Source organism: Excalfactoria chinensis, chromosome Z, assembly GCF_039878825.1.
Source record: "Excalfactoria chinensis isolate bCotChi1 chromosome Z, bCotChi1.hap2, whole genome shotgun sequence".
Classification (NCBI taxonomy): Eukaryota; Metazoa; Chordata; class Aves; order Galliformes; family Phasianidae; genus Excalfactoria; species Excalfactoria chinensis.
Window position 1 is genome coordinate 39,990,988 of NC_092857.1, and position 128,704 is coordinate 40,119,691.

The 128,704-nt window shown below is 39.0% G+C and overlaps 2 protein-coding genes across 4 annotated transcripts; both read right to left on the reverse strand.

The window, feature by feature from the left end:
• Nucleotides 1–43,774: 43,774 nt before the first annotated feature.
• NXNL2 (nucleoredoxin like 2) lies at nucleotides 43,775–52,157 on the reverse strand. Of its 2 annotated transcripts, none has more exons than XM_072360180.1 (2): nucleotides 51,710–52,157; nucleotides 43,775–44,305 (listed from the first exon to the last, which is right to left on the reverse strand). In XM_072360180.1, exons 1-2 carry the CDS (start codon nucleotides 52,009–52,011, stop codon nucleotides 44,137–44,139), a joined length of 471 nt encoding a protein of 156 aa, XP_072216281.1. In that variant the 5' UTR covers nucleotides 52,012–52,157; the 3' UTR covers nucleotides 43,775–44,136. The 2 variants fall into 2 exon arrangements, with proteins under 2 accessions (XP_072216281.1, XP_072216282.1); XM_072360181.1 differs by lacking the exon at nucleotides 43,775–44,305 and adding an exon at nucleotides 51,111–51,217 and having other exon boundaries at nucleotides 51,710–52,022.
• A 5,277-nt stretch (nucleotides 52,158–57,434) lies between these two features.
• SPIN1 (spindlin 1) lies at nucleotides 57,435–117,079 on the reverse strand. 2 transcript variants are annotated; one of them, XM_072359700.1, is made up of 6 exons: nucleotides 116,953–117,079; nucleotides 83,459–83,662; nucleotides 70,505–70,553; nucleotides 64,576–64,829; nucleotides 63,516–63,749; nucleotides 57,435–62,113 (listed from the first exon to the last, which is right to left on the reverse strand). In XM_072359700.1, the coding sequence occupies exons 2-6, from the start codon at nucleotides 83,508–83,510 to the stop codon at nucleotides 61,914–61,916; spliced, it is 789 nt and encodes a 262-aa protein (XP_072215801.1). In that variant the 5' UTR covers nucleotides 83,511–83,662; nucleotides 116,953–117,079; the 3' UTR covers nucleotides 57,435–61,913. The 2 variants fall into 2 exon arrangements, with proteins under 2 accessions (XP_072215801.1, XP_072215803.1); XM_072359702.1 differs by lacking the exon at nucleotides 116,953–117,079 and adding an exon at nucleotides 116,111–116,235 and having other exon boundaries at nucleotides 58,250–62,113.
• Between the last annotated feature and the right edge of the window lie 11,625 nt (nucleotides 117,080–128,704).

A 128,704-nucleotide genomic window follows, 5' to 3' on the forward strand; every position in this document is an offset into this window, starting at 1 on the left:
ACAGGAGATTGAGCTGCTGAAATCCTAGAGTGTATTTAGCAATGCTTGCTTGACATACGTGTTGAGCAGGAACTTGACATGATGGACAGATCCAGAGAATCATGAAGTGATCTAATGCCCTCTCAGAGGTGACCACTGGTAAGCACTTGTGGAGAAGAACTTCACTACAAAAATATGTGGCTATTTTCTCCCCAAGGGCAGTATCGTGGGCAGAGGTTAGGGAGAGCTGGCATTGTTGCTCCTTGCTCTATGCTCTCTCCACCACAGCTGGTGGGAACAGCCGAGGCAATTGAGGGATGGTAGTCAGAGAGTTGGTCTGTCTCAGAAACTTACAACATGAGAAAAAGGCTGGGCAAAGTTAGTTTGTTCCCATGGAGAGACTATGCATACTGTACTGAAGATCAGTGCAAATTTCACCTCAGAAGTTCACAGTGAGATTGGGTTAGCCTTAGCACATTCAGATCTTTCCTGTTCTTCTTATGAACATCGGACAGCAGTCTGCCTTGGTTTTCATGACACAGCACATAGCGCATGTCATGGTCAGACAAGTCTAGCACGTAGTACAGAAATGGTCTTTCAGATAATTTTCAAGAAGATTATGTTTGTTGTGTAAGTTTCTCAGCTCACATAGGAAATTACTGAGGGCTTTGAGTTTGTTTGTTTGTTGTTTTCTACAAGCACATCTACTTAGCATCAGAATTTCTGAATATCAAATAATACACAGAATTAGCCCACGTGAGGCTGTAAATCTATGACTCTATATGAATTTAATTTTGAATGTGTCATCTGTTCAGCTCTACTACAAAGACCATTTCCACAGTGTTTTTCATGTATGATCAGAAAACACAGGAATGCATAACCAAGATCAGCAGGAGTTGTAGCTTTATGCTTCTCTGTCAACTGTACTTCAGAACCATTACTGTTACAGATACATTTACTTCCACAATCTGAAGGGAATAGAAATGATCAGTCAGAAGGAATAACCATAAGGAAAGTTGAAAATTACAGTTTTCTTTGGAGGCAGGTGTACTGGAGATGCAGCCACCCAAACTCCAGGCATCAGTCTACAAATGGGACTAACACTGTTACTGCTGCTTGGACAGTGATACTTCTATGTTGGGACTGTGGACATATGAACCTAAGGCCAATCTTGGCCATGCATCCTCATGCTGGGGAGAATGCTCCCTGGCCCTCTGATGGGGTGAGAGTACCTAGATCCAGGCATGCCTTCCATGCTCAGCACAGCAAACCGCACAGCTCCTGCAGGGCTGATGGCCTCCCTTGCTGGCAGCTAGCCAATGATCTTGTATCAGGTGCATAAGAATATTAAGCTACTTAGTACATGATCTGCTCTTAAATTTAAGGAATGATTTTATTTTTTACTGCACTAGTCCCATCTTTTGCATGAGTATTTTCTTGCTACTTCTGTGCCAGCATAAGCTGCTGGTGAGCATATCAGCCTTCAGAAACAGGGCCAGTGTAAACCACGGTGGCTTCATTTATGCTATGGAGCTGTCACGAGAAGATACATTAATGAAAAGTTTGGGCCAAGAAACTTGGAGGACATAGCTGACTGCACTAAAACACATGCACATTTCAAGATAGCCCAGTTTTAGTTTGTTTTCTATGTGCTGCTGAGAATCTATGTTAACTCCTACCTGTATAATAAAATGCTTGGAGAATTTGATTCCCCCCTTTTGCCAGTTTTCCGGTTTTCAAAACAAATAACTATCATTTATAAATGGCAGATGCTACCTTTCACACATTGCCAGGACTCATGCTTCATCTACTTTTAATTCCAGCTCTGCTTTAAAGCTTCATGACAGCTCTAGCATCAGCAGAAATGAGTAAAAATATCTGATGCCACATTGCTAACTAGGAGAATCTTTCTCTTCCAAATACAGTAAAACTGAGCAAAGTTCTTGCTGAGAAGTGTCAACAAAGATGAGATCTTGCATGCCAATCAATCAATGCAAATTTGGATGACTAGCATCTCCATTGTAAAAATCAAGAAAAATGTTTTTTTGTTTTTTTGTTTTTTTGTTTGTTTGTTGTTGTTGTTTTTTTGGGGGGGGAGAGGGGGAGGGGTTGTTGGTTTTGTTTTGTTGCTTTTTTTTTAAAAAAAAAAAAAAAAAAAAAGGAACAAAGTGTGAACCTAAGTGCAGACTTGGAAAAATACTCAGCCAGTGTTATTACTCAATCCTGATGTCCAAAATCTGAATACGGGACACATTTTTTAAGGGTGAACAATTTCCTGTTACTTTGTTCATTTATGTATGTACACATGTGCCATGAGGAAAGATTGAACTAATGTTTTGATTTTATTTTATTTCAACCCTTTAAAAAGCACAATTTTGCTACAATAGCATAGCATTATTATTCTTCATGCAACAGGGAGGAAATTCTGACACAAGAGATCTTATTTTTATTTTTCTGTGTATTCCTGCTACTTGTGTACACACTGGTTCTGATTTTTATCTCAGAGGCTTTGGTAATGTTCCACAAACTGAACAAAGGCCACATACTTACTCATTTGCTTTACATTCTCATTTGTAAAGTCCCCTAAATTCTGGGGGCATCCCTCAGGACCTATTAGAAATGAGAAATATTCTGTTTCTCCAAATGGTCTAGTAAAGATTATTCTGTATTTCTGGTTAATGATCTGCAGATTCAACTATGAGAAGAGGCGTATCCAAGTTTGTCATCCGTTAAACTCTGACTATTCCTTCCTGTGTGAATAAGGCCACTTGACACATGGAGATACAACTCCCTGTGGTTGCTGTGGTTTTTGATACAGGAACACATACCTAAACAAGCACTAAGTTGAAGTTTCCAGGACAGAGGCAGCCTCTGAGATAGTACTTAAGCCCATTCAATGCACCAGCAAATCCCGGGGCACCCTTCTTCCCTCTAAGTGTACACGATTTGCCTCCTGTACTCCAGAGAAAAATTCAACCACTTTTGCTATCCATCAGCATCACCCTTACATCTGGTTTTCTTTCTTCCTTCCTTGTTCCCTCTCTTGGGTCTGGCTTTGACAGGGCATTTTCCTGAAGTTGCCCAGGCTCTTTGCCCTCTAAATGTTGAACAAACTGCTATAAGTGGTTGACTGGTCTTCATTTAGGTTCACTTTATTCTAAAAAAGGTATGAGAAAGTATCACTGCAGATGTTCTCACTGTGGCCAGGAGAGATCAGATCATACTCTACCGTATCACTGTCCTTGTAGGGTGGATTTCTCACCTTTGGCTTTTTATATTCCCACATCATTCATCTTTGGAAAAAAGTCTAGATCCATGTCCAACAACTCTCACTTTGCAGCAGCTGCCACCTGCTAAATCATTTTTAAACATTCCCATGCAGGGCTGCTGCTTCATTTGAACTCTTTAGTTGATACAGCATTAATATTTTGGAGAGGCTGATCAGCAGTTTTGTTATTTTACAGACTAACAATCCTCAAGCCAGTTGCCTACTAATATTCCAGTGATGAGCACAGGCTTATTTCTTGTTAAAATTCTACATTCTTGGACTAATCAAGAGTTAATAGCAAATCCATGTAATGAAGTGCTACTTAAACCTAGCACATAGCCTCTTTATTTACTATTTATTATTCAGGTGATGAAGTTCTCTGAAAATTTTTCTGGAATTTCATTATAGGATTGTCAGTGGTTTACAGCCTGCTTTGGCATGGTTTTGTGACTAGCAGGGGGACCCATGGACCCACATTCCGGGAAAGGGAAAAGCAGAAGGGGAGTAGGGAGATTGGCCTAAAAACAAAACAGTGGCAATGATCTAAGGAGAAACAAACTAATTCACTAAGATACTGGAATGCATGATAACAAAATATAATTTAATATAATACAACATAATTGGAATTGAATATAATAAATCAAATAAAATGAGGGAGAGTGTCCAAAAGCTGAAGGCCTTACTCTAAGCAAGCTGAGATAACGTGGCTGGGAGCAGAAACAAGACAGAAAATGAAAAAGGACGTCTCGTGATCTATTAATTTGACAACCGTTGACCCGAAACATTCCCAGCATACCTATTAGTGTCTTAAGAAAGGAAGGGAAAAGTCTTTTGTTGTCCTTACCTCTGCTTTTACCATATGACTAGTATTTTCCACGCAATAGGAAACTATTCCTTGGTATAGCAGGATTTCTAGAGCAATGACACATCATCAGTAGGGTAAAACTAACCTGTCTCATGACAGTCTAAACCCAGCTCACGTTCCCTATTAGTGGGTGAACAATCCAACACTTTCCCTCTAAACAGAAAATAGAAACAGAACAATGCAGAGTCCTCTGGGGTACATAGTATGTAGTACTTCTTTTCTGAGAAGCAGGTACCTGGAACTATCCACAATCCACAGAATTGGAACATTAGCTTTTTAACTCCCAGTGCACTACATGATGTGTGGAATACTGATAACAAAAACCATAAAACCATGACAAGGATACAGTTAATTTCTTCATAAAAGAAATGAAAAATTAGGATATATAAAGAATATATATATAACATATATGTATGAATATATATAAAAGAAATACATAGTAAAACAGAAGAAAAAGAAAAGGAAGAATAAAGTGATTTTACATTGGGTGATTGATCAAACTTGTTCCTGCAGTTGCTACAGCAAAGTGTTAGTCAATAAACAGTTTCATTCACTTCTTCTGAATAAGTGGGATTAGGTAGCTCTTTTTCTTCTTTGCAGTTATTTTAAATACATTGTCTAGCTCTGATTTTTCTTATGTGCAAGTGCTGCCTGACCTATCTGACAGAAGAGGACAGGTTTAAAGCTATTCCTAAGGAACCGAGATGAAGGCAATGCAAATATAGAGAGGATTTGCTCTTTATGTCTCACCTCATGCAAAAAAAAAAAAAAAAAAAAAAAAAAAAGAAGTGAGGTACTATCAACAACAGTAGTAAAAAGAACGTTTCATAGAAATTCACACTTTGCTAGATAACATCTAATTTGATCAAACACTTTTGTCTGAAGACAAATAACTTTGTCTTTAATCATTTGCATGGAGCCTTGACTACTTAAAAAGTCAGTGCTGGAATCCATGTGCCACTCTCTCCAGCATCATCTGTTTTCCTCCCTGATATTAATTAGGACAGTGGGTTCAAAATCCAGAATAGTCAAGCCCTTCCTGTAGAGAATAAACTCCCCATTAACAATGGACAGTATATCTCTCACTGGGATCAGTCCTTGTACAACAATTAGCATTTTGACACAAATGTAATTCTACACAGTCCATCACTCAGGACTGTAGGACTCTTTTTCTGGAGCAGTCACTGGTGGTTTAACTGCCATACAAATGTTTTATCCCCACGAAAACTTCATCTCTGATAAAAAGTTTTTCTTTCTGGGGTCTAAGGGTCACTACTGCACCTGGAACAAACCCACCACACTGAAGTCTGGAAGAGATTAGAAGAGACCAGCATTCTCCTTAAGGTATCTATGGTTACCATGAGAACTTTGCTGTCCATCTCCAAAGAGCGAACAACATTTTTGCAGTTAAGTCTTTCTCTTTGACTCACTGAAGATTGATACTATGCATATGGATCAGCTGTGCAGTTTTAGAGGGATGACAACATGGCAGTTTAATATTCTTTGCTTTCACACGGATTTTTTTCCAAGGTATGTTCTAGAAAGGGTCACTTCTCTAATGTATTTTCGCTAAAGATGGTTAAGTCAACAACTCCATTCATTTCAGTTCTGAGCATTGGCACCACTCTATAATGTACTGACTGCCATCAACTATTCCTATGAACTCTGTGGAACTTGGGATACTCAGCACAGCTGGAGCCACCTCCACCACTACAGCAGAGCTAGGACAGGCCCCACAGGGAAATGTAGGGAAATCTCAATTGTCTGTGGCTCATTAATCATACTAGCTAAAGAAAACGCTGAAAATCCATTTGCATCTGAAGTAAATGCTCGCCTTCATACACAAAACTGGCATGCTTCAAAGGGTTGAATGTAAAAGTTGTTGACATACAGAATACCTAATTTTCCACTGTAGAACTATTACCTATGGCTCCTTAGTTTTCAGTTCTCTTCTTAGGGAAAAAGTGGGAATGGCTTTGATTAAAACAAACAAACAAACAAACAAAAAAACCTCTTCACATCTCCTTATTCTTAAGAAATTAAAGAACCTCTTTTAAGTACTGATTCACAAATATACATGTAAAACATCTTCCCATCATTCTTCCACACTGCTTTTATTACTTGATAATAAAATAATTGATATTATTTCAATAATCATTGAATACTACATCGTAACACCATGTAGTGCACTGGGAGTTAAAAAATTAGAGTTCCAGTTCCATGGACTGATGATAGTTCCAGGTATACCTGTCTCAGAAGAGAAGAACTACATGTCCTAGAAGACCTTTCAGCATTCTGTCTTCTGTTCAGAGGGAAAAATAAAACTGTTAGCAAGACACAGGACATGCCATTTTTTCTTTCTACTTGTCTTTGCAGTGTATGTTCTCAAAAATAAATAAATAAACAAACAAATAAATAAAAATATCTTTTAAAAAGCCTTCGATCTTTGGATGTGCTCTCTCATTTTATTTGGTTTGTTAGCCTCAATTCCAATTATACTGCATTATATTGTGAATTAACTTTCCTCTTCAGATCGCTGGTGCTGTTTTGTTTTTAGGCCCATGTCCCTACCCCTACCCTTTCTCCTTTTCCCTTTCCCCCTTCCTCCTTTTCTGGGGCGTGGGTCTGAGGGTACCTCCCTTACCCCCCCTTAGTCACAGAACCAGGCCAAAAACACCTGCAAACCATTGACACTGACATACACAACTCTGGTCAGATAAACACTTTGATGTACAAGATTCAGGTCTGTATCTCCCAGAGGTTATGCCAGCTGTTTCCACCCACTTAGCAGCCAGAAAGCATAGCCACTGTCTGTAGTCCTTCACTTGATATACCTGAATTCACAAGCAGCTCTCAACAAATAAGCAGGTGTAGTCATGATTTTCCCTGGATTTCTTTAGCACAACTGATATGCTAAGATCTGGATGTGATGAGAATATGTCAAAAGAGTGTCTGCACAGCACCACTTGGCAGCTAAAGCATAGAAAACCGATGTGGTGAGTGTGTTTACTATGGCTTACACATGACTTATGATAAAATTACATGCACACACATGCTTCACCAAAACCATCTGTCAAGTGGGTTGCTCTCAAAGGTTGACATTTTCTAGGAATTCAACTTCTCTGAAGTGTAAGAAAATCAGAAACTGGGGAAAAGGGGACATCAAGTACTTTTGAAACAATTAGCCAACAGTTCTCAAAGAAACAGCTGCAGTTATCTGTTGTCATTTGCTGTACAACCCTACCACCACTCCTGCCCTCAATAAATGAGCAAGTTAGTAATAAATCCCATATTCTAAACAGGAAATGTTTCCTTAGCTAGGGATGCCTAAAAATGAAACAAGCCTCCGTCTTTCAGATGACACGTAGTTTAATGGCTGTGATCCTGAGCACTAACCCCTTGAGAGTTTTTATGGCTCAGTTCTAATGACTTACGGGTGCTACGAGATGTATCAGGGCTAGGGCAGGTTTTGAAGTTAAGGTTATACAAGGAAGATGGAGATGAGACTGTTTAGATTTGGCCTCTGGGCTGTGAAGAGAAGCACTGGGGGCACTGACCTTGTTGCTTCAGAGATTTTTTTTGCCTCACTGCAGCTGCTGGCAGCAGACTGCATGCCTCGCCCTGTTACTGATGCACTGAAGAACAGTTGCCCAGCCATATGGGACAAAGGCAACATCTACTGTTAAGTCAGCAAACAGTGAAAGTACTCAGAGAGAGCTCCTCAGTCTGCCTTTGATTCCCATATGAAAATGTCTTGCTTGTCTGCCATGAAGATTACAGGAAAATAGAAGATATGTATAGACTGTATCAATAGGATAAATGGATACCAAAAGTGAAGGGAAAGTTATGTGATGAAGACAATCATCTGGTTATGTATTGAAGAATGTTTCCACAAATGATAGGGCTCTGTTGTCAATTATAAAGACCAGATCTAGGATGGGGAAGAGTAATTACCTTGCTTGTAAATAATGGCAGCAAAAATAATCCTGGACCTAAGTAAGATGGCTGCTCCAAATGAAATACTTCCTTTTTAATTATGTTGGCCCACAATAACAATGTCCCAAATACTCCACTCTCAAAAGAAAACTATGTATTCCAGAGGACTTTGCGGTCAGAGATAAGTCACGGGAGGAGGATATATACATAATCTCACTCCCAGGCTGGAGTACCTATGCAGCATCTTCTGCATCTTTTCCTTGGTGATAACTTATAAGTAAAATCTCAAAGGTATGCTTGTGTCTTCCCATATTTTTATCTTATTAAGTAAATTTAAAATACAGATCACAAAATAATAGCAATAGTCAATTAATATAAAATTATCCTACTTATTTTCAAGTTCTTTTAGAGAGTGTACCTTTAACTGGTAAAGCATAAATTAATTTTTTTGAGGAAGCAAAATTCTTACTTAAAAAATAACAAAACAAGCAAGCAAATAAATAAAAATCCCTGTTGCCTCCCAATCCGGTGACAAGTTAATGCTGCTGAGTGAAAGTACCGTGCCTCCGCACATGGGGAACAGACAGGACTCACACAGTGTGTAACGCCGAAAGTCCAAATTTAATGCCGCTCAACAAACCTTATATACTGATACATGTGACTTCCCCTGTCAGATACTCCTGACCTCCCTGACTCCACCCCTGGTGCACGCAGGTGCCACCTACCCAGTACCCAACAAATCCCTATGGCCTGTTTTCAGAGACCACAAAATACCACCTATAAAAGCATCTTTAACTTACTAGGACTTAGAGCAAATCAAAGTCAGAGAACACAGATCTTTTTGACAAAGACACTGAGTAACAGTGCATACAAATCCACAAGCAAAGTGGTTGGCTCTACATTTCAGAGAGTTCTTAGTCAAAATTTTATTTGATCCAAAAGACATGCTTTAATTGAAAACAAGCTGAAAGAAAGAACTAGCACAGCTTATGTTAGAAAGGTGGTCAGCCTAATGATTCCTAGTGACCTACAGCTGGGTACAATATTAAAAGATGCTAATTTTATTTAAATGCACCATTACAGAACTTCAACTATGTTTTCTTCCATGGTTGCCTAACCGACAAAGTATCTTCTACAGACTACAAAGTTGTATAAAAAAAGATTCTTCCTTGAAACTTGTTAACAACAGTGTTTCTTCACTTCTTTTCCTTTTAATCCTTCTTCTGTCCATTTTTCTCTTCTACCTGTACTGCATCTTGAGTTTCTATTCAACTTCACTTAACTTCATTGTTCTTCTGCTGTTTATTTTTATTAGATGCAGAGGTTTTTTGGACCTTTTGAAAAAGTCAGCCTTGGATGAAAATTCAAATCCTAGATTTTGATTGCTTTTTCCAATTTGGTAGTATGCTGACTTTGGAGACATTACTGCTAACCTTTCCCGCTTTTTGTGACAGTGATTATTCAGCAGTGTTGATACATTTTTCTGTCTGAGCTTAGTAGATTTTAATCTGAATCCACTTACTATGTTAACTGTCTTACTTACATGAGAAGAAGAAAAAAAAAAAAAAACAACAACAACAACAACAAAAAAAACACAAACTGAAACATCAAACAAACAAACAAAACAAACAAAATGTTACAAAACCAGAAAATTTCATGGCTCTAAACCATTTATGTAGAAAACATGAGGAATGAATGAGGAATGAATTTCAGCGGGGATTCCTTGTCATTCATTTACAATACTGTCTTTCTGTCTTGTTCTGCAAAATACTCTAGAAACATCCCAGTAAATTCTGACCAGTTGCTTCTCACATTGCTTCTATCTCATCTTGTGGGAAAATTGTTTATGCTTTTGAGTCTGTGTTGAAACATTCTACCATGTGTCCACAAGCTGACAATTTTAAAGCAGGATGCAGACACATCAACTGCTTTATGCTCCACCACTTCACACTGACAGTCCTGGAATAGCCAAAATGCAGTTGATCAAAGCCTGAAAAAACACTTCACAGAGGCAGGTGAGACAGATTGCAATCATTGCAACCGTATGGGACTGTACGTGGCTTGTACATTTTCCTAATAACATAAATCACTTAAATGGGTTTCTGCACTTCCCAATAGCAAACATGAGAACCTCAGTTTCTCATGAAGTTAGTTGAGACAAAATACAGTGGCTTTGGAGGAATTCTGAGAAAAGAAATATAATACAGGAATTAATAAATGGCTTAACGTAGGCGTAACAAGAAATTTCATCATATTTTCTTGTAATGCTCATGGAGACAGTGCAGTTACTCAGTGAACATACTTGAATAAAGTTCAAAATTGTAAGAAAAGAGTACAGTTAAATCTATTTGAAAGGATCACTAAAACAATGGATAAAACCGGATACAAAACTGAAACTACACATTCATGACACAAGTCAGAAAAAAATTTCCAAGTTTTGAAGCGGACAGGGTCTCTCTTGGGAATTCCTTGAACTAGAGGACATTTTTGTACTTGTGGCAATTTACAAGTTAGATCATGGGTTTATGATTCAAAAAGCCTGTTCGTATCCAACATATACATACATCCATAACGCAAGTGTACTGCATTTTATTTGTTACATTATGGCCAAATTTCTCACACTCAAAGATCCGACAGTTGATAGGCTCTGTGATACCACTTCTGAAGAATACCGCATGCTCAGCATTCTCCCTCAGTCCAGGATAGTCAGTGCTTTGGAAAATACTGTTCATTTTTTCAGGTGAAGAAGTGCTGGATAAGGAATAAGTTAAGACTTTAAAAAATAAAAAACATACAAAACAGGAACTGAGTTTAGTTAAACTCTTTTTTAACCTTTGTTGTCCACACTGAGGAAAGAAATGCAAAGAAATTCAGGCCTCTGAAAATGTACCAAAAGAAGTAGCAGGAGAAATCAGTCTATTTCCACACATCGTGTTGTTTGTGGCAGTCATCTCCACAGCTGGTGGTCTGGGGATACCTTCAGCAAGAAGGAAAGTTATTTAACCCCAGGCAGAGCAGGCCTTGAAAGCAGCTCCTGGAATTCCTGTTTCCTCACTGGATGCATCATTACAAAATACTCGTAAAGGCTTTGCTCACTGGAGTTCTTCTTCAGTGCAATAATGACTGTTAGCAACTACTCACTTCACTGAGGCTTTTAAAAGTGTCAGAGTTCATTTGTGCCATTCATTAAATGCTGAGAAAGTTTCCATTATGATTAAAATCCCCACCACTAAGAAGAGTGGTGGCAGAGCTCTTTGCTAACTTCACACTCATAATGAGATTTTAGCCTTTTTTCTCCCATTAGGGAGCTTAAGGCTCCCAGTGGGTTCACACATAGGTAACCTCATTTTGCTGTTTTGTCTGCTGTTAAGTTTTTAGTTTAATTATTTTGTCTTTCATTAGGCCAATCCAGTTTTTATCTGCTTTGTGTACTATTTGAGGAGAAAATTGCTGTTCTCAATAAAAAAATAAATCAGATCGTAAGAATCCTGTGTATTTCTAAAGACTCACCAAATGGCAAAAATTGCACTAGCTCTTCTTTTCTGGAACTAGTCCTGATTTTTGCAATTTGTTTGTGTATTTCACATCTTGTGTTTCAGGGTTTTTTGTTTATTTCAAGTCTTGCATATAGGCTAAACAAATAAATCTTCTATTTTCTCTGCCTTTTCAACTATTTACTCTAATATTTTTCCTGATATGCCTAATGTAAATGTCTACCCTAAAGTGACAGAGATATTTGCACCTGAATTCAAAATGAAGTTTCACCTTATTTGAGGAGGCAATTATCAGGAACACTCCAGTTTCCCTTGTTACAGTTGCATTTCAGCAGGGGAAAAAAAAAAAAAGTAATCTCCCAAGTATTTATCGCTCAGTCATCATCAAAGTGTTTACAATATTTACACATCCAATCTCATAACATCATTCCAAGATACATTGTGGCCGCAGACCAACAACATGAAACACTTCTCTGTCTCAGGGTAGGGCTGGGAAGTGGCAAGGACTGCAGGCCCTAAGGGCGAGTGGTGTTCCCAGAAACACCACTGGCCAGTGTGCACCTAAGTGCAGCAGATTCCTAGGCCTTGCAATCAACATTGTTGGACAGATCTGGCTCCATCCTTTTCTCCACAGTCACTTCTTTGGTTTCCAACAGCCCTGTCTGTATGCTGCAAAATGTTTGCATTAAATGTGGCTAGATGTTGGCCTGAGAGGCCCCAACCTTGCTTTGATATCTCACTGTTATCATTTTTAAGCTGTGAGGTATTTTACCTTGAACAAAGAGCTAGGTTTAATTGAGTGTGCAGCTCATACATTCCTGGTCAAGCATGTTTGGATTTTGTTGTGATAACACCCCAAATTAAAACTGACAAATGCTCAGCTTCAGAGCTGCTCAAGCCAGTGCTGCTTAATGTTAACAGAACAGATGTTTGACACAGCACAGGAGGAAAAAACTTCCAGAAAGAAAAGTGTAGGAAGGACTGAAGACAATTTCTATAGCTGTGCCAGGAATGGTGGTGAGAGAGGTAGATCAGCAGTGAGCAATTGGATTTCATACATGCATGGCAACTCCCTTCACAATGTAAAGAATCAGATAAGATAGAGGAAGTAAGAGCTGAAATGTAGGCAAGACACTGATCACTCTACATAGGCTTGTTTTCTGTGCTTATAGCTCTGTTACCCTTGTACTGTCTAGCTGAATTATGTCAATTTCCCAGCTCATGTTCAAAAATATCTAGGTCTTTTAACAAAAATTTCTGTAAAAATAGTTTCACTGTTTCTCAAAGAAAAGTTAGAGACTGAAGCCCCTGTGTCAGGAATGTATCTTATACCATTTTCAGGAAAAGTTATCACCAGAGTTTGTGCTATAAGATGTTGCACAGTTGATATTTGCACATGAAATGGAGAACTCCCCAGTCTCCTGAATTGAAGTAGCTTACATCTAGAGCTTTCTTCTTTTCTAGGAAACCCTAAAGTTTCCGAGCACTTTCCAGAGGCTTTAATGGTAGCAGAGTCTATATAATTTACACTGCCTTTGGTCCATTTAGAGGGAACTCAACATCTAAGCACATTATGCAGACATGAAAATAAGAACTATGTAATTGCACTAAGAGAAGTAAAACGCTTTCATGGAAGGACAATTACCATGGAAATGCACCTGCTGAGACTATACAAAGATAACTGAGATTTCGAAGAATAATATGACATGCATGACCTTGCAGTGAGGAGAAAATAAAAGATAAATTCAAGTGAAATTTTATGTATTTTCCTCTTTTTATATTTGTATTCTAATCTCAAACAAAAGCCATGTGAAAATTGATCTTATATCATAAGTCATCAGTACAAGGAAACATACTGTTTTGCTGGCAGAACTGATCCATAACAAAAATTTTGACCCCTTAGATTTCATACAATTCTTAAACGTAGTGATATTTTACGCTAACAATCATATAGTTGTGTTTAAGCAGTTTTTCTCCTCTGTTACCCTGAATTAGATTGAACAGTTTTAAACATGGACTCCGCCCTACCTCTGCATTAAGGCCTAAGGCAAAACAGAAGTTGTTTGAGTGACCCAAATTGAGTTATGTTTAAATCTGGATTTCTCACTTCTAGTGCGTTTTGTTCATTTGGTAATAACATAAACTAAGGCTTAGAACAGATCTTAAAGCTTATTGTTTGTTCCCCCAGTATATAGCCCTATGAGGTTATGAAATGGGCTGGTGTACCTTGAACACCTCATGGTACACATCCGTACAATTACAGTGAGTTATTGCTATATGAAGTTTGGTTATTGACTAATGGAGATCATTCTGAATAAAGGAATATTACATTTCCCAAATAATTAATTTTCTTAATGTCTTTCTTCAGGGTCTCACCCACTGTAGCATAACCAGCCTCACTGGAACCCTTTTTAGGAAATAGATGTTTTCACTTTTTGCAGGATAGAATGAAACAAGCTTGGAAAAGATCAGAAATAAATTTGTGATAGAAGAATGAATTGAATACAGTTCTCAGAGTCCCTGATTTAATTATAAACTTCCCTGTAACATGAGTCCAAGAATTGTGGATTTTATGAAAAGTAAAAGAAAAAATAAACAATGACAGCAAATTACTTGATTCTCATAAGACAAGTTAGCATTTGTCATAAACCAAGAATGACACATTTCTGAAGTAAAACCAAAATTTATCTGTTCATATAATGAAGTAAACCAAAACCTGCATGACATAGCCAAGAGAAAACTTTAAAAAATTATGTGAAAAATGAAATTATTTTTATATTCCTTTACAGTGAGAAAGAAAATATCATAATTACAATGTTCTGGAGCATCTGCCTTTGTAGTGTATTAGAATTCTACTCCCTTTAGACACTTCTGAGTGTTCATGTGAGCTTTCTGTCACAAACATCACCTCACCAGAGTGACACATTTATACTGCTGAAGATACATTGGCTCTAGACTATGATGTGGAAACATGGAAATTGATCATAACTAATCTATTTTGAAGAAAAATATACTTCAACATGAAATCCAGCCCAGGTGTAATTTCAAGTTTCAGATCAGTTCAGGAATATTTTAAAGATTCTTTATTGCCAACTATTTTACATGGGGGTAAGCAACATGTCCTTCTGCACCTCATAGATTTTACATACTGCATTTTGAAAACTCATCAGCCTTCCATGTTGCCAGATGCATCTTGCAAACATTAAGGATGTGCTTTTATAGTGTTACTCTGCACCAGTGCTATTTTTGCAAGCAAGCATGTGTTTTCTATTTGTCCTTTCCATGAACTCTTCATTTTGTTTGGTAGCTATATTAAAATAGTTTGCTATAAAGCTTGATTTTTAACTACTTTTTGGTCTTGGAATGACTATTACATCTTGGAAAAGTTGTATACACAATTTTGCCCTTGGAAAGTATGTTAATAACCATAAATTACACTGAAATGTCTTGTGGAAGAATGTCTGCAATTCTGACTTGTAAACTTGTACACATATGCCATGTTTGTGCTTTACTGGCATGAACACACATATAAAGCTTTTAATATGTAAACTATGTAAAAGCCTTTAATATTTAAAATATAATTTTTAACTTCCTACAGTTGGCCAATTAGTTTTTCTCTTACTTGAATGTTTAAGAACCAAGTAAATCAGAGAGACTTTTCTGGTGTGCTCTAGTTAAAGTGGGTACTGAACAGATTTGATATGCAGTAAGAATGGGAAATATCTACATATCTTGTAATAATGGTAATACAATGTACAATGTATAATAATACAATGTAATAATTAGGCAATATGAACCATTTCCGGTAAATAGCAATAGTAATTTTAATAAAGATCTATGCTATGTATTATATAACCTCAGGGAAAAACATGCTTGAACATGTCCCAGATTATAAACATTGAGAAATATCAGTTTGTACTCAGTCATTACTGGATAGCTGCCTGATGGAAAGAGACCTTGGTGTAATGATGGACAGCCTGCTGAATATGAGCCTGTAGTGTGCCCAGGTTGCCAAGAAGGCCAATGGCATCCTGGCTTGTATCAGGAATGGTTTGGTGAGCAGGACCAGGGAAGTAATCCTGCCCCTGTACTTGGTGTTGGTGAGGCTTCACCTCGAGTACTGCATTCAGTTTTGGGCACCTCAATACAGAAAGGACATTGAGGTTCTGGATTAGGTCCAAAGAGGGGCAACAAGGCTGGTGAAGGGCTTGGAGAATATGTCCTATGAGGAGAGGCTGAAGGAACTGGGGCTGTTTAGTCTGAGGAAAAGGAGGATGAGGGGAGACCTTATTGCTCTCTTCCAATATCTGAAATTTGCTTACAGCAACAGTGAGGTCAGTCTCTATTCAGTGGTGACAGGTGGATAGGATGACAGGAAATGACCTCAAGTTGTGCCAGAGTAAGTTTAGGTTGGATATTAGGAAACACTTCCTTACAGGAAGGGTTCTTAAGCACTTGAATAGGCTCCCCAGGGAGGTGGTTGAATCACCATCTCTGGATGTGTTTAAAAACGCATTTGGATGTGGTGCTCAGGGACATGATTTAGTGGAGTTTTGTTTGTTAGGGTACTATTGTTGGGTCATGTTTGGACTTAGTGATCTTTAAGGTCTTTTCCAATCTGAGTGATTCTATGATTCTATTATATAGTTGCAACAGCCTTTTAATTACTACCCATATCCAGAAAGGTTCTTCTTCACATGTCTGGAAACTGAATTTAGCACCTATGCCTTGGAAAGTATTGGCTAACCACATCTTCCCCCTGCCTGATGTTCTGGTTGATGCCCAAGCAGAGCCATGCTCCTTCTTCATAAGGAGTGCCTGTTGACGGCTGTGTTCAGCTCTTGAGACTCAATGGCAGTCCAAGCTGTGCCAAAAATCACAGATATATCAGTCAAGGAAAAAAAAAAAAAAAAAAGAAAGAAAAAAGAAAAAAGAAAAAAAAGAGTCAGATTTTTGAAGATAGTATCAACAATTTTCTATCCACCTTTTTTTTTTTTTTTTTTTTTTTTTTTTTTTTTTTTTTCTCCTACAGAAGTTTTGAAACAGATGTATTTTCTCTTTTCTGCCTTGCAGGGGGAGTTTCTGCATAGATATATCTTCATCAGACTACAGCCACCTCCTCTAGCATACATTTTTGAGTTTATTGATCTTGCATCAGTGTTTCCAAAAAGATAAGAACATATTCCACACTGGGGTTCATAAATACATGCTGAGGGAAGCAATATTATTTTCCTGAAAAGTACATGTTTTTCAGAACAGACTCTGTTCCAAAATACTAGTTCAAAACCATCTTTCTCCAAAATCCAACTTATTTCCACAGGAAGAATCGTGTATCATTAAAAATACTGTGTAGATTCTAATCTGCATAACCCTTGGGGATAAAACTTTACCATATGCTGTTTCACTTTGCTGATGATCTCACTGGTTCACAGGGAAGAAGCACATTTCCAAAGATGTCTATCTGGGAGCATGGAGCAATAGCATTTGTGAAAATAGAAGGAGGAAGACCTTCCATGGCAAAGTGACTCCTACAGGAATCACAAATTTCTTCCTCAGTTTTGTCAGTTTTGCTTAATTCATGAACATGATTCCCATAGGATTTGTGAGAAAGGGGGCAGCAACGACTCTCTGACTCAGTCCCAGATAGAGCAGCTGTCATTCATACAGATGACTGCAGAGATTAAGATTTTGATTATATTTGAAATGTTTTAGTCAGACATAAAGTCTTGCCATTTCTTCTGATTATTCCTAAAGGTGCAACTGTTGGCAGACTATGCTGGGTATGAAGACACCGGCCCTATTTGGGTAATAGTTTCTGAAAGTAGCTGGTGACAGCAGAAGTGTCTCAATATTTGGCTTTCTGTGGTGAGCTAGGCCTGTAGAAATATAAAACAGAATGAGCAGCCCCCAAGTGCTTTCCATCCATGTCATCCTTAGCTCTTAATCTTTTCCCCAACTCCACAGAAGCAAAGCAGGAAAGAAATTAACTGAGATCTAATTTTGAAGGAATCATTGTTTTGTTCTGATCTCACCCTTTAAACAGTAGGAGTAATTTTCCCTGAAGTACTGAGCACGCAGCTAGAAGACATGCACAGGCAAGATCAGTGCAGGACATGCAGTGTCTGGTTTGAATACTTCCTTGGTGCACGAATCAAGCTTTCATCATAGTGTGCACAAAAAAATCTCCCCAACTGTGAATAAGGAAGATGGTTAATTCCTCTAATTTCCATATGAAATTCTTTCCTTTCTTTAAAAGTGGAAATGGCTTTCTGGTTAGACAAGCTGCTAAGCGTGCAAAATATTACCCGGTTTGAACAGATCTCCTCTTCCTCACTATGATTTTAAATCTACCCCAGGACTCATGTCAATAAAGCAGGAATAAAATTATTGGGCAGGTGCTGGACACAAAAGGTGCATTCTTGCAAAGTTTTGTCTTCTCAAACTCTGAGTCACAAACTGGAACAGGAAGAATAAAAATATAAGTTCAAAAATATTTATTTTTCTTTCAGATATTCTACCTGTATTTCACTGTAAAACATTTCTTCATAATATAATAATCAGCATAAAATATAGGATTTCCCTCTACATACATGCTTAAAGTGTCTGCTGAGAACTGTTGGTTTTAAGCATTGCCAATTTTTCCACATAAGATGGCTTTCCCAGCAGCCAAGAAAGACTTGTGCTATAACAGAGGATAAACAATTTTCACATCTGAAACATCAGTTGTAAAGGCTTTTTCTTCTTTTCCTTTTTTTTTTTTTTTCCCCATAACTCTATTACGAAATAATTATAAGATTGTGCTAGAGATAATGGGTTTGATTTTCACTTGGTAGTACCATAATGTTTTGCTTGTTTGTTTGTTTGTTCTTTTTTTGCATTTGAGCTTGTCAGATGCTCACTCAAGTGCACAACTAAGCACACTTGGGCTTAGTTGCAGCACTGTACAAGTCATAAAACACAACTGGCTTCTGCTGTGAAGGACATGCTTTAAAGTTCATTGATGCACTGAGGCTAAAATTCAGCAGAACTGCTCCTGATTCAGAGGCTTGAAAACGAGTTACAAAATCAGACAGCAATACTGCAGTTTGCAGTACTGCAAGAGTCACACAAGTTTGCTGGTGCCACTCTGCTCCACTGGATGTGACTGTGTTTATCCATATACATAGGCCTTTATATGATCATTCTTCTAACTTAAGAATAATTGAAAAGCTGTTCTTAAAATAAAGCAGATTTGTGAGTCTCTTCTTCAGGCATTCTCTCATTCCACTGAATATGCAGAGAATTTTTGCAACAAGCCATCCTGTCAAGATAGCTAATGGAAATCACAACCGTGGAAGCTCCCAGCTGTCTACCCAAGCTTGGCAACTGGACCTGCCTTCATACTATCTTTAATATAAATTACAGGTGGCCAGTTACACATGTCCCAAAAGTTGGTGTCAGTTTCACCTTTTGAAATGTTGTCATCCTATGCATTTAAGACCTAGTACTCAAGATACTCATGTTGAGGAAGAATCCCTAAATAACATATTTAGGACAAATCCCTAAACAACACATCCAGTGTACCTTTGAAATGAAAGTGTAAGTACAGCTTGTTTCCTAGTTCATTCATTAAATCTACCTAATAATACGGTGTCAATGGTTTGTGGGACAGTTTGGTTCCAAGTCTGATGGGGCAGACCCCATGGACCCAGGCCCCAGGAAAGTGAGAATGGGGAAAGGGGAATGAAACAAAGCAGTGGCAGTGATCTGAGGAAGACAGTTAATTTACTAAATAAGATATTGGAATGCAAGATAATGCAAGATAATACTAAATAATTGGAATTGAAATTAATATATTAAATAAAATGAGATTACCCAAAAACCAAAGGCCCTAATCTAATGCTGAAGGTGATCACACAAGCAATCACATGCAAGTGCTCCAATGCAGGGCACTTTTGTTCCTCCAGTCCAAATAACAGTGGTATTATTTAAACCAACAGGAACGTTCACATCTTCAGGTTTCTTTATACTGAGAGAGAACAGCATTTGCCTGTAGTAACTCATTCATTGAAAAAACTTCAGAAACCAGAGGAACAAAAAATTCCCTGCAATTCTAACAAATTTACTTCAGGTGGAGATGATAGAAGGCATACATTAACATTCTTAGAACACATACTGTTTAGTGGACAAATTTTTGTGGAAACAGAAGTGTTAGCGTTCTTTATTCTCAGGAAAATTAGGATCAGTCACTGTGTGAAATACAGTGAAGCCAGGCTAGGGAGCGCAGAGATGAGCAGAAAGGGAAAAGGAGAAGTCTTGTGACTTGCAAACAGTTTTATCTTTCCCTCCAAACAGAAACAGGAAACAGAACAGTAAAAAGACCTCTGGGATATGTAGTTCTTCTCTTCTGAGACAGGTGTATCCTGAACTATCAACAATCCACAGAACTGGAGAATTAACTCTTTAACTCCCAGGGTTCTACATGATGTTATGATGTGGACTACTGATTACAAAAATCATAAAACCATGACAGTATGGGTAGATGATCTGTGGGGACAAGAATCCACAACAATGTTATTTATATTTCTCGAGAGATCAAAAACCATGTTATACCTTATAAGAATTTACTCTAGAATGGATCTTTTTCTACAGCTAATTACTTGACTTTCAGTGCAGGCTATTTTGCAAACACTTCAGTCTGTTCTTGCTTTAGAATCTCCATTTTGGGAGTATTCATCGTTTTACATGAATTTGAATGTTTTAAAAAGAAAAATAATTTTAATTTTCTCACAATTGTTTATTATTAAAGGAGCATAAAACTGAAGCTTTAAAGGGGAGCAGTTTTCATAACCAGGCTACACAGCACTTCCATGACAGAAGTGTATCAAGGAAATTATCCTTAGTCCTGAGGCACTGTTTGTCAATGAAGATCGATGTTTCTTTCAGTAGTATGTAATGCACTGAATCTACTATTTCTTTGATCTTTGGGGAAGCTCTATGAATGGAACTCAGAGGAAATGTATTTCAGGAATCATCAAACTCAGCTTTCTGTTAATTTTAAAAACACCATATAGAACACAACAGAATATGTCCTTTGGAATCATAGGTTAATATAGTTTGTAAGGGACTCTAAGCTCAATCTTTTGCTCAGAATGGTGCAATGTTCAAAATTATGTCAGGTTGCTCAGAACTTTGCCCAGCTGAAATAGTCTTCATATACTTCTGGTTCAAAGGATGAAAATGCCACAGCCTCTGGAAAATCTGTCAGTATCTTTGACCACTCTCATTCTGAAGATCTATAGTACCTATTTCCCTTGATGAATCCTGTGGCTGTTGCTCCTTCAGCTTGTGTGTGTGTACCTCCAGAAAGAGTTCATCCTTCTCTATGCCTCCTTTAGGTAATGGAAAACAACATGGTTATGTTTCCTTGGCTTTAATCTTTTCTGTTCTGCTCTAACATAGATACAGTCAGAGACAATATAATTATATACATTGGAAATTATTTAAAACAAACAATAACAACAGAGTTAAAGGTTTCTGTTTTCAAGTCCACTGCTCAACAGTTGGACTCTTTCCTGTCCTGAAAGTCAGACACATTTCTAATCATGGACTATAAACCAGATAATGGTTCTTCAGGCTTGGATGAAGTACCAGATCACTCTCTGTGTTTAACATTGTTCCTAAAAACTCATTTTTGGCCTTCTAGAAAGGAGATATGGGTAAAATGACATGCTGAAAAACAAAAAAAGAAACAGAAAAAAAAATGCTGAAAATATCATTTTCATTATTCTCTAATATAAAGTTTATTCCTCTGCAGCTCATGAATACTGTCAATTGTTATGTCTCATGAAAATGGAAATGTATGGGTGTTTCACAGAACTTTTAAAAGGAGAATCACCTGTATTTTATCTTTCTCAATGACTTTATATTGTGTGAAAAGACATTTGTGAGCTGCCTACAGATCAGATCTTGATCCCAAATGTGAGCATACACTAGGTTAGAGATGAGCTGCATGTCTTAAGAGAGCCAGATTGGAAGAAAATAATGGCATCAAGCCAGTTTTATCCTCCTTATTCCCATCTGTCTTGAATCTGAGACCAGAGAGTTTAGCTCAGAGGTCTTCATCTGTTTGAACAAATAAAAAGGTCTGTAAATAAACATTGAAGATTGAACAACTATCAGTTGCAGAACATGTTTTGGTTCAATTTGATGTAGTGCACATATACTGTATGATTATACTAGTATATATGGCACCCCTCTCAGAAGGTATGAGATATCTCTTCTAAGATAAGACTCTAAGGTAGCTGATAAGCAGAATTCTTCTCAGTCTGTCCTAACTAGAAACCTACACCTTCCTATTACTGTTTGAGAACCCTGAAATGTGGTATTCCTTGGGGTGGATTATTTTTCAAGGACCTTTGCAGAGTGTTTATGTTCCACTGTCAGTAGGAGTTCATCTGGTACCAGCATGATGTGCTGTACTCACTCCACTTGTACTTCTATAAAGTAATTCAAAGATAAGTCAGTTAAGAGTTGTCCGGCTTCAATGAAGGTACGCCTTGTACACCCACTGCATTGTATTTGCACTTTTGCAAACAAGAAACATTGACTCCATACCAGATAATACAACATTAGTCAAAACAGATGTGATTCTCCCCAGTTTTTCTGTCTGCTTAGGACACAGTCTCTGCCTGTTTGACTCCGATTCTGCAGGGTGTTATCACTTACCACGGAGCTGGAAATGGCTCACATTATGTTGAATTTCCTTCTCTTTGCATGCAGAAGAACAGCAGAATTTTCTAAGTCACGTCAAGGAGCAGTTTATTCAAGTGACTACTTGAAATTCTGTGGACTTCTGGCAGAGAAAACATGACAAATGTTTGGCATAACTATATTAAGATAAACCATAGAAAGAAAGAAGAAAGAAAGAAAGAAAGAAAGAAAGAAAGAAAGAAAGAAAGAAAGAAAGAAAGAAAGAAAGAAAGAAAGAAAGAAAGAAAGAAAGAAAGAAAGAAGGAAAGAAAGAAGGAAAGAAAGAAGGAAAGAAAGAAAGAAGGAAAGAAAGAAAGAGAGAAAGAAAGAAGAAAGAAAGAAAGAAAGAAAGAAAGAAAGAAAGAAAGAAAGAAAGAAAGAAAGAAAGAAAGAAAGAAAGAAAGAAAGAAAGAAAGAAAGAAAGAAAAAGAAATAAAGAAATAAAGAAATAGAAAGAAAGAAAGAGAAAGAAAGAAAGAAAGAAAGAAAGAAAGAAAGAAAGAAAGAAAGAAAGAAAGAAAGAAAGAAAGAAAGAAAGAAAGAAAGAAAGAAAGAAAGAAAGAAAGAAAGAAAGAAAGAAAGAAAGAAAGAAAGAAAGAAAGAAAGGAAGAAAGAAAGAAAGAAATGATGAGTATCACCAAAATACATGTTGTAAAAGAGACCAAGTCATCAGATAAATTGCAGTGTTTGGCCTGTATTGGAGAGTCTTGCCTCAAAACTCAGTAATTGCTGTGTTCTGCTTCAGAAGAAGGGTGGCAATGAAACAGGTAGACCAGGCAGAACAAATAAGCCATATTCCCTACAAATAAATTATACTCTTGCCTAAAACCAGGGCACTGTTTCTGGAAGATCTGTGCGTATTCATATAGAAAGAGGAATGAAGGATAATCATTTGTAATGCTACCATGCACATAATTATAACTATGATAATAAGTGAAAGGAGCCAAAACATTTGGGATAGTTTTCTTCAGAAGTAGCTGAAGTAACAGTAATAATAACCCTGTCAGTCTTACAAAGAATAACTCATGCTGTGACAGATGGACACAGCTTTGAAGATGTCTTGGCTGTCCTGTCAAATGTGAAGAGAATGTTTGTTCCTTGAGTCTTAAAAGTTATAGTTGTGCTTCCTTGCTTTTTTTTTTTTTTTTTTTTTTTTTTTTTTTTTTTTTTTTTTTTAATTTGTGTGTGTGCGTGAATGTGTGTATGTTTGGTGTGTGTGAATGTGTGCATGTTCAGTAATGTGTTTCTATGTCATTGTGTTTTTAAACAGCTGTTGTTCACAAGTAGGTCAGCATGTACAAACAGCTCATGAGCTTGAGAAAAGAGAACACTCTGGGTCACAGTTCAGTATGACTGTGGGAGTCCTGGTCCATGTGTCCTGAAGAGTGTCACTTCAGTTGCCACTCCAGTTTCTCAAATCATACAAACATATATACACACATGCTCAGAATGGAAAATCTTCATATTATGGACAAATATTCCCTTCATATTTACAGATTTGTAAGCAAGGCTAAGGTCACTAGGGTTGAGTAGATTTTTCCAGAGACAGGAAGAAGGTAAATTAGTGTAGGGACAGCAGGCTTCATGCCCCTTGTATTTAATGAGGAATCCCAGAGTCATCTGCAGTGACCTTCATGGTAGGACTTCATGAGCGTTAGGGGTTTGCTTTGAAAATTACTTGCTGGAACATGTTGTTTTGTTCAAAGTTTATTCACAAGTTAGGAAAAATTGAACTTGCACATGTAACATAGAGGGCTTTATAAGCTTTGAGTGGTTCAGACTGCAGTGTCAGCTTCCCCAAAGTGTAATACACCACACTGAAAACTTAGGCTCAGAGGTTCACATATCTGTGCCAAGACCCAGATTTGAGAATAGTAACAGTGCTCCAAAATGACTCCAAAATATTGCAGCGTTACAAAGGTCTTCATTTACATATACATTTTTCCCTGGGCAATGTCAAAAAGTAGTACAGGGTTGCCCAGTGTTAGACACACGTGTCACCTCTACAGTTTTTCCACATTAATATCCATGTGGTTATTTTCTGTACCCATAGGAACTCACTGTTAATATCCTTCCAAGACCAGCACTGGCCACATGGTCATGTCAAACACATGGTTAAGAATTCTGCTTAGTATACTAAATCATGCAGTTCCACCTGGTGGTAAAACTACTATATACAGATTTTATATTTGTATTCTTGATGAAAGGAGCAATACAGCACAAGTTGTCCCCACTTTGTACATTAGGAAAGCAAGGAACAATTATGAAGCAATAAGTTTGTAATTTTGAATGCTCCGTGGTCTTCAAAACCTAAGTAGATTTATTATAGCCTGGTGAGTTTTCAACAGCTGTTAGAAATGTGCTTAAATATTCATTTGAATCCTAATAAAATTGTTACTGACATCTTCAAAAACTCCTTCACAGACATGTAAAGGCATGTGGGTTTGCATCTACTAGCAACCTACTCTATTTTGATGAATTGATTCTTAAACAAAAGTGACAATTTCCTCACTTTTTAAAGAATCCAGATTTTTTCCCCTTTGTCTCCATTCCTCTCACTCTAATGACATGACTTCTCACTTTCTACTGTTTGTTTGAGACTTTAATATCAGAAACACCTTGCTCATACGTACCAAGTAATGTTGTGACTAAAGCACTGAGATGTCTCTTGAAGCTTTAAGTTTTTCTCCGAGTAACTATGTAGTCAAGACAACAAATATTGTTCCTCTTTGCTTGATCTCAAAGCTGAAACTATCTTCTTCAGACTGTAAAAGTAGTCCTCTTCTTCACATTTATCCAGTGGAAGCAATATTCTCATCTATTCTTTTACTTTTTAGGGACATTATTGCTGAGAGGCTTTACCATAAGTTGGTTTGTTGATTTTTATTGGTTGTTTGGTTTTGGTCATTGTTGGTGGTTCTTTTGATCCTCATTGAAATGCTATATTTTTCCAGTCTTAATATCCTCAGGGGTATTACAGTAAATGAGTTACTCTTGTGTTTCTACTTCTGATTGACAGACATGTATACTCTGCATCTCTCCCAAGACTTGATTCCTAGTAGTGTTCACAATAAGCAAACATTTGTAATTCTGGACTTTCATAACATCATCCAAATCCCACAATGCATACAATATCAAACTACTGATGCTGAAATTTCTCTAAATGAATTAATTCTAAACCTTCCCTTTGATAAGTAGAATGGTATGATTCTGGGCAGTAATATTCTTAAATTATGATGCTCTTTCTCCCCAAGCCTTAAACCATCAATATGGCTTTCTCTGACTGTCAATGAGATAATATGTCATTAGTGATCATAACAATGATCATACCATAAAATAACTTCATTTTTCTGACTTCAGAATGTAGCTGGATAAAATGAAGGATGGGGATCAAACATGGAAGTAGACAGCTGCTTTCAGAAGAATGCTGTGAACTATTCATATACATTCCTAAATACATTTTCTCAACAATTTTTTCATCTCCAGTGTTGCAATGACACAACATTAAAGAACTTGTGTGGCAGTTTGAGATTTTAGGTGGTAGAATTTTCATTTCCCTGGAAAATATGTAAGCTGCGAATCCATCTAACTGCCCTCTAATCACTGAGTTCAACTCTGACAATGCTTTGTTTACTTTATTGGAGATGAAACATTTTACTCAGAAAAAATAAATAACAATACTCTATTCAAGTGATCATAGGATTTGGATGTATCACTTGTAGAGGTCAGCAGGCATTCTCAATGACCATCCTTTTGGAGGCATCCACTTCCCTCCAGCTGAATGACAACCAAATACCTTGGGTACCTCAAAGAAGAATCAAGGTACACATAACTTCCACTGACTAATAATGAAAACTGCACATTAATGAAACCGTCTCCACTCTCCACCTCTGATGCATTCCCCTCATTCATGCAGCCGTATGGTTTCCTCCCTTCTTGCATCTAATCAAAGACAACAGTCATCTCCACTGGTGCTCTGCCTTTGGCCCTCTTCTGAGGTTTAGGTCATTAAATTTCTTTCATATGACAGGACTTGTAATGCTGAAAATCAATCTAATGCTGAAATTTAGTTTTCTTTCAAGAGTCAGATTTCAGAGGTTTGGAAGTGAACAACCTTCACTTCCAGCTTCAAGCCAGGATCATCTGAAGGTAACTTAAACACTGTGGAAAGATTGCAACATAAGCTCTTACTCCTCATTCGCTTATTTTTCAATACAAAAGGGTTAAGAGAAGTAAAACCTTTTACAAGGTATCAAGCAATAATATAAATGCATCAATTCCCAGTGAGTATCAGAAAGAATGAAGATTTTCTGGTCACTGTTTATTTGCACAAATCATTCATTATGGAATTCGGCAGCTTGTTGGAATTTTCATGACACAGATTACCAGTCATTTTTATATAGTTCCTGTAGCAGTACACTGAATGACTGATTTCAGCACCATTGGCCAATGTTCACAAATACCTCAGGGTAAAAAGAATCTGCTCTATCTATCTCTGACTTGCCCAGGGAAAATATTATATACATGTATTTAAGGGGCCTTTATTCAATTTTGATTCCAATTACTATGCAAGAGCTGTGTTACTAGAGTCACATGTAGATACATACTAACAACATTTCATAGCACATTAATTCAGTGTGATTCCCTCACTAACCTGAACCTAACTGTTCACTTTAAAAGGTCTTTTCAGCAATAGTAAAAGGAAGGTAGTAAGCAAAATACAAATATTTAGTGATTAATTTGTTTACAAAACAGCATACAAACTATTTGTTTCTCTTTGTAGTGTCCTTCTTTACACTATCCAGCCCTAATTTATGTCTTGAGGGTTAACATTTTACAAAGAGTAATATATTTCAGGAGAAATGTCATCATTACTAACCTATTCCCTTGGTTAAAGGAGAACCTCTGCTTTCTTTACCCCTGTTGGGATAAGGTAATTGCCTTAGGGTGCAGGTGGGAGAATGAAGAATAGATGAAGCATGTTAACAAAAAAAAACTGCCTGAACAGGGGAGGAGCTACAATCAAAGGAGAGAAAACCTCTTAGCCTAAATAGGTATACTGGAAAGGAAACTGCAATAACTGCTCACAGCTCACAATTTTGTACTTACCTCCACATGAAAAACAAGAAATGTGTGTGCCTGAAATTCTTCTATTTTTAAGTTTCTCATGCAAAAACATATCATGCATTTCTTCAGGGGCATGTCTATATCTCACTGCCAACCCCAGACTGTAGAACTGCTTTGAAGACTGTTCAGGTTTTTTTTCCTCTTTCTCTGTGGTTCTTTTCTTTCTTGTCATGGTTATGTTTCAAAAGTTAAAATCTGTCCAGTAATTTTCTTTCCATATACCTTTCTTGTTGTTTGAAATCAACCACTGAAAATGACAAACATTTTTCATTTTGCTTTGAGGACTTGCAGTATCAGTTGCACCACTATTTTATCAGAGGCATTAAAAATGCTCTAGTAGATAAGTGTGTGTATGCTTCTGACTATGAAGAGAGCTGTTTGAACAGCTATAGCCAGCTCCATTGTGTTCTCAGCATATTCTTGGTGATCCTTTCAGCTACACATCACTTCCCGTTTATGTTCTCTGAAGTTTCAACAATGGTTGGTGCTAATCTCTTTTCAAAATTCTTGTTCAAGCAAGGGCTGATACCAACTCTGGTTGCACATCATGTTTTAAGTGCAATGACTTTTCCAGTCAGTGAGAAACAAATTTGATGAGCACATTTGGGCCAGTCAGATGCTTTAATCTACACTTTATATTTGGCAGTACTAGTTACCTATGTGGGAAAAAAAGAAAACAAAGTTACCTAGACAAATCTTCCTGGTGGAGATGACACACATAAGAGTGGTATGCTTAATGAAAATACTATTGCAAAATTTCTTGCCATCATCAACTTTAATTTCAACTACACTACTTTTTTCAAAAGCTAGAAGCACTTTCTCTAACAGAGAAACCGGCCTAATTGTTCTGCAATGACTCCTCCATCCAGGCATTCCATTTTAGTCTTCAAGTATTATTTCCCTCTCAAAACAGGAAAACTATCCTGAATATCCATCTTCCTTTAAAGCCAAGTGGATGCACATGGAAATTTTTCTGGCATATCTATGAGACACAGAAGCATTCACCCTGGCCTATGCCAATAAAATCCACTTATGGCCGGAAAGTTTTGCAGGACTAGAGAAATTTTGTATCATCAGTGTAGCTACAAAACTTCATCTAAAAAACTTACCCAGTATTAAAAAAATAGTTACTAAACAACTTGATCAAGCTATTTTTATCACTTCTCTGCTTCTTAAAAGTAACTTAATTACATGATGGGCTTTGTGAGAATAAACATTACTTTTGTCTAAATTTCATCAAAGCTTAAAATCTGGGTCACTTATATAACAGACAGATTACCGAAGTGTGAAAAATTATATCAAGTTTCTGATACCGGATTGTATCACATAAGCATCTCACACATATGGACATGGCATTTAGCTTATCACAAAGAGGAAAAGGGATTCTCCAGTTGACTTCCCTCTTTGAGCAGTGCTCATTGAACAACAGGCTAGATGTAGACAGAAGTGAGGTCATTTTAAGGCTCAGTAAACAGCAGTTTCTCACTTAGATATGTCCCCAGCTGTAGCCACTAAAACCACTGGAAATTTCTCCTTTTTCCAGTCTTGAAGAAGAGTTTGAAACAGCTGTTCTTGCATTTTTCTTTTTTCTTAAACTTACTTTTCCTGGCAGCTAGGGTACCACAGTAACAACATTTTCAATCCTCCTTTCAGGCGGCTTAATCTGAAATCCAGTTTGGAGGCAGAGTACATCAGGGGTCAATACTGAATCCAGTGCTTTCTAACATCTTGTTAATGACCTAGATGAGGGGCCTTAGTGAACCTATGGTTAATTCACAGATGACATAACCTGTGGGAGTGACTAATACTCCAGAGGGTTATGAAGGCATTCAGAGGAACATCAGCAGACTGAAGATATGAGCAAGCAAGAGCCTCATGACGTTTAACAACGAGAAGTGCAAGGTCCTGCATTTGGGGAAGGAACAGCGTCAGGCACCAGTAGATACTAGTGGTCACCCAGCTGGAACAGAACTCTGTAGAGAAGAACCTAGGGGTTCAGATAAACACCACACTGAATACAAGTCTGCAGTGTGCCCTTGTTATTAAAACTAATGTCTGTAATCAGCAAAATTTATTGGAAGGTGGAGGAAGATGATTTCTACTCAGGTGTCCTGTTCTGATGCCTCCAGTACAATGAAGAACCGGAGTGAGCCCAATAGAAGGCTGCAAAAATGATGAAGGGCCTAAAGCTGTTCACCTATTAGGAAAGTCTAGGAGAGCTGGGACTTATCAAATCAAAGTGCAGACTTCTTCAGGATCTCATCAGTGTGTATAAATGTCTAAAAGAAGAGTGCAAAGAACACAGGCTCTTTTCAGTGGTGCCCAAGAGACAATAGGCACAAAATGGAAAACAAGAGGATCCATCTGAAGGTAAGGAAGAACTTCTTTCCTGTGGGCAGTTGTACCAGCTGCCCAAAGAAGTGATCAAATCTCCCTCCTTGCACCTTTCCTTGGATGGCTTCAAAAGTTACTTGGACATGGTCCTGGAAGTAGGAATCAGGTAAATAGGGGCCTTTCATGAAGATTGAGTATCTTAGGCTTTGGGGAATGTCAGAAGAAAAGGACCAGTGGGACATGTCGACACTGCTATAGTTACAATACAGCTGGGTCTATAGTTAAGACAATACATCTGGGTATACATAAGGGAAAGGTAGCCAAAGAAACTGGTTTTGACTGATTGAGTGGAGGAGCTGGGTCAAAGCAACCTGAGGAAGACTTCTGACTTCATCCCAACAACCACCAGAGCGAGACCCCCACTACGGACTGCGCATGCGTCAGTAGTAGGGACAGCATGTAAATGAGTTCCCAGAAAAGCAATGAATATGTTAATGATTTCTCAGAAATTTGATGAATATATATATGCTTGCTCTATAACTTTCTAACGCTCCTGTCTATCGGTGTACATGATAGGAGGAGTGATCCCCCATGTGCCTTATGCTGAATAAACACATACCTGCTTTATAACCTAATTCTGGTGATAGAGTCTGATTCCACATGTCAGTCGTGGGCAACTTGCTCTGGGTGTCTGTGCTTGAGCAAGGGAGTTGGATCCTGTGACCTCTAGAGGTCCTTTCCAACATCAGTCATTTTATAACTGTGGTGGTTTCTGCTGTCGGTATTCTACATCAGAACATCGTGCAGAACAGTGACAGTTAAAGAGTTGCTGTCCTGGTTCCGTGTTACCTCCATTTGGGGCATTTTTGGGTTCCCGGAGGGGAGGGGCAGCATCCCCGAAGGACTTGGTGCGAGGAGGAAGTGGGGTGGGACTTCGGCCCGGATCCCAGCGCCTCTCTGCCTCTGGTCGTCTCATCTCGCAGCCGATAAAACCATCTGCTTCCCTCGTACTGTTGTGGTTTGACTCCTACTTTGGGTACTCTTGTCTCTCTTGTTTTGTTTGATTTGGTTAAATTTATTGAATTACCGTTCCTCCTCCGATCGCTGCCGCTGTGTTTTCTTTTAGTTAAACCTATCTGCTGGCTCTTTGCCCTACCCCTCTCCCGAAGCTTGTGGTCGTGCGGCAAAATGCCTTCCTTTTTTTTTCCTTCGCTCCTTTGTCTCCTTTTAGCCCCGTGACAGTGTGATTATGCAATCTATGATGTCCTGGGATCTCTATAGGATAGGCTGTGCTTTTTGTTTAGTGGTGGTTGTTCTTCATTGTTGTCTGTTTGATTGCTGTGATGTGATTATAGAACAAACATAAATAGCAACCACTCATGCCCTTTGTCAAGGAAAGAAAACAAGACTCCTTGCTTCTCTAACAGGTTTTTGCTTTCTCTAATTGTCTAAACTCATATCCCAGATTTTCTCTTAGGGGTGTCTGTATCATCTATTAGATATGCACAGTTTTTACATTAATATTTGAATGTCTGCGTGTATATATGTTTTGATATCTGTAAATACGTAATTTTCCTAAGTAAATGTTAAATATATAATTTTTCCAAAATGTACAGCTTCTCATAAATAAATTTGACCACTTACAGGTACTTGCTGAATGACCTGAATGTTTTTACATAAATGGTAGAATTAGAAATTTTTTAATTCTTAATGTTTTAGTAAAATTTTAAGCCTGTTCCAGCCAGTATCCCTCTCCATGAGCAACTATTTGAACAGTACTGGTTAAAAATGCCTTCATTTCAAGGGAATCCTTCTGGAGTTTTATCTTCTCCATAGAAACAACACCCACTTGGATGAAGTACTGGGCAATATTCACTAACTTATTACCTTTCCCAAGCTTACCATTTTTTGTGTGCCAAGAAGAGAGAACAAACTTACAGTTTAATATTTTTTAGCTTTGTGAATTTGTATATTAGAAACACTGGAGAGCACTGGGAATCTCTAAGCAACACTTCTTGACATGCTGTTTGAATTTCTTTAGGCTTATTTGGGGCTGTTTGAATACTTTAGGCTTATTTCATCATTCTCTGTGAAACATGAACAGTAAGGGCTTTTTTGTGGTCTCATACCAGTAATTCCTGCAGCTAAGGCACAGGAAATCTGAATTCCTTTTCAAATTAAATCACAGGAAACCTTGATTACTTGCTTGTCTCTGTCTAAGTTAATGAGAAACAGATGCACAATCCTGTCAAAACACTGAGCTGTATATATATCTAATGTTTGCTCATCTTCTGGACTACTAGGTTAGAATTACAATATTCAGATTATTTTTTATTGAGTTAGTATTGAATTTGTTGAATAGACTTTTACAATATATTTAATAAAATATATCTCCAGTTTGTATTGACATTGATAATTACCTGAAAGGTTTAGTCACTGATTTGATTTTTAAAAATACTTTGTTTTCTCTGTGGAAAAAAAAAAATAGAAGTACCTTTTGTGATCCAAACTGATATAAAAGGATGAGATACCTAATTGCCTCATATAACAGAACAGTCAATGAAGACTCAAAATATTTTGTTTTGATTCCAGTCAACTTCATTCTACTAAAAATAACTGCTAAACAGAAAATGAAGATTTCTCTCTCTCTTATTTTTTCTCCATTCTCCCATCTTCTCTGTGATATCGTGCAACCTATTCAGTAGAAGCATCATTTCAGTTGTGATAGAAAAGGCTCCCAGGTATTTTTCATCACAGCTTTCCATATAATGTTTTAAGTTCATCAGTTAGATAATTACATGCTGTACAATATGTGGACAGCAGTCAGTGACAATATCAGGAAAAGGTACCATCTCTTCTGAAATCCTCTTCTGAAATCTGTGAAAGACAACATGAAAACATGTCAGTTGAGTGTGCTGACATTCTTATCAGGATTTCTTTTCTTGCCACATAGAGGTTAATCATTACAGGAGAAAATCAAAATAACAAACAAACATACAAAACCACCAAAACAGCCCACTTGATTCCAAACTGCATCATTTTCCAAAGTGCTTTTCTGCTTATTTCAAAATGTTCTGCTTCAAAGCATATTCAGGTAGCCTGCAACTATACCAGAGGCTTAAAAACCAGTGTTGTTTGGACTAGTCAGAGGTCTTGTTTAAAAATATTTGCAATAATGTGACTTGCCAAATCTAGCAGAAGGGTTCTTATAATTGCCTTCATCATGCTCTACAGTACTGAGCCTCTGGCAGTGCAATAGCTTTTTCAAAAACAAAACCATCTAGAAGCAAAAGGAAATCTATTCTTGACACATGACATGTCTCATATCTCTAAACCAGGTCCCAAGGTCTACAGTGTAGTTTCTGGGAAAACAGGTTTCTTCTGTCCCTGAATGTGTGTTTTGGAGATGAAGCTTAAAGAATGTGAGAGGCAGTAAGTTAGATATGCCATATAAAATACATAATTTATTTTATCAGAACAAAAAACTTGAAACTTGCTTCCTATTCTTTCCCAACTAGCTTAGCTCATATGCAAGAAATGAAGACTCATGAACATGTGACAGCAGTGGTCCAACAGGTTTGCATGCTACATGCAGGTCTTCCCTGGCCAGCCTGGTTGTCAGGCTGCCTCCTGTCTCTCTTTGGATGCACTCTGTAAGTAAAGACACAGTGCTAGAGAATATTCTGGCTTCTTCAAGTAAGGCTCTACATTGTACTGCTACTTTTCTTTCTTTCTTTCTTTCTTTCTTTCTTTCTTTCTTTCTTTCTTTCTTTCTTTCTTTCTTTCTTTCTTTCTTTCTTTCTTTCTTTCTTCTTTCTTTCTTTCTTTCTTTCTTTCTTTCTTTCTTTCTTTCTTTCTTTCTTTCTTTCTTTCTTTCTTTCTTTCTTTCTTTCTTTCTTCTTTCTTTCTTTCTTTCTTTCTTTCTTTCTTTCTTTCTTTCTTTCTTTCTTTCTTTCTTTCTTTCTTTCTTTCTTTCTTTCTTTCTTTCTTTCTTTCTTTCTTTCTTTCTTTCTTTCTTTCTGTATCTAGAGAAAATATGAAACTGATATGAAACTGAGCTGCAATTAGGGATTGGCACTTTAATGACCTTTGCATTTTAATAAGCAGAACAGTCCAACAGCTAGAAAAGAGAGAAAGAAGAAAAAAAATTAAAAGGAGAACAATAGGATAACGAAATTAGCAGATGATCTCTAAAAGTGAGAAGGGAGCTATAAAGCAATTTTGATGTTACGCATATGAAAGTTTATGGCCTGCTTGTTTGTTATTTGATCCTTTCACAGCATTGAGGTAGCAGGGAGAACTGTGGATAGATGTTACACAGCTTTTGAGATGGTGAAAATCATAAAGCAGCCAACAGAAATCTCACTGTATTGCTCAGCGTGGTGCAACAGATAACTTCTGCAGGTGTAACTGCAGAGAACTTCAGAGAACGTCACTACCACAGTACACCAATAGCAACATTATTCCATAATATGTGCCGTGATAAATGGCACCAAGGAATAATAAAAAAAAAAAAAAAAAAAAGATATTTTCTGGGAATATTTTTAAATGTTGGGCAAGAAAGCATCAGTAATTTGTACTTCCTTTGTTCCCAAAGCCCTGCATTACCTAATTTCAGAAAAATCTCAGAGAACAATAAATTATTCCAGTTCCATTACTTTCCTCTGTTTCAGTGAGCTTTTTTGGTAGTTAAAATAAATAAATAAATAAAAGTATGGAATAATTAGAATACTGTAACTCCAATGGGAATGCTTATTATTGTACTCAGTGCTATGGCTTTAAAAGATACACACATGCATGCATGTCCCGAATTAAGCACATTACTGCATTGTAACACAGACTACTCCCCTTCCAAATGCACCCAGAGTTTTCTTTCCAAAGGGCTGTGTCAGAAGTGAGGACCTAGAGACAGGAAGCCCTGCTGCCTAAACCTGGATGTGACACAGACTGCCCTGGGTAAGCTGTATGCGCCCAGTCCTGGAGGATGTTCAGCACTTTCTGTGAGACACAGAGATGTGTGCCTGGCATGGATTTCTGCTGATGTTTCATTTCTGGAACATCATTTATCTTAGTTGCTGTAGTGGTGAGGAGAGAAATGTGGAAGATCTGGCTGTTGCAACACTGTGTTTGCAGTGATTATGTGCCAAGTGGTGAAAAGGCTGGCAGCACTGGAGTGGATGCTATTAGCTTGTCCTCTCTGCATATAATGGCTGAAACACGGCAAACTGCCTGTGAAGGTGGCACCCCTGAAACAGGTGGACATGCAGTGTAGGGACACTAGGCACTGACAGACTCATCAGTGTCCGGTGTTTGCTCACAGTTGTTAACTGTTATATAAGAATAGCTCTCACTGCAGATTAAATAAACTCAAAGCTGGTGCAAAGGGCAATTTCTATAAGTGTGCACCAGTGCACTGGTGTCTGTCACCAGAACACTGAGCAGTGAACAGTGCTAATCATTTTCCTCCCCTCCACCTTCCTACAACAGTTCCCACAAGTCTCAAATACCCTCAGGAAGTGCATTAATATACCATGTTATGATAATTAAGGATTGCAAGCCAGCACTATAGTTTGACCCTTCTAACCTCTAATATTCTGAAAGCACCTCACAAGATTTCAGCAGAGCTCGCACACACTTGAGGCTCAAGTAACATCAATGAACTTTTGCCATATGCAACCACTGACTGCTAGCAGCAGCGATCAGTTGCTGGTGTTCCAGTTCCATCATCGACAAATGGTCTTTCAATTACTGATAGCTGATAAAGATGATGTCAACTTAACCTGCTTAGGCAAGAAAAGACAGTGAACGTGGAGATGCCAGAGGAAGGAGCAATACAAAAACTGTTCAATGCTCCGCGTTTTCAGCCACTCAGCAGTTGAATATAGAGATGACATTGCCCTCTCGTGGGTAATCGATGAAATGGAAAACGGCAGCTCCGGTCTTAGAGTGAGCCTAGCCTCATTGGTTCTGCTATTCTCACTGCAGCCTCTCGAAATTATCATTTTGTGTTCTTAGGTCATTCAGAGTTGAAAACTGTGTTTTGCAGAGCCAGGACTTCCTTTTGAGTAGAAATCTCTGTGTGCTGGCTAGGAGTAACTCTGTGAGCCAGGTATTTCAGATCTAGATTCTTTTTATTGTTGGAAGACAGGAAGAAGCATTGCATCTCAAGTGATTTAGCCTATGAGCTAATAAACAGACCAAGGCTCGTGACAGTCAAGTCTGAGTAGGTCTGACTTGCTTTCAAAACCCTTTGTTTCTGTTAATAGTGCTCAGCCTGAGTAGTTCAGATCACAGCTCCTGAGAGAGGAGTTGATGCAGTGCATTGTGGAGAGATGCAGCAGAGCAGATTCTTCTGAGCAAACGTGAACTGTTCATGACAGTACTGAAAGTGCATGGTATAGCAGTGGTGACTGGCCCAATGTGATGGTTGTGGAAGTTAAAAACTGTTTGTCTTGAGAAGTTGCACGCTATGAAGAGAACTGACTTTGTTTTTTACCTAGATCTCAGATAATGTGACTGAAGAAGAATAAATCAGCTGGTAAAAAGGGGATGGATAAAGAGGGTCAAAATCAAGTAGCAGAGGACAGCCAGAGGACAAGAAATCTTGGGACAGTGTTGCAGAAAGGAACCAGGTGAGACTCAAACTCGTGGGTACTCTAGTGTTGATTTTATTAACAAGCTCAGTGCAACAGGCATACAGAGCTTGGGTCACCCCTAGTGAATGACATCCAAGCTTTACGAAGGTCCTATATTTATATGATCAGAAAGACATTACATCACTTATGTTATCCATTCTCGAGACTAATTATTAATATATCATCAGTTCTTCTTTTCAACGCTGTGTTCCATCTTAGGTTCTGGTTTGTGCCAGTCTTCATGCTTCACATGTTATTCTTCTTTCATCTGAGCTATCCGGGCTACACCAATCCATTCCATCTGTCTCATGGTCTTCTTTCATCTGAGTTATCCGAGCTAGACCGGTCCACTCCATCTGTCTCATGATCACCAACTTATTAACTACTAAATAACAATGTCAGCACTATTTTTGTCTAACTCTACTGTTTATAATTTCACAATAGTCTAACACCCCTACATGGGTCATGGTTCAGGGCTATACAGGGGATACATGAGTAGCATATTGGCTGAGAACTTTACCATTTTCCCTATCAGACAGGCTAGTTTGATTTTGCCTTAAACATTACTGCTTGATCCTTGTGCCCTGAAAATGTTGCTGAAGTCTGCACTGCTGCAGTAACTGAAGGACTACATCCTCTAATCTCTCTAATCTCAGAATATATCTGGGGAAAAAAAGACACATGGCTTATACAAGTGGCAAACTGTCAATGGCAAACACAGATCTTTTTTATGTTAAGTATGGCTGCTGGAGTAGTACTCATTAAACAAACATTATTCTCATCACTAAAAGAATATCCCCTGCTCTGACATCCACTATGAAGAGCACCTGTCAACAACCACAGCAAAACTACGTAAGAATACATTAAACTAGTGATGTTCCAGTTTAAAAATTATTTCTCTCACATTCCCCTCGATATATATCTGTGATTGTGTGTGTGTTTATACATGTATATATATCTTTGAATGGTAGGATGAGCAGCACTCAGTAAAACCTTGGACTATGAAAGTTCTTGTTCAAACTGTTACAATTTCAATATACTTGGAATGGAGAACAAATGGAGAAAGAGCAAGCAATATCTTGCCTAGAGAACAGGTGCTTTCAAGATCCAGCTGACTGTTGGAATGGTACGGAGATAAAAGGACTGTCTGAAGGTTCAGTGCATACAAAATAAGCCACTTTTGTGTGTCTTTCAGAGCACTACAGTGAAGGATAAAGAAAGCACTTCTAATTAATGGCAGCTTTTATTATACTGGGTTTTACAAGTACACAACATTTAAAGAGAAGTAAATCAATGTTTGTAATGCCTCTAATTATATAAAATGCCAGTAGTAATGACAATTACATAAAAGTTGGGCCTACTGCTCCCTGTCACAGACATAGATTGATCTAGATAACTCTGTGACATTCCTCCTCTCTTTGCAAAGCAAAAGACCAAGCCTGTCTCCTCATAGATCTCCATATTATTGTTCCATGAAGAAAGTACAAGGAATATAGAGGAGGTAGCAATGATCTCTCCTCTCTCCCCATAGTTAGATCCTGACTGGTGGTGAGTTTATAGTCTGAATGTTATATCTCATGGCTAATAGGCATTCCCTTTTTGCCCTCTCCATCTTAGCTAGGAGCAGCATCTTGCTAACTTACTTAACTCTTGAACACTTTGTTGCTGTGCAAAGTGAAAAAGATCCCACCACCAATACTGCTATAATTACTTCGGCTCTGTCCGGCATGGTATCTACACTGCCCTTCTGGAAGGCACAGAAAGTCTTATGGTGGTACATCCACCCTGTAGATGAGGTCTCCAAAGTCACTGCAAGCAGGTCCAGCATTTGTACCACTGAATAAAAAAATCTATGTTACTGACAGGTGGAACATCTGATTTTCTCCTGTTGGTTTTCACCCCAAAACCTGACCAGGGTTCTGGTACAGTGCTTCTGTAGATAAACACCACAATATACTTACTCATCCTAACATGGAAAAATATGGATTAAAATTATATGTGCAATATCCACTAGATATACTGTGAGTGTATGAGTTTCATTTATAGGTCAATTTAGATTTCAGGGCCTATTGTTCAGGCTCCAGCATTTCACAGTGAAAGCAGTGCTATTCATAAACACAGACAAGTTGCAGCATGGAATATGGAACCAGGGAACAGAGGATGTGTGCATCAGTGTTGACAATCAAATTAGGACTGGTACACCTGAATACACTCAAGATCTCATATAATTCTCTTTGCCTGCCCTTCCAGTCTTCGTTCTTCTCAACACAAAGTAGCTTTTGGAAAGAAGATACCTGGATTTACGCCATGAAATTTTGCTTGGGTGCAACTAACTTACGATAGTTCAGCAGACCACCTCTAATGCATATAAATTACATGGCATCACAGACTGTGCAGGTGTTGCATCAGCTTACTTGGAATTCCACAGCACACTTCAAACCTATCAGTTTTAAGAGAGAATATTCACTACTTTATTGTAACAGACATCAAGAGCAGAGATGTTGAGTCACAAAATCAGGAACACCAGTTTACCATTTGAGGTTCAGGAAACTGTTTGGACTCTCAGTGCACAAGAGAAATATAACCAGTAGATAAATGCTGCATAAATGAAACATGATGAAAAGTATCATATTTTATGTCCATTTTATGTGGGCTCGTCTTTTAAGGAAGGATTGATCTTCAACAAGGGTTACTTACTGACTATGCAAAATAATCCTTGTTATTCTATAGAATCTATTAATTTATGAGCATCTTACAAATCTACACAGGTACAATTAGAGTTCAACATAGTACAGACATTTTTAGGCCAGTAGTTGTATCTATCCACTACTTGCCTGCACAGTTTTATCTGTTTGAATAATTAGGACTCACATCTACTGAGTTAGTTAGGTTGTTAGTTAGGGTAATATGGTAAGGCCATGGTTGGAATGGATAATCTTTAAGGTCTTTTCCAACCTGAGTGATTCTTTGATTCTATGGTTCCCACTGTTGCAGAAGTCTGAGAACAATCCTGAGCTGAATTACTCCAATATGAAATATTTCTTTGGAATTCCACCACTGTGACTGAATTGCAGTATTTTCTTTTTTTCTTTTTTTTCTTTTTTTTGGGGGGGGGGGGAGGGGGAGGAGAGAAGGGAGGGAGTGGGCAGCATTTCCTTTAAGAATTCCTTCAGTTCACAATGACTGCCTCCAGAGAAGTCATCAATTGTATTGAAACTGGTTTAGGGAAATGTAAGTGAAACTGTGGAGATAAAAAACTTAAAGTCAGTCTATGGATTTAGTCAGCTATATATCCATCTTCATAGAAACTGACAGAAGAAAATGCAGGTTTGCCCATTTATTACCTACATGGAGAAAACAGAATGGCTAGAGCTGACTCTTACCAGTGTATGACTTTAACAAGTCATGCTAAACAGAAAAATGAGATCGTGCAGAGTCTGGAAATACTAGGAAAAGCAAAAGGTAGGAGCTGATACTTTTTTCCCTATACAACTGCTTGCAATCTACTCTTTCCTCTTACTGCACAAAGAGCTACTGATGTTTCATTTTGTATTTACTCTCAGTTGAAATACAAAATGAAAGACTAAAATTCTATTAAAAGACATTCAAGAAATCCTTAAGAGTATTTGAAGAAATTTCCAAGGGGGAAATATGCATTTTAGATAATTATTCTTTAGCTCCAAATTGAAAAGGACACACTTCAGGTATGATGGAAAATGTGTTATTTTTCCCATTTGCAGAGCAAATGCAAATAAACTACTATTTTCTTGTTTAGACTATTTGTCACAGTCCCATCATATTCTGGCATAATATTTGTAGTTTTCTTTCGAGAGCTCCCAGAGGAGCTCCCAGAGGAGCTCTTGAAATATCTATATATCATATAGATATATATCATATAGTTAAAAAGGCTAAAATATGACTGTAATCCTGAATTCTCCTTTAATTGCAAGTCACACAAAAAATTGCAATACCAACTCTTTCAGGCATGCAACTTTAAGGCAGCCTCTGATAAACTGAGAGAAAAAAAGACTTTCTGCTGGTCTTGTATGTATTACTATTATTGTACTGCATTCTAGTAAACTATGTAAGACATGCAAGTAACTCAGTAGCTCTTTATTGCTTTATTAATCTATTTTGTACATCTGTGCTCAGTAATAACAGTAGCCACAGTGTATGCACCGTGTGAGCAACAAGAATTGGAAATAAGACGTAGCATTAAGTACCCAACATACCTGACTTCACGTGCATCAAGATCCTTGCTTTTGATTCCAAAACATAATTCCAGGGCAATAAAAGGCCCTCAGTGGTCAGAGGTATCCAGCATTTCAGAAGTCAGTTGGAAAGAAATGTGATTGTCAGACACAGGAATTACACAAACTGGCAAAGACGACAGGTCACATAGTAGACACATTTCAATACTGCATCATCAGCTGGAACCAAAAAAGAAAAACAAACAAACAAACAAAAACACTTCCACTTTAGTCAAAATGTGTAAAATGTGTGAACCCTGTCTTAAACATAAGATCTGAGAATAATTTGTCAAATTAAGGTAAAATTAAGGTAAAATTAACATACCACTTGTAATCTAAAGGTTACTTTGCTCTGTTATTTTTACTATTTTTTTTTTTTAAGTGGATATAGGCTAATCAAGCTTGTAGTGTCTAGATCCAATGAGAAACTATCATTTGCATTTACAGCTAAATGATATATGACATAACAAGAGTGAAAATGATCTAAAATTTGATCAGTGAACTGCATTTTACTCTTAATGCACAGAAAAGGATAAACTTGGCATTTTCTGCTTGGTTCACTACTATTTTACCACAGTCTGAAAACAAGTAGTTGTTAGAACATCAGTAGATTATACTCACAGGCAAGCATAACTAATTTGGTGATCATAAAGAAATAATTCAATTATCACTTTCAGGTATGCATGTGTGACTCTGTTTTTACCACAATGTACATGTTAGGCAAACTCGGTAGTTCTATCTTAGTTTGCATTGGAGATATTCAAGACCTGCCTGGGCGCCTACCTGCACAGCCTGGCCTAAGAAGCCTGCTTTGGCAGGGGGTTAGACCAGATGATCTCTAGAGGTCCCTTCTACCCCCTACAATTCTGTGATTCTTCAGCGTAGATCAGTTTGCTAATTTGAAGGTGCACATACACATATTATACCTCCAAGAAAGCCAAGTGTTCAGCACTTGCAACAGAAAATATCCTTAAAGGATTAGTCAGTAAGTAGGTATCTTTGGTGATTAAGGCTAAATTAATTGTTGTGACACAAACAAACAATTAAATCCCAGAAGAACTAAAAATGAATTCATGTCTATACTGCCAATAGGGAATATGCTTGAAGAGTAGTATTTCATATTATTAGTAGAAAGAATTACACGTGGAATGTTTGCACCTTCAGCAGATAAATATTCTATCACTAGTAAACAATCTTTTAATATTTATTGAATGGGAACATAACTATGTGTATATTTGTCCATTTTTATTTATTTATTTATTTATTTAAGTTTGACAACAGCAGCTCTTCAGGAAGAAGGAACGCCAAGTGGTTAGGAAGGCTGTACACGATGGAGAATTATAGAAATAGAATTTGAACAAAAATGTCAGTTTCAAATGCTGTGATAACGTCCATTTCATCCCTGATGCTACATTTTGCCTGAATATACAAAATGGTATAAAATAGAATTTGAACAAAAATGTCAGTTTCAAGTGCTGTGATAATGTCCATTTCATCCCTGATGCTACACTTTGCCTGTATATACAAAATGGTATAATCAGTGATCACATAAGAGACCACAGTATTCACCCACAGCTATTCACTGCGGTCAATAAAAATCACTGTAAGGATCAATTTACAAAGAATCAACTCACAGTGCTTGCCGTTTTTCCTAGCAAAATGCTTCTTCATCAGTTCAACATTTTAGGCTCTCAATCTTAACACACAGTATTTCACATAATGATTTACTAATAAAAGCAAGTTCAATGAAACAGAGTTGTCACAGTTTTATCTCTCGTTCTGTGTCCATGATAGGGGACCAGCCCAAAAGGGGAAAGAAAGGAAAAGAATGAAAGGAAAAAAAAGCCAGCAGCAACGATCTAAGGAGGACAACAAACTTACTTTACTATAGTAACAAAATACAAGTCAAATGATATTGATGCTAATAAATATCAAGTAAATGGGAGTGAGTTTCTGAAAACCCAAATTCTTACTCTCATCTTCCAGGGAGCAAAAAAGACAGTTTTGTGATTTCCAGTCAGTTTTATCTTTCCCTTTTCCCAGAAGACAGAATGAAAAACCCAAGTGTTCTGGGAATCATGATTCACTCGTCCAAGACAGCAGCATTATCTCTGCCTCCCAGTGCACTGCATGGTATGATGTGGAATACCAATAATAAATCATAAAACCATGACAAGTGTGCAGTCTCCATCAATGTGACAATGCTACAGTCTATGGGTATACAAACATACATAGCAATAACATATATATGTTAACTTGTTGAGCAAAAGTGGATGGTATTCATTATATTTTGTCAGTAGCATTGAACAGTAGACAGTTGAAAGCTGCTAATGAATTTTACAGAAACTATGGGAACATTTTGATGAATTCAGGTGTCAACACACAGGTGAGTTTGGTTTCCAATGGACACATTCAAAACAGTAACAGACCTTTACTGTTGTCTCACTGAGATTTGCTCCTCTAAATTCACAAAGTGATGCCAATAAGCAAGTATTTTCCAATACCCTGTACTTCCTCTACATCAGACATCTATAAATTTAATGCAAGTGAATCATAATTCTGAGATTACAAATGCTGAAGGGCAAAACTATTAAAACTGGAACAACTAAGTACATACAGAACAGCTTTATGTGGAAAGTCTGTGTGCAGCTACAGAGCTATGACCTCTTTGGGATTAGAGCAGCATGGTGAACGGCTTATACAATTTGAGTGCTGCAACAGATGGATACAGGCTCTTAGAAACAATGAACACCGGCTCTTAAAAAGCACAGGATGGGGCATTAAAGACAGTAAGCACTCCACATGAGAGCAGATAAAGTTCTGGCAGCTCTGCCTTGGTGCTTTCAGAAACAGGTCAAGAGACCACAAACCCAGATAGCAAGCAGACTATTAGAGGAGCTCTTGTAGGGTGTACTGCTACAGATTATGTGACTAAGAAGAAACTGCCAGATTTAAAATTCCAGAGACAAAGAAAACCCAGCGACTTACATAACCACCACACAAAAAAAGTACATTACCAGTACTGAACATTAAGCAGATGTATTTTAATCAGGTAATTTGCAGATAAGACTGTTAAAATAGATAAGACTTCAAATTCATATACTTTAAATACTTATTAAAGCAAACAATTTTGTTCATAAAATGTGTTTATTATTAGAAAAGATTGACAAGAAAAATAGCTTTGTGGATATATTTTTTACAGATTTTGAAGAATAAGATATTTGCATAGATTTCACAGTGCTTCTTTATTACTGTCTAAAATAGCTTCTCAAAGTATTTCAGCATTATTAGGAACATTTTGGTTTGTACTTACTACAGTAGATAAAAGAACACAAATAAAATAGACACTGTGTTTTATGACTTAATGGAATAAATAATCTTCAAGTCAAAAACAAATTATCTCTTCAAACAAAGTTAAATAACACAGCCATACTCTTCTTGTTCTGAAGAAGACAAAAATTGTTCAAAAGCTCTACAAAATTCTCCATGATGGCTTATCTTGCTTGTCAATTTCTATTTAACTTGAAAAATTCTGAAAGATATCCGCACCCTCAAGCCAGTTCTGAAAACAGGACAGCCCTTTGTCTCTGATCTGTTTTCTTCCTTTGTCAGTAATGACTTCTCCGGTTTGTTTCACAATCACCAGTTTAGGAATTGCTGTTATGTTATATTTCTTCTTCAGATCACTGAGAGAAAAAAAAAAAAAAGTTAAATATAAAGACAACATTAGGGATCACTCTAGGAAAACACCTAATTTCTTGCGAAAGTTACTCGGGTAAGTATACAGGGGAGAGCAGATGCAATGACTGCCCAGACTCTTCAGAGTCTGAGGCATAGCACTGGGTAGTTTGGATAGATGGAGAAAGCACATCCAGAACCGGGCATTTACTGGTGAAACTTAGTTAAGGGAGCTAGGAGAGTTGAAGCAACCTTCCCATAACTGCTCATCACTGCCTGTAGCCTCCGAAGGAGTGGAAACTGAATTCTATGGACTTCAGTGACACAAGCTGAAGCCTCAAGAGAAGAAAAACTGGCAAGAAAGGCTGCCTATTACCAACACTAGTCATTACTTTAAATCAGGATATGGATAAATCTAGACAGATTACAAATAACTATCTTGCAGTCAATTGTTTTCCAACAAAACAGTTAAACTACAGATGAAAAAGTTAAAAAGGCATACAACAAAGATGCTCCATGAAAGAAATCAGGATCTAACCAAACTGTTGATGAGCAAGTGACCTAAGAAAAATTAGAGACTACTTTTGAAGGACAAAAAGTCACACAATCACAAAATTGTAGGGGCTGGAAGGGACTCTAAGGATCATTGTGTCAACCCCCCCTGCCAAAGTAGGATTCCTAGACCAGGCTGCACAGACAAGCATCCAGGTGTGTCTTGAACATCTCCAGAGAAAGAGACTCCACAGCCTCTTCAGGCAGCCATTCCAGTGCTCCATCACCCTTGCCATGAGTTCTTCTTATACACATTTGTGCAGAACTTCCTCTGCATCAGTTTGTGGCCATTTCCCCTTGTCCTATCACTACACACTGCTGAAGAGTCTGGCCTCACCCTTTACCTCCCACACCTTAGAAACACAGACATTACTCAGATCCTCCCTCAGTCTTCTCTTCTCAGAGCTGAACAGACCCAGGTCACTCAGCCTTTCCACATAAGAGAGATACTCCAGGCCCTTTATAATCTTATCTGCCCTCTAATAGACTCTTTCCAGGAGATCCCTGTCTTTTTTGTACTGGGGACCACAGAACTGGACACAGTACTCCAAGTAAGGCCTCACCAGGGCAGAATACAGGGGGAAGATCACCTCCCTTGTCCTGCTGGCCACACTCTTTTTAATGCGCTGCAGGATGCCACTGGCCTTCTTGGCCACCAGGGCACACTGCTGGCTCACAGCCAACCTTTCATCAACCAGGACACCCAGGTCCCTCTCTGCAGGTCTTCCCCCAGCCTGTACTGGTACATGCATGTTATTCCTCCCTACGTGCAAGATTCTACAGTTGCTTTTGTTAAACCTCATTTGTGCCCTCCCTGTCCAACTCTCCATCCTGTCCAGGTCTTGCTAAATGGCAGCACAGCCATTCCTCCCAGATTTGTATCATCAGCAAATTTGCTGAGGACGGACACTATCCCCTCATCAAGGTCACTGATGAAGATGTTGAACAAGACTAGACCCAGCACCAAATCCTAGGGAACCACACTAGATACAGGCCTCAAACCGGACTCTGCACCACTGGTAACAACTTTCTAAACTTGGCCACTCATGCAGTTCTCAACCCACTTCACTGTGCACTCATAATGAAGCTGATGAAGTGTGGGATAGATAAGGATGCTGTGGGAGACAGCATCAAATACCTTGCTGAAATCTAGACAGACAACAACCACTGCTCTTTCCCCACTCACCCAGCCACTGATGACACTGTAGAAGACTATCAGGTTGGTCAAGCATGACCTCCCTCTTGTGAACCCATGCTGACTAATCCTGATAACCTTCTTCTCTTCTAATTGCTTGGACCTGATGTCCAGAACAAGCTGTTCCATGACCTTTCCGGGTGTCTCACTCCAATTTATAGGAGGGAGAGGAGGTTCTTTGCTGTATGTATACCCAGCGTGAAATTAAGAAATAACAGTTCAAATGTTGGTCAGATCAGTTTATTACAAATCTTAATCAGGAAGATGGGGAAGGGGAGAATGGACAATTTGGGGTGACGTGGATGGGAAGTCAGACAGTAGAAAAGACAGAAGGAGGCAAAAATTGCATAAAGCTGGGATAGACACCACCAGGATCCACCAGCAGTCCTGTTCCAAGGCATTCCAATGGCCCAAGGAAAAAGTGCAGGGGGAAAGCAGCAGCAGTAGGACTGGCCTTGGGCAGCAAGCAGGTAGCTGGAAGAAGCTGCAGGGTAAGTCTCGGAGTAGACAGCAGGACCTAGGTAGCAGTCCCAAGAGAGTCCATCAGCAAGCAGGACTTTGTTGTGAGGGATCTGAGGGCAGACATCTTCAGGGGAGAGCAGCAGCAGAGTGGCCAGTCTTAATCAGCAAGCAGGTAGACCGCTGAGCAAGTCCAAGAGGGAGAGGCAGGCTATGAGTCTCCTCATGTCAGAATCATGTCATCTTCTAATACTCATTTCTCTTCTTCTTTTATTCATACTGTCCTATGGCTACTTCCAGCTGGTTGTAAAAAGCCTCATCCACTTCCTCCTCCTGATCAGGGGGCCTATAATACACACTCACAGCAGTGACACCCATACTACCCTACCCCTTAATTCTCAGCCACAAGCTCTCCACTGCTACATAACACACCCCCAAACAGAGATCAGCACATTCTAGGTATCACATAAAGAGCAATTCCATCACCCCACCTAGCTGGCCTGTCTTTCCTAAAAAGCAGGTAGTCATCTATGACAGCATTCCAGACACGTGAGCTGTCCCACCAGGTCTCCATGTTCACAAGGAGACTGTGGCTTTGCAACCACACACAGATCTCTTCCTGCTTATTTCTCATGCTGTGTGCATTAGTATACAGAAGCATTAGGGAAGCAGCAGGTCCAAGTATAAAGGGACACAATAAGATTTCAGGTGAAGAATCTGCAGCACATTCCTCTGAGGAGTTCTTACAAGATCCTACAGGACAATCCAGAGATTTTTCCCTGCAATTTCCTGTAACATCATCCCCAAAGCATTCTCTGTCCCACTGACTTCCACCCTCTTTCCCCATCAAATCTAGCTGAAATCTCATATCATATACTGATTTCAGACTATGGTGGAGTTTATTTCATCCATAGAAACCCACACAGTAGGAGGGTTTGCACATGGGGTCAGAACAGTGCTGGAAACAACACACTGGTGTTTTACCTGTTGCTGAGCAGTACTTACACAGTCAAGTCTGTGTTTGTCATTCTGTCCTGTCCGTGAGGAATCTCGGGGTGGGAAAGAGTTTGATAAAGGACACAGCTGAGACAGTGAATCCCAACTGAACAGAGGGATCTCACAAACCACATGACAGAAGAGTCAGCAATAAAAGCTGGAAGAAAGGAGGAAGTGGGGGGACATTCAGATTTCATTGGAAATGTCATCTTTTCATCATGTGTGACGAAGACCTGCTTCTCTGCAAATGGCTCAACATCTGCCTGCTGATAGGATTTAGCAGCTGAATTCCTTGTTTTGTTTTGCTTGTGAATACTGTTGTGCTTCAGCATAAAGTTGCCTTTATTTCAACCCAGAAGTTCCCTCTGTTCAAATTAATTGCCCTAGCCCACTGTGGAGGTGGAAGGAAGTTAAGTGAACAAGCAGCTGAGTGGTGCTTAGCTGCTCTCCAGGGTTAACTCCTAACATAAGTGAATAATTTTATGTGACGATTTAAGACCTATACACAAGAGGGTTCTTAAGAGACAGACAACACATGGCAAAGTTAATGTCATAATGGAAACACATACAGAACACTCACTAGGTTAAAGAGAAATTTAATAACCCTTCAGTTTTAACAGCTTTCACTCATCCAGTATATTCAAGCAAAAGTACTTCCATCTTGTTAAGCTGCTTCTAGTAGTATGTGCTGTAATCCACAGCCACGTGTATTTTCTTCTAGCAGTGACCTTTCCACACAAGTAAGCATTAGCCACTTAATGATACCAAAGACCCACAATATAAGAATGGGAATTTTAGTGTTCATATTTGGCATCAGATTAAACAGGTTAGAAGTCTTAATTGCTCACAGATAATTCTCTTGCCTTTTTCAAGTTCCCTTGACACACTTCCAAAGATGCTAGTACACATTCAAATCTAAAGATTCTAATATAAAATGTAAGCATACCCTTCTCCCTTTTTTTCCAGGAACCATTTAGGACTGTTTGGGATTCTAGCTTTCGCTGATAGGAGCTCACATAAACGCCTGCCTGTCAGTTTGTAGAATGACTAACACACCACAGACAGCTTAATAAAGAATGTCTGATTTCAGGGTAGGGTTAGGTATAAACACAGCAGTCTCTTCACATATTGTGATGAACACAGCATTACTAACTATTTACTACCATTTGTTAATATATTCCTTTCTACTCCTCTTCTAGCTCTCTGTTATTCCCATTTCTCTACTGCTCCTTTCTATAATGTCTTTGTCCCACCTCTGCAAGAACCTAAAGCCTGTGCCTGCAGCAGCAAGATCAACATCAAAACTGCAAGCAGTCAAAGCATCAGAAGTAGTATTTCCTGCTAGTCAGGTCATAGGTCATCTACTGTATTAAAAGTACTTCTGCCATCTCTTGAGAAAACAGTCAGCAGCACTGAAGATCCCAAGATCTTGCAGTGAATTTATTTTGTTGCTATTCCACAGGTACATACATTTTGTCTACTACCTTATAGGCTACTTCTAAATAGGATAAAATTCAGCCCCACGAAGAATTACACCTCCATGTGTGAAACGCTTTTTATCCAATTTCAAGTCAGCTCTTTTGTCCTATGAGAGACATCAGTCTAAGTTGCAGATCTTACACAATGAAGTCACCAGCTAGAACACCAACATCACTGTAGACTTTGAGAGTCCACACCAGAGAAATCAACTTGAATGACTGTATGGGAACTGCTGAGTCACTCACTGAACCAGGGATTGATCACCTGAGGCAAGGACTAAGACAGCCATAGTGAAGGCAATTTAGCCCTGTGACATGAAGGGGCAGAGCCCGGCTCCACCTCTCCTAGACCCCATTTAAGGGCTGGACTGCCACTGGGAATCTCTTTCTGGAGATTCCTCCTTTTGGAGTTATCTACTGTGAGACTAGGACATGGGCGAGCATTCCATTTATTTTTATTATCTCTTTCCACCATTATGATCTTTCTAACTATAAAACCTATAAAATACCATCCTAACCACACCACTCTGCTAACTGTAAATTTGTTAATTGGAATTTGTAAAAGGTTAATGAATAAAGATTAATAAACACCCAATATTAAAATACCGATTTGTTATGAGTTAAATTTAAAACTGTGCTCTTACTTAGAACTGAAAGAAATGGCCAGAATTACATCTGGACAAGTCAGATGTGCTTGTAAAATGTTTACAGTGGTTCATTAATATATCTGAAGCCAAACTGCCAGCTAATTCAACCTAAGCTTCTTAAGCATCTTCATGTGAGCCTTTATTGTAAGCAATAAACAGCTTCAAAATCATTGCCTTTTTCTATTGCTCCATTCTTTGTTCTTCCACGATACATTTTGAACACTGGTCTCCCAGCTACCCCTGATGGCACAAACCACATTTCACTAAAGGTATCTGAAGGTCACTAGAAACTGAAAAGCTGATTAGGCTGCCTCCATACCTCCAATCCACATGACTTGGGCAGGTCACGGCACAGTTCGAAATAGAACCCTAATCCACTGAATCTGAGGTTACAAGCACATTCCAATGGCCTGTGCCAAATCATCCTTGCCGGATGAAGTGATTTCAGGTATTACATTACCTTCAATAAGTTGGCATGAATTCTACTAGTGTTAGCAGTTACTGAATACAATTACTGCCTGGGAAGCATTTGGAGAGCTATGAAAAAGTATTTTTAAATCTATTTTTGAGGTGATGGAAATTGCCACTAAAAAACAAAGGCATAGCATTTAATAGTTTCTGACATCCAGGAATGATCCAAGGAAGGATTATGTAATTCCTGGGTTCGCTCTTGAGGTTGTCAAAGTACACAGATCAAGCAACTCATTATTTCCTGACCTTCACTGGCTGAAACATCACTGCTCTTACAGGACAAAATATGAACCACTTGTACATTTACTTCCATTATTTAATACATTTCTATGAATATACAACTTTACACAAATAAACTAAACCTACTGCTTTGCCTAAGCCAAATCTAAAGAAACATTTTCAGCCTACAGAAATTTCAGCGCCCTCCCCCCTTCTCTGCAATACCTTCTCTGTGTCCCCTTTGTCTATAACTCTTCAGATGAACTAAATCATGTTTCTGAGTAGCCAAAATGCATGTATACATTTAATTTCTGTCATCATAACAGTTCTTGTTATTGTCCTTCACCTCACTCTTTAAACATGCTCATGTCTCTACCTTTTGTTATTCTGCTGAGCAAATTACCTACAGTAGTGCCCACTTAAAATCATATTACCACAGGAATTTTTTGTCCCTTGTTTATCAACTGAATTGGTTTATTACCAAGCTTACCTGCATCTCTCAAATTGTTTGTAGATGTGGCTTAACATTGTAGGTAGCTCAGTACCAAATAGCTACTTGCTCACTCTCCCCAGGTGGGGTGGGGCTGAGAATCATAAAAATAAATGTACAGGAACTCATAGGTTGAGATAAAGACAGTTTTCTAGGTGAAGCAAAAGCCACGCACACCAGCAAAGGAAGACAAGGAATTCACCTGCTGCATCCCATCAGCAGGCAGGAGAACAAGGATCATCACAGGTAACTGTTTCCTGGGAAGGCAAATGCCATCACTCAACGCCCCTGCCTTCTTACCTCACCCCAACTTTCACTATCAAATTTGACATCACACAGTACGTGAAATCTGTTTGGCCATCACAGGTCGGTTCTCCTGGCTGTGTCCCCTCCCGGCTCCTTGTGAACTCCTGCTGTCAGGGCGGCAGAAGTAGAAAAGTCACTGACTTCGCCTAAGCACTGCCCTGTCACAACTTAGAACTTACATCTGTGTCCTATCACCATTTTCATCAAAAATCCAAAGTACATCATCATGCAAGCCTCTATTAAAAAAATTAACGCCATCCCAGCCAAGACCACAACTGAGAACTCTGTTCTCCCCTCAGTTCATCAGCAACGAGTTTTGCTACTCCTTCACTCTTATTTCTTTCCAGAGCACCACCAAAACGTGCAACCCAGAACTATCACTGTGCTGGAACAGCACCGGACAGAGAGCCAGCAGCAGCCCTCCCAGAGGACAGGGCTATGAAAGCAGCAGAGGGCTGATGGGGCCGAAACCGCGCAGGACGGGAAGCACGACCTGGAGCTGCCGGGACACTAGTCAGGACTGCAAAGGGGGCAGGCAGAGGTACGGGAAAGTCTTTATGTCGGAGAGGGGGATGCGAGCCAGCCCCTGCGGTACTCACTGCTTGTAGGGGTCGTGGAAGGGCAGCGCCAGCCAGTCGCCGTGCATGGAGTGCATGTAGCCGACCATTTCCTCGGCGCTGTGGTCAGAGGAGATGAAGACGACTTCGAACGGCGCGGGCGACTGGCTCTCCTCCAGCAGCTCCGTATAGAAGTCGCAGAGCACGGGGGTGAAGTCGCGGCAGGGCGAGCACCAGCCAGCCGAAAAGTAGAGGCCCACCACTTTGTTCTTCAGTGCCTCCTCGGGGTCCACGCTGTGGCCGTCCTTGCTCATCAGCAGCCGCCCGCTGAACACGTCCACCATGCTTTGGCTGGGGGGGGGGGGGGGGGGGGGGACAAAGCGGAGCAAGGCGCAGCACCCGGGAGGTGAACGTGCACCCTCCGCGGGCGGCACCGGACCGGGGCGCTGACACCGCCTAGAGAAGCCACTGCCCGTCTTGGTTTGCTACATTGGAGCTCTAACTTTATACCCGCCCCACCTTCTGACTGACAGCAGAGATGGCCAATGGCCGTGGCAGGGGAGTGGCCGCGCCTTTGCCCCTGCCCCAGCCGGGCTGAGGGATGAGAGCAATAGTCTATAAGTGTGTAGTTTGGCAACTAAGTCCTCAGAGAAGGACTTATACAGATCTCTCCAGACCTATTTCTACTTATAATCTCGTATCTGACTGATTTGTAATCACTGTTCTGTTATTTCACAAAAAAAGAAAAAAAAAAAAATCATTGCATGGACATTTGGAAAATATTTTTGATTCAAGTGAAGCATTTATCCATTTTTATGGTCTGCTTTTTGCTACCAAAGGGTCACTGTTAGTATTCCCACCAATACTAAACCCACTGTTAGTATTCCTAAAGTGAGAGCCTTTTTTTTTCTTTCTCTTTTTAATTCAGTTAATTATAAACTGAAGCAATAACCCAAGGAACATGCAACTATCCTACATTGTACATTAGAAAGCTGGTTGTCCAAATACTGTACTATTTCATGAAGAAAGGTCATATCAGGATTGTCTTCTGGGCCTCCGGGCAAGCAGTAATACAGGGAGAAATCTAGGTGCACAGCTTTCAGTTGCCTATATTGAAGTTGTTAACATACTTAACAAGCACAAAAGGTAATCCAAGCTGATAGGGAATATTGCTATAAATAATACAGTCCTTTGCTTCTCACTGTGTTTGTAACTTTAAAGCTTGTGTGGAAGGCTTTACGGATAGAGATGCACTGTCTGTATAGAAGATAGGTATAGGCATGCACATTAGCGCATACATATTAGAATTATTACTTGATGTGCTCCAGGTTATAAATCTTGATGTTTGTTATAATAAATCTATGGAATATAATAGCTACAGAGCATTTAAAACAAAACAAAACAAAACCCAACAAATACTTTCCCCAAGAAGCTTAATGTATTTATCTCTGTCAGGACATCAAGATTCTCTGAAAATGCAGCATATCACAGAAAGTCGTAACTTGCTCCTACATAAAGAAAGTTCTCTATGACACTAGCACAGGCCAGCATAAAAAGTCTCATTTTATGACCTATCCTAAGCAGTCTAGAACCTGTTTTGGCTCGAAATGTTTTCCAGGAGTATTCTCATTAGAGATGTTAAAACTACTGTGATTATTCCATTCCCTTGTCTCCTGATAATAACAGAGCTCTTTATGCAGAACATGTGATCTTTTGTGAAGGGAAGTGGCATTAGCTCGTAAGATGACACTGTCAGAATGGTTGCAAACAGTATTTATTCAGTAGAAGCCTCTGGAAAAACCGAGAATAAAATAATCAAAGTAAAAATTAAATTTCCCATCACATAACATTGCATTTCTGATTTTGCTCGAAATATTGTATCAAATCATAGAATGGCCTGGATTGAAAGGAACCACAATGATCATGTAGTTTCAACACCCCTGCTATGCGCAGGGTTGCCAACCACTAGATCAGGCTGCCCAGAGCCACATCCAGCCTGGCCTTGAAAATGAACTTTTAAATGCTGAATTTATTATAATATTCTAGTGTAACTTTGTTCTGTTCTGTCTTTTAATCTGAAAGCAAGACTTTCAAGTTATTTGTACTTAGATTACAAGGAAAATCCTACTTCCCACTTGTGTTTAGCCTCAGTTAACTATAAATGAGTTAATTATAAATCCAAATTTTGACAAATCCATAAGAGTAAACAAGAATATCAAGATCAGTTGTGGGGACGGGATTGTGGAACTCAGAGACGACTCAATATGAGTTAGCAGCTGAGTACAGATTTATTACTGCGCACGCTAGGTTTTTATACACTAGATACTATTGTGGCATAAGAAGATATAAGAAGATTGGGTAATTAGTATACAATGCAACATTCGATTGTTTGCCTTCTCCCAACTACACAGTCTAATTATATCCTGACACTGTGACAACTCGTGACCCTCGCCACCACATAGTTCTTGTTTTTCTGCTTCTCTTGTTCATTAAGCTATCTAACAAGGCCGTAATATCCTTGAAGTTATCATGTCCTCCCTGTTCTCTCAGCCAACTCCCAACAATCAGTCACATAAATCTAATTATGTTTTCTATGACTGAGGGCATTATTCTGAGAAAGAGACATGGAAGAAATGCAAAACAAGCAATAGTTGTTCAACCTTGCTAACTCCCACATACTGTGGTTATCCTTAAGGCAGTATAATTCCATATCCCTCTGGCTGCAAATCTAATGTCTGCATTATATAGCTTACAGAGCTATATATAGTTTACATATCTACAGATGTATGTAAGATCTATGTAAGCTATATGCAAGTTAAATACAAGAAGATTCCAGAAGGTTCAAATGTTTCCTGAATGTACCCTTCACTTTCTCCATTGCCTGTCTCTCTGACAGCAGGGACTATTCTGAGAAACAAATAATATGATTCAATTAGCATTTCCAATACAGTCTTTTAAGAGTCCAGATAGCACTTGCAGTATATATATACTCAATATTTAATTGAAAAGGTTTTAGACTCAAGGTTTCAATGTGCTTATGTTTCTAAAGCATTCTGTAGGAAATGTATGCCTATATTGCACAACTAACAATGACAAGCCATATAATCAGAGAATAGAGCCATAAGGCAAGAGCTGACTGAACATCCCCCAGAGGAGAATGCTTGGAGGTTGGAAGTTTGTTGGACCTGTGTTGAGTTTAATCATTAGCACACTGCATATGCAGTACATGTACTTCATTACACTCTAATTAAAAACTGAAAGAAACAAACATAATCAAGGTGAACTCTGCTTGAGTAAAATTAAATGTAGTCCCTGAAGAAGTAAGATTAAAGTCAGATTAAGTAAGTTTATTTTAGGTTGGATATTAGGAAACACTTGATTTACAGAAAGGGTTGTTAGGCAGTGGAGTAGGCTCCCCAGGGAGGTGGTTGAGTCACCATCCCTGGATGTGTTTAAAAACCTTTTGGATGTGGTGCTCAGGGACATGATTTAGGTTGTTAGCTATGGTAGCATGGTTAGGTCATGATTGGACTCAGTGATTTTTAAGGTCTTTTCCAACCTGAGTGATTCTATGATTTCTATCAGTGCTGTAGAATAGTATCTGACTTCCAAACAGGTACAACAGGGAAACTTGGCGTGATGTAGTACAGCAGCAGCAGCGTGGAAACATTTTTGCTTGCAGATGAATCAAGGGGTCCCCGGAAGGTTAAAAGTTCTCAGAGAGGAAGGCTTCCAGCCTTAATGAGGACGACTACTAGCCTTCATCCAGTGACCACCAGATGGAGCCCAGAGACCCCTCTGAACAGCTTAGAGCATATGTGCAAAAGGGCAGAATGGTATGTTAATTGAAACTCAATGCATATGTAACCCATTTGGGGAAAATCTCATAAACATATGTTTACTTTGTCTTTATATGTATAGCTGTGTGCCCCTTCAGTGTGCATGTTTGTGGAACAATCCCCCACGTACCCAGTGCTGTAGTAAAGGAATACCTGCTCTATATAACTCACTGGCAAGTCAAGTTATTCTATAGAGTTTCTTGATGTTGCAGCAATAGAAAAACACTGAAGTAACATTCTGCTCAAGTTGTTTTAAATTCAGACTCTTCATCTTTAGCTGTTTAGTAGTTTAATGTAATTAAGTAGACTTTTTGGTTTTGGGTTTGTTTTTTTTTTTCATAATGAGACCTCTGATTGGTCCATCCCTTTCAGGGTCATAATCATCCAACATTAGGCATTTCTGTGCCTTACTGGATATGTAAGACCAAGATCTCCTGCAAAATCCAGTTTAGTCCACTAATGTCTCAAGAAACTGCTGCCATATTTGTCCGTATTTGTTTTTGACAGAAAAAGCCTGACAGTAAAAAGGACTCTGGTAGGAGGGACTCCAGAGTTTTGTTGGTAGTTTCAGTTGCTTTGCTTCAGTAGTAAATGGCAAATACAGAAGTAAATGGCCTTGCTGCAGATAAACAAATCCTCTTATCCTCTTCTAGCAAAACTCAAATAATCATGGGAAAAAAAAAAAAAAAAAAAGAGTCTAAATCTTGTGGAAGAATGGGTGGGCAACTTGACTTGGGGAGAGCACAAAGAAGTTGTTAGGATGTGCAAGGAAAAAATTAGAAAGGCAAAAGACAGACTTGAATTTAGCCTGGTTACTACAGTAAAAGAACAAAACACTTTTTTTACAAATATACTAGTGGTAAGTGTAGGGCTATGGAGAATCTCCAGCCTTTACTGGATGTGGCGGGGAATAAGGATAAGGTTCTCAGTAAGGCCAAGGTTCTCATAACCTTCTTTACCTTTAACCTTTTTTTAACCATCTTTAAAAATCAGACCTGTTATCCTTGGGGATACAGGATTCCCTGTACAGACAAGGGAAGCAGCATCCCCCTGCTCCTCTCTATCCCTTTGAACTATGCCCTCTTCACCCATCAAGCTCTGTTTTGAGCCTTGAACCACCCACTCAACCCCAGTGGCCCTCATTTTGTCCCCTTCCCCCTTCATACCTAGTCTAAAGAACTTTCAGTAAGTCTCGCCAGTTCCTCGGCTAGGATCCTCAAAATAATTAGCAATATAATTGTATAGTTAGCAACAATTTATGACATAGTCAGCATGAATACATAAGTAATATTTTGTTATACACATTGCAAAAATATCCTGCCTAAGAGTGATCAAACCAGAGAACAAGTCATGACTTGCCCATGGAAGTGCCTGAAGAGGCATCCAGAAGGCCTGGCATTCCCGCCTCCCTCCTCAACCCCCATACTCTTTGTTTAACAAAGGAGGTATCCTCAAGATGGAACAGGTCTTGAAGAGAATCACCATATCAACACGATAAGAAAAGTACTGAGAGATCTTGGAAACAGCAGGACTGGCACAAGATAGCACATGAATCAACAAGTGTCAGAATGTAATTAACAACCTTAAATCTTTGGTATGATTGTGAATCTGGAACATCCACCCAGCCAGTGGGAAAACAGGGGAGGGAGCTGGCACGGGGGAGACAAGTACAAAAGCAGTACTATTGCATCCATAAGGGTGCTCCAGTTTGCAAAATGCCCAACATTAAGATTGCAAATAAAATCTGTACAATGCAAAATTTAAGGGGGATTTTCATTACTATAGTAACGGAGAATTTAAATGTCTTCATTTAAATATGGCTTTGTTTAAATTTTCCTTAATGAAAACAGGTACTACAAAACTGAGGTTGGTTCAACAGCTGTAATACAGAACAAGTTCAGGCAGTGGTCAAAGTATTTATATCTTTTCACCACAATTTAATGTAGGCAGCTCATGCAGATTAACATTTAGTCCACGAATGTGATGCTTCTTCTAAGCAGTCTTAGATCCTCCTAATTGGCAGAGGTATACAATATACAGAGGGACCAGTCTTTCATGCAACAGGATATAATAAGGAGAGAACTAGGTGAATAGAATAGAAGAGACTTGGGTATTCATCCCAACTGCATGCTAGCATGCTACATACAGATCTTCAGCCTACATTTAATGAGCTTTCTAAATTTGGTGACGAAACATGTATTTCAGGGTATCTGAACAATACTTGCCACTCTGAGGGAAGAATAAAGATACAGCATGGATGGTCTGTCTTGGTAATTCATCTTTACTTGAAAATTTGCAGCATCATGATGGTATTTACTACTTGTTACCTTGTTGTTTTGGATCTTCTTAGTAATTAAAAAAAAAAAAAAACAGAAAAAACTAAGAACAACAAAAATTAAACAAAGTAAGTCAAAGCAGACAAATGTGTCACCTAACAATTACCAAATGCTTCTGCATTTTCCCACCGCTGAAATACTTCTTGGTGTGCTCTGAAAATAAATGCCTCTTCACAAGAGGACTGTGCAATCCCCTAAATGGGCATTTTTCTGTGTTTGGTAAAATACAATTTAAACACTATGCTTCATCTTTGTCAAAAAAAGATTTAGCTTTGCAAGTAAACATAATTCATAAGGTATTATATCAGAATACATTGCTCACCACTGATTAGAAAACTGTAAAACTGCTTCTTCACAATCTGAAAACAAATCACTACATTTTGTTCACGAGAACAGAGCTTATAGTCGTAAGTTGCACATAAAGGGTTTATTTTAAATGTTTTAAGGATAGAGTTACATCATAATTATAAAAATTACTTACAGAATTAAGTAACAGATTTAAAGTGTTTATACTTCTAAATGCAGAGAACAGGGAACTGTCTACATTGTTCAAAAAAAACAAAAAAAACCAAAAAACAAAACAACAAAAAAAAACCAACAAAAAAAACCAAGCTATAAAGATGAAGTCATTACCTAATTTTAAAATGTGAACACGAAGACCTTTGAACTATACATATACCAAGATCCATCCAAATTGCACAAATGATGTAAAATACAAAAAACACAGCATTTTCAAGGAACCAGAAGCTGTTTTTACTATCATTCTTTTTCCATATGCAACTAATAGATTTTATCTGAAGAGAAGGACTTCATTTTTAGTTCTTTTTTTAAATTAAATCATCTACCTCTTTCAATAAAAGGGGGTTTTCCCATACTTTACTCCTTAGTTTAGGGTTTGGCACTCAAAGGAAAAATGCAGCGTTTTACTGGTGTGACTTTATTTATTTGTTAACAGAATACACGGTCCCTTTAAATGCTGTACGACACATACAACTGGAAAAATTACCTTCTGTTGGCACTATGCTTGTCTCACTGGTGCATTTAATCCTACTAACAACCATTAAAACAGCACAATAAGCAAATTCACAAAAAACTGAACACAAAATAAAAACAGAACAAAACCAAAACCTAAACATTTTTAACATGCAACCTTAGTTTGTTACACTGAACATTCTAACCCTCTAAGCATGCAAAAAATGATGGTCTGCATTTAACTTTTTTTCCTTTTAAAAAGTTTTACATGGCAGCCTGACATCACACACGCACACACACACGATATACAACAGTACTACAGCAGGTAAATGTGAAAGGCCAATAATTTTTATACAAAGATCCATGGCCTGTGCCATCACGGGCCCCATGTAATTTTGGAAAGTAATGTTGAACCCCTAGAACAAGGAACCAACATTTAGTTACCAGGGTAACGCAAGCACTGCATGCAGATCTGAAACATGAGCCTAAAACAAAGCCCAAAGAAGACGGGCAGGGAGTGGAATTAGTGTCAAGCCTCAAAAAGGTGGTTTAAGCTACTGGGAAAAGAAAAAACAATGGAACAAAAGAAAATGGAACAAAGAAAAGATTAAAAGAAATACCTATACAATAGCCAATGGGGACATCTAAAAACAACCATAAAATTTACAGTTTATAGATTATACTCTCATTGGCAGAATATGTGGTGTATTAAAGTGGCTTGCAGACAACCCACAAATGCAAGCCTAATGCAGAAAGTGTTCAGGTAGATCTAATCCTTGGATCTTTCAAAACAAACTTCATACTCCTCAGATGTATAGCCCCACACTCAGTGTACTAAGTTATTCATACATCTTGTGTGTCATCAATACACTCACTCATTCTTGTGCCAGAAATATCAACTTGGGCTCATGGAGCCAGGCTCAGCTTTGAGATTTACATGCAGGACTCTTAAGAGTCAATAGAAAACACATATAACAGATCTGCAGGATGAAAACACTGTTGCAAATCTGCTCACTTTGTTCAAAAGATAAGGAACATTTACTCATGTACTTAGTGCTTAAGGACTGCACTGAGAAACTATTCACTGTAAGACAATAGCCTGCCTTTGGTTGCCCATGATGAAATAACCAGACATAATGCAATATAAAAGCAATGGAGGAAGAATTAAGGTATCATACTTATATGGTGAGTATTTGTTACCATTCAACAGCAAAATGAGGCACAAGCCTTAAGGCTAAAATATGAAATCAGGCAAAAAAAAAAAAAAATGGACAAAAAGGGGCTTAAACCACCAAGTCTTCGGGTACACCCAAATCTGAGACCACACAGACCTCTGATCTTGTGAGTAACAGCATCTCTCCTGCATCCTTCCACTAATGGCATAAGGGAGGATTTCAGAGTACATGTTCCATCAACAGCGCTGTCTTCACAAAACTGCCCTTCCATGAAGCAGTTCTTGGAAACTTGCAGAGTTCTACCTTAGTGTAACATGACAATTTTGTTTCTGTGCTGATTGTTGTTGCCATTCTTATGCTTTCAAAAGCTGCCACACTTGCAAGAACAAAAAAACAAAACAAAACAACAACAACTAAAAAAAATCCCACCCCACCAACAACCCCAATCTTCATTTGCAACTATCCTATTTGCAAGATTAGAACTGTGAAAGGATTTTGCTGCAGTGGGCTACTAGGTACTTCCACAATCTAATGCAGATGGCTGAACCACTGAGACTGCCTGTAGCTTCCATGAGACAGCACACCACTGGCATGCAGAACTGTAGTGTTCACAGAATGAAATTCAAGTAACAGCATATCTCGAAGTAAGTACAATCTACACCACAAAAGGCAACAACAGAATTAAGCTGTAGATTTGTCTGGACACTCCTTATGTGGAAAAGCCAGAAAAAAATTAAGCTGGGAAGGTTCCTTTTTTAATCAAAATGGTTACAGACAAACAAACAAACAAATCAAAGAAGAAAACAAACAAACAAACAAACAAAAAATCAAGCAAACAACAGAATGCAACAGACTGAGTAGAAGGCAGCAAATGCCTCTCCTTCTCTACCATTATGTCTTCAATAAAAAATGACTCCTGTACCCTCCATCCCCCTTGAGACTGTATTTACCACAGTAAAATATAACTATTGTTAGGCATCTAATCCACACATTCAGGTTCCTAGATTTTGGTATTAGATGAGAGACTACTGATTGCCAATGCGTAGTCTAAAGTCTTCCGAAGTAGCATATGTATACTGTTAAACTCATGGCACCAAGCACTTGTGTTTTGCTAAGAGTGTAATGAACAAATAAAGAAGTACAACAATTAGGACTGAAGGCAGCCTTGTTGCATGTATTTTACTGGTTCCTACAACTTGTAAATATGGGCTATTAACCTTGCATTTTCTAGTTAACTGGTTATACAGATTAAATACATTTTTTATAGTTTAAAGACTTTTCACTGAAAGGTGCGCAAGTCAAACACTTGATATTCTACAGCCATGTGACTACTAAAAATGCACAAGTATTTTCATGTACTACAAATTCTTAAGAAGCTGTATTTTAAAAAAAAGTGTAGAAACACAGCAGACTGGTGTTACCTGGGTTAGGCACTCCTTAATGCTGCACAAATCATTCAAACCTTTCAGTAACAACAATTCTGTCCCAACCCTAAAAACAAGGACTGCCAGTAGCCAAGAAATTAAATTTAATGTTACAAAAGAAGGCATATCAAAATATCAAACTACACTTGCATGAGGTGAGTGCAAAGTTGAAGAAAGTTAAGATCTATGAAAAAAATTAGATTAAGGATTACAATACTAGATCAACTTTATACAGCCTGAATTTGCAGCTGTTTTTTGCTTTTAACTTCCTCCTGCCCAGATATACTGACTTCCTCCAAGAAAAGGAGTTTTCCTACACAAAATGTGTCATGTTCACATAATTTTTTTCCTACTATTCAGAACAAAACAGTTTTGCTGGCAGAGATTGTGGGTTCGCAGGGACACTTAAGCTTTCATTAAACTGGAAAGCAGTCAAGTCTTTTTGTCTACAAATTTTACATTTAATAGTTCCACAAATTTGGCAGAGTTCACAATGATGTCTAGGATGTCTTCACCAAATCGTAGACATAAATATGGAAATCATCATCAAACTTGATGAAATAGACAGATGGTTTGGCTTCAACTTGATGAATGACCATGCCAGTCCGTTTTGAGCCATCTTCTTTGGCATATTCCACTTGTTTGCCTACCAGGCTGTCCACAACTTCACCTGGTTCCCGTTCTGCAGGAGGTGAATCATCTGTAACACAAAACCAGTGTACTTTGGTAGGCATAGATGGAATTTCAGTATGGAAAACAACATCAGACTCATCTGCAAAACCAGTAAGAAACTATCAGAACTTTTAAATACATAGTATGCTGTTAGTTTTGTTCAGACAAGCATCTAATAACCAGTGTGCTTCTGAAAATATACAGTTGCATATTTTTTTAGCCTGCCAATAATACAACAGTTCAATTTTACAAAGTCAAGAACAGCACTTTTTGTTGTTTAATCATAATCAAAAGGTTTACATACATGTTATCAAAAATCTTTGTGGATTACTGAATTTATGCTACCAGCAGGAACAAAACTGGATCTCATCAGCAGCCCTTCCTACCCCCTACACACACATTATGTGATGTTTGAATCACAACAAGCCCACCTCTAAGATTAAGAGTAACCTCTTTGTCAGAAAGAGCTTTTGATTTGACATAGGAATAGATATCATTACTAAAATCTGATCATATTATTTGCTTGGCTAGCAAAATCTACCCAGAAGTATCCTCTTATTTGGACAATGTTTATGCCAAGTATTGATGCAAAAAGACAGGTAAATTTCATAACAAATATGATAAATAGTAATAGCAGCACATTGGAGACCTGGAAGCTAACCTCACCTAAAAAACCACATTCTTTCTCTGCTTCTTTTATGGAGTTTCTTTGTAAATGTACAGTTCATCCATAAATGCATCATCACAAATAGTTATCACTCTCTCAAAAGCAGATTTATGTTAAGTATTTGTTGACAAAACATATGCTTAACTCATTTTAATTTAGAAAGAATTGTGCAGTATTTGCACAGTTTTAGTATCAAAACCAGTAACATGTTTTCCCCTTACAGAAAAAAGCTTACATGAAAAATCATATTTCTCAACAGTTAATTCTTATTTTAACATTACCTGCAAACTTAGTGCGCTTCTGAGTACGGTGTCCACATTACTTAGAAAAACACTGAACAAAACTGGCCCTAAAATGGAGACTTGGGAACCCTAACAGTCTGATGTAACCCCATTTACTACAACTCTTTGACCCCAAATGTCAGCCAACTGTTCATTCGCTTTACCTTAGGCCTTAAGCAGAGGATCTCAACTATGTAGCTGCCAAAAGCATGCTTCATGCAGCCCAAAACCAAATCCGGAATCGCATCCACAGTCAGCTCTAGCCCAATCTACAGATATGTCCAGAACTGTATCTAGAGTGAGTGAGTAGTTTTTAAGCAGACAAACAAACAAACCACCCCCACAACTTCTCAGATTAACAGAACTGCATTCATACAAGATCATGTTCATGAAAACAAACTCCCGTGTCCATAAACAAACCACAGGCAATATAAAAAGGTGCCACTTTCCAGAAGAAAAAAGAATGAAATGTGCCTACTTACTTGAATCAGGCATAATGCGAAGGTCACCCTCTTTATAATCGTCTAAGAGTTGGTACATGTACAAGACAGGATCTTTCTCATAGGTAATATAAAACCATGTGTTCATAATAGGAGCTCGAGCCAAGACCATCCCCCTCCATTCATCTTTTGAGCCATCTTCTGTCTCAAACATGTGTTCCACAGCTTTGCCAATCATTGTGTCTGCCAGGTGGGCATCACTAATTCGAGATGAAGCTGCAATGACAGCATTCCATAAGTTGATTCAAAAGCACAGATACGTGCCGCTGTGAAAACCGGTTTTATTTTCATGATTTACAAACAAATTTGATTTGAAGTTAGTCAATTAATACGCAAAGCAAATACTGTTCATTCCAGAGAGTTTACTTAGTGAAGAAATGCAGAATTTTAGTAGTGTTATTAAAACCATAAACCACTGTATTGCTCAAGATCAAATAATCTTAATGTGCAGCAATGGAATAGCAACGTAGGCTACAGCGATGAAAACTCTTTGTATTTTAGCTAGATATTGGGCAGTGAGTAGATAAGGCAAGCAAGAAAAGGAAGAGAAGCCAAATACAGAGCAGTTTAAGGAAGGTAAAATCTTTGAAAGTGTTTTCTGTTGTTATTACAAATGCTTAGGGAATGTACAGAATGAAAAATATCACTGCCAGACATACTGCACACAACATAACCAAGATCACCTAGAGTTTAAATTTTAATGGAAAAATCAAAGTTAACTATTCATAATCTTGTTAAGGTAAAACTCCAAACAAAACCCACAGGATGTACTATTTGCTATTTAAATACAAAAAAAAAGAGAAACCAAACAAAAACTTCTGGATTCTCTGGTACTGTCAGATCTTTGTGAACTCTGAAAATTTAAACAGATTTAAGATTACCTGCTACGTGACAAAAATTAATAAAATCTAAGTGTTCAGATGTCATGTTGGGGATGCTGGGAATCACTGAGAGAGAACATTCAAAAATAAGTGTCAGGTTATATGTGTGAATTTAGAAAAAAAAACAAAAAAAAACAAAAAAAACCCCAACCAACACTTACCAACTCTGTCTGGAAGGACTTCAAGTGCAGAAACTCTTTCATCTTTGTGCAGCTCTAGTCCATATACACAATCAAATCCATCATACTTTATAAGATAAAGAGAGGGATTTACAGGAACTTGGTCAAGAACTGTGCCCTTCCACTGTGTTACAGGTCCACTCCCTTCTTTCCATCCATGCTGTATTCTGCAGCCTACAATGTTTCTTCGTGGCTGAGAAATAGGTTTGCTTGGTCCCACATTGTTTCTGTGCTTTCTGTACACAGAACAAACATAATATTAAACAAGCACATATTCAAAATTCTACTCTGGATAAGAAGTGTATACTTTGTCTACAGCTTGGTGTATCTTAGTGAAACAAAAGTATAAAGCTTATCACATTATGCTGGAAAAACAAAACAAAACAAAACAAAAAAACCTTCCACGCACAAAAAAACAACAACAAAACATACTGAAAAGTAGTGGATTACTCCCAACAACATTTTAATGATTCTTTCATAATTATATACCTAAAACTAGTTTGCTTAAGAACAAAATTGCTGCAGAGTATCAATTGTAAAACTCACCTGATCCCATCTCAAAACAGTTACCTCATATAACTTTCCTATCTCATTTCCCTCTCCTGTGAAAGGTAAACACAAATTCCTTACACCAGAATGAAGAAATGGGTGGAAATATTACTGGCAAGTGTCTGAAATTCTTCTAAGGCATTTTTTTTCTCCTATAACCTGTGTTTTCAGATGAAGGATATTTAGCTTCCGTTTTCACTTATTTTGGAGTCAATGTATTTTTAAAGGTATGTCCGCAATAACACTCCTCTTTACTGCAACACAGTTAAAACGATATTCAGTGGTAACGGCGATAGAAGGTATACTTCTTAGTGCACTAAACTAATTAAATACATTTTTCTGCCTTTCTTGTTTTCATGGAATTTGCATGCAAATTCCTCCCAAAGCACTGAATGCTTCATGCAAGTTTTATTCTATGCAGTTATTAAAATCACCAACTAACCATCTGAATACAAATGGAAGAAACACACAAACATTATGACAGCATACTGGGGATAGGAAATTAGTACTTTGTCTATTTTAGCATGTTAAACACACATTTTAATTCTTAAAATGATTATTTAGGGGGGTGACACGTCAAAATACTGGCAAATCTCAACTAATACTAAAATAATTATTTGGACTCGTTACTACCTGTTACATACTTCATTTATGTGGCAGTCAAATATGCAGTAATATTCTTAAAAGCAAATAGGTTGCAAACAAAAAAAAAAAAAAAAAAAAAAAATTCTTCCTTAAGTACAGCAGTAACTGAAGATAAATGCCTCAAAGAATGATGAGAGCTCACAGAGCAGTGTATGTATGATAGAGATACAAAGCAGACAAATAACAGTGAAATCTCCGTCCTACAGAGTAAAGCGCTCACTATATGAAACTAAAATGCATAATGCCAAAGATGTAATCAAAACTCTATCAAAAATGACATGCATGATTATTTCATCAGATTATTATTTCATCAGTTTATCCCACCTCCAGAAAAATATCCTAGCAGGAACTTCAATAGTAGAATTTACCAAAATTCCTCTATTGTGATTTGACTTTTTCAGCAAGAGAAGCCTACAGTGTCTGTAGTCCTAACTTCTGAGAGCATAAATTAATATAAACTATCAGCTACAAGGCTCTTTCTCATAGTTAGTTTAAATTTTACGTTGAAACTAGAATGTATTATCAAACTCTTGCTCAAGTGTTTCCTTTTTTTTTTTTTTTTTTTTTTAATTACAATACTATCAGTAACACTTTATCATGACTAAGTGAGATGATAGAAATGAGTTTTACATTTACTTCATCATGGTTTTATGATTTTTGGTTATCGGTATTCCACATCATAACATCACATAGTGCACAGCAAGTTAAAGAGTTAAAGCTCCAGTTCTGAGCACCAGTCCAGAAGAGAAGAACTACATTCCCCAGGAGACTGTGCATGGCTCTGTTATCATTCCTGATCAGGGGGAACAAGGCCTCAGTAGGTCATCTAATGTCTCTCTTTCTGACTGTCAGGCTCTCTCACTGCTGGTCATCCTGACTGCACGTCATTGGTGTAAGGCCTTCAGTTCTTTTTGCACACTCTTGATTTCATTATATTTGATTTATTAGTTTCAATTCTAACTATATTGTATTATACTGTGTTATCTCGCATTCCAGTGCCATACTTAGTAAATTACTTTGTTTCTCCTTAAGATCACTGCCACTGTTTTTAATTATTCAGGGTCCCCTGTTTCCCTTTTCTGGAAGCGTGGATCTGCGGATCCCCCCACCCAGTCACAGAACTGGGCCAAGCCAGCCTGTAAACCATTGACAACTTAGTTCTAATGAATCATAGTTCCATTTAAAGTTTTAAAAAAAACTGAAATAATGTCAGTTTTTTATGTTTGTATATACTGCTAACTATCTGATTGTTGGAAAGACTGAAGATACTGTTCAATATCAGTTTCTGCTTTCCACTTGTAAAGCACAATCTCCCTGAAATGTTTAAAGTGAAACAATAGAGTAAAAAGCTTCACAGTCATTCTAAATAATATGATGGAAAAATACTGCACAAGTGAATTCTAACTAGTAACTACCTTTTAAAATGCCTTGAAGAGAGCAAAAAACATTACAAATGTAGTTACAAGTCAAACACCAGCCAGGTATACTTGCAGATCAAGTTGTTTCTGAAGTCTGTTCTAGTACTCTCATTTGCAGTGTTTTTTAATGTAAAAAAATAAATAAATAAATAATAATAATAATAATAAAATATATATATATATATATATGAGATCTTTAAATTAATAAATTTCCAAGAAAAATTTGTATTTTCTTACAAATGAACATGTGGTAAGAAAGAATGCATAGCTCTTCATGTAACAGCTACCAATTTTTTTCATCCAAGACATAAAGTAATGAACCCAAGTAATACCTTAACAGTACGCTGTTTCTGTAATACACCATGTAATAAAAGTATACATAACCTTCTGACATGCTATATCCAGAAGATCCAAAATGTTTACCTATATTAAAATTCTCTTCAAAAATTCCACTCTGATTCTCAGATTGAGATAACAATTTTTCTAGATACATACAACACGTGGAGTCAGACAAACCAAAAAACAGCAAGTCCTAGAAACTGCTCTCAACACATCAGATAAATCCTCAGCATTTTTCAGATCCTCTTCCATATCTTGAAAGCATTAAGCTGGTGAAGAAAACCTAGTTATGTGAAAAGGTTTCATTATCAAAATCAGATCTGTGAGATTACACAGGCAGAAAGAAATCTTCCTATTTCTTCAAATTATGTTTAGATGGTCCTCACACAAACTTTTATTTTGCATGTGCTATCAGGAAGAACAGTGTACTACAGAACTACTTATGACTGGCAGCTGAGAACCATTACTTCAGGACCGCACTTACAGGACAAATTGGTATTTATAAAAGGAGCATGGCAATTTCCAATAGTCTATCTAGTTGTCCATTTAATTAAGTCCAGTTCTCAGAGACATCATGTGTTAGAACTAAGGAAAGAAACTGCAAAGGACGAAAGAAAGCCACACCTCTAAGATTTGGGGGGAAAAAAAGAAAAAAAAAAAAGAGAAAAAGAGAAAAAAAAAAAAAAAAAACACAGCTGCAAAAAAACTGACAAGAAAACTCAGCAATTGTGTAGGTGCAGTGTAGAAGCAGTGGTCCAAACAATTAATGGTCTGAACAATTTCAGGCTTTCATAGTATGAAGAAGAAAAGCTATTAAATATAGGACCCCAAACTTATTACAGTCTTATTACAGATAACCACCAACAGCAGAATGTCAATGAGACAATTATTATTAACTATTTTTTACAATATTCAGACTATGAGACATGTTAGACAAAGTGCTTCCTATACGCTCTCAAAACTCACTATTCAATTGCAAAATCTTATGATGCTGCAGGAGCCAAGATTACAATTTAGTTTAAAGAGGCATCAGAAATTCAAAAGGCTAGGTTCACTCATAGTTAAATTATAGGTACAGCCTGCACCTCGAGATCCTCAAATTGCAAACTACAAGATATGAGGGAAGAAGAAAGGATTGACACATACATCATTTCTTGTACTCTTTCCTTAAGTACCAAGAGTGGAAAAAGAATGAGATCTGAGAGACTACTGACTGGTCTGAAGCTAATGAGGTCAGATTAATATTCACAGCAATCGTCACTATCCACTGACATCATCTGGAAGATCTGTCCTTATGCAAGTGAACTGTAATTATGGCTGAATCCTTTCCAAAAGTCTCAACAGTTGACTACCACTTTGTGGTGAGTTCAGAAGAGTAATCTGCACTGCTCATGTGATCACTTCTTTAAATCACGCTCTCTTACATACTCTTGGCTCTTCCCTCTGCCACAAAAATTCTGTAGCACGTATGAAGTCTCCCCTATGGCCTTAACATACATTAACAATAGGCTTGTTCCTCTTCTTTTATATTAAATGAGGAATATAAAAGTCATAACTAAATCCACAACAAAGTACACATTACTAACTTACTGTTTACTATAACAGCTCAAAGTATTATAAGCACACATTTTTACAGAATCATCCATATCTCACTTTCTTACCGTAAACTACACATGTAAACAATTCTCTGCTAGTCTCTTATTCTCAGATAAGTCAGCGAACACTGTATCTTTGTTTGCACATAAAACCTTCACTAAATGATCCAGAAACAAGTGAACTAGGCTAAATTAACATAAAACTAAGCTGGATAATTAAATTCCTCAGAACTGTATCATATAGCCTTTATGCCAGCAAATGCAGAACCTATTTAGGTATTTAAAAACTGTATATCAACACAACAGTAAAGACAAATCTAGCCACCCTCAAGTACAAAAGGCAACCCACCTCTGATAGTCTTCCCATCATATACTCCTTTCTCTGAGCGGTTGAAAAAGAACAAGAGAAATTAAGTATTAACCAACTCTACCTGCCTCTAGACAAATAAATTTATGTCTTTGCCTTCTATGAGAATAGAATGGATAACGATGAGTTGGTGGAAAGGATTAGTTTTACATCAAATGTTGTCTCTGGGAAACAGTTATTACTCATTCAAGTATGTTAAGTCACTGAAAACACACTTGCTAGGCAAACTGCTTTGGACAGGTGCATGTCATACGCCACCATAATATGACAGACTTAAAAAATGGACCTAGTAACTTTTTAATAAGTTTCACTCTAAACCAGCCTAGATTTCTCCCATCAGAGATGCAGTCAGATTCATCTCACCATTTGACACTAAGATCAATAGTGCCCAGAGTATTAACTATTTTCTCACAGCTACTCAGCAACATTCAGCTGCTAAATAAAGATCTTGTACAGGAAATAATGCATGTCATGAGAATGCATTAGAAGATATCCTTGACACACAAATAGCAGCTTTCTAACAGACATATTCCTTATTTCAGAAAAGTAAAAAAACAATTTCAAAACTACAGTTCTAGTGAATGGAAGATAAAATATTTCTAAGGTTATTTCCATACTGGTCTACCACTAAGTATGCTTTTCAATTTTTGTCAGCTTGTTAACAATGGATGAACATTTTGCCAGATTAACAGAGGTCCCTGAGTACATGTGACCAGATTCTGACTTGCAACTGCTTCTCTCTGAATTGCAGAGAAACTGTAAATTGTAGTCACCAAATAATTTCAGAATAACATTCAAAAACTGATGCTTAAAACTCCCTTAGTGGCTTATTCTTTCCTACCGCCCTCCAGAAAGAAAGTCTGACTCTACACAAAAAGACTGAATGCTATTCCTTAAGTTTTACAGAAGCTAAGTGGTTGGAGCAATGCAGATATATTTCTAAAACAGTCCTTCCAGTTACAGACAACTATATTTTTGTAAAAATATTAACAACTTACTTGTGGGAAGTTCTTTTCTTCATCATGCTGGCAGAGACTCCTGCATGACCTACAATATAAATGATGACGGAATTACTGATAAATAAACCCTGTGTACAATGTCACAAAAATCTATATTAAAAACAAAACAAAACAAACAAACAAAAAAAAACCACTCATATATAAAAATTTCCTTACAAACACTAAAATGTACACAATCCAAAAACACCATGTTATGGATGATCAATGAACTCCTGCAATGGGAGAATGCTTTACAGAAATAAGAAAGGACTGCTTCCCCATGAAGCTTGAAGAGTGATGTCACTACAATAGTTAAAAAAAGAAAAGCTGAACTTCACATAACAGGGACCTGGTCTATGTTCTAGAAGAATGGCCACACCAGTGAGATGACCAGCTAGCTGTAACAGTTAAGTGAATCAAATGACTGTCCTCATGCTAACCAAAATAATGCAAATGCATGTCTTGCTGAATTAATCAGACCAACATGGAGGAAGTGTACATATGATTCAGCTTATAAAACGTAAGAAAACTAAGCAATAAACAAAGAGGCATGAAGAGAGCAGGTCTGTTGAACTGGCTTCAACTCACATATTCCTTCTGAGCAAACAAGAGTGTCTAGTATTATGATGAGGAGCATGTTACTGACAAATAGAGTCATAGTTGTATTGCGATCCAGCTGCACATACAATTACTATATTAATTGTGCCAAGTGTAACTGACACTTGTGATTTAATTGCTGTAATATTCTGCTAAATCAAACAGAATTAAAAGTCTAAAGACTTAAAATAAGGTATTAAAGAGTTAAAGCCTTCTGTAAAGAACCTGGTAAGAGAGTGCTGCATTCTTGCCACCAGTAGGCATAATGCACATGACATCACAGGTCAGATATTAAGCAGTACTGAGAATTCTGATGAAGTACTACAGTCATGAATAAGAGTCTAAAGAAAAGTACTTTACACAGTGATTTGGGAAGTAGTGAAAACACTGGATGCATATGGGCTCCTTAAGGTGAGGAACAATCACCCTTTGCATGTGAGTGCAAGCAAAGCCTGAAAGAAACTAGCAGAGAAATCTAAAGGATAGACAGAAATCTTTGGTGTGATGTTTCAAGGACAGAAGGGCACTGCACTTATTCCAGTCAAATTTGGGTTGAATTTGAAAACTTAAAACCTTCTGATAAGAGAAGGAAAAGGAGAAAAGAAGGCTGGTAATGGTTGTTAGAATGCTGCTGGTGAACAGTAGTTAACTTTGGAAATAACATTTATTTAGCAAATGATTTTTGCATGAAAGAATATGATGTGCAAATCATGAAAGCATATGGGGAAAAAAAAGAAAAAAGTTTTCTGAATCACATCATCAGAACGCAGTGACTGCCCAATGCATATGGATTCTTTTCTACAGTCTACTCAAATAGATCCTATTAAAGTCACAGCTGTTATATATATATATATCTTTAGGCTAATGAATGCTCAGGAAGATGTCTGGCTTGATTCTGATTCTCCCAGTGCTCTTCGTGATTATTCAAAAAAGAAAATAAGTTTAAAATGGTTACTACTATTATATGAATTGAGAAAGCACCAGGTGCATACTTTAGATAATTATTCACTCCCTGTAATAAAATGATCTCAAAACTAAACCAGGAAGTATATTCCTAGAATGGATGGCTTCTGTATAGGGAAAAGGAGCAACCCAGGTTATCCTCAGTACAGATGACATTCAAAATTCAGTATTAGAAACAAGGATACTCCTATAAACCTTAGCGCTGAAACAGGCAGACCTCGTCCTGTCTTCTGGGCCAGGCAACTGCTTGTCAACTATGGTTAAAGGTAGTGGAAGATGGAATGGGGGATGAGAAGTATCAGATGGTTAATGGCAGTTGGGAATGCTCAAAAGCTGCAAACTGCCCTGATAAAATCTGCCACCTCAGACAGCTTTGACAGTCTGTACAGTCATGTCAAGGTGCGCTCAGATTTCCTTGGCAGTACAGTGTCAAGAAGCTTTTGGCTAACTGGGTCTGCTAGAGGGAAGCTTTACAGTGCTGAGAACAAAAAGCAGTGAGGTGGCCAAGTGCCAGGAGGAAGGCACCATGCCAGCTGCCATCACAGTGAAACTGCTATATTATGATTGCGCTGTGATTTCAGTATACTGATGTACTGCTCTGCTAAATGAAAATCCCATCTAACATCAAATACATTCAGAGAAGTAAAGCGGGCACTGAATTAGAACCTCTTTGTGGGCAGTACCCAAAAGAATCTTGTCAGAGCAGTGAACTAATGTGCAACTAACTGGACACATTTTACTAGCATCTCTAAAGAGTCGTGTATAAAAATGCTCAGAATTTTGACTATTAATGCTTAAATAAACACCTACATAAAAATATTTAATCAAGTTTCTCCACAGGTCTAAACAAATCAATACTTCTGTATTCAATGTGACTATATTTAACTATGTTCCAAGCATATCTGTAGGGTGTATTTGCTCAAGTCTTTCATGAAAAGTCGTAGCAGTATCACACAAGAGTCAAGCACTAAAAGTACCCCTAATAAAAAGTAGTCAAAAGTACTCAGTCTCCATAATATTCTTATTGGTTTTTTTTTTTCAAGTGGAAAAACAAAGAGGTTTTCAAAAACGAAGAAAAACATATAAAGTAACAAATGGTAGAATTAATACTGTATCTTATGTTTATGACATTCAGGCTTGAATCAAATCCTCAGAGTTGTGTTTCCAGTTCAAATGACATCTAAAAGGTTTGGGTTCCAAAAACACGCCCTTCAGTAAATATTACAGTGAAGATCTTATTTGCAAATACAGACTTTTAGAAGATCATATAATTAGAACTATACTTTAAGCATGTTTGTATGAACTTTTAATGAGAAAATAATAATAATTTCAAAAGACAACCAAAAGTTGAATTAGAAATGCTGAAGAATTTGGGAACTGACTGCAACTGAAGTTGCTTCTGTGTATAAGGTGGCTATGTTTAATTTGTACTTAATTCAACAAAATTTATTTTATTAAAATATGGGGGTGTTTTACCAAAACTACAAATCTTTAAAAATAAAAATAAAATAAATTACTGACTGATGATGGTTTTGGCTAAAACATCAGCAGCACTACAGAACGGCTCAGCAGCATTACAGAACACGTTGAGCTGGAAGAAGTCTATAAGAATTGTCAAGTCCAAACCCCGACTTGACACAGGACCACCCAAAAATCAGACCATATGTCTGAGACCACTGTCTAGATGCTTCCCTAATTCTGGTGAGCTGGTGACGTAACCACTTCCCTGGGGAGCCTGTTCCAGGGCATGATGACGCTTGTCTGAGATTGAGAAGGAATTTGTTGACTAGAGAACTATCGCCCTGCAACCCAGTAAGAGCTCTCAGGATTATCATAGTATAGGAATCTCTTTATTGTGTTCAACATACTTCTTATATGTTATTCACTAGAAAGCAATAACTTACCAAGAAAAGGTCATTGGCTTAAGATTCTACCAAGTAACAGGAATAAGACAGTAGGTTTCTCAACTTCCTTAAACATGACAAGATTAACTGTGCACATCAGCAGAACAGTGTAAACAGAATATCCTGTTATTCTTTAACTGCAGAGTTTGTTCTAGTCTGCTGACTCCCAAGGTTTCATAGCTATGAAGCCTACCACAGAGTTTATCAAGCCCCATGGTGACTAACCTGCAGTTACATCCTCACCCACAGAGAACAATACAGAATGGGGTCTAAATGACTAGAGTCAGAATCTTTTAAGATTTATGGGCCTCCAAACTGCAAAGACAGTGATAGATTGGTTATCCTTACTTCTGCTTAAGGCTGAAAAACATGAGCTGAGGAAGAAACATCAGTATTAACTGAGGAGGGAGTGCATGACCACTCAATTTTCTTCAGTAACCGTCACCTACTATTGTTAGAAAATTACCTAATTTTGCCTCAAAGTAGTTGATTAATTGTTGTTAGAAAGCTCAGTAAACTGTCTGGTATTGCTCCATTGAGTCACTGTCTGACTACGTTGCTCTGGCAACTCTCGTCAAACACACAGTATTTGGAGGACTCCAAACATTCACCTTCTTCACAACTCTGTATGGGATGAAACAACTTTCTCTGCAAAAAACCTTTTCCTGATATCCAGCCTAGACTTTCCTTATCACAGCTCCAAGCCTTTCCTGTGGGTTCTACTGGTCACAAGAGAGCACTGCTCCTCCACTCTCCTCATGAGAAAACTGTAGGCTGCAATGAGTTCTCCCCTCAGCCTCCTCTTCCCTGGACTGAACAAATGCATTCCTTGTGCAGAATATGGCATTTGCTCTTGTTAAACTTCATAGCATCCTCGGAGTCAGAAGGGGCCTTTAAAGGCCATCTAGACCAATTCCCCTGTAATGAAAAGTGACATTTACTGCTAGATCAGGTTGCTCAGAGCCTGCTCCAGCCTGGCCTTTAAACTCTCCAGGAACGGGAAATCCATATCACTGGGCAACCCACTCCAGTGCCTTACCCCCCACACTGTAAAAGACATTTTCCTTATATCTAACCTAATTTTACCCTCCTTAAGCTTGAACCATTTCTCCTTGTTCTATCACAACAAAAACTGCTAAAGAGTCTGCCCCCTTCTTTCCTGCAGCTTCTTTTTAGATACCAAAGAAGACCAGTATCAGGTCACCTTAGGGCCTTCTCCAGGAGTTTGTGATCTTGAGCAACAAAGACCTAGCAAAAAGCAGAGCTAGGGCCCTGAACTTCAGGAGAGCAAACTGCCAGTTGCTCAAGGAATTGATGGATGGGATCCCCAGGCAAAATATCCTTAAGGGCATAGGAACAGAACAGAGCAGGCAGGTCTTTAAGGGCACCCTTCTGCAAGCACAAGAGCTCTCCATTCCCCAGCAGAAGAAACTGAGCGGAGGAGGCAGGCAACCAACATTGCTGTGCAGGGACATGCAGCTTATACTGAGGGAAAAGAGAGAACCGTACAGGAAGTGGAAGCACGGTTGTATAGCCTGGGAAGAGTACATGGACATTAAGCACATGTGCAGAGACAGGATCAGGAAAGCCAAAGCAGAGATTGTCTTGAACTTGGCAAGGGATATGAAAAATAACAAGGGGTTCTACAGGTACACAGGCAGGAGGGAACCAGCTGAGGAGTGTGTACCCCCTCTGATAAAAGAGAACAGAGAACTGGCTTCCTCAGACATGGGAAAAAAAATGCGGTCCTCAGTGTTTTGTCTCAGTCTTCTCTGGTGGTGATCATGGAGCACATCCTCCTTGTTACCATGTTAAGGTGCATACAAGATGAAGAGGTGATCTGAGTTGGCCAGCACGGCTTCACTAAGGACAGATCTTACCTGACCAATCTGGTGGCCTTCTACCAGCATTGGTGGACAGGGGAAGGGCAACTGATGCCATCTACGTGGACTTCTACAATGCCTTTGACAAGGTCCCTTGCCACATCCTTCTCTCTAAATTGGAGAGGTATGGATTTGAAAGATTGACTGTTTGATGGATTAAGAACTTGTTGGCTGGTCACAGCCAAAGGGCTTTGGTCAGCCATTCTGTGTCTGGGTGGAGGCTGGTCACAAGTGGTGTCCCCCAAGGGTTGGCCTTGGAATCAGTGCTCCTCAACATTTTCATCAATGACATAAGGCAATGGAATTGAGCACACTCTCATCAAGTCTGCAGACAACACCAAGCTGAGTGGTGCGGTCAACTTATTGGAGGGAAGAGAAGCCATCCTGGAACCTGGACAGGCTGGAGAAGTGGGTCCATGAAAACCTACTGAGATTCAACAAGGCCAAGTGCAAGGTGTGGTGCCTGTTCTGTACAATCCCAGGTATTTATACAGAAGAACTCCTTGAGAGTAGCCCTGTGGAGAAGGACTTGGGGGTTCTGGTGGACTAGAAGCTGGACATGAGTCACAGCAGCATGTGCTTGCCGCCTGGAAGGCCAACAATATCACAGGCTGCATTAAGAAAGGGATGGCCAGCAGGGAAAAGAAGGTGACTGTCCCCCTCTACTCAGCTCTTGTGAAGAGGCCCCAGCCTCTTCATAGCATCCAGGCCTGGGGCCCCCAGTACAGAAAGGACACGGAGCTTTTGAAACAGGTCCAGAGGAGGGCCACAAACATGATCAGAGAGATGGAGCACCTCTCCTGTGAAGAAAAGTAGAGGGAACTGAGCTTGTTTAGCTTGGAGAAAAGAAGGCTCTGGGGAGTCCTCATTGTGGCCTTCCAGTACTTGAAGAGAGTGTATAAACAAGAGGGAAAATAACTGCATGAGTTGATAGTAATAGAACAAGAAGGAGTGGTTTTACACTAAGACAGGGGAGGTTTAGGTTAGATATTAGGAGGAAGTTTTTCAATCAAAGTGTGGTGACAACACTGGAACTGGTGACCCAGAGATGTTGTAGATGCCCTCTCCCTGGAGGCATTCAAGGCCGGGCTGGATGTGGCTCTGGACAGACTGGTCTAGTGGTTGGTGGGTGACCCCACTCACAACAGGGGGGTTGAAACTAGATGATCATTATAGTACTTTTAAACCCAGGCCAGACAGCTGTTTTTCCCATTAAGAAAAGTTTTTAAAACTAATTACTTTTTTACAATAACAGCTAAAATTAGATGTAATTAGATGTAATTTAATGAAGTAAATGAAGTTTTTAACCTTAAAAAATAGGTTACTTAGCTGAAAATTATATACTACACTAGAACATATAACCCTCAACACTGCTTTAGCAAGACATACACATTCCTGTCCATGTAATAGCATTGTGTGGAAGAACTTTTTATTTGGTACTTGTACAAAAGGTGAGAGATTATACAAAAAGCCAGTATGTTCCACAAATAAGTACCACTTGTAAAAATAGGAAGATATACACTGAGCAACACCTCTCACAAACAAGACTGGTAACACACCAATCAAGTACCTGTATGTTGTAGTTTTTCAATTTTTGTTTCGTATTCCACATTGTAACATCATGTAAAACAGTGGGAGTTAAAGAGTTAATGCTCTGGTTCCATGGACTGCCTCTTTTGGGTATTTTGGGTTCTCAGAAGGGAGGGGAGGAACAGTATTCCTGGAGGACTTCATGAGCAGAGGAAGATGGGGCTCCTGGTAGGGTAGCAGCCACTCTCCCTCTTGCTGTGGAAAAAAGCATGCGCTTTCCCCACAGTCTGCTAGCATAAGACCTCGTATTTGGACATTCTTTTCTCTCTCATTTTGTCTGATTTTGTTGGATTTAGTAAATTACAGTTCCTCCTCAAATCATCACCTCTGTTTTTTTTGTTTTTTTTTTTTTTGTTTGTTTTCAGACCTATCTGCTATCTCCCTACCCTTCTTCCTTTCACCCTCTCCTGAAGCACACTGTCAGCAAATGCTTTGCCTCATTAGTCATGGGGCCGCAAAAATTTAGCAATTTTTCCCCCCTCCCTTTTGTCTCATTCCAGGCTTGTGCCCATGTCGTGGACACAGATCTAGAGATAACTCCATGACACTGTATTGCCCATCTCTTATTTTTAGAACACCATCTGACCCTTGTCAAGATAAAACATTTGTTTCAGGCAACTACAATGACACAGTCTTTGAAGGGCTATATACATTATTCCTTTGAAGTGGTAAAATCCATTATAACAAATTGTGTTTAGAAATGCCATTCCAGTTTTCTTTTCCCTAAAGGAATTTTTAAAAATGAATTTGAACTATTAAATCATTCTAATGTTTTAGGACATACTAAGACCTGTGTATTTCATTTTCTCCCCAAGATCAAAGGAAAAAATAAAACTACATAAAACTGTTATAAAACAAGACAGAAAATTTCAATGGCAAGAAACATGATTCTTCTTTCCTATTCATAACTGTGAAGAGCCTGACAAGTTTCTTTATACAGCTGCTCATTTGTAAATTAATGCAATTTTAACAAATTACACCTATACTGTCATACTGATACTTATATATGTTGGTTTGTTTAGCAGTAGAGATTAGTACATTAATTTATGAAACAATGTATTAGTTTAGCAAAAGGAATCCATAAGTTCTAAAACTTCCCACTTCAGTTTTTGTGGTAAACAGTCTTGTTTTTGTCAATAACTCCGCAGTAAGAATATAATAGAATAATTTCATCTTTTGCCACAATGATTACATGAAGCACTGGAGTCACAATAGTATACTAGATATCTTTTGTCACAAAACGTGCAAGGACATCTTCCTCAGATTCCACGTATACTGCTTTTAAAAAGTGGCCCATTATGACCTAATAAGCAATGGAAATCTTCCATACTGGGGAAAAGTGGATAAAAGATAAAAGTGGGTCAAAGATTTCACTGATGAAGCTGATGGTGAAAAATGGAAGAAACAGGTAATTTTTAAAATCCTTATTTCAAGAATAACATCTTCAGAAAAAATCTTTCAGGAAAAAAGAAATGTGTTTGGTCATAAGCAGTAACACAGCTGCAGATGTTATCAGATATGTTAATGTTAACCAGAGAAGAATGTCATGATTTTCCTTTATTACATATACACCAAATGTCAGTGACTGAATCAGTTTCAATTTACACTCTCTACCACATCTTAAATATGAAATGACAAGTTCTAACTGTTTTAGTTACATGAGATGCCATATTTTAGGTATCATTCAAAATACTCTGTATAACCAAATGGCCTTATGTGTAACAATAGTAGAATAAATTAACACTCATAAAGAATTAAAAGTAATTCATTCTATGCTTCTTTGTAACAGCTAGTAAAGCAAAAATTGAGTGGATCTGAAGGAGAACATATGTATTGACCTTGTGAGCATAGAAAGATGTATTTTTCATAACAGGATGTGAACACAAACTCCAACTCCCAGTCAAAAACAACAAACTATACATTTGATTGTCATGTGGTCTGCATTGTTTTTAAAGGCCAATTCAGCTCAAAACAGATTATTAAGATAAGCCTTTAAAAATTCAACAGCAAAACTAGAAACTTCTGCCTCGTGAAAACAAAAGAAAACAATAAAATAAGACATTAAAACTTTATCTCTGCTGACCCTAAGGAATGTAGGTGTTATTTCAGCTGAGGAGTAACAAAAAGGAGATTATAGAGAAGGATGGAAGAAAGCTACTGGCAATGTCTTTACTATTGTATGTCCTTACTGTTATCACACAGTTGCCTCTCTGAAGCATCAAAATCAGATAAGCTTTTAAAAAGACACCACAGCATCTCATTTCTCTCAGTATTCCCTGTACTTAAAATTAGCAGCAAAAGCTGGACCTTTGAAAGCTGAACTTCAGAATCTGCTGTGGAAATAGCAGTAATCCCATGGGAATTATTTTTTATCTGGGTGCTACTCCAGAATTAATTTCAGAGACTTAAAAGCATACTTATGTACACCTAATACTGCCCAACCACAACTTAAAAGGGAATGGGGAAGGAATAGGTTCTTTTTAATCAAAACAGATTAAGAGTACAAAGATAAAATAGCTGTCTGCTTAAAAACGTCACTGAAATCCCAAGTGTGTTGCATCTTGAACTGAGAACTTTTCTTAGTTTGCAGGAGCAGTACATTTGCCTTTAAGATGGAAAAACTACATAAGCATGTGTGTCATTAAATGCAAGTTTTCTTTCCTTCTCTAAAATATCCAAATCTGTTTTCAAACCATTATGATTGTTTCTGATCATCACAGTTTGCTGGGATTCTCTAGAGGAAAACTGCTAAGAATAACTGTAGAAGACCATGGGCTTCTTAGAGCATTAACAAACAATAACTACACTAACAAGTCAAACATAAGAGTAAACACAAGGGTAAACAGAATTTATTTCACAATCATTTGTACTACATAATGTTCACAAAAAAAATTGTCTATATTTCCCTGTATTGGGGACAGATATACAGAGACACAATACACAGAATAGCTGGCTGATCTACCAAATCTACATCCTGGAAAAATTCTCTACACTACTGAGAACATCAGAGGCTGTAGTCACAGCAGCTACTGTTCTGAGAAAAACAAACAAAAAACAAATCCCGCTTAGCTTCTCTTCTCCATCCTCAATCCTGCCCTTTATTTCTCAAAATAGACCTATGAAGCATGTACCTCATTAAAGTTCAATTTCAGAAACCTAAATTTTTTTTAATCAAATGTATCTTTACACTTACTTTATAGAAATTTTTTTTGTAGAAGGACAGGTGAAAATCTTTTTGGTAATCCTAACCACCAACTTGAATGCCTGACACTAGATTATAAATCCTCAGATTGTCTTTTGCTGCCAGTACATGATCCTAAAGTCTACTACAAATCCAAATTATATTATTTTACATGATTTCTCTTAAATTTGGAAGAAAAATTAATAATAGCATATACCAACTCAATATAGTTTATTGTCAGATGATGCTACTTCTGTTGGCAAGACTTTAAAAACTTATTTCCATTGGAAGTATCCAGCTGTTCTGCAGAAAAGGAATTACCTGTTCACTTAGTTTCTTGGAAATGGCTATTATCTTCAAAAAAGGAAGGCAATTAACATCAAAACAGCACTGACATTTGCATCAACACTGCTGTATAAAAGCAGCAAAAGCTGTATAAAAGTTACTCATAAATGCAAAAAGATTATTTCACAGTTGTTTGAACCATTATTGTGTAAGCACCAAATATCTTATTTCCTCCACACTGTTAATATTATTCTCAACTATTTTAAACTATTTCAAATTGTCAAGTCCAATAACTGCTTATGCACTTGGTTTCTTCTGAAAATCTCTAGGAGAAAAAAATCCTATTATTATCCTTAGTAGGATCACTGCTTTTAACAGTAGAGTAAATCCTCAAGGTTCCTACATTAGAAAGTGAATAATAGTAATAAATAGTCATAGAGTAATAGTCAATAAATAGTCACAAAGATTGCTGACATCAAACAGGTGTGATTTTGTGACAGCTACAGGCCCAAATCAGTCCTCTCCAGCAAATACACTTATTAACATGTAACCAAGTAAGAACAGCTCTTAACCTGCCTGCAAAGAAAAATCCTGGAAGGAAAAGGCAGTCTTTACTTAATCATTCAACCACTTAACCCAGCTGTACTTGGGATTCTCTGCCAAAGACACAAAAATACAACTAACTCACTACAATTCTATTTTGTATCATACTGCAAGGCTTCTCTCTTCCTGACTTCAAACTTATTTTATGAACTCTCATGAACTCAATTATTGTTTTTGCTTTTCTTTACAAAAGGGAAAAGATCACTCACAGTAAAACTACTGCAATGATAATGATGCTTCTTGCTCAGTAGCCATCTTTAAACAAAATCTCTTACCCAACTTTCATTGCTGAGTGGGCTACGTAGTTCTAATGATAAGTGCCTACTGTCCTATCTATGCATAATCAGAAAATAAACAGCAGATAATTCAGCCCCATATTTTTCTTCCTGAAAAGCAAGAAGCCAACAGATACAATGATAATGAGAAACAGGAACAGAAGGTCCGCACCTGTCTGCCTCAAGAAAAGAAAAGATACAGGCTGAAAGCTGGCAACACCCAAGACAGGTAAGCAGCTATGCTGTTGTTGAAGACAACAAAACACATCTAACTTAATGGTTGTATTTAAATGACAGTGAAACTAAGTTCATCATATGAATACAGACTTAAGATCAGAAAACATCATTATGAAAAGGCTGTATAAGGATACAAAAAAGAAAATCAAGTATCTGAAGAAATGATTTTGTGTTGGATCAACTGCAGTGGGTTATTAAAGGAAACCGAAATCGTCTTTAAGACGATTTATTAAAAATATTTGCAGAAGTCACATTTTGAGATCAGTAGATGTTTCAAATAACAAATAGCAAATAAACATTAGTGGAAGCTAAGCATGTAAAAACAGTGAGTTATCAAAAAGTTTCAAAGAAATTTTCCTTCATTGGGTACTTCAGTTCTGAATGCAAGTATTTGAAAGCAGCAAAATGGACTTGGGTATTTTCAAAGACGACTGCCCTTTCCTAATCTTACATTATATTCATTTGGTTTATTGACATTTTTAGAAAAGCAGTGATTCACAGTAGATGATTTTAGGTAATCTTGCATCATGCACCTACAAAGCTTTTTACTGTGCTGGCCAGTACTGAATTTAATTTAACTACACAATAAAAATGGCAATTCTATTTCTCCCTGAAAAAATATTAAGTAACTTCACAGCAGGAAAAACAAAACAACCAACCAACCAACCAAACAAATAAATAAAAGTCTAATTATATAGAATGATTTACATTACCCAAATTGTAATTGAAAAAAAAGCTGAACTGGTTTTGTTTCTAAACAGCCATGCAGGAAAACACAGAACAGTTCTTCATCACTTCATACTTTTACTGCATCTTTGCTGTTAACCCTCACTACAGCGTACACTAGACTGACTGCAATTAATTAGTCTATTAAACTGCAAAGCTTTAAATAAGCCCAAATGGTTACTCATATTTTGCATTTATGTGATTATAAAGTACTTATGACTAATCTTCAATTTAGGTAAGACAGTAGCAACAGCCTATAGACCTAGACAGACTTTTTTGTAGTGCTTAACAGATGTTCTTATGTAATTTTTGATGAAGTTACTTCAAGCTATAAACACACAGGGCATACATTTTTTTCTATTTGTTGTCTTCTGGGAAAAACAGAAGAAAAGGTCTCCTATGAAAAAGGCAGTGTATAACAAACTCATTTTTTTCTCCTTACAACTGTGTTTAATTTACAGTTCCATTAATACTTTTTTAGACCATTAAACACTTCTCAAATGCAAATCTGTATGGTTAAATTAAATCTGCTTGAGTCTTTTTAATTTGTCAGCTTCTGTAACATGAGTAAACACTCATTTACGATACAAGTAGTGACACCTGTAAAACAGACATCTAGACATAAAAACTATCTAAAAATGCAAGAACATATTTTTACCTACTGAAAGCAAGCAAGAAATAAAATCCACAAACCTGAAAAGCAGGCTTACCTGCATCAGCTCTGGATCGCTGACCTGGCGATTTTCCAAATGGGGTCTTCATTCATCTGTGTTTAAGTGAGCAGCAAAGCTGCTGGACTAGGGTGAAAATCCAGTTCTTCCCAATTCTCAGGTTCTCTCACTCTTCGAAGAGAAACAGCTACTTAATTCACTATTCAATCATGAATTTGTTCTTCCTCAAATGTAGAAGACACACTGAAAAACAAAATAGGCAAAGCATTAAGTATTTTAATTTGAGACTTGAAATAAGTATTCATGGCTGAATGAGACACCAGTTTGGGGAAGACCTGCAGAAGTTCTTGCTGATTCTCCATACCTAAATTGATCTGATCCCGAAAGTATTGTCACCACATTCATCTAGATGATAAAGAAAGTAACTGAGGACTTTTAAAAGTTCCATTTAGGATTTAAATTAAAGAAACCTTTTGATTATTTGGAAGTTTGAAGAACTGCAGGCCAACAAGGTAACATCATCCCAATTTAGAAAGGGTATGAGAGAAAAACCTTGAAATTACTGACCTGTTAGTATAAATTCACTGCCTGAAAAAAATGCACTTAAAGAATACAGCAATCACCAGGCAGAGTCAGCATGGGTTCTTCAAACTAAAAGCCTGTTTCACTAATTTGATAATTGTCCTAGTTTCAACTACGACAAAATGAAGATCAACACAGGAAAAAGCGAGTTCTGCACCTAGGATAGAGCAATGCCAGAGACAGAATCAGACTGAGATGAGCGGCAGAAAAAGCAGCCCAGCAGAAAGGGACCTGTGGGTGTTGGTGACAAGCAGGTTCACCATGACCTAGGAGTGTGCCCAGGCAGCTAAGGGACAAACCACATTTTGGGATACATTAAACACAGCACAGCCATTAGTCAAAAGAGGTGAGTCTCCCACTACAATAAGCATTGGTGCAGCCTCATCTTAATACTGTGCATAGTTCTGGGCTCCATAAAGTAAAAAAGATGATAAAGCACATATAAGTTTCCAAAGGGAGGTTGATAAAAGGGCTGGAAGGCACATCCTACAGGGAGATGCAGAGGACACTTGGGTTACCTGGTCTGGAAAGGGGAGGCTCAGAGGCATCCTCCTTGCTCTCTGCAACTCCCTGAGGAAGTGAAGTCTAGAGGGAGGTGATTATCGCTTCTCCCTTGTCACTGATGGTAGGATGCGGTAATGGCATAAAGCTGTGCCAGATTCAGACTGGAAATCAGGAAAAACTTTGGGCTTTAAATGATCTTTTCTGTGTAATGTGAGGGTAGTCAAACACTGGAACAGGGTTCCTAGAGAGGTAGTTGACTCCTTGTGTTGATGTTTAGGAGGCACCTGTTTAACACTTAAAATAGCAGATTAGGATAGACTACTATAGAATCACAGATTCCTTAAGAGTTGGAAGGACCTCTGAAGGCCATCTAGTCCAACTCCCCTGCAGGAACATCACAGTGAGATCAGGCTGCCTGGGGCCCAATACAGCCTCACCTTGAAAGTCTCAAGGGATAGACACCAATTTCATCACTGAGCAACCTGCTCCAATGCCTCACCACTGTTTACTGTAAAATATTTTTTCCTTATACCTAACCTAAACCTACAGTCTTTGAGCTTGAAACCATTTCCCCTCACCACAGACACTACTCAAAGAGTCTGTCCCTTTATTTCTGTGGCTCTCCACTAAACAGTGAAAGGCCACTATCACCTTGCAGCTTTCTCTCTCCTCTCCAGGCTGAAGTGCCCCAGCTTTTTCAGTCTGTCCTCACGGAAGTGTTCCATTCCATGGATCATTTTTGCAGCTCTTTTCTGCACATGCTCCAACAAGTCTATGTCCCTGGTCAAACAGGAGTTGCTCTTGGTGAGGCCCTGCTGGTTCTCATGTATCATCTCTCTGCCTTTTACATGCCTTAGCATAGCTTCCAAGAGGATCTGTTCCATGATCCTCCCTGGCACAGAGGTGAGACTGACACGTCCTGCGTTCATATTTTTTACTCCTTCTAAAGATGAGTATGATGTTAACTTTTTTCAGGTCACCAGCAACTTCACCTGATTGCCACAACTTGTCAGTTATCGTTGAGAGTGGCTTGGCAACTACATCAGCCAGTTCCCTCATGACTCTGGGATGCATCTTGTCAGGACCCATGGACTCACAGATGTTCAGGTTACTCAAGTGGTCACGAATGCGATCTTTGCTTACACTGGGAGGGACACTGCATCCCCAAGTCCCCTCCTATAAAACCAAATATTTGAAGGCTTTGCAGTGAGCAGTTATCAGAGAACACCAGTGCAAAAAAGTTGCTAAGTACCTCAGCTTTCTCCTTGTCTGCTGTTACCAGCCTGCCTGTGTGTCTCACTACAGGAGGTACACCCTCCTTGACTTTTCCGGATAAGTACCTGTAGAAGCCTTTCTTGTTCTTTTTGGCATCCCCTGCCAGCACCCTCCCCCACACCTCAGAATGGGAAGGCTCACTATCCTGTCCCCCTTCACACCTAGTTTAAGCCCTCCTAGCTTTTCCCAAGGATCCTTCTTCCCCCTTGAGAAAGGCAAACCCCAGCTGCTGCCCACAAACCAGGTACCATGTAGGCTAACTGGTTGTCCAAAAAAAAAGAACCAGAACAACTTTTTTTGCCAAATTTCTGGCAATCACACAAGCCACTAAGCCAGGTATTTAAAGATAAAATCCTTTGGTTTGTTTCTCTGTCCTTACCCAATACCTATACTTTTAGCCCCGTTTCCTTAAGAAACATAGTTGTAACATTCTCTGTAATCTGTTAATCAGAAGCTGGCTTTTTCCCTTTTACTTCAGTTTTGGAATTTGCTGTGAATTTTGACATACTGGTTAAAAACGGAATAGCCCTAAAACCAATGATCTAAGAGGTAATGTGTATCTTGTTTATGGTAAACAAGAGAACAGACACACCTCAAGGTATGACACAAGTGTTACACAAAAAGATACACTTGCATCTAACAGCAGTTGCCAGTTCTTCCATGACTAACATTACTTAAATTCTAGGCATACTGGAACAAAACAGCACGGTACTCCTTGGAATAATGAGCAATACTGAGACAAAACCACATGCTAATTTTTGGTGTTCTTAGTTTAAGTAAGTATTTGTCAACTCACAGTTTTTAGAAAGATCTGTGTTTGGACAAATTACAGCAGACATTCAGTCATGAACTTGTATGAATTTCTGAAGTTAAATCTCATAATTCTTCAAAGGACTGTATCATTTTTTTCCACATTTCATCTCTTCTACTATCTAGTGTATACACAACAATGCCAAAGAATACAAAGCAATTTTTTAACCACTTTTCCAGAATGCAGCATGAAGATCATTTTTCCATACCAAATTAAAAAAACACTGTATTAGAGATTAAAATATTTTAGAACAGAAGCACTGCTGATCATAAAAACAAATTCTGAATTCACAGACATGTTCAGACATATTACCATACTGAACCACACAGGCACTGTGTAAACTTTGAGAAAAACACACCTTTTCCCATATAGTGTATACAGAATTGGCTTCAATCTACTATTGTACTTTCTACTAATTTGTATTACATACTGTACTTATTTTTCCCCCTAGTTTCCTAGTCTACGGCAAAAAAATGACATACAACATATTTTAATTTAATCAGTTGTTAAGAATTTATATTTACAGGGGCAACTAAAACACCAGAAAACCTTCGGCATTTTAATGAAAAAATGTGGCTCCAGTCACTACTATGCCATACATACTAATTTTCTTTCAAAAGAAAAGGAATTCCTAATCCTCTTGAAACCAAAAATCCATTTACTAGCATTATTTCAGCCCACTCTCTTAAACTAAAGGCTCAAGACTGAAGTCAAGAACTGATTCAGCAGTACAAACATTTTCTAAATACAGAGTAAATTTCACTTAGACTTATGTAAGATTTCTGCTGAAAAGCACTAATACGTATAAGTTTATGTAGAGTCATTATTCTGAATTTAATTTACATTTCAGTTTCAATGTCTTCACCACAGGAGGGATAAAATCAGGCTTTCTTAAGACAAACTGCTACACTTTGAGAACATCTGGAATTCTAAAGCAGACTTCTCAGCCTCACCTGATTTAAAAAAAAACGTCATGGCTTTATGATCACAGTATTCCACATCATCACATCATGTAGTGTACTGGGAATTAAAGTGTTAATGCCCCAGGTCCACACAGCAAAGAGAAGAAACTATGTTCCCCAGAAGACTGTTTGCTGTGCTGACATCATTCCCACACAGGGGAAATGCATGTAAGGCGGTGTTGGGTCATCTGTCATTCTCTTGCTTCCCTTCAGCTTTTTTTCTTTGCCGCTCTTCTTCGCTGCTGCCTGTCCTGACTGCGCAATTACTGTAAGACCTACAGCTTTCAGATACTCTCATTATACCTGATTTATTGGCTTTAACTCTAATTATTTTGCATTCCAATACCATATTTAGTAAATTATTTTGTTTCTACTCAGATTGTTGCCACTGTTTTTTTTCTAATTACTTTGGGGTCCCCTGTTTCCCTTCTCCAGAGGTGTGGGTTTTGCAAAATCCCTCTGCCCCACTAGTCACAGAACCAGGCCAAACCAGCCCGTAAACCATTAACACAATACATTTTTGGATCCTTAATATGATGAATGACAAAACACAGTTAATACCATCACATAAAAATATTTTAGGCCATTAATATGGAAAATCAAGAAAAGAAAAATCTGAAAAATCTCATGAAATGCAAAACCCTTTATTACAATCACACAGCAAAGCAAAAGACAAATAGCTTTACTGAATGAAGACTTCAACATTTAAAACAAACTACACTAGCCTTTTACACATTGCTGGTAACTTTTAGAAGAGAAGTGTCACTGCCTATACTGATTTCCCCCACTCCTGACAGCAAAGGTCACCAGCAATTCAGCTGCAGAATTTATTTAAAAAAAAGGCATTCTTCCAACTTGTAATCAGCTGCAACTGATTTTTTTGCTTCCCTCTAACCCCATCCACTCCTGATTTTCCTAGATCAGAGCATACTTATAAAAAACAACATGGAAATTAGATGAATATGTTGTCTGATATTGTTTTAATTATTGCAGTATGTTTCACACAAGAAATGTTAAGTGTTAAGATTAAAACCAGCAAGCCCTACAAACTATCAGTCATATAGTTTTAATGAGAATGGTAAAATCATCTTATCAGAGTGGGGAAGAAGATAGATAATCTCTAAAAACAGAGTTACATTAAAAAAAGTACTTTCAGAGCAGAAAGGTAAAAGGAGTAAAAGCCAGGATGCACTAAGACTATGCTTGTGAGTGTTTAACAGCCATCTATAAATACTTACTTATTTACAGAAATGAAAACATTATGAACTTTCAGCTCTGCAAAATAAATATAATAACTTAAAAGTAATTTTCTAGCTTAACTTTCGGTTAATGTTAATCTTAGCTTTTCCACCAAATGATACACACTTCACTGCAATACACAGCACAAAAACTATTTACTGCATTTTTGTGAAAGCAAGACCACCACAGAAAAGGGGTATTATAAGGCACAAAAATATAGCAGTGACAATTAATACTAATAAATGCAACCTTGAAGGCTTCAGCCCGAACATTGTCTAACCTTTAATCACCATAAACACAGAAGGAAACACAGTATCAGTAAATTCACTGAGGTAACAATTCAGTCATGGGGAAATGCTTAGAAAGAGACACAGGTTGATACAATATGATCCTTCTGTAACTCAAGATACACAACTGTAGATTCAGAATATACATATCTCTTTTCAACCAGTCTATCACTTTCCGAAGTCTGCTCCAGCTCTAAGAGCGATTAGGGAGAAGGCCTTCTGGCACCACCTAGTGGACACTTAACATTTCGGTATTGAAAACATTCCTCTTATTTGCAGTCCCCATCGGTTTGCACTGATAGTCTGCTCAGCAATGGCCAGAAACAAGTCAGGAGACTGGTTAGGGGCAAGGAGTCACTCTGAAATGGAGCATGTCAACTGAAGGAATTTCTTGGTTCCGTAACATTTCAATCTCTGTAAGTCAGCTCTCAGCTTTAAGTATATACCACATGTGAACTAATCATGACTTCAGTATTAACTAGTTGGATGAGGCAGGTATATTATTTATACTCGAATTTTAGCAAAGTAACAGAAATGATAATCCAAACGAGCATATTAATGTTAAAATATCCCCTATGTAACTGGAATGATAAAAACACATGCCTATGTTTAGTTTATGTTACTTTCGAAAACACAAAAACTAACAAAAAACTTAGTCATACAAATTCTAAGACTTTGTTGAATTAATCTGCAGGCTCATCAGACTCTCTCGTTTGGAACTTTACTCCCTTATCACTAGGATTCTGGAGGAGCGATAACACCCAACAAGAAAGATAACAGGTACATAAACTTAGTGAACACAATGGTGATTTTCAGCTGGCAGTCATGAAGAGCAATGCATTTCAATAGTGGATTTTTTATCAGCTGACAGACTAAATCAAGTAATACTTTCTGACAGCAGTCTATACAGCTTTTTCTATACTCATAGGCACATTGTTCTTTGTCTAAAATTGTACAGAAACAAATAATACTGGCATATACCTGCGTATTCACATGTATAAAAACAAAATACACATTAAAAAAAATAAATTTTCTATGCTATACTCATGTAACTGCAGATGATTCAACAGAAGACTGAAAGAACATGAAATGTAAGCTACTATTTCTTGCCAATAGGAAAGGCTTCTGTTGAGAATAGGGCTGTTAATACTACACTTTCTTTACAAAGGGAAAGAAACTTTTTTTTTTGTGTGCCTTAGGAAAGAAGATGCTTGAAAGCATCTTGAAAGCTGTGTACTATACAAAGACAACTTATTTAAAAGCTAACATAACAAAATACACTCTACTATCAATACAGACCAAAAAACCAGTAATTATTCAGGAACTAAATACAAGTGTTTTTACCTTTCAGCAAACTTCCATACTCTAACTCTGTGTGAACAATGCACAAAGCAGGAGACAGCACAATATAGTTTTTATTTATAAATACTTTTAAAACATTTAAGCATAAGCAATTGGAAAAACATTTTAAGCACATAATTATGGAATCAGCAAGGCCGGAAAAGATCATCTTGCCCAGCAGCTGTCCACCTACTATCAATACTGCCCATTCCTTGGTACCTCACCTACACATTTCTTGAACACTTCCAGGGGTAGTGACTCCACTACCTTCCTGGGCAGCCCATTCCAGCACCTGACCATTTTGAGAAGTTTTTCCTAATAACCAGCCTGAACCTCCACTGGCACAATTTGAGGCAATTCCCTATAGCCCTATTGCTAGTTATGCAGAAGAAGAGGCCTAATCCAACGTCACTACAACCTCCTTTCCGGCAGTTGTAGAGGTCTCCCCTGAGCCTCCTCTTCCCCAGACTAAACAGTCTCCTCAGCCACTCCTCACAAGGCTTGTGTTTCAACAGAGATGGGTTTCAGGAAGTTAATTCCAAGCCGGTTTTCTTAAAAGAGTAAGACCTATTAATCTGAAGTGAAATTGGGAGCTATAACTCCAAGATGGTTTTAAGAAACTTGAAGCTTGCTTTAGAATATATAGATCAAGTTATTACAGAAACAAGATAAAAACTCTCAGAGCTGCTGCTTCAATATAATAATGAAACTAATGCTTACATTTCACTTATTTTCACATTTTACAGTAGTGAAAAAACTTTACAAAATTTATTCAATCTAAACACAGAGAAGATGCAGCATACAATACTGTGCATACTAAAAACAATAAAAAATATTTCAGCCTTAAATAAAAAAATGTTAGGAAAAGTGCAATTCAAAAATCAAACCCTGAACCAAACTTCTTTATTGTTTTTTGTGTTTTGTTTTGTTTTGTTTTTCATCCAATGTTGCTCAACAAATTTATAAAGCATTCTACAGAAGCTTCTGGAAAAAAATATTGTTGCTATATGATTACAACTTTTTCTTCCAATAATAGGATCCCCATCACTTTATACAACATATACTATTCAGTAAGAATTAAACAAATACTGAAAGGACTGTCTTTCACTTGTTACATTTACTCCACTCCAGCATCACAGAACATCCTGAGTTGGAAGGGTTCCACAAGAAACACTGAGTCCAAATCCTGGCTCTACACAAGAGCACACAAAATTAAAACTCTATAGTCAAATGCTGTCCAAACCCTTCTTTAACTTGGGGCCATGAGCAGTTCTGAGGAGCCTGTTTCCATGTCCACTCTCCTCCGGTGAAGCATCTTTTCCTAACACCCACCCTAATTCTCCCTTGATGCAGCTTCACACCATTCCATTTGATTCTGTCACTGTCACCAGAAAGCAGAGAGCTCCTGTTCTTCCACTTCCCACTGAGTTAAAGGACAAGGTAATTTGTCAGAAAATAAACACCCCTGCATTCCAGCTTGTCCCCAGATACAAGAGGAGCTAGGGATTGTCAGCTTTTATTCTGAATGATGCCCAATTCAGGGTTAACAGTCCGGTCATATTCAATATATGGAACTATCACAATTACATGTGTACTAACAAGACAATACACTTTCAGACTAGTACCATTCACTGACCTTACACAGCCATACTTAAGGAATCTGGTCACATTCAATATGAACTCTCATTCTTAAACAGAATCATAGAATCACCAAGGTTAGAAAAGACCTACAAGATCATCCAGTCCAACTGTTCACCTATTACCAATAGCTCCCACTAAACCATGCCCCTGAACACAACATCCAGGCATTCCTTGAACACCCTGAGGGTCAGTGACTCCACCACCTCCCTGGGCAGTCCATTCCAGTGACTGACCACCCTTTCTGAGAAGTAGTATTTCCCAATGTCCAGCCTGAATCTCCCCTGCTGTAGCTTGAAACCATTCCCTCTGGTCCTATCACTAATGACACAAGAGAAGAGGCCGACCCCCAGCTCACTACAACCTCCCTTCAGGTAGTTATAGAGAGCAATGAGGTCTCCCCTGAGCCTCCTCACCTCTGGGCTGAATGTTCCCAGCTCCTTCAGCCTCTCCTCATGCAGCCTGTGCTCCAGACCCCTCACCAGCTTTGTTGCGCTCATTTGAACACACTGCAGGGCCTCAATGTCTTTCTTGCAGTGAGGGGCCCAAAACTGAACACAGTACTCCAGATGCAGCCTCACCAATGCTGAGTACAGGTGGACAATCACCTCTCTGCTCCTGCTGGCAACACTGTTTCTGATGCAAGCCAGGATGCCATTGGTCTTCTTGACCACCCAGGCACACTGTCGGCTCATGTTCAGCTGAGCACCAATCAATACCCCCAGATCCATTTCCGCTATGCAGTCTTCCAGCCACTCCGCCCCAAGCCTGTAGCGTCAACTGGGGTTGTAGCCAAAATTCAGGACCCGGCATTTGGTCTTGTTGAACCTCATCCTATTGGCTTCAGCCCAGCTCTCCAGCCTGTCCAGAACCCTCTGTAGGGCCTCGCTACCCCCAGGCAGATCCACACTCCCAGCCAATTTGGTGTCATCTGCGAACTTACTGAGGGTGCACTCAATGCCCTCATCCAGGTCATCAATAAAGATACCAAAGAGGACAGGCCCCAGCACCAACCCCTGGGGAACACCACTCATGACTGGTCACCAGTTGGATTTAACTCCATTTACCACCACTCTCTGAGCCCAGCACTCCAGCCAGCTCCTTACCCAGCCAAGAGTGCACTCATCCAAGCCACAGGCTTCCAGCTTCTGCAGGAGAATACTGTGGGAGACAGTGTCAAAGGCTTTGCTGAAGTCTAGGTAGACCACATTAACAGCCTTTCCCTCATCCACCTGATGGGTCACTAGATCATAGAAGGAGATCAGGTTGGTCAAACAGGACCTATCCTTCATGAATCCATGCTGGGTAGGCCTGATCCCTCGGTCATCCCGCACATGCCGCGTGATCTCCCTCATAGTGTCTTATCTGTCACTTAAATAAACTACAAATTTGTCAGTTTGCCAGTAAGAAATTCACTGTCTGCAAAGCACATGATGATGAGAAAAGTAAATCCTGGACACAAGCACATGAAGTTCTAGAATGATATAGAGATTTCCAAGTTTTCCAGGGAAACTCTCGATATAACCAAGTGTTTGAGTCTTAACCCAAGGTGTCCATATGGGGATGAAGCAGAGGCTCAGCTTCCCAACTGATCTCAGGAAGTAGACGTGGACCGTGCCTGACATTCAATAGTATTTCCCTGACATCTACTCTCAAGAATTTTTTATACTATTTCTAATTTTTTAGGTGGAGCTTGAGTGACTCTAGTGATACACACCTTTCACAGAATCACAGAATTGTAGGGGTTGGAAGGGACCTCTAGAGATCATCGAGTCCAACCCCCCGGCCAAAGCAGGTTCCCTACACCACGTCACACAGGTAGGTGTCCAGACGAGTCTTGAATATCTCCAGAGAAGGAGACTCCACCACCTCCCTGGGCAGCCTGTTCCAGTGCTCCGTCACCCTCACCGTAAAGAAGTTCTTGCGCACATTTGTGTGGAACTTCCTATGCTGAAGTTTCAGCCCATTACCCCTAGTCCTGTCCCCACGCACTACTGAAAACAGACCAGCCTCACCACTATGGCCCCCACACCTCAGGTATTTATAAACCTGGACCAAGTCCCCTCTCAGCCTTCTTTTCTCAAGCCTAAACAGACCCAGTTCCCTAAGTCTCTCCACGTAGGGGAGATGCTCCAGGCCCTTCACCATCTTTGTGGTCCTCCGCTGGACTCTTTCCAAGAGATCCCTGTCTTTTTTGTACTGGGGAGCCCAGAACTGGACACAGTATTCCAGATGAGGCCTCACCAGGGCAGAGTAGAGGGGGAGGATCACCTCACTCGACCTGCTGGCTACGCTCTTTTTAATGCACCCCAGTATGCCATTGGCCTTTTTGGCTACAAGGGCACACTGCTGGCTCATGGCCAACCTGTTGTCCACCAGGACGCCCAGGTCCCTCTAAGCAGAGCTCCTCTCCAGCAGGTCTTCCCCCAGCCTGTACTGGTGCATGCAATTATTTCTTCCTAGGTGCAAGACTCTACACTTGCTTTTGATAAACCTCATCCTGTTTCTTACTGCCCAGCTCTCCAGCCTGTCCAGGTCTTGCTGAATGGCAGCACAATTTTGTTGCAAAATTTTCTTGCTTTGCTTCAAAGGCACAGATAAAAGAACTCAGGATGCAACTTACGTGAGCAGTGGTCACCTGTACTGACAGGTAGCTTTTGGGATGGAAGTGTGTTTTAGTAGCATAATGAGATAACAGTAAACAAAGCTTACCCAAAGGACCATGTTCTGTCAAAAAATAACAGTCTATTAGTACAGAGTAGCAAGGTGGTAAAGCCCAGCTTTAATGCCTCCACTGCACCCTCCGCACTGTTTCTCTTACAGTCAGAACATCAAGCTCTATGAAGCTGCCAACACCTAAGGAACTGCCTCAAGGAATGGACTCCTTGCATGCCAGCTGCATTCTGCTTTTGTACCTTTCCCTGATGCATGAACAAAGCCACACCTTTAATAAAAGTTTACATTCCAAGTCACCTCTAGCAATTATTCCACAGGAAGCTGCAGGTTGCTGTGAGGCCTCCTCTATTCCAAATAAACTAAGAGTTCTCAGCTGCTTTTCATACCTCTTGCTCTCCAGATCTTTTGCCATCTTTGTTGCCCTCTCTGATAGTTTCATGTCCTTCTTATATTGTGACACCACCACCTTAACCCAGCACTTGAGGTGAGGCCACACAGCACAGAGCAGAGCAGGACAACCTTGTTCCTTGTCAGGTAGCAGAGCTGAACCTGATGCGTCCCAAGGTATGGTAGGACCTTTTGGCTGCCAAGGCACAATGCTGACTCAGATTCAGCTTGATGTCAACCAGAACCTCCAGGTTCCTGTTTGTGGGGCTGGTCTCCAGCCTTTCACCCCCATCATTACACATAGCCAGTGCTGCCAAGTGAGACATAGAAACTGACACTCAGTAGGTATTCATGTGGCCCTCTAATTTGTTCTGTTCTCTCTCCAAGGCCACCTTGCCCTAAAGTGAGTAAACAGCTCCTCCAAATACACTATTATATGATTTCAGTAGTATTTCAGCATTCAAATCCCACATTCAAATAATTTAAAAAGATAGAATACTGGCCCTAAAACGGAGGCTGCAAAACCCCACTAGTGACTAGTTACATCTGCCTAATAGAACTCCTCTTACTATAACACACTAAGCTGAACCTGCCAGCTAATAAACACTCCAACATAAAAATAAGAAAACTAATTCCTGCCATGTTCTACAGCTCCACTCTTCTCAGTTCCCCATATTTTCAGTACATGGATAATCACAGAATGGCACAAGTTTGAAAAAAACCACAGTGATCATCTAGTTTCAATTCCCCTGTTGCAGGCAGTCACCAACCACTAGATCAGGCTGTGCCGAGCCACATCCAGCCTGGCCTTGAATGTCTTCAGGGATAGGGCATCTACAACCTGTCTTGAATAATTTCTTTGTCTCATATGTGCCTTAACATAGCTTTTAGGAGGACCTGCTTCATGATCTTCCCAGGCACAGAGGTGAGGCTCACAGGCCTGTAGTTCCCTGGGTCTTCCTTTCTTACAAATAGGGGTAATGTTTGCCTTTTTCCCATCACCAGAGACTTCACTGGACATCCATGATTTATCAAATATGATGGAGAGCAGCTCAGCAGCCACCTCAACCACCCAATGATGGATATCATCCAGCCCAAAGGACTTACATACGTTCAAATTCATGAGAAGGTCTCAGACTTGTTCCACTGTTACAATGGACAGAAACCAGTCCCCACATCCTCACCTAGAGGCCCAGGGTCCTGGCAGCTATGGGAAGCCTGATCACCTGTGAAGACTGAGGCAAAGCACTCATTCAGTACTTCTGCTTTTTTCTATGTCTGAGGAAGCCTGCTCCCCATTACCTTTCATCAGATGGAGAACAGTCTCCTTGGCCTGTCTCCTCCTACCTATGTATCTTCTAGAACCCCTTCTTGTTATCTTTCATATCCCTTGCCAAGTTCGGCTCCATCTGCACTTTGGCTTTCCTAATCCTACTTCTACACACATGGACAACAGCCCTGTATCCCTCCCAGGCTACACAACCCTGCTTCCACTTCCTGTACATTTCCCTTTTTTCCCCTCAGTTTAAGCTGCAGCTCCTTGCACAGCCACAACAGTCACCTGCCTCCCCTTTTCTACTTCTTCTGCAGGGGGATGGAGAGCCATTTCACTCTCAGGAACTTGTCCTTAAAGAGCTGCCAGCTCTCTTCTGTACCCATGCCCTTAAGCATAGTTTCCCAGGGGATCTCATCTAGCAGTTCCTTGAGCAGCCAGAAGTTTGCTCTCCTGAAGCACAGAGTCCTAGCTCTGCTTTTTGCCAGGTCTGCGTTCTTCAAGGTCACAAACTCCACCAGAGCACGATCACTACAGCCCAGACTACCTCAATCTTAAACTCTCTAATGCTCTCTTCTGCATTGGTGAGCACCAGGTCCAGTAGGGCTTCACCTCAGGCTGGTCCGTCTACTACCTGGACCACAAAGTTATCCTCAACAGACTTCCAGTCATGGGATTTATCCCACCATGTTTCTGTGACAGCACTTAGATCATCCTTTCCCAATTGCACCGTGGTTTCTAACTCCTCCTGTTTATTTCCCATGCTGTGAGAACTGGTATAGAGGCACTTCAGCTTAGCTCCTGGCCTCACTGGCTTCTTGGAGGAGCCCTCCCTAATAGCTCTGGAACACATCTGAGGTTTCCCCCTACTGCTTCCCAAGGTGACAGTGTTCCTAGGCACCTCTGTCTCTCTTCCCCCATCATATCTGGTTAAAACCCTGTTAACCAGCCCAGCCAGCTCACTCCCAAGAATATTTGTGGCCCTTCTAGTTAGTCTGCTCCCATCTGCAGCCATCATTCTCCCTTTCTCAAGGCTGCATCCCAAACCCTGTATCCCAAACCATAGTACCCAAAGCCCTGAGTCACCATTCACAAAGCCATTCATTCAGCATGTCCACCCTACTCCTTTCATCCGGATCCCAGTCACCAACTGAGAGGACAGAGGAGAACAGAACTTGCGCTCCTGATCCTTTCAGCAGTCTCCAGCAATAATATCCCTCTCATAATCCTGGGTGCTCCTCAGCCTTTCTACTTCCTCTAGCTCTACCACCAGGCTGAGGTGTCATCCACGTGCTGACACCGTGCATAGGTGGTATCTCTGCTGCCCTCCTGTAGCAGAACCAAGGCCAGGCGATCTCTGCAGCCTGAGACCTGAACTTGGGCACGGACACTTTCAGTCCAAGTCTCCATGCCCCTTTCAGCAGCAGCTCGCTGCTGTGTGGCTACCATGGTTGCACCTCAGTGCGCCCAGAGAGCAACAACCTGCTAAGTGTTAAGTGCTAAATGTTACACCCCCTCCAATATGGCAAAGTGCCCTGTCTGATCAAACAGCCATGCCACGCCCTGCTTCCCCATCTCATTCACTATGTTCCTGGCTCACTGCACTCACTAGGTACCACCTTTATTTGTGCAGGAAGGGGGTGCCACCCACACTCCTTGCTCTGCTCACACACATCAGAGCTGCAGCACTGCTGGGGTGGGGGCTGCCTTGCTCTCCCTCAGCTTCTTAGAGCTTCTCAGAGCTTCTTAGATGCAGGTTTTGCCACGATTTGGACCTTCTATAAACATCCTTCGTCGTGAGGCTCTGCTAACAAGGCTGATCTCAGGGTTTGCCCTGAAATGGCAGCTACAGACACTTTTAAAATTGCCGCTGACACTCATCACCCTGCCCACATTAATACATAATAACTGTGTCAAATGTGAAATAAATCATAAGAAGTGCACATCCTTCCACCCCACTATTCATGGATCCAGGCCGAACCAGCCCATAAACCACTAACACTCTTAATACTGTATAAATAAATGAAAACACTTCCATTCACTTCTATTGAGATAATACTTAAACAAATTAACTGCCACTAAGTAGTCTCTGCCACTATCACCACCTAGTTTATCTGTCCTTGCCCATGTTTCAGTACACATCATTTACACTTATAGACTGCGTTGGACTCTTTACCTGTCAAAACCATTTCTTTCTGTATCACTTTCTAAAGCTATCTGTCACTCCCAGCATAACTGATGCAAGTAAAACAAGTTTTCCCACTCATTTCCAAATGTGATTTTAAAAACGTTAGTTTTTAGCACTGCCTTATACTCACCCATTACTCTTCTCCCTCACACTTCCAGTCTTCCTTACATTTACTCAAGTTATTTTATCACTAATTGAAAAAACATTCCAGCAGACAACAACCAGTCCAATCAGCTGCCCTTTAAAAATTCTGTTGTTGTTGTTTTTTAATTTATTTTTTATTTTTTAAAACATCACTCCTCCTACCAATAACCTACTGGAGTCACAGCAGTCTTTTCTCTAAGACAATTTGCAAAACAAGCTGCAATATATGCTTCCCTCTGTTTTGTTTCCAGAGGGCTACCTGTCACAAATACATTTTAGTCATCACCACTAAGCAGCTCTCCATTTTAGTCAGTAATAAATCCATAATTTTTATTTTATTTTATTATTTTTAAGCATAAAGCAGAGCACAGAATATGAACAGACAAAGCCTCTCTGGTCTTCAGAAGTAAATGCCACACTTCCAGATTATGGTTATAATCACACCCACCCAGTGTTGGGTAGAAAGAAAACATACGTAACGACTTAGAAAGTTCTACTGCTAAACCCTAATGGGTCACTGCTAAATATGCATGAACAGGAATTAGTACTTAATTGCTCAGAGTAGATGTTTTTCATTAGTAGATCACTGATTTTTCCATTAGTAAAAACACACTACATCTTTATCAAACTTCGTACATTAAATACACTCCCGTATACCTGTTTTAAAAGTTAAGTTAAAGAAGTCTACAGGTTCTTCAGAGAAACAACCAACACCCTCCTTCCATTTTCTCTTGTTATATCATCACCATGAGATTTTCTTAGAAGATTAATTAGCTTAAAGAACACATCCAGAACAAAAAACACAAATTCTAACAGTCCATGTTGGGTAGCAATTGCAAACAATGCCATCCAGGTTTAAACACAAAGCAGTTTTCAGTATGTATAGAATCATGGACAGACAGCACCATAGTTTCCCAGTACTACCAAATTTATTATTATTATTATTAAATTACTAATTACTATTATTATTAAATATTATGTTAGCAGCATTTCCCAACCATGGTATCATCTCAAAAGCAAGCCACATTAGCCCAAAAATATAATAAAAGGAAACAATTGTTAATTGAGCAGCTCCAGCAGACTAGTGTTTCCAGCATTTGCTACAGAAGACGTATTTGTTCAAAATTTTGAAATCAGTAGCCTTCTCCCACCTTCCAACCTATCAAGAAGTATTTATAACTCACAAGCTTACCTACATTCTTAAACAGCAACATTATGTTAATCAGCTACGGCTTTAATGAAAATTTAAAGGTGAACACTCTCTAGCAGCTGTTAATCCACACACTGCAATCTAGCACTGACTCTTAATTAAGGACCCATATTTGTCCAAAAACTTAACCTGATGTTTGACAGGTCAAGTTATAAATCACTTTCAGTTAAGTATTTAACTGGTTTAAGCCATGCTACAGCATGATACAAGCCACACAAAAGCAGCTTCAGATATCTAAGAGAATGTTTTCAAAATATGATTTGGAAGAAAAAATGTTAAGTCATCCCAGCAAATGTTTCATTACAATACATAAAATTCAGTGACTCAACAGTTTTCACCTTAAGCCATTAGTTACAACTTTAAAAACAAAAAATGCAATTCCCTCTCCAGACTTCAGTATATTAAAAAAAATACTTGTGTTAATTACACATTTTCTATCCAAAATTCACAAAACAGATTGTAAAAACTGTGTCAGACCCTTACAGAGCAAAAATAAAGTTAACGTTATTAAAATACAGCTAGTAAATAACTATGAGGTTATGACAAACTTACAGACTGGCAATCTGTTGTACACACACACACACACACACACACACAAGACAAATCACCACAGAGTGTTTTAACTATACCTTGCATGAACAAAAAAGAAAATCAACCGAACTAATTTCAGCAACAAAGTTTCTCTTTTGCCTTCACAGGCTTTTATAATACTAATTGATTGGAAAAATTACTTTCAGTCCTCAACCAGGCAGCAGCAAAATGTTGCTAAGTAGCAAAACAGTTCAAGAGGTAAGAAAATCAGCAATTAAAGCCTGTTTTCTAAAGTGTTAAGAAATGTTTACGCTAGCTTAAAGTACTTCAAGTAATCTCTGCAGATAACTGTAAACCAAACCACTAGTGGCTGATTCTGTTGTTGAAACTGTTCAGGGATTAATGCTTTACTGACAGAAAAAAGAATCATCTGTAAAATCTATGAGTGACAAAGTGTACATACAATATTCTAACACAGCTTTTTTCAAGCTATAGACTTATTTAAATAGCAAGAATAGCAAACAAACAATAAAGGCAAAGAACATTTGTGGTCAACTTTGTCTTGATTACATCCAGCAAATTAAATAATTTCTCTGAATCTGCATGCAAACTCTGTCACATGTGGATGTATTTACTCATGTACACTAAAATTTCACAGTTGCAATGAAAGCACAGACAATACCTGATATATCTCTATCTCCCCTGTACCTCTTCCTACCCTTGAAATAATAAGCTAATTTTTCTTACTTGTGGACTTTGAAAATACGGATGAAGGACAGAAATGGGATGACTAGCTTTGCTTTCATTACAAGAAACACACTTGAACTACTTCTCATCCTTTTTTCATGTAGAAGGCAGAAGTGCCATGTGTGGACATATTATTCAAACTGGTGCTTCTCTGCAGGAATTAGCTCATCTTTGTACACAGTGTCATGGGGTTATCCCTAGATATAAGTCCATGACAGGGGGGCACAGGCCCTGGGAAAAAGAAAAAAAAGGAGATAAATGATCACAAAACCTCAATAACACAGTTTTTCAAAGTTCTTGATTTTCCTTTGACTAATACAACTGCAAGAAACAATCACCTTGGTCTGAATCAACAATTCACAAATCAAGGCTTCTCTCACTGTTTTAGGCTATAGGATAAATAGGAAACAGCTTGGGAACTCCTGATCAAATTCTTCTGCGTTACATCTAGTTACCCACCACTCTGCATATTCCTGGAGTTCTTCAGGGAAGGAAGAAAGGCCTATAAACTGGCAAGACTGAAGTAATGAAATCATTAAAGAATGAAAACCTTGAGATAAAGGGTTGGGAATGTGAAATCACACATGTATGCCACACTCAAATAATAATGAAGAAGAAAACCCCAACAACCTTGTTTAAGTAACAGGTTTTAAGTCTGGTCTCCCTTTAAATAAAATTATCCTTCCGAAATTCTTTCCAGGTATCAGGAGAGAGGACTATCCTTTAACAATACACAAATATACAATCTAGAGAACAAAAGAAAGTGAAGTTCAATTAGTATTATTAAAAAAGAAAATGCATTACAAAAAACTTCACAGATTTAGTCTCTTTTAGAGCTTATCAACAATAAAGCCAGGATTTGCCTGAAAGTAATCTGATTTATATGTAATTGTTGCTTATTTGACCTGTGTTCCACATCAGTAATACCAAGAATTAATAACATCTAGCTGATGGACTGAATAACATTTTGCCATACATATGTTCTTTAAGAACTCCTTGTTTCCCACACTACTCCAAATAACACAAACCACAACAGAACACAAAAATTAAAAAAAAAAAAAAGATCTGAAGTTTGTACATACACACACTATTCCAACTAAGAGGAATCAAGCTGAAAAACGGAGAACAGGCTAAAGTCAAATAAGCTTGCAACAGCATAATTATAATTTAAAAATGTATTAACATAAACTTTTAATTTCCATATTAGTCTGTGTACAGATTTTTAAATTAAAAAAAAAAAAACAAAAAAACAAACAAACAAACAAAAAACCCAAAAAACTAACTCCAAATCTATTTCCCTCTCAAGAGGTGGGAAGAAAAAATCATAACATTTATATGCATTCTTTGGCATAACTAAATTAATTTTTAAAAAATTATTTTTCTCATTACTGCAATACACTTAACTCTGAAGAAACAAGTGAATTACATAATTTTTAAAGAGTTTAGAGCTCTTCATTCTTCCCTTGAGCAGTTTTACTAGGAAAAACTTCTGTTGTTCTGGAGTATTATGTTTTATTACAAAACTAGAATTTTCTACAAAGTAGAATTAAGAGAACAGAAATTTAACAGCTTGATTTCAGCACTCTTCTATTCTACTCTGAAAACTGCTAGTTTAGCCACCTTGCTTTAAAAACAGTAAAATGTATCCCTTCCTAGTACATCTCCCAGTAATATTAAGGTATGACTCTCCTGCTCATCCCACTGCTACAATTCTTCTTGCAGCTTCACACAACATGCCAGGACTCTGAAGCACAGTAGAGTTTTTAGACCTTCCCCAGTTACTCTAAACAGCAACATGAAACTACTTGCTGACTGAACTTCATTTGCACATTCCAATTCCAGTGACTGATCACATGATGAATGCAAGGTCCTAGAAGATAATTCTTTTACAAATATTTTGAAAAGATGTACCACTTATTAAAATCTCAAAGCATCTTCCCTACTTTATTCAAAGGCAAATCCAAAACCCAGTGATAATCTTAAATTACTCATAATTGTTCAGCCTACTTCAAATTATCTTGTGTTCAACTGTAGGGAAAGAATATATACAGATATCAGGGTAACAAGTTGTTACAGGTCACTGTAATTGCCTGAAGATACAAACTTCTGCACCATAGCAAATATGAATTGTCTTAGCTTCCCATCACTGGCAGGCAGCCATTCTCCCCCCTGAAACCAGCACACACACCAAATCAACCACTGCTTGGGATATTTTATCCTAATAGTGTTGCTAATCATTGTGTTTGCTACCATTCTAAGGTAAATGCTTTAAGTACTACTGCAAGTGTTTTGTCCTTATTCATTCTTTTAAAGATGTAGTCAACACAGCTCAGTTAATATATTCATAAGAAAGTTTAATGCTTCACTAATAGTTACAACAGATCTCTGAAAATAAGACTAGGAAACATCTATCTGAAAAGTGAGAAATTTCTCTGTTCTCTGCTTAAGTGACTCCTCATTTGAAGAGGCACAAAACAAAGGCTGATGATGTACATTTTAATTGCTATTGTCCGAAAATTGAAGGCACAAGGATGCTCCTAACATTCTGAAAAGCATGATGAGGGCAAACATATCAGTCTGGCCGTTAGGAGGTAACAGAGTGAGTGGTAGAGCTGAATTGAGTGTAGAACACAATGTAAATCAAACTCTTGAGTTGACACCTCTCTTCAAGAGGCTGTTTGATCTTTTGCTGTTTTTCAGGGTCCAGCAGCTAGTGCTCTCAACACATAAAGCTAGCAGATGCTGCTACATACGGCTGCCATTGAAGAAATACATGTTTGATATTTTTTACAGAAAGAGGAAAAAAAAAAAAAGGACTTGCTTTTTTACCAGACCACTTTCATCAATACCCTGTAGACTATAAGCGAAAAAGAATTTTCTTGAGTAACACGTTCAGGATTTACAAATCCAGTATACCCGAATTCTCGAAGATGTACTTGACTAAGAAAAGTCACCATGACACTGAACTGAAAATAAACCTAATTTTTCTAAGCAAATCTTTTTGACATTTGTTATCTAGAGCAATTATTTTTATGATATACTTGGAGCATTACTTCCTAAGACTTTATTCATGAACTTCCACAATCAAGAACATACTTTGATTTCAGCCCTCACACATGACAGTCTTCAGGAATTGCTGATTATTATGAGTTCAACTTCAACTTTTGCAGCTGTTTTATAACTCACAAAGATCACTCTTTGTCTAAGATAAGCAGTGGCAGATTATCAGTTTAGGGAATTCAATGTCAGAACAACCCAACGCCACCATGAAGCATAATAATCCAGGCAATTATATATCATAGAAAATTATAAAATGCTTTCATTTGAGAGGGACCTTAAAGATTATCTAGCTGCCAACCACTGGGATCAAGTATAACATCAGGCTTCCCAGGGCCCCATCCAACCAGTCCTCCTTAGTGGAGCTCTCAAGACATTTTTCTTCCAGTCTCTATACATACCTGGGACTGCACCTACACAAGTGCAATACCTTGTGGAACTTCAATATGTTTACATGGGCCAACCTTTAAAGTTTGTGACTGTCTCCTTGGATGAGCTCCACATCATACAGCAACTGCACGACCCATCTTGGTGTCATCTGCAATGCTGCTGAGTGCACCCTCAATCCCACCACCTATGTAATTATAAAGACGTTAAAACAGACCCAAGGCTGACCTGCAGAGGACCCTACATGTGACCAGACACCACCTGGATGAGTCAAATTACTATAATACCCTGTCTGCAACCATCCAACCATTCCTTATTCACTGAATAGCCCACCCTTCACACCCAACTCTCTTCAATTTAGAAATAGGGCTGTAGTGCAGGACCATGTCAAAGGTCTTGCAGAAGTCCAGGTAGCTTACATTAGCTGCTTTCATGTCAATATTTAAGACTTTTGATGCAGCAACTAATTGCTGATTTTAAAAGCAGGCAAAAGCAATGAACATTCAAGATTTTTATCTTTACAAGCTATTAATCACAGTGATTTAAAATAAATAAATGCTAGAAATCTTAATCTAAACAACCAATACAGATATTGACAAATATATATTAATTTCACACAAAAATACAGAATCACAAAATAATCAATAGGGAACAGTTCTGAAGAAGCAATTACAATGCATTATCTTCATATACAGTCAAAGAGATGACAAGTTGCTACGAGCCCCTTAATCATGGATTTGAGACATGCATGCTGTTGTAGCTGTAGGTCCCATATCCGAGGTGCATTCTGCCAGGGGCTAGCAAACTACCCTCTCTAGGACCATAGTGACACTGACACCAATATGGGGATGCAGCAAATAGCATTTATTGCAGCGCAATTACCACCTTAAGTACTCTAACTGCTTTGTCTACACCTCTTAAGCTTGCATCATATTTACATCACAGAGCAGGGGAGGTCCTGCATCACAACCCGTGTCCTCGATAATGCCTACTACAACAGCATGCCCATACTTCTATCGTAATTAACAGTATAGTAATAATCACAACAGACAGTGCTGAATGTAGTAGAGGCATTAACTTGGATAGGCATTACCTGAATCTCTATCTTATTCAAATATTCATTGCCTATTTCACTGCTTAAAAACTTGGTTTTCTTTATTTGAAAATATCTGGGAAAGGAGTTGGAGACAGTAAGAATGGAAGAAATCTCCTCCAGTCACATGAAAAATGGCCAAATTATTTCATTGAAAACTGTGATGAAAGATGTATTGAAATGATAAAATATTAAGACTTTGCAGATTGATGCTAATATAGACATCGTAAACCATTAATGAAAGCACAGAGAAAAAAAAATGTCATTTCTAGCTACACTACTTAAATCAGCAGTAGTCACTTTAATCCTTTCTCTGATTAGGAGAAAAAAAAAAAGGACTCAGGGAAAACAACACCTTGTCTCTTACTTTCATCTTGAAAATATTAAGCAACCACAGTCATCAACTGCATTTGTCTTACCTATTTTTTTCACTTCCAGGTATTTAAACTTGTCTTTTAAGGGACCATACTTTTTCCACTGTAACTAATAAGTAACGCACTCTTTGTATTTCAGACCAACTGCAAGGTATTCATTCTGAATCTATGATGTTAGTGCAACTGCCAGTCTAAATAGGTTGCCAGGTTTAGATGGTGATAAGCTGCAATAAGCACGTCACTGAGAGCAAAATTTAGCATTATATTATCAGCTATAGCTAAATATGCTAGTTTTTTGTTCTTCCTTTCCAATACACTTGGATGGTCAAAGTACTTCAAAATGTACAGGCTTAGGGAAGCAGTGTCTCGAAAGAAGCCTAATGGAAAGCAACCCTGGTGTACTGATGGGTAGTCTGCCGAATATGAGCCAGCAATGTGCCCAAGACCAATGGCACCCTGGCTTGTATATGGAATGGTGTGGTGAGCACGAACTAGGGAAGTAATTGTGCCCCTGTATGCGGCACTAGTAAGATCCCACCTTGAGTACTGTGTTCAGTTTTGGGCACCTCTATACAGAAAGGACATTGAGGTGCTGGAGCAGGTCCAAACAAGGGCAACAAAGCTGGTGGAAAGCCTTGGAGAATATGCCCTAACAGGAGTGACTGATGGAACTGAGGCTGTTTAGTCTGGGGAAGAAGAAGATGAAGGGAGATCTTAATGTTCTCTTCAAATACCTGAAAAGTGATTACAGCAAGAGTGGAGTCGGTCTCTTCTCAGTTGTGACAAGATGAGGGGAAATGGCCTCAAGTCGCACCAGATTGGATTTTCAGATTGGATATCAGGAAAAACTTTACAGAAAAGGTTGTTAAGCACTGGAATAGACTCCCCAGAGATGTGGTTGAGTTACCATCCCTGAATGTATTTAAAAACCGTTTGGATGTGGTGCTCAGGGGTATGATTTAGCAGAGGGTTGTTAAAGTTAGGCTAGTATAGTTAGGTTGTGGTTGGACTTGTTTATCTTTAAAGTCTTTTCCAACCTAAGTAACTCCATGATTCTACTTGTAGAAGAGTTGCAAGGCTGCAGAGAAAAAAAAAAAAGTGCATCTCTATTACTTGTTTAAATACTCCATCAACACTGGATTAATGTGAAAGGAAACAGTAGGAGCTTAATTCACCTGCTGATTATACTGCTTTGTTTTCTAAATAAAAGAGAACTCTCAGCTCTCAACATTCTATGGTATTTCACTTACACATAGGTCTTATTTTTTTGGTGGAAAATAAAACACATCCTCTACATATAGAAGTTGAGAGGGAAAAAGAGGAAAGAAAAAAAAAAAAAAAAAAAAAAAAGAGGGCAAGAAATTAAGCCTCTAAGAATGAAAACTACTTTGAAATCAGCATTGTTCCCTCACAGATAACATGCTCTCATTGGACTAGGACAGTAAGCTCTGGTCAAAAATTGTGTTCAAATTATTTTATTACATATGAAAATAATGGATTTAAAAAAAAAAAACAAAAAAACAAAAAGAAAAACAAATAAGAAAGCATATTCAACAAGACAGGATAAGAATTTTCAGCAGCAGCAACAGGTAGACAGATAAAGGTCCTTCTCTCCCTTTTAGTTTTGCCATCTCTGCAGAAAGCTGTTTCAGGTCAGATACAAAGATCAACTAATAAAAACTTAACTAAGACTAATTTCTTGAGATTTTCTGAGATTCTGAATCATCACAGTTAATTATAACAATGACAACGAAAAGCACACCCTTCTTTCTTTTGGAAGTACAGATGCATAGAGAGAAAATAAACTGATCTTTAGTACTTAAACAAGGTTGCATCTACTCACAGATAAGGTCTCCTGCTCCAGTTACTAGAGGGAGAGGAGATTCTTTGACGTATGTATACCTGACAGTGAGATTAAGACACAACAGGTCAAACATTGGTCCAACCAGTTTATTACAAATCCTAGTTGCTTAGGGACATGGGGAAGTGAAGATGGGCAATAGAAGAGAGATGGAAAATGAAAGCAAAGAGTCTTTGCAAGAAGCAAAGTAGTGTGTCAGTTGGTCCAGTCACCATGTGGCGCGGGATAAAGCCTTTAAGCTTCAAACCACAGTAGCAAGCAGGCACCAGGGGATTCCTTCACAAGAGCTTTTTTTTCCCCTAAGGCAATTCCCCCAACTACTTATATATACATACATACACATACTTTAGTATATATACCAAGTATATATATACTAAATATATATATATATACTTAGTATAGTTGGGGTCTTTTATCCCTCCCTTCTCAAGAGGTTTTGTTTGCTTGTTTTTTATTTTGTTTTTCTTCTTGTTAGTGGGACACTTCTGGCCATCCAGACAAGCCAGCAGGGAGTGGTCCTTCATTTGCCAGTGCACAAGCATTATCACCTTCTGCTGTGGTCAGTTCCTTCAAGCAGCACCCCCAAAAATGACTGCTTGTCCAACTTCTGCTTAACTTTACAATCATACGTAGAACTATTAAGGTACGGTGACACCCGCCACTTGCCCCTAGATTAAGTCCCGGCTGCCAGTTCAAGCCTCATCATCAAGAGGCCTCGCAAAGCAAGTTTTTAGCCAAGAAGGAAAGAAAAAAAGAAAAAAAAAAGAAAAAAAAAAAAAAAGCTCAGAAATCATCTCTCAAATGCAGGAAGAAAGGAGTTCACAAAGGGAAAAAGATGAGCATCTTACAATGAAAACAGCATCTCAGAAGGCAGAGTATCCACTCCCATAAAAGCAGGCAAATCTTTTATCAACAGATTTCTATTTGTCCAATAGATAAACAGAGTGCACACAAGATCATTCCTGCCTTTCATGTTGATGCCTTTCACGTTGATGCCTTTCGTGATGAAGGTGAGATGGATAGCAGGCAATCTCCACCCAAATGTAGTCTCTAGAAATGTGTTTAAAGGCCTAAGTATGACTGAAAACTTTGACATTTACATGCAGCAGTCTCACTCCCTACTTTCCCTCTTTCAACTAAGTTTTATACATATGGGGAAAAACAAAACAATATAAAACCCTTCAAATTAGTCCAGATATATTCAATAATGCATGCATTATTTGTTGATGCAGCCACATGTCTCCAGCTGTATGAAACAAAACTGTATCACCATCCTTTCCACACAAGCCAATACTCACTTAAGTCAGGACTTGAGCTGTAAGATCAGCATTTAAACCAGAAGTCTTTTTCACTCACTGCATTATGGCTACTACCCCAAATAAGAAAATTTTATTTTTAGAAGTGAAAAAATACTAGAAATGAAGTTATAGAAGATGAAGTATATCCTAAGGTAATCACACATGTCCAACAGTCAAGAGACCAATAGGTTTCTCCAAGTGAAGCATCTTACTCCTCTTCAGTAAGAGAGATGATGAATCCAACACCCACCTTTGTGAATGTTATACTTACCAACATGGTATCAAGCAAGAGCATCTGACACTGGTTTCTTATTATATCAAGTATTCCCATATCCCTTAACTCTAAAAGTACTCAAAAGTCAGATTCTTATGAAGTAATTAAGTCAAGACAAACAGCATTTTCTGATATTTTTAAAAAATACTCGTCGTACTCATGATTTTAATTGATCAAATCTCTCAAAACTGCAGTTCCACTGACAGCAAAACGACCATTAGCAAAATTTTGTGTCACCTCTCAAAAGGCAATTACAGAATAAACAGTTGTTAAGTCCATTAATAAAGCCCTCTGTAATCAAAAGGTTTTGAAAAGGAAGTAGTAAATTTATCTCTGTATTTGCCAATTCTTATTTCACTTTGCAATTCACATCATTGCTCAAAATGTAAAAAATTAAGGAACATGATGGGCAAGTAAACATCCAGGAACATGCAGACAAAGCCAACTGTCTTCTGAGAATGAGTTACACCCATCTAGATATAGCTTTACTGTTTGCTAGTACCATTTGTGGGGAAAAAAGATTACCTACTCTAAACATTTTTACAAAGACCAGCGCATACAAGCTGAAGACCAGTGACTATAATTTACAGACATGCAGAACAGACACAGTACTCATCAGTGGTAGCTGACAAATGCATACTGTTGAATACTGAAGACCAAAGAAATTTAAGCAGGTGCTATGTTGTGAAGGCATGTGAATAAGCTGAACTCAAACCCAGTTAAACATCACCACATAAGCATTCCAGAACATTCTCTCTTCTACCTACTCAGCTCACAACATCTAACTTAAGTGTAGAAAGCTAGAAACTTCCATATTTAAAAATCTCAACAGCAAATATATTACTGACAACACTTCAGATAACTATTGTCAATGTATTACGGAAGAATTTTGCATGGGGAAAATAAACACAAAGTTAGCACAATAAGTTCTGGAACAAAAATAATTAATTTTAAATACCAGACAGAAATCTGATACATCTTTCAGATTTTACCCAGTAAGGGTATGAGATCATGACATACTCAATTTTATTTTTACATTTAATTTAATACATGAACTTCAAGAAGAAAAAAGTAATTTGTTTGGTTTTTTTTTTAAGCATATCTAATTTTTTAAGCACATAAATAGGTGTAACAGGTGCAATTCCCCAGATTACATCATCATTTCTACTAATTCCTGGATCACAGATCGAGAACAACTGAGCTAACTTGACTGAATATTAGGTAAAATTTCAGAACCAGTGGTGAGGCATTGTAACAAGGTGCCCAGGGAGGTGCTAAGTTGCTGCTGCTGGAGGTGTTCAGTAACGGCATAGTGAGCATGGTAGTGATGTGCTGAAAGTTGAACTAGATTATCTTAGTGGTCTTTTCCAACCTTATAAATTACAGAATCGTATCTTAACATGATAGTTATCACTTATAAGCAAAACATGGCATACAAAGTAATATTCTGGATTTCTGACACTATTAGAGAGACCCCATTAGCTCAGACCCTAAACCCTATTCCTATCCCAAATGTAAATTCCTGATCACTTTAAAGAAATCTTTTTGTGAGTAACTCCTGACAGTAGTCTTGAAGAATGTGTTGCTTTAGCAAGTGAAATTTCCCCTTGGGAAGAACATTACAGTGTTCCAGGTCAACATAAAAGAACATGAAATGACTGTTGGCTACAGTTCTTCTACAGAAATGTTCCTATAAGTATCATGTTCAATAATGAAAGGTTCAACCATTATAAATACCTAAAGATAATGCAAAGGAAGGACGAAAGCTGCCATAAGAAAACCACTTCAAGTTGTGCTGGGGGATATTTAGATTGGATATCATTAAGAATTTCTTCATCCAACAGTTGGTTAGGTACCAAACTGGATGCTCAGGAATGTGATGGATTTGACAGTACCAGAGGTACTTAACAGAAGTATGGATGTAGCATTCAGATACACAATTAAGTGGCACACTTGTAGTATTTTAAATGAGCATTAAATTTTACAGACTTTAGCACTGTTAGACCAGCTACAACAGCTTCCCATGCTTCAGAACAAATCAATGAATTCTATAAAAAATGCAATACATTACTACTTGTTACAATAACCAACCATACCGGAGCAGAGCAGTATCACTTTAAGAAGCAGCAGCAGGGTAAAACATTGAAACTGCCAATGTTATACTTTACAAACCAGTTAGCAGAGTGGTCTTAAAACATACTTAAATTACAAACATTCCCTGTATTCATTAATTGTTCTAACAGGAAACTAGGAAATGGAGGAAAAAAAAAGGGGGGGGGAGGGAGATAGGGAAGAGAGACAAGCAACATGAAGGATAGAAAAAAAAAAAAATTAAAGTCCTGCTGAAAGGTACTGTTATGAGTCAACCTAGCACGCAGCTTAACATCACACAGCCTTTCACTTTCCTCCATGCTGGTGGTATAGCAGTGAACTGCTATTAAAAAAACAAAGTAGAATTTGTAGATATAGTGAAAAATTAAGAAAGTTAAGGAAGTTATAAATAGTAACAGTGATGACAGTTTATATATGTACATGTACCTGTATGTGTATGCATGTACTCATACATAAAAAACACAACAATGTCTATATCTACATATAGAGTTCTGTCCCCTTGCTGCTCCTTGTGCCCCCTAGGCCCCTAGCTTAGAAGGACAATACCAGAAGCACAGAAATTAGCAAGTCCTTGGCTTTGCACAGCCCTCCTCAGCAAAAAGTAAAACTTAGTGTAATTACAATAAAGTTCACAAGTATGTAGGTCAAATAAGACCTCACATAACATGGATTTAGCAGTTCTACAAATCCAAAGCAAAGAAGATGTTTGCACATGTGCAGAAGCATACACAGCAGCCCAACAATCAAGTAACCTCACAGATTCTTCAGCAAAATCACATTTTATAGTATAAGGGGAAGTTAAATCAAATCACTACCACATCATGAAAGAACTCTCTGAATAATTTTACCCTCCTTTGAAAAGTATTTCAATGACATGAGATCTCTTTGCCACTACAATCAACTGTATACACATAAATACAACATTAGTTAACTACACTGCTTCAAGGAACTAAACACATAACCACATTATGAAGATACAGATAAGGGGGATGGAAGGAAAGTCATGCAGAATGCTGACACATAAATAGCATCTGCATAGCAAGCATCTTGACAAGCAAGAAGTACTTACCAGGAAAACCCATAAAGATCAGCATCTGCCCCCCATAATAAAACTACTAAATTATATGTAGTCAGACAAGGAAAATGGGGAAAAGTAATAAACATCTCTCATACCTCTTATGAAAAAACAAGCTGTCTGATCATAGAAAACAACTTTCCATTACAGTGATTCTATCCTTTAGTTAACTTCAGCTAACAACTTCTAAACACTTCTTTTTTTAGCTATTTGTCACATCAGTTCTAGAGTAACTTATAAAAACATATTCATACACCCATACAATCCATATGATTAGCAAGTCAGTATCAAGTTAATACTCACCTAATACCAGAGAGAGAAGTAAGCTGGGCAAAACAAAATGAAAGCATGTCACAAGCCCTGAAGTCTGCTGAGACTGGTCCTTTCTTCAGAACAGAACTACTGAAATTCTTTTGTTTTCCTAACACTAGCAAAGTAATGCATTACATTAAGGAAAAAAATAAAAAAATAAAAATCAACAAACCTGAACACTTTAGAACACTTTGCAGCATCAGCTAGGTATTTACAGATCAAGAAATCAAAGACCACAGTTTGGCAACTGTAAGCAATGAAGGTAAAGGACAAGAAGTCAACATAAGAATAATACATAAATCAAAATAATTAACAGAAAATACTGAAGTATGTTAGCCTAGCTCATTTCAGATATTTAGAACTACACTAGTCATGGCTTAAAAGAATTCACTGAAAAATACTTTTTTGCAGAAGTAAATCCATTTATTTCCAACGTAATCAACAAAGGCTTCTCTCTCAGGCTTATTTCCCAATATGAGAAAGAGAACAGTTTCAGAAAAGAAGGTTTTACTAAGATTTAGCTTTGAAATTAGATAGACATTGCCTTAAGACTATCCACAATGAAAAAAAAAAAAAAAAAAAAAAAAAAAACCATACTTGACTGTCCTCACTTCGACACCAAGGCATGTCAATTTGGCAAGTTACTGAACTAGATCAGATTATCATGAGAGGCTTTAACCAACAGTATATCATTTTTGAACTAAATCATCAACACATCTAAGACAGAACAACTATCTTCTACATGTCAATTAACTTTGACAAAGTAAAACTGAATTATACAGAATATTATCTAAAAACAAAACCAGAATGTCACTAAGTAAGAAATGTAACTATTAAAGCAACTCTTTTCAGACAAATCCAGTGTCTAAACAGATGTGTTGTGTCTGGTGTACTTTCATTTTGCACATTTTAACCATTTTGTTTGGTACCCTAAGGACCAGCTTAAGTAGTCAAACAGCAATTCTAGGGGAAGGAGCTGCATATCTCAAATGTTTCAGAAACACTTCATACGTTAGCAAACAGCATGACTGCAAAATTTAGTGGCTATAATAAAGAACGACATATTACCCACAACGTGTAAACTATCCTAGTGCTTTTGCCAAGATGACCTCCTTGGACAGGTTGTTAAATGTTAACAAATTGTAACTGCTGTAGAACCTAATGATATATAATGTTACAGAACTTTGCTCAGGCTTTTCCATCTGGGTAGTACTGTTGGCTAAGGAGCCATGAAACAGATAAAAATCCCAAATGTTCTTTTAACCTGGATGACTCCAGTCAAATTTTACATTGTTATTAACTCATTACCATCATTTATTTTCTCCTTGTGTCCAGCTAATCAACACATGTTCATGAGGACATAAAAAAAAAAAAAAAAGTCACAACATTAGTAAGCATTTATATGTGATACTACACTACTAGAATTAGGTAACTGTTTATGCATTACATGACTATGCTGTCCTAGTGCTCATCTACTAGAAACTTCCAGAGCACAGCAGCCAAAGATGACAGACCTATGGCATTTGTTACTTAACAGTAATGCTCACGTATTAAGACATGGCTATCCATGTCTGCAGGCTCGAAATAAAGCCATTGTCTTTAAATATAGTATTTGAAAAATTAAATATTTACTATGAGTTACAATAACACACCTGGAAAGCAGAAGCAAGTATCTCTGCACCTTCAGCATTCACCCCTACAGTTAAAATTGACATACAAATCGATTCTGCAGCAGGTAACTTTGGACAAGCCCAACAAGTAACCTTATTTTGGTTTTAGCATGCAAGAAAGTAATAAGCAATTTTCAGTGAAACCAGAAGGTGCTCTGAATTACTCGGGTCAGAGGGTACTGAACTGAGCACTCCTCCATTGGCAGATGTGGCCAGTAGCATGCTGTCTTGTTTTAGCTGAGGAACCTCAATGCCATGCACAAAAAAAGGAAGCTGGAAAGCAGAAATACTCCTTTTAACAAAGTACTTCAGTTTGCCATTGTCCTCACAAGGACAAATTAATCTGTGACAGAAAACACGAAGACCTGGCAAGTGTTAATTCCTGTTTGTATTCCATGATCTGCCAGCTGTTGGAGAAACTGACAAGATGAAACAAGGAATGCAAAAAAACAAAACAAAATAAAAAAACACACACACAAAAAAAACAACACCTGTGGTATTGTTTTTACCTACACAAATCCTGATCTGGCTCAACTAGTAAAGGTCTTTTAAACGTCACTATGCCGAGTTGTTATATTATACTGAGCTACGCCCTGAAATGAAGGAAAGGGCCCTTGATCGTTCTACAAGTGTAATACAATATTCCATTTTTGCCAGCAATGTGATGCATCAGTCTCCCCCACCCCCCAAAAAAAAGAAAACAATAAGCACATTCCAAACAAGCCTCTCACTGCAGGGCTCATCCAGCTCTCCCCATCCCTCCTGCCCTCCCCCAGCCTTGCCAGGTTCCCAAGCCTGCTCTGATTTTAGGTTTCATTTCGTTGTAAACAGCAAAAAACAAAAACAAACAAACAAAAAAAAAACCACAAAGAAAGCACCCAAAGCAAGGATTCTTACCCTTGAAATCCCACCATGCGTGCAACAAGGAGAGTGAACAGGTTTTTTTGTTTGTTTGTTTTTTGGGCTTTTTTGTTTTGTTTTTTGTTGTTGGGTTTTTGTTTTTTGTTTTTTTTTTTTTTTTTTTGTTGGTTTTTTGTTGTTTTTTTTTTGAAGGGCGCTGAGGAGGGAAGGGGGAAGAAACAAAGCCTACATGGAGGAGAGGCTTAAGCGGCGGAGACAGAGGGAGAAGGCGGAGAGCCCGGCGGAGGAGCAGGGCGAACGTCAGCCATGTTGTGTGTGTGCTGGTCATTTACAAACCCGCGGCTGCGGCAGCGCTTGGAGTCTGGGAGAGGGAGCAAAACGGGGATGAAGAGAGAAGCGAGGAGGGAGGGGAGAGGCGCACCAGGGAACGAGAAAAGGGTGGGTAGGAGGAGGAGGAAGCGGCGGCAGGAGACAAAGGACCGCGCACAGCCGGACGCAGTGTAGACCGTCGAGCTCACGCACTAGTTCGGGTGTCTCACGGTGGCCGCCAGCCCACAGCACACCAAGAGGAGCTTCAGCACGCCGCCTCTCGCAACCACAGCCTCCGGCCGCCGCTTGCCAGCCCGGCCCCGCCAAGCACACACCCCTAGCCCCGCCGTCCCACGGCGCTGCTCCCCGCCCCCGCTAGCCGCCGGCGGCCCCAGAGCGGGCCCCAACCCACGATACAGCAGCCCCGCAGACGGAAGGGGGATACTGAGACCGCGCCGACGAAAACGGCGGTTCCCCGGAGCCCGGAAGGGTGGGGGCCGCCGAGAGCCGGCACGGCGCTACAGGACTAGCCCAGGGCCAGCAGCCACCCACCCCCCGTGGCTTCCGGGCGGGCGGAGCGGAAGGGGCGCCGGGCGCCCGCTCGGGGCAGGGTGTGGGCGCTCCGGGCGCGCACATAGCGCCGGCCCGAGGGAGGGAGGGTAGGAAGGCCAGGCAAAGGTGGGAACAGTAGCGGCATCCCCCTACAGCGACTCCCTCCGGCGCTGCCCGGTACTGGGCCGGGCCCGGCCAAGGGCGGCGCGACGGGCCGCGTTCCCCCCCCCCCCGCCCCGCTTCCCTCCCGCTCGCTCACCTGCCGCCGGGACGGGCGCCCGGGGGTGCCAGGCGGGCGGCCCAAGGATGCCAGCGCTGCCGCCGCAGCCCTCACTGCCTCGCCGGGCCGCTCAGCTCCTCCGCGGCGGCAGCGTGGACGGCCGCTCCCCTTGTCTTGTTTGCACCCCTCCACCGTCGCCACCGCTGCCTCCTGCTCGCCTCTGCCACATTTGGATCCCCCTTTCCCTACACAAGCTCAGCCGCCAGTACAGAGGCCTCCTCACCTTCCTGCCAAATAGTGAGCCAACCGCATAGAGTCGTTCAAAACACAGGGCCTGGCCCCGCCCTCGCCGCCGTACCCTCCCCAGCTCCCTCCACGCCGTCGCGCAGGCGCACTGTGGCGTCTGAACTGCGACAGCAACGCCGGAAGTGCGCTCCCGCCCTGCTCCAGCTACCATTCGTATTGCGCACGCGTAGGCTGCTGTGCTCTATTTTTTGTTGTTGGTTCGGTTCGGTTCGGTTCGGTTCGGTTTGGTCTGGTCTGGTCTGGTCTGGTTTGGTTTTGGTGAGACAGTTTATTGCATGACCGAAGCCACTAAAACTTGTTATGTGTAGGACGTGCCTGGGAGATACAGTTAGTGCATAAAAACTGAAAATGATTGTTAGAAATCTACTACAATTTAAGGATTTTTTATTTTATTTTATTTTTATTTTTTTTTTTGCAAGAGCGCTAGGACAAAGTATGTGTATGAAAGAAAAAAACACAGTAAGAAGAATTATACAAAACAAACAAACAAAAATCAGTAAGGAGAAGTTTTATTGCCCAAATATCTGGTCTGTATCTTTACACTTTTCTTTCATGTCGCATCTATCTCCTGCTGTATAGAGACCATATAATTATATGAAAAACTTGCAATCTTTTAATATTTTATATTTAAATGTTTAATATATCTTTTAATATTATGTACTAAGAAAAAGGACCCTTAGCTCATAAAGTGCTTAGAGGAATCGAGGCAGAGAATAAAAGATTGCTGCTGATCTGGGATGAGTCGGGGCAATCCTTAATAGTTGCCTTCCAGGAACAAAAGAGAGATTCCTGAGAGACATCACTTTGGAAATCCATTCAGATCAGGCTCATCCGGAGATAGCAGAACATGCTCTTGATCCCTAAGTGCTAGGTATTGTTCACAAAATGAATGCTGTTACATTGCACAAAAAGAGAATTACATGATCGTGCTTTCCCATCCTAAACTCATCAGCAGTGGCTGATCCCTGAGCTGGCTAGAAAGAATGTACAGTTGAGTGAGAAAATTTGAGGCATATTGCCCATCAAGGCCGTTTACTCATTCTTCTGTATTGTAAACAGCTCCTGTCTTTAGGCAAGGTGAAACCTTTCGCTTTAACCCTTGAAGTTTTTGGTGTGACTTTCTGCTTCTGTTCAACCAGACACAGACAGCGATTTAGCAGATAGCCTTGGAGCTCTGTTATACTACAAATGATGTCCCAGTTTCTGGGGAACAGTGAGTAGTTGTGCTTGTACAGAGAAGACCAAGTTGGAGCAGGCTCCTTGTATATCATGTGACTGGACAAGGTGTGTAAGTAATAAGAGGCCAACTCAGAAGAAATTCTGGACATAGGAGCATCAGATGTTGGGGCTGACTATAGAGTGATCTCAGAAAGACAAAATAGAGGACTACATTTTGCGCTAAGCTGAATTCCTGTGGGAGGAGACGCAGTGTTGTTTCTGTAATGGGGTAGTTTCAAAGTAGGATTCCATTCAAGATTGTTCTTGTTATAAATGGAACGGTGAAACAAACAAAAAATAGTTGTGTGTGTGCCATGCATGTGAGGGACAGTACTTGACCAGCCTCATCTCCTTCTGTGATCGAGTGATCTGCCAGGTGGATGAGAAAAAGTCTTTTGCTGTTGCCTACCTAGACTTCAACAAAGACTTTGACATTGTATTCTCCTCAGGAAGCTGGCAGCTTATTGCCTGGACAGGTACTGGTAAAGAGCTGGCTGGAGGGCTGAACCCAGAGAATGGTATCACCAGTGGAATTAAATCCAGATGGTACTCAGCAAGGAGTGATGTTTCCCAAGGGCTGCTACTGGGGCCTGACCTGCGGGACAGCCCTCAGACTCAGGAGAGTCAGAATGTAAGGTAGTTTATTAGGTTTAAGCTGAATACACAGGCGCCTGGGGGGAGGGTGGGAGGAAGGGGGGGATCTTGCACCACCCCAGCTGTGCAACTAGTAGCTCTTAAGCAGATATTTATACCACACAAAACACACAATCATAATTCTGAGAAGTGAGAAATGCTAACTCATTCTACATAATGGGTCATCCTATGCCAACTAATTCCACAAATGTCTTCTTGCGATCCCCTCCTTGGAGGGGAGACACACGTTGTGTTTAAGATGGTCTTTTGAATATGATTTCCTTTGTAGTGGTTGGTCTGGTTTCTTATCTGAAAGCTCCAGACCTGGAATTCAAGGAATCTCCCACCTCTCAACGTGCTATTGTTGGAAATACCCCAATAATTTTGGTCAGGACAGTATCTCTGATAAAAGCAGTTTTTATTCGCGATTGCAATGGCGGGCGCCCTGCTAGAGGAAATGCTCCTAAGGACACGATATTACAGTTTTTATACCTTGTCTCCCATGCGTTTCTCCTCCCGTTTCCGCTTATTCGGGTATTCCAGATTACAGTTTTATCTGAGGTTTGCATTTGTTAATTACATTCTAACACTTGTCAATTCATTTGCTGTCTTGTGCCAGTCAGTCGCCATCCTGTTGATTGTTTCCTAGATGTCTCGGTACTCTTATGTATTGATATGTTGATTGCCTTCAACGCTTCTTCCATTCTGTCCGAGGGACACTGTTAAACAAAGAGCCCCCGGGGCGGGGGGTGGGGGGGAGAGGGAGGCCAGGGATTTCAGTCCTTCCTGATACCTCTTCAGGTACATCCTTAGGTATGTCACGACTTGTTTATTTTTACAATGTACAACAAAACATTATATGCATATATATATATAAACATACATTGTTGCTAGTTTATACAAGTATATTGTTAATTATTTTAACTTCTCTTTGGATTCTTTATGATTCAGGTCTTGTTTGTCCTGCACCAAAAACCAATAGTTTCATTTCAGACGGCTGGACAGACAGGAGCTGCAGTCTTTGTACCTATGACATTTACCTAATTTTTAATAACTACAAATTGCTTCACTTATATACTGAGACCTTGAAATAAAATATTCTTATCTTGTTCTAAATGCAGAAACAACACTTGATTCCCACAATTCCCCCTTTTCTTCTTTATACACTGTTGATTTCTGCAAGTTTTGCTTTCTCTTTAAGGCATTATCTTATTGACCTCTTCCTCACTTTCTTCATTCCCCATCTCCTCTAATATCATTTTAGCTGAGTATAGTGGTGGCTCCATTGGTGTTTGTTTTAATAATGCTGTCTCAATTAACCTCTGTGCCAGTCCCCTCACATGGGGTAATACAGCATCCTATGGCTACCAGGGCTCCTGCTACTGTAATCAAAGAAGTAAATATGGATACAATCATCCCTTTCCTTTTACCAAACCAAGAGTCCATCTGAAGCTGTGTTACTGGGGATGAAGGTACAACAGTGGGTTCCCAATATTACATACACACACCCCTTTTCAGCTAGCATCATATCTAGAGCAATCCTATTTTCCCAGGCCATCCTACTTGTGGCATCTAGCTGCTCTGCAATTCCCTTAATTGCACTTTTTGTATAATTTATAAATTGCTGTTAATTATTATAGATGTAGTTATTCCAGTCTACATTCTTGTTGATCATCATCCACCAAAACAGCAACTCAAATCCTGCAGCAATTTGATTTCTTGCCTTAAATTCATCAGGGCCACCTCTAGGTACCCCAAATGGATCTATATATATTGCATCATCAAATTATACCCCTAAGCCACTTTTGGTTCTTTCAGAATTTTTGGACATTCCTTTTTCAAATGCCAGGGTGAATGGTATAACTAATTGAACAAGTGCACAGGTGCCTCCCCAATTAGATGGTAGGGTGGACCACAAAATCTTTCCCCCCAAAATACCACCAGAGATCTGTTCTGGAGATTCCCAATCTTGAATAATTTCCTGCTGAATCCTCCATAACATTCAAGACCTCACTGCATAAGGAAAAGTTCCCTATAGGCCTGGTAGCCTTTACACCCTGCTGTGAGAGGCAAGCTGTATGGTTACCTACCATTGTAGAGAATACAGGAGGGATCTTGACATCTGAATTAGGTATTGGAGGGAACAAGAGAGAGAGATCTACAGTCTCTATTTCCTCAGGCAGTTTTCTCTTGGTACAGGGCAATCATGCATCGTATTCCCTTGATTGCCCTGTACCAAGAGATGGTACATATTGGTCTATCCCAGCAGAAAGGGTACCACCTGAGCTATGGGCTGTCTGGATGCACAAGCATAGCAATTGCTATGGTTAAGACTCTGGACAGTATACTTAATCCATTCTACCCAGGCATTAACATCCCCATATCCTGATTTCAAATGTTTGTCTAATATCCTTTATCTCCTTAACTGTCACAAGTGCAGGGTTTTTAGGAAGATTTTCTACCCCTTTTTAAGCTCTTCCCTATCCTGGATATTCTGGGTAGTTTCAGGGTGTGTATCCCATGCAGCTATCCAGGATCTAGCTGTTGGATTCTTTCCACACATATTTATCCCAAGACCACAAGTGGTATTAACAAGGTTATCAACCTTGTTAATTGTTATTGTTACCGAGTTACACTGTAACAGTTGGCAATCTGGCTGGACAACTCCCTTAAAGATACAAATTTGATCTTTCAGTGTATGTGCCCATGAAGCATTGAATATTCAAGGTGTATATGTCCAGCCTCAATAGGCAGAAGTTCTGTAAAATCTACCTGAATGCTCTGAAGGGGCTGAATCCCTGGCTCTCTGCCCCCTGTAGGTTGACTACGACTGGCTTTGTTATTTACTTTCTGGCATACTGCACACTCTCTACAAACCTGTTTAGTCAAAGTATATATCCCTGTATTTACATATTTCTGCAGTACAGCATCACATATAGCTTTTATTCCCAGTACAGCATCACATATAGCTTTTATTCCCCAGTGACTCCCTTGATGCAAGATGGTTAAAATTTCACTTGTCTCTGCCTTGTTTAAAATCTCTCCCATCCAGAAGGGCCCATCTCCCTTCAGATTCAATGGCCCCGAAATCCTTAAAAGTGTTCTTTTCTTTTTCACTGAATATCTGTCTTGGGGGAGGAGGAGGTACTTCAGGCATGAGATAGTTCATGATAATTTCTGGTTGTAAAGCAACCTCATGAGCAGTTTTATCTGCGTCTTGATTTCCCTGAGCAATAATCGAATTTCCTTTCCGATGCCCTTTTACGTGTACTACTGTAATTTCATTGGGTAGTAGTAAATTTTCTAAAATTTGCCTGATCAGTGCTTCATGAACCAACTCCTTTCCTTTACTACTGATTAATCCTCGTTCCTCCCAAATTTTTCCAAAGGTATCATAGAATCACAAAGTTGGAAGGGACCTACAAGATCATCTAATCCAACCGTCCTCCCATTACCATAGATACAGCAAGCCACTAAACCATGTATCGGAGCTCCTCATTCAGACGCCTCCTGAACACTGCCAGGGATGGAGACCATCCACATCCCTGGGCAGGCCATTCCAGTGCCTGACCACTTTCTGAGAAAAAGAAGTTTCTTCTTATGACCAGTCTCTTCTGGTACAATTTGTGACCATTTCCTCAGGTCCTGTTTATTGCCTGGGAGAAGAGGCCAAGCACCTCCTCATCACAGCCTCCCTTCAGGAAGTTGTAGAGTGCAATGAGGTCTCCCCTGAGCCTCTTCTTCTCCAGGCTGAACAATCCCAGCTCCCTGAGACACTACTCATAAGACTTGTGCTCCAGACCCCTCAACAGTTTCATCGCCCTTCTCTGGACGTGCTCCAGGACCCTAACATCTTTCTTGTAGTGAGGAGACCAAAATTGAACACAACACTCAAGATGTGGCTTCACCAGAGCTGAGTACAGGGGGATGACTACCTCTCTGCACCTGCTGGCCACACTGTTTCTTATACAGGCCAGGATGCCATTGGCCTTCTTGGCCACCTGGGCACACTGTCGGATCATGTTCAGCTGAGCACTGACCAACTCCCCAAGATCCCTTTCCTCTTCACAGTAATCCAGCCACTTGTCCCCAGTCCTGTAGCACTGTGTGGGGTTATCATGACCAAAGTGCAGGACCGGCCTTGTTGAACCTCATCCCATTCACCTCAGCCCAGAGATCCCGCCTATACAGATCCCTCTGGTGGGCCTCCCTACCCTCAGGTAGATTGACAACACCTCCCAACTTGGTGTCATCTGCAAACTTACTGAGTTTACACCCTTACTACAAACTTACAGTTTACTTACTGAGTTACACCCTCATGATACAGAATCAAGCAATTCAGATAGGTACGCCACTGGTTGATGCTTATCTCCCCATTCCTGGGTTAACACTCCCAGAGCTGCCCCTTGATCTATAGTAACAAAAAGCTGGAATGGTCTACTTAAGGCAGGAAGAGGTAGGACTGGGGCTGTAATTAGGCTTTGTTTTAATTCTTTTATTAATTCCTTCTCTTCAGTAGTTCACTCAAGGATGCTGGGTTCTTCATCTAATCATTTAAGGTATAAAATCTTGGTTTTCTGAGTGTATGCTTCTATCCAGAGTCAGCAATATCCTACTACCTCTAGGAATTTTCTCAATTCCCTCTTTGTTCAGGCAAGGGTAGATTGATATTTCCCTTAATCCTCTCTGGGGTTATTTTATGCTTTCTTTCAGAGACCAGGTGTCCCAAATACTTGACTTCTCTTTGCACGTACTGTAGCTTATTCTTGGATACTCTCTATCCTTGTTTCCCTAGGAAGTTAAGCAGTTTATTTGTGGCTCTTTTAACTCCCACCTTTTCTGACCCTGACAGCAAGAGGTCACTACATATTGTAAGAGTAATGCTCCCTCTGGTGGCTGAAAATGTTCTAATTTTTGTTCCAAGATTTGCCCAAGCAAATTTGGTGACTCTGTGAACCCTTGGGGCAGAACTGTCCACCGATACTGCTGTTTCCGCCCACTCTCAGGATCTTCCCAAAGGCAAATATGTCTCTACTTTCGGGATCCAGTGGACAAGACCAAAAGGCATCCTTTAAATCTATAACGCTGAACCACTTGTTTTCATTTGGGATTTTACTCAACAAGGTTTATGGTTTTGGAACCACTGGGTGCTGTTTTTGTACTATTTCATTATTTTTTCTCAAGTCTTGCATCCATGAGTAGAAATCTGGCCCCAGAAATTGATCTAATTGTGCTGCTGCTACTCTTATAGGATCCTCAATCAAGGATTTCATTTCCTTCTTAAAATTTCTATCTTCTCTACTGGTGAGTGGGGAGTTTACATAACCTGTTTGTCCTTGTTCCAGTGGGACCTCCCATAAGGGGTACATTGAGGTGCTAGTACAGCTAGTGTCTGTGAAAGGAAAATTTTCAATATCCCTTTTACCTTGCTTTAATTCTCTTCTGAGCCCAGCATGCCCCTCTTCCTGTGAAATGACCCTACGTGCTTTACCATTTTTTCTTACTGGGACAGTGTCTGTCTTCCTTTGTGCTACACTGGGGCTATATGGGCAGAGGGAGATTCTCTAGAAGGTGCCATTGATTAGTTCCCTTTTCTAGTTCCTCTCCTTCCTGTTCCAGACCCTTTTTTACTTGTAACAGGCTGACCTCTTGTATCCAACAGGCAGCATAGTCTGATTCCTCCTTTGAAAAGGGGGTTTTGTTCTTTACATATAAATTTGAGATCTGACAAACCCAACCTTCATCAGATCCATATTTGTGCCAAAATATTGATTTTCCCTGTAGTGGCTCTCTAGGCCACATCTGTACACAATATTTAAACATCTTTTCCCTATCCTTGTCCCTGGTTTTGGGATCATTTTTTCCAATTCTGAAGCATCTTTCCCAAGGGGCTTTCTTTGGTCAGAGTTTTGGGGACCCTTTTACCCTGTTCTAGGGAGCTCCTATTGCCCATGCCTCCAGAGTGCTGCTGTGAGCTACCCAGCTCACGGGTTACCACATCCGATTCTTGGATTTGGGGCCCAATCCCTCCAGAGCACCTTCTCTGTCTCTCAAATTAATAGGGTGTACTGCTGACACTTTGTCAAGTGTGCAGGGTACCATACACCTCCTGAGACTTCATTTCAGCACCACAGCTGCTTTGTCCATCTCCAGTCATGCCCCTCACGGGACAACAGAACTGTGGATTGGGACTTCACATTCACTTTGCACTAAAAATGCATCTCAGCCACACACACTTAAGAGTCTCAACTGACCCCCAAGGCAAGAATTGAATTCCCTTACCTTGGTCCATGCACAAAGTTATCAGGTCTGCAAGGGTTAACACCTGTGCCTGCCTACCCCCTTGGCTTTTACAGAGCCTATCCTTTATGTAGCAGTCTCAGTTTCCTATTGGCCGTCCCAAGGAGTCACCTCACCACCCAGGTAGGACCACTGAAATCAGTGGAGTACACTTACCCTTCCAGGGAAGCAGGGGACACCCCAAGAAGCGTTAATAATCCCAGACGAGCCCCCAAATTGTTGGGGTATTTCCAACATCATCAATAAGCAAAAGCCTTGCCCCTTTTCCATCTGGCTCTTCCCAAAGTCCTGCCCATTCCTAATAAACCACTCCCCAATCTCCACCTCTGGAATGAGTTTCCTCCCTTGGCTAATTCTGTGAAATTCAAGCGAGGCCCTCCCCTGCCTCATATATGTACATGGGGAGGGTCTCTGCCTCCATTCAGGCCCATTTTGTTTAATATCCTTTTTGTTGACCTGGATGAGGGGACTGAGTGTAATCAATAAGTTTGCAGGTGACACCAAGCTGGAAGGAAGTGTCTGTCTGAGGGTAGGAAGTTCAATAAGACCAAGTGTCAGATTCTGCACTTTGGCCACAACAACTCCAGGTGATGCTAAAGACTTGGGGCAGGGGGCTGAAAGACTGTGTGGAAGAAATGGATCTGGGAGTGCTGGTCAGCACTCAGCTGAACATGAGCCAGCAGTTTACCAAGGTGGCCAAGAAAATCAATGGCATCCTGTCTTGTATCAGAAATAGAGTTTCCAGCAGGAGCAGGGTCGTGTTCACCCCCATTAGCTGGAGTTCAGTTTTGGGCCCCTCTTAATGAGACAGATATTAAAGCCCTGGAGCGTATCCTCTGGATGACAGTGAAGCTGGTGAGGAATCTGGTGAACAAGTGTTATGAGGAGCAACAGAGGGGAGTGGGATTATTTAATCTGGAGGAGGCTCAGGGGAGACCTTATAGCTCTCTACAACTACCCAAGAGGAAGGTAAGGTGGATGTCAACCTCTTCTGACATGTAACTGGCAATAGGGCTAGAGGAAATGGCCTTAAGTGACTCCAGGAGAGATTCGGGGTGGATATCAGGAAAATCTTCTCCAGAAGAGTGGTCAGGCACCGGAAGAGGCAGCCCAGAGATGTGGTTGAGTCACTATCTCTGGAGGTGTTCAAGAAACGTTTAGATGTTGTAGTAAGGGACATGGCTTAAGTGAAGAAATATTGGTGGTAGGTTGAACTAGGTGATCTTGGAGTTTTTTTCTAACCTTGATGATCATGTGATTCTAAAATCACAGCTTTTAGAATGAACAAACTAGTTACAAGTTCCTTGTGTTGGAAATATCCAAATAATTTTTTCATGACAGTGTCTCTGATACAAGCAGATTTTATTCACGATTGTAATGCAGGGAGTCCCGCAAACAGGAGCACCCCTAAGGACACAATGACAGCTTTTGTGCCTTGTTTCACACCCTTGCCTATCCCCCTCCCCCATTCCCCCATTGGCTGAGTACTCCAAGTTCACAATCTTACCAAAGGTTTGTTAATTTCTGTGTTATCTGGTGTAAGTCAGTAGCCACCCTGTTGTTTCCAAGATGTACTCTTGTACTCCAAGTACTTTTCTTGTCATATTGATATGGCGATTTTCTTCAAAGTCTTTGTTAAACAAAGAGTACAGGGGGGCAGAGGGGATGCCAGGCCTTCCCAATGTCTCTTCAGGCACTTCCTTGGGCATGTCATGTCTTGTTATCAGGTTTGATCAGTCTCATGCAGGATATTCCTTGCAATGTGTATGAAAAAATATTACATATATGCTTCACCTCTATACTGAGTGTGCCTTCCTGGGGAAGGTTCATCTAGAGGGTAAGTGATGCAAAGCATCAGAGGCCCCCCCTCCAAGTAAAGTAAAAAGACTCCTGAAATGAACTATGGCAGCAGAGACCATGAAATAAAAAACGTCTTATTCTAGTGGCAAACCTGCTTTTTTCATAGATTGTTCTCTATCCATGGTTAAATTCTTCATCCATTCAGCAAAATTCTTAATTTTTTACTAGTGTAGTTACATCTATTTGGTAAGTAAGTAATCCCTTACTGTGTGTCAAGGAACGATAAACTAGTAAATGTACCTAAAGAGGAATTACTGAAATTACTCAGACATCCTGTTAAAACAGATATGGCTTTCTGTCATGTAAGACGAGAACTTTATTCAAAGACTTCTTTTGATCACAGCAAGAGAGAATACTAAATGAGTCATACTACTATTGCAGAAATTTAAACCCTTCTCCTCTCACTCTTTTATCTTCCCTCTTCTCTTTCAATTATGCATAGGAGTAGCAGTCATCAGGCTTTTGGTTTACAAAGTATAGCAGGGCGCTTTTTCATTTGTTTTGTTTTTGTTTTGTTTTGTTTTTTAAGGTGGGGGAAAAAAAAAAAAAACACAGACAAGGAGAATAGTACTCCAATATATATATTTCCTTCATTTTTGTCTTCAGATGGACTATGACACATGAGAAGCCTGATGATCAATTTAAACTGCAAATACATGATACTCATTTTCATCCTAAAAATGTACTTTAATGCTTTTCAGGGGAACTTTGAAATAATACTAAAATACTCAACCCAAGATTGCTGGGGAATATAAGGGCAACCAAAGGAGACCCTGCACAGACAGATAAATACAAAGGGGAATGTCTTAATACTTCTCAGTCACATTTTAGGCTAATTGGGCCTGGTGATTATGAAAGATTATGAAATTCTAATAGATTTTTGAGCAAGCTAATTTTATTTCTACAAGAGATAGAATTATGTAGATAATGTTGTGTGATTTTTTCTTCCAGTAATGTTTGATTAATTAACAAATACAATTGTTTTTGTTTTTCCCAGTACTTATCTAATTTTGTATTTATTATTTTCATCTGTTTTCATTTGCTTCTTTGTTACCTTTTTTTTTGCTATAATTACAGTCATGTCACTTTCACTGTAGATGCATTTGCTATTGTTTACATATAATTTGTATAAAAAGAAAGTTGAACTCTACTGTTTTCTGTGTTGGTATTGCAGGGAGAGTATGTATTTACGTTGGTAGAACTATTTACTGTACTTCAGTGCTGTCTCAGTTCTGATTGCCTGAGGACAGAAGTGTGTCTGACAGGGATATTTAACCAGTACAGTTTTAGCAGAATGACAAATGTAAAAAGAAGTGATAACCCACAGACCACTAAGTGCACTTAAACTCACACACTAACACATCTGCCTTCACTGAACCAGCAACAATCAAAAACACACACTTGCACAAAAGCCTCAGTTATGTTATACACATATTGCAATGCTTCCTAAAAAGGATTACACAGAACACAGGCAATTCACAAGGGAAGTACTGTATGAGATCTCAGTACAGGGGAAAAGGAAGGACGGAAGGACGGAAGGACGGAAGGACGGAAGGACGGAAGGACGGAAGGACGGAAGGACGGAGGGAAGGAAGGAGGGAAGGAAGGAGGGAAGGAAGGAGGGAAGGAAGGAGGGAAGGAAGGAGGGAAGGAAGGAGGGAAGGAAGGAGGGAAAGGAGGGAAGGAGGGAAGGAGGGAAGGAAGGAAGGAAGGAAGGA

What these genes read in the sequence shown, in the direction of transcription:
- NXNL2 (XM_072360180.1), bottom strand. Translation starts at nt 52,011, where the DNA reads ATGGTGGACGTGTTCAGCGGGCGGCTGCTGATGAGCAAGGACGGCCAC. An exon ending in TTCCACGACCCCTACAAGCA is followed by an intron (nt 44,306 to 51,709) that starts GTGAGTACCGCA and finishes TTTTTCTCTCAG; the next exon opens with TGATCTGAAGAAGAAATATA.
- SPIN1 (XM_072359700.1), bottom strand. Translation starts at nt 83,510, where the DNA reads ATGAAGACCCCATTTGGAAAATCGCCAGGTCAGCGATCCAGAGCTGAT. An exon ending in AAGAAAAGAACTTCCCACAA is followed by an intron (nt 64,830 to 70,504) that starts GTAAGTTGTTAA and finishes TTCTGTGTACAG; the next exon opens with AAAGCACAGAAACAATGTGG. An exon ending in AGTCCTTCCAGACAGAGTTG is followed by an intron (nt 63,750 to 64,575) that starts GTAAGTGTTGGT and finishes CTGTCATTGCAG; the next exon opens with CTTCATCTCGAATTAGTGAT.